At 34.8% G+C, this 143706-nt stretch overlaps 14 protein-coding genes and 2 non-coding genes across 27 annotated transcripts in view; 6 read left to right on the top strand and 10 right to left on the bottom strand.

The window, feature by feature from the left end:
• Positions 1–3968: 3968 nt before the first annotated feature.
• On the bottom strand, positions 3969–5758 carry LOC108985412 (homeobox-leucine zipper protein HOX11-like). The gene is made up of 4 exons (XM_018957700.2): positions 5365–5758; positions 4891–5201; positions 4681–4760; positions 3969–4508 (listed from the first exon to the last, which is right to left on the bottom strand). The coding sequence occupies exons 1-4, from the start codon at positions 5663–5665 to the stop codon at positions 4166–4168; spliced, it is 1035 nt and encodes a 344-aa protein (XP_018813245.1). The 5' UTR covers positions 5666–5758; the 3' UTR covers positions 3969–4165.
• Positions 5759–18397: 12639 nt separating this feature from the next.
• On the bottom strand, positions 18398–26228 carry LOC108985414. 4 transcript variants are annotated; one of them, XM_018957704.2, is made up of 3 exons: positions 25965–26225; positions 24757–25522; positions 18398–19101 (listed from the first exon to the last, which is right to left on the bottom strand). In XM_018957704.2, the coding sequence occupies exons 2-3, from the start codon at positions 25508–25510 to the stop codon at positions 18611–18613; spliced, it is 1245 nt and encodes a 414-aa protein (XP_018813249.2). In that variant the 5' UTR covers positions 25511–25522; positions 25965–26225; the 3' UTR covers positions 18398–18610. The 4 variants fall into 4 exon arrangements, with proteins under 4 accessions (XP_018813249.2, XP_035545274.1, XP_035545275.1 ...); XM_035689381.1 differs by having other exon boundaries at positions 24757–26228; XM_035689382.1 differs by lacking the exons at positions 24757–25522; positions 25965–26225 and adding an exon at positions 20302–20578 and having other exon boundaries at positions 18398–19867.
• Positions 26229–30885: 4657 nt separating this feature from the next.
• LOC109020453 lies at positions 30886–33217 on the top strand. The gene is made up of 4 exons (XM_019002915.2): positions 30886–31614; positions 31812–31870; positions 32286–32353; positions 32467–33217. Exons 1-4 carry the CDS (start codon positions 31312–31314, stop codon positions 33120–33122), a joined length of 1086 nt encoding a protein of 361 aa, XP_018858460.2. The 5' UTR covers positions 30886–31311; the 3' UTR covers positions 33123–33217.
• Positions 33218–42646: 9429 nt separating this feature from the next.
• Positions 42647–45309, top strand: LOC108999737 (probable L-type lectin-domain containing receptor kinase S.5). Its single transcript, XM_035689413.1, has one exon. The coding sequence runs from the start codon at positions 42728–42730 to the stop codon at positions 44708–44710; it is 1983 nt and encodes a 660-aa protein (XP_035545306.1). The 5' UTR covers positions 42647–42727; the 3' UTR covers positions 44711–45309.
• Positions 45310–46324: 1015 nt separating this feature from the next.
• Positions 46325–49857, bottom strand: LOC109020456. 3 transcript variants are annotated; one of them, XR_004801277.1, is made up of 6 exons: positions 49598–49857; positions 48884–48976; positions 47848–47980; positions 47141–47589; positions 46981–47035; positions 46325–46797 (listed from the first exon to the last, which is right to left on the bottom strand). XR_004801277.1 is itself a non-coding variant. In XM_019002918.2 (6 exons), exons 1-6 carry the CDS (start codon positions 49715–49717, stop codon positions 46723–46725), a joined length of 768 nt encoding a protein of 255 aa, XP_018858463.2. In that variant the 5' UTR covers positions 49718–49741; the 3' UTR covers positions 46325–46722. The 3 variants fall into 3 exon arrangements, 2 of the variants coding, with proteins under 2 accessions (XP_018858463.2, XP_018858464.2); XM_019002918.2 differs by having other exon boundaries at positions 47141–47432; positions 49598–49741; XM_019002919.2 differs by having other exon boundaries at positions 46738–46840; positions 47141–47432; positions 49598–49741.
• A 4019-nt stretch (positions 49858–53876) lies between these two features.
• Positions 53877–57415, top strand: LOC109015564 (actin-1). The gene is made up of 5 exons (XM_035689899.1): positions 53877–54194; positions 55045–55114; positions 55205–55598; positions 56199–56812; positions 57060–57415. The coding sequence occupies exons 2-5, from the start codon at positions 55055–55057 to the stop codon at positions 57123–57125; spliced, it is 1134 nt and encodes a 377-aa protein (XP_035545792.1). The 5' UTR covers positions 53877–54194; positions 55045–55054; the 3' UTR covers positions 57126–57415.
• A 1595-nt stretch (positions 57416–59010) lies between these two features.
• On the bottom strand, positions 59011–59082 carry TRNAC-GCA. The gene has a single exon. It is a non-coding gene; the product is annotated as a tRNA-Cys (tRNA).
• A 2560-nt stretch (positions 59083–61642) lies between these two features.
• LOC109020747 (DNA polymerase delta small subunit-like) lies at positions 61643–67947 on the bottom strand. Its single transcript, XM_019003274.2, has 15 exons — positions 67849–67947; positions 67455–67584; positions 66551–66657; positions 66324–66450; positions 65704–65811; positions 64705–64820; positions 64507–64590; positions 63724–63792; positions 63578–63649; positions 63405–63496; positions 63176–63303; positions 62870–62971; positions 62646–62713; positions 62050–62116; positions 61643–61908 (listed from the first exon to the last, which is right to left on the bottom strand). Exons 1-14 carry the CDS (start codon positions 67912–67914, stop codon positions 62057–62059), a joined length of 1329 nt encoding a protein of 442 aa, XP_018858819.2. The 5' UTR covers positions 67915–67947; the 3' UTR covers positions 61643–61908; positions 62050–62056.
• An 86-nt stretch (positions 67948–68033) lies between these two features.
• TRNAA-UGC lies at positions 68034–68106 on the top strand. Its single transcript has one exon. It is a non-coding gene; the product is annotated as a tRNA-Ala (tRNA).
• A 22-nt stretch (positions 68107–68128) lies between these two features.
• Positions 68129–71847, top strand: LOC109020749 (probable plastid-lipid-associated protein 13, chloroplastic). The gene is made up of 7 exons (XM_019003275.2): positions 68129–68542; positions 69068–69189; positions 69267–69350; positions 69477–69573; positions 70170–70386; positions 71105–71157; positions 71666–71847. The coding sequence occupies exons 1-7, from the start codon at positions 68273–68275 to the stop codon at positions 71759–71761; spliced, it is 939 nt and encodes a 312-aa protein (XP_018858820.1). The 5' UTR covers positions 68129–68272; the 3' UTR covers positions 71762–71847.
• Positions 71848–74015: 2168 nt separating this feature from the next.
• LOC109020746 (VQ motif-containing protein 25-like) lies at positions 74016–74705 on the bottom strand. The gene has a single exon (XM_019003273.2). The coding sequence runs from the start codon at positions 74645–74647 to the stop codon at positions 74156–74158; it is 492 nt and encodes a 163-aa protein (XP_018858818.2). The 5' UTR covers positions 74648–74705; the 3' UTR covers positions 74016–74155.
• Positions 74706–81915: 7210 nt separating this feature from the next.
• On the bottom strand, positions 81916–85269 carry LOC109021930 (delta(12)-fatty-acid desaturase FAD2-like). Of its 3 annotated transcripts, XM_035689898.1 has the most exons (3): positions 85072–85230; positions 84814–84891; positions 81916–83301 (listed from the first exon to the last, which is right to left on the bottom strand). In XM_035689898.1, exon 3 carries the CDS (start codon positions 83288–83290, stop codon positions 82124–82126), a length of 1167 nt encoding a protein of 388 aa, XP_035545791.1. In that variant the 5' UTR covers positions 83291–83301; positions 84814–84891; positions 85072–85230; the 3' UTR covers positions 81916–82123. The 3 variants fall into 3 exon arrangements, with proteins under 3 accessions (XP_035545791.1, XP_018860212.1, XP_018860213.1); XM_019004667.2 differs by lacking the exon at positions 84814–84891 and having other exon boundaries at positions 85072–85269; XM_019004668.2 differs by lacking the exon at positions 85072–85230 and having other exon boundaries at positions 84814–84997.
• Positions 85270–90994: 5725 nt separating this feature from the next.
• On the bottom strand, positions 90995–95686 carry LOC109021933 (zinc finger CCCH domain-containing protein 14-like). Its single transcript, XM_019004674.2, has 3 exons — positions 95395–95686; positions 94658–94712; positions 90995–91964 (listed from the first exon to the last, which is right to left on the bottom strand). The coding sequence occupies exons 1-3, from the start codon at positions 95465–95467 to the stop codon at positions 91217–91219; spliced, it is 876 nt and encodes a 291-aa protein (XP_018860219.2). The 5' UTR covers positions 95468–95686; the 3' UTR covers positions 90995–91216.
• A 606-nt stretch (positions 95687–96292) lies between these two features.
• LOC109021932 (protein PHOTOPERIOD-INDEPENDENT EARLY FLOWERING 1-like) lies at positions 96293–111207 on the bottom strand. The gene is made up of 21 exons (XM_019004672.2): positions 110946–111207; positions 109752–109864; positions 108843–108923; positions 108591–108698; positions 108378–108458; positions 108157–108245; positions 107918–108027; positions 107737–107798; positions 106769–106904; positions 106117–106239; positions 105965–106026; positions 105746–105880; positions 105599–105637; positions 104820–104888; positions 104587–104649; positions 101416–104500; positions 100977–101041; positions 100828–100898; positions 98217–99003; positions 97481–98004; positions 96293–97082 (listed from the first exon to the last, which is right to left on the bottom strand). The coding sequence occupies exons 2-21, from the start codon at positions 109809–109811 to the stop codon at positions 96632–96634; spliced, it is 6201 nt and encodes a 2066-aa protein (XP_018860217.2). The 5' UTR covers positions 109812–109864; positions 110946–111207; the 3' UTR covers positions 96293–96631.
• Positions 111208–123368: 12161 nt separating this feature from the next.
• LOC109019910 lies at positions 123369–124343 on the bottom strand. Its single transcript, XM_019002289.2, has one exon. The coding sequence runs from the start codon at positions 124274–124276 to the stop codon at positions 123707–123709; it is 570 nt and encodes a 189-aa protein (XP_018857834.1). The 5' UTR covers positions 124277–124343; the 3' UTR covers positions 123369–123706.
• Positions 124344–142183: 17840 nt separating this feature from the next.
• LOC109008095 (myb family transcription factor PHL5-like) overlaps positions 142184–143706 on the top strand; it is a 4345-nt gene continuing 2822 nt past the window's right edge. For 2 of the 5 annotated variants that reach the window (XM_035689895.1, XM_035689894.1), the window contains exons 1-3: positions 142184–143238; positions 143357–143573; positions 143653–143706. The exon at positions 143653–143706 is cut by the window's right edge and continues 23 nt beyond it. In XM_035689895.1, coding sequence (XP_035545788.1) covers positions 142630–143238; positions 143357–143573; positions 143653–143706 — 880 coding nt within the window. In that variant the 5' untranslated portion in view covers positions 142184–142629. The remainder of the gene's footprint in view (positions 143239–143356; positions 143574–143652) is intronic. The other 3 variants (XM_018988070.2, XM_035689896.1, XM_035689897.1) reach the window with 3 other exon arrangements.

The following is a 143706-nucleotide window of genomic DNA, read 5'->3' as shown; positions in this document are numbered from 1 at the left end:
GTCGCCATCGACATATTGTTGAGATGGAACTCTCACTTCTAGCTCACTCATCCATGCCCACTAAATACTGGGTTGAAGCTTTTCAGGCAGTTACATTTCTCATCAACAGAATGCCTTCCTCTCTCTTAAACCACAATTCTCCATTTCAGGCACTATTCAAGCGGATGCCAAACTACTCTTTCTTACGAGTCTTTGGCTCTGCTTGCTGACCAAACTTAAGGCCTTATAACAAGCACAAAATTGATCTTCGTGGGTTACAATCCTGATCACAAATCTTATATTTGTCTCCATGTTTCTTCTGGTCATGTGTATTTTTCTCAGGATGTCAGGTTTAATGAATCCTGTTTTCCATTTGCGTCCTAGGCCTCTTCTTCGAATTCTGGGCCTTCTCCTCAACCTACTCAGCCCAATCTCTCACACGCTGTCTCCTTACCATTTATATCTCTGGTTCCTTCACATCCTTAGCCCATATTACCCATAAATATCCAGCCCATTCATTCCATAACCCAAGTTCATAACTCGAGAGATACAACAAACCCACTCCTTTCCTCTCCAACTCAGTCCACGTCATCACCCACTAGAAGCTTCTCATCTTCTCCCGTGAGATGTTCCTCTTCTTCTTCTTCGACTTTCTCATCTTCTCCCGTGAGCTGTTCCTCTTCTCCTTCTTCAACTTTCTCTTCAAACCCTAACTCTAATCTTCCTCCGCTGATCACTACCTCTCCATCAGTACTCCCACCTTCTACAATCTCCTCTCCCTATCCAATTATCACACGTTCTAAAACCAACACTCATTGTCCTCTTGTGCGTATCGATGGCACCATTCCCTGGCCAAAACATAAGTCGGCCTCCCTCACCATCTCTGAATCATCCTCCATTCTTGAAGAACCATCATGCTATACAGAAGGGGCCAAATACCCTGACTGGCGTGATGCAATGGCCACCGAATTTCATGCCCTTCTCCAAACCCGAACGTGGGATCTTGTACCTTCCTCTTCTCACTTCAATATCCTTGGTTCTAAATGGGTTTTCAAGACTAGAAGGAAAGCTAATGGCACTCTTGAGAGATGCAAAACTCGTCTCGTTGCTAAAGGGTTTCATCAATAACCTTGTCTTGATACTCAGAAACCTTCACTCTCGTTCTTAAACCAATTACTATTCGACTTCTTCTCTCCATTGCTGTAAGCCGGAACTGGTCCCTTCATCAACTTGATATACAAAATGCTTTCTTGCACGGCGACTTGGAGGAGGATGTATATATGCATCAACTTGTCAGGTTCGTGAATCCTGACTTCCCTCACCACATCTGTAAGTTACGGAAATCTATTTATGGTTTGAAGTAAGCCCCTAGGGCTTGGTTCTCCAAACTGAGCTCCAAATTATTTTCCTTAGGTTTTCATACTTCTGTTTCCGATTCTTCCTTGTTTATCCTCTCTGCTGGTTCTAATTCTATTTACATTCTCATTTATGTCGATGACATTATAGTAACTGTTTCTAATATCTCATTGATTCATGATTTTATTACTTCTCTTCATGGTGATTTTCCTGTGAAGGATCTTGGCATGTTACATTTTTTTTTTGGGTGTTGAGATTTCTCGTACAACCTCTGGCTTGTTTATGTCACAAACCCGTTACATTTATGATCTCCTACGAAAAACCAACATGCACAGGTCTAAACCTGTGTCTACACCTATGTGTGCCACGGTTAAACTTTCGGGTCTTGATGGGCCTTCATTTGAAGACCCTCAGCTTTATCGAAGTGTCGTAGGAAGTCTCCAATATCTTTCCTTTACAAGGCCTAACTTTTCCTTTGTTGTCAATAAAGTGTGTCAATTCATGCACTCACCTCGTGTCTCTCATTGGCAGGCTGTCAAGTGTATTTTACTCTCTATCTTCGTCTCACTTCTACTTTTGGTCTTTATTTATCATCATCCTCTTCCTTTAATCTCACTGCCTTCTCGGATGCCGATTGGGCAGAGTGTTCAGATGACTGAAAATCAACTGGTAGTTTTTGCATATATTTTGACTCTCACTTGATCTCTTGGGGATCTAAGAAACAACCCACTATAGCTCGATCATCCACTGAGGCTGAATACAAAGCTATGGCTAATACCACATGTGAACTGCTTTGGATTCAGTCCCTCTTAAAAGAACTAGCTATTTCTTTAATTGATCCACCAACTTTGTGGTGCGACAATTTAGGGGCCACTTATTTGTCTGTTAATCCTGTGTTACATTCAAGAACTAAACATGTTGAACTTGATTTTCATTTCGTAAGGGAAAGGGTTGTAGCTAAAACTCTCAAAGTTGCATTTGTTTCAAGTAAGGATCAAGTGGCTGACATTCTCACAAAGCCTTTATCTTCAGTTCGATTCAATTTACTTCGGTCAGTTCTCACTATATGCCATGTGCCGTTTGAATCGAGGGGGACTATTAAGGCTGCAGATTCATCAGAATTACAAAAAGACCTTGCTAGCGCAACACCTGCATGCAGATTTGCCTCTGTACAGAAATAACAAAACTCTCCATCATGGAATGCTCTGGAATACTCAGGCATAACAGAATGTGATGAGGTGTACGATGGAATCCAATCTTGTATTATGTTTGTTATGATTCTGCATTGTAATACTGTCTAATAAAAGCTCTGCTTCAGAGCACTGTTGTATGCAAGGAAATTCAAAATACAAAAAATACTCTACAACAAAAAATACTCTACAGAGATTTTCTTTCCTCTTAGGTATTTTGTCAAGCACGTTCTGTGCATTGTTCTTTCGGTTTCTTATTATTCTTTATAATATTATGTCATCATGACTACCTACATTGACAAGGAAGTAAATCAGCAGATCCGTTCCAATGGAAGTGTTTTTTTAACACAAACGGATGGCAAAATTGAGGTATTCGAAGTTATATAAAATGAGTCCTAAGACTAGTAGGGTGGTTTAAACTGATATGTAATCTCCTGCTAAATAGCTTGAACATGAAGAGCTGAGTTCCAAGTGGCTAGATCAAGCTCGAGTTGGTCTCCAAGATGAATGTCCAAGAAAACTCATTAAAAATGCCGTTCCTCCCACATCTTCTAGGTTCATTTCACTCTGTTTGGATACCGCGTGCACCATTATTAATATTTAGATCCCATCTCATCAGCCACGAGCCCTTAGCTGTCCCATACAAATATCAATTTCAGACAGGCATGCCCGCAAAGCAAATTGAACTTTTACTACCTAACCCTTCGGTGGCAGCTCCTCTTTGTTGTCTGCTGATAAGATTTGAAAGTGAAAGAAGTTCTGCGCCTCTCCATGTATATTCCTCGCTTTTCATGCATTACTGCACATTTTTCTTAGTCGTTTTGAACTATTTCAAGCCATGTATTTGTTTTTAGAGCTCTCTCTCTCAAATGATTGGCCGGGCCATTCTAACAATATTCGTACGGTAGTTCTCAACACATTTTATCTTTACTGTAAATGTGTAAATGAATCGGGACCCAGTTAATTGTCAAGAGTACATTTTGCACTGCATTTGTTACAACCTAGAACTCAAAAAAATAATGATTAATTCCTACAGCAGAAATTGGTTTAGTTGTAGAATTAAGCATATAGTTCTGTCAGATTACAGATAGCACCACCAATGAAACCAAATACTGAATATTAAAAAAACGCGCTTTAAACAAGCTTGAGATGTACCCATCGGCGTCTACCACTGGCACATGCAATTAATGTTTCATTTGATCAGAGATTCAAAGAGAAGCCATCATTATTTTCTCAACAAGAAGCTTGAGATCGTAGAATTTTTGGACATAGTATCCCCCCCCTCCCCTCTTGCTAGCCTCCAAAAACATTCGAACAACAAACATGGCTACCTAAATTCGTATCTAGTTTCATTCAGTGTCCCAATATCTAGGGCCCCGCGTTGGAACACTGTCCTATTCCTTCCTTGTGCAGTGCCATAAATTAAAAAGCTACAGATAAAGATTTCTTTGGTAACAAAATCTTCTGTATTTTCACGTCAATCAACAAATATATCACCCCCTCTATCCCGTTCAAAAACTCCATTAACAAGGAAACCCCACTAGAGACAAATTGGTCGAGACGGGAAACAGGAAAATGCTAAAAGCCAAAAGTATATACAACTGGAAAACGGTGCAGAACACAAGACAATTAGTGACATCTCATGAAGCAGCTTGGTGAGGTTGGGCCTGGTGCATGTGAGCTTGTTGTACCTGGTATAACCTGCCCTTTGCAAGTGATAAGGCTGCTTTGTTTGTGGTGCTGTTGTTGTTGTTGCCAGCAGTAGCACCGGAAGAGCCTGTAGTAGTAGTGGTGGTGGCCACGCGCTCACAAGATGGACACATGGTGAGAGTGGTGGCAGGAAGCTGCATGTAGAAAGGTTGAGAGGTTTTCAGAGCTCTTAATTCCTGCAGTTCCTTTTGTAACTTCCTATTCTCCTGTGTCAGTGTCTCGCAGCATCTCTTTAAATACTCACAATCTACCTCTGTCTGCTTTAGCTTCGTCCTGTAATTTTCATCATCATTTAGCCCCAGAAAACGTAAGTTGAGAGTACAAATCCGGATAACTACGAATAAAAAACTCCAAAAACACTAAATTATCGACAAAGATAAGTTAACAATACCAAACCCCAAGAACCGAACTTATTAACAAAAAACAGTAAGCAACGTTAATATACCTTGCTCTTCTGTTCTGAAACCACACTTCTACCTGCCGAGGACGAAGATTTAACTGTTTTGCCAGAGCAAGCTTTTGCTTCTACACGTCGCACAAGAAATAAATAAAGGAACCAGCAATCAAATCTACACTGACACGTTCAATCCAAAATGAAATGTCCAAATGATACGCATGATAAAAAGAACTGGCTTCAGATGTAGCTCGGACTTACTGGGTTGAGAGTACTGTGTTCTTTGAAACTCTCCTCAAGAAAAGCAGATTGCTCTTTTGTGAGTCTGAGTTTCTTCCGAGTCGACCCGTTTTCGTCATCATCGCTGGCTCTTTCAGTCTCAAGCTCCAAGTCTCTCTTCGTTCTTCCACCATTCCTAACACAGAAATCCATCTGAAACGATGAAACTGTACTGTTTGGAGACGAAAGGGCCGTCCCATCGTCAGCCTCTTCCGCCGCAATAGCAACCGCCGGGAAGCGGTTTACATCCAACCCTTTTCCCGTTCCATCCGACGGACCCGGTTCGGGCACCACTGCAACAAGCAAGAACCCGCTCAACAAACCAAAGGAAATAAGCCGGAATCGGAAAAAAGTTTGCATAAAAAACAGTAATCAATAAAATATTAACCGGTTTCTTAGCAACCAAACATAGTGATAAAATAGCAAAATAAGCACACAATGGAAATTGGACATTACAGTTATCAGCAAGCCAAGGAAAACGAAGCTGTGTTGGCGGCTGGCTGCGTGGAACAGGCGAGAAAGGTAAAAGATCAAGCTGCACAGGTGGATCTGAAGAAAGTAATCTCCTTTCCCCCTCATCTCTAATCACTTCTCTCCGATCTTCACCCTCACGGATCTCTCTTTTCTCGTCAGATCTTCCACTGAAAGCACTTCCTAAGCCCATGCAGAACCCGACATCCTTGCTAGACATCTTCGGGGTTTTGTCAAGAAATGTAAACGGCTTCGGTGTATCACCCAGGCTCAAAGCTAACTCCATGGTGTGTATCACTAACGCCGAGCCACACAGGAAGGCTTCTTTTTTCAAACACACTGTTATGGTTTTGTGTTCTGGGGGAGGGAGCTGGGTCTTAAAAAGAGACGCTATCTGAAACTTTTTTTTTTTTTTTAATTTTTTTTTTTTAATGTAAAGACACAAAACAGAAACCCTAGACAAAGACTTTTTATATCTTTTTGCCTTGTGCGAGTAAAAGATTTGACCGACATATTCAGGTTGACAAACGCACGTGATTCCATTTAATTAGACAACGGTTTCACACCCTTGTGAGAAATAAAGATTTGGTCTAATAATCAATCTTCGTAGCCCATCGCCTCTTTTGTTAAAAATATTCAAGAGAGAAGAAAAATTGAACGTTGTTGACTTTTTTTGGGGGGTGAAATGAAAGAGAAAAAGAAGACAGAATTTGCCTGAGAAATCTTTTTAATCACGAACAAAGGAAGACTAGAATGTTTATTTCTATTTTTAATAAAAAATGTTCTTTAATCGGCACTTGGCATTACGGTCTGCATGAAGTGTACCTGATTAATTATAAACTGAACCACCCACCGGTAATATTTTCCTGCAGTTTTTTCTCCCAAAATTTTCAACGATTTGAACAGAAAATCATAGTCCAATCTACGTTGCATTGCTTGAAAATCCCCGAAGAGATTTTGCAGATGGGTGGAAAAGACTTGTTAGTAATTAATGTGATCATCATTACTCCTGAGTGTCGCTAAATTATTGTGTTCATACCAAACAAAGGCCACGTCATAACAATGAGAAAATGAGAATTAGTAATCCTTATCCGACGGCTGGCACCATTTCTAAATTCTCCCTGTTGTTTCATTGACTAAATCGATTTATATATATATATATATACATATCATGATCATGAAAATGATAACTTGGGAGAAAATTATTAATGATTTCTCACCAAACTCGCAAATTAAATTACGGAAGAGATCATGGCCACTGTTGGTTTTGTTTGTTTGTTTCCAAATTATAGAGCCCAAAGCTTTTGCAGTTTCCGAGTTGATATAATCATATATATATGTGTGACGTAATTCGATAAGAAACGACTGACTGATGGCTTGGTCCGCTGACTTACCAACCAGAGCAGAGTACCTTTACAGGTTTTGCCACGCGTCCAGCAACTAATGGGGAGGTGACAACCGATCGAAGATAGTATTAAGCGTGATGTGTGCACAGGCGGAAAAAAATACACATTAGGAAGGATTAGTCAGATTGGAGCAAGATTTTGACTATAATTATGTGTTTTAACACAGGCAGACAAAACGACCGTCTTTTCCTACTTCAACGAAAGTTCTGTTTTTTTTTTTTTTTTCTATAGAATATATAAAAACTATCCTTTATCAAGAATAAAGGTATAGAGATAGCAATGGAGCTTAAAACAAGCGTGACAGCCATCAATATTATAGGTATCCGATGAATATACACATGTATATAGATAGATATATGAGGAGGGCTAGCTAGGGTGGTGGTCCCACGCGCGTGGGTGAGCTTTTTAAACAAATCGTAATTAAAATACACATCTAGATGATGTGACGAGGTCAGATATGTCATGCTTTTAGGATCATTGCAATTATTGAAGTCATGCAGGCTTTAATGATAAGTTAGAGAGAGAGAGAGAGAGAGATCTATCATCTATAGGTCATGTATTATTGGGTGGGACCCTGGGTACCGTGGGATAAAGGTGACCCTTAGAAAAGCCATACCAACCACTCTCTCCTTACATTCCTAATCAACATTTTTTTTTTTTTTTTTTGCAATGATTAAGCATTTTGGAATTTCAACTAGTGATTTGGTCAAGGCAACTTAATGTGCAGTGCCATCGTGTCCTAAACTCTTTTCCTTTTTCTTTTTCAAATCGATATATATATTCATAAAATAATGCATGATTTTTGCATAACTCCCCCACCCATTTATCGTAGGGTAGGAAATTAATTAATAATCATATTTAATACTTATAATATATTTCAATCCATATATTATCATGGCTTATCAAGATGAGTAGATCGAGATGGGATTTGGTATTATAATTAGTCTTAGAACTGAGGTTTACATTGCCCTGATTTGACTAATTAAGAGGATTGATATGGACATTGAAAAGTCACCATGCATAATTAAATGGCATCATGACTTGTATATTGGATGCCCGGAAAAATCCAATGGACATGAGTTGATCCTGCTGATCAAAAGCCAGAAAACCACCCAATAATTTGCTAGAAGACGTAGAAGAGAGCCTTACTTGACGATGCTTTGGATGGGCATTCACATGTATTTCTGATAGAATGAATAGTCCCAATTTTGGAATCTCGAAAGGCCAATCATTTCGAGCATCGATTATGAAGTGTTGCAGCTCAGATACCCTAATTTCCTTTCCTCGTTAAGCAACTGTAAATTAGGCTCCCTGCCCTAAAATGGGGCATAATCTAAGGGGATCGATCGACTCTTATTTTATTTCGCTAGATGTACGTACGTTGTTTAGTCGCATGAGGCAATAAATAATTAAGGAAACGACGTACGTGGGACTCCCTTGACTAAATTGGTATCACACTTTTCTCTGATAAATAATACTTTTTTTTATTATTATTATATATATATATATAGTCCAAACCCACTAATTATATTAGACGTGTCAATGTTGATTTGGTCTACTCATACGAAATTTTTAAAAACCCGATTCAAACCGGCATCGTTTGTTTTTAAAAAATATCTAATCATTATAATTTTATCAATTTTTAATATAAAATAAAATAAATAATTTAATTTTTTTAAATTTTAAAATAAAAATAATATTAAAAAATATATTATAATAATACTTTATTCAACTTTTTAATTTTAATCTCAAATTATTTTATCTACAAAAACAAACTAGCCATTTCAAGATTCAAAACTTGTTGAAGTAAATTCTAATTTAAATTTCTTGAAACTTTACATATATATATATATAATATATATATCTAACTCATCTGACTGGGATTATCAATATGAGCATTTCAGTGGCCGTACGTTCTATGTTTTTTATTGGTTAGGGCGCTTTAAGATGAGGTTTTGTTCTACTGTATGGGTGAGGTTGGATATTGAAGTGAGTCGAATTGAGTTGAGATGATAAAATATTGTTAGAATATTATTTTTTAATATTATTATTATTTTAGAATTTGAAAAAATTAAATTGTTTATTCTATTTTATGCTAAAATTTGATAAAATTATAATGATAAGTTGAGAGTAGTTGATGATCTAAACGGAGCTTCTGCTTTGGCTAAGCCTGATTAAGTTTGTCATGGGAACACGTTCTTTGACCTGCATGCATCTTCTATATTAACTGTGTGTGTATATAAATATATATATCACATATAATTAACCTTAATTAGCAGATCACGTGTTTCTACGAGCGGGGTAACCTCCTGATCAGGTTCTTTACTGTACCATACTAAGTTCTAAACGACTAATTAAATATGACAAGAAATGGTAGCACTTGCAGGGGTAAGCTCAGGAAGGAAAAAAAAAAAAAAAAAACTAAACTAAAGCAAAACCAGAAAGAATTAAATGTCGAGTACTTCATATATCTATATGAACTGATAAGTCATTAATATGTATTGGTTGTGTCCTGTGAGTTTGGTCTTGACATTTTGAGAACAGGCCACATTAAAACCTTTTTAATGTTTGATTTATATATTTTTTATATATGCATGTCAGTTGCATGTTGTATCATGTGGACGTGCACGCTCGCAGCTAGCGGCATATTTAATATTATCTCTCTTATTATACAAAACTGGAGATTTGGGAGGGAAAAGAAATCCAAATAAACAAGTTTGTTGTGTTTTTTTTTTTTTTTTTTTAAATTTGGATTTGGGTTCGGTCCTATATATAAATTAATATTATATATAGATATATAATGTTATTTATTATTATTAAATACGAATTACATGATTAATCATTCTCAAAAAGCCCCACACATTATATATAATATAATATATATCCCATGATCCTATACATATAGCTAGTGATCATCTGTTGTTCACGTACTTGGCAATGGCATGCCAGATCATCAGGATGTAATGTATTCAGACAACACATAATTATAAATTAGAAATAATGAGTCGTCTTGTTCGGATTGGATCGGACAAATCATGTTGTTGGTTTCTATCTGTCAAAATTATAATGCGATAATTCTCAACATTATAAAGTCTGGTCGGGTATGCGCTTGCTAGCCGTTGGTCGTACGTATATTTTGGTCAGATTGGAGACTTTTTTATTCTATTCTTTAGACTACATGATCATCATTAAATAATACTACGTACGTACGTACGTACTATTAATATACGAGGATTCCACAATACAATATTTTTTTTATTATACTTTAAAATGTACTCAAACAGGCCATGCACAATATAGCTAGCTAGCTACGTACGGCCATACATATTATCTATACGTGGAATATTAATGGATATATAGCTATACATACATATTCAATGAAAAGATATATATAATAGTACGTACGTAATTAATTATGGATAGTACTGGTAGATGCATGGCTACGTATGTATACGTACAATTAGTACATGCCCGGCCAGGCAGCCAGCTATAAATTTAGTGGCTGTATTAATAAATAGTACGTATATATAAGTGTATTAATTCTGTACCATGCATCCAAGTAGGATGGAATAGGACGTAACGGCGTGAGAAAGATCAAGGAGACAGCTAGAGATCGATATACAACATGTTAATTCATAGTCTGAGAATATATATATATATAGGTACCAAGGTCCAACGATATATATATACATGCGACTGCTAGCTAGGGAGATAGGTTGAAGACTGACGTGTATGAATATTGTCCATGAAATAACATATAGAAACGTACAGATTATAGATCCGTTTAAATTTAGAGTTCATCTCAACTTATTTTATCTAATTATTGTAATTTTTTTAAATTTTTATTTAAAATATAATAAATAATTTAATTTTTTTAATTAAAAAATAATATCTCATTTAACTTTTAACTATTCAAATATTTTCATATAATAAATTCCTTGGGATGAATAATGATCATAGACCCCGCCGCGGGGGGGGGGGGACCCAAAATGCATGGGATAGGGCGGGAGGGACAGTGGACACGCTGCAGCGTCCCAAGGAGACAAATTATAGAACAGCAATCATTTGTACGTCGGTCGGATGTTATCTCATCTATATATGTATATAAATGTATATTGTAATGTATGAGTATATAAATTATTGGATTTTTGGGGCTGCTTCTAATTTCTTCAATCGATCTCCAATTTTGAATTATCATCCGATGGTCCCCCCATCACCACGAATTCAATTAGATTTATTGGCTGATTGACAATTGTTGTTTTCGTCGTCTTGTCCACCTATATGAATTATCTAATTATATAGTCACTGATCACATATGTAATTAATTTTTTAAGAATCTTTTGAAGTTTAATTTGGGGGTCCCAGCTTGTTGCCGTAAATCAATTTGATATCTTCCACGTTAAGAATATGAGATTTGATTAGGCTAATTATGATTCCCATTAACATCACAGCTAGAGTGGAATTAGCATGAGCTATATACATTGTTAATCATGATTATGTTAAACTATACATAAAAAAAAAAAGGTTATATTTTGTTGAATTTTTTAATCAATCAATGATGATTAATTAAAAGTTTTATCATATGATATCTTTTGAGATAGTCCTTATAAAGATATATTGGTTGTGACAAACATTCGAAATTCACATTTTTTTAAGGATAAGTATTTTATACAAATTAGACATCAAATTAAAGATCATGGCACACCACTTAGATTTATCAAAACATCCAACCAATGCATCAAGAGGAATGCGTGACAATTCATTAACTTGATATATAGCCTCTCTCTCTCTCTCTTTGACAGCTTGTACACAAATTCTAGAAGATATTGTATGTTCTTATTTTGGAAATGATTTGTATAATGATAACAAACAAATCTAGGTTTTATATATAAAAAAAAAAAAAAAAACAAATTTTAATGACTGATCATATTTTTTAAAAGTAATAACATATAGTATTCATACACTCTAAAATTATATTTAGTATGATTTGATGTTGCTGAATTTATAAAGGTAGTTAGGTAGGTATTTTCAAAAAGTAGCATGACACCACACACTTTTATCTAATTAACACGTAATTTGTCATTTGAAAAATATTTTAACTATAAAAAGATGACACAAAAGTAATCTCACAAATTGACGTGACTTGATGTGTTTCGTTAGATTGTAAAATTACTTTTATTAATTATTATAAAGTAGATTTAACAGATCTAGTGTGTGTGATTATTTTTATGTGATTATTTTTGTAGCACTCCTCTTGTCATAATTGTCATGCTATCTTGATGCTTAAATATATATGTAGAAAAATAATAAATAATAAATTACATATTGATTAGATAGAAGTGTATGATATAAGACTTACCCTAACATTTTTCAAACATTAAACATGTAAAAGGTTTTTCCCCTTTTTAGTGGGCCTGTGAGGAGCAACTAAGAGAATAAGAAAAGAATGTCTAGGCTAGAAAAAATAGGCCCCTGGGCCTGGCCCGCAAGTAGACTCCCCTGGACCCAACCCCATATGAGAGTAGACTGCAGGGGAGATGTGACTCGTTGTCCTAGAGATCTCTCGAACAATGTCTAACTCTTAAGTACAGCCTTTAATGACATCACTATCCAAGCAACACACTATATTAATAACGTCATTGCAGGGACACGCCGTATTAAAAGACTATAATAAAAGGAATGGTAAAAATGACATTAGCTTCACAATGATAGACATGATCTGTTCCTCATATTTTCCGTATAAATAGTAATTTTTATGTATAAAAATTATTTCTAGACTCTCTCATTATTTATAAACTTTTAAAATATTCTAATGATTTTAGCATCTGAGACTCTCTAATTTCAAAGCCACTATTTTTCATTTTCTTTCTTCTTCATTTTTGTAAACCCAATTTTAAAAACTTAAAATTGTTAGAACTTTGCCAAAGACGTCCGAAACAAGATGTTAACCAAACATATCTAATATTCCCAATTATTTAATCATGAATTACCAATAATATCTCCAAAAGCCTGTTGTGTATCTAATTCACCAATCCATTAGGCTGATCGGGACAGAAAGTGTGGTAAAACCTAAGAAAAAGAATGATGTGAAATAGCAGAGCTATGCATAATGCACATATGGCTGCTTTTATTTTTTCCCTGACTGAGAACGATCTGATGGAAGATACTGGTAGTGATCAGGAACAGAATCTTGGTGATTTGGCATACACATTAGGGCTACAAAGACCTATTAACGGTAAAACTAGACGTGGCTTAAAAAATAAAAATAAAGACAAAAATAATCAACTCTGTACTCTGCTCTCTGCTCAAAGCAGGACTGTCATTTTTTTCTTTCTAATTTTTTTTTTAAAATATTTAGAATGATGCTTTCGTTTCTGGGACCTTTTGTCAGCCCTCTGCATATGAATGAATGAATGTATGTGACTAAAGATTTCGACCCTTTTGATGCAGTCTTGTCCCCACCATCTCACCTTCCATGCTACCTCCCATCTCTGATCTCTCTCTCTCGATGTGGTAACTGTTTCTCGAAAATTAGTTGAAAATGAACGGGACACTTTAGTGTTTGTTCTTTTTGGAGTCAACGACCATAGTTACTCATAATCTGAAGGTTGCAGAAGTCTCTGCTACTGGAATTAAAAACTTTCCAAGTTTTTGTAATAAAAAACTGTGTTTGCACTTCTCGCTGTGCAGTTATTGAAGAAATTAATGGACTTAATTATCTTTTAAATCTGTTTCACGTTCATTCATTCTTTCTAAACATATTTAAAATAATATGAAATTATTTTTCAATATCTTTTCTTACTTACAGGCCTATTTATATTTTTTTTTTATCATTATCACGAAATAAATAGTATAAACTTCCTTTCATTTTGTGACTGATCCACATTATTTGTGAATAAGATCTTAAATATATTTATAAGAAATGCACAATCATCTTTTATAGAACTAATTTTATAAGATGAATTCAGTTTATAAATTTATTTATAGTATTAGAGCAAAGGTCTTGAGTTACACTTTGTCTCATTTAATTAAATATTCCACATATTGAATTATTCATTAAAAAAGAGTCTGATCTACATGTGAGAAGAGTGTTAAGATAAAAAAATAAATAATAAAATCAACTTAAAATTTTAAAATAAATAGTGATTTTGCAGTTATTACCCATTAAAATTCTCTAGATGATCATTCATTTTAGTATTTAGTTTTGGTAAGACACTATTATTTTAATTATTGGATGCAACGAATTGACTCCATCATGCATTTATTAGCCTTTTTGATTTGATATGCTTGTAATGATCGTATCATTAAACGTTTGAAGGCTTCGATCCTTAATACGGTGCCTTTTTCTGGTGTTATGATTCAATTAAAACTCTCTTGTTTTGTTGGAGTAAAAATAAATATATAAAAATTTATATTTTCATATAATATCGTTAAATCTATTTGATAATAAAAATAATTTTACTATATTTTTAAAGTTAATTTGTATAGAATTTGTATATTTCTGAACATAAATACACAAAAAAATTATTCTCGAGTAAAATTACAGATGTTAGTAATGATTTTTGTTCATTGTAAGAGCATGAGATGTATAATTTAAAGAGCATGATATAAATTAATCATGTAAATGATTGCAGAGTGCAGCACTCATAATGGTAGATTAAAAAATGACTTTATTAAACTAATAATTGTTCTTTTGTGATTACCAAGATGAGTGCAAAAGATTAAAAAAAAAAAAAGACAAAGCAACATGGCATCATTGGCATGGCATGCAACCCTGGAAATGGAAGGATCTTTGCTCCCTCCGTAGACATCATCATTAGGCCTTTGTAAAGCTTTTGTTTCATTATCATAATCATAATCATCATGACCACCATCATCATAATAATTCTAAGACTTATGTCCTTTTTCTATGCTGGAATGTTGTTGGATGCTGGGACATTATGGGACAGTAGACCCTCATAATCTTCATCCTGAATACTCGCCATCGGCTTTTGTAATGGTACTGATCATTCACTTCCAATAATTACAAGTCTAAGTGTCTTTTTTTTTTTGCCCCGTCTAATAATATTCTTTTCATAAACCTTTCTTTCTGCCGCATTAGAGGCATGCAGAAAACTACATTTTTATTTGTTTTTTAATGTTGAAATTAGACCTCCTTAATCACGATTATGTTCCTCCCTAAAACCAGCTGGATTAGTGTTTTTAATATGGCATAGGTCTTTGACTAATTAAATTTTTAATTGTAGTAACATAATACAATAATCTTGTTGATTTTTCTTGTATTTTTTTTTAATCAAAACAAAAATAAGGGGTACAACACAAGGACTTTTTAGGAGGTCACCCATTCTAGCACTACTCTCGTCCAAGCACGCTTTAGACTCGTTGCAGGTTGTGACCTAAAAAATTACTTTCAACTTTATGGTGGAAAAAACATTGAAACGAAAATTGTGGAATTCTCCTAAATTTGTTATCCCCTGAACTATTTGGGGTACGGGGTACCACTGAGGAGACGAGAGAAAATCCATATACAGGGTTGAGATGGAGTTGGCTAGACAAAGAAGGAAGGTGGAATAAGGTTGTATTCTTCTGGCCTTCTGTTAAGTAAACCCTAAGTTGGAGATGCTTGAAAAACCACAGAGGAAGCTTCGGGGTTTAAGGTTGATTCTGTTTGTGTAACGAGAAATGATATCACACACTCTTTTTTTTTTAAATAAATAATTCCAAGATTAATGAAAAAAATTATTTTTTAATGATGAATCTACTTTTTTAAAAGAGTAATACTACTTATCATCTCAACTTCCATCATCTTTCCACCATCGTACGATGTGTTATTAGGTGATTAGAAATTATTTATTACATTTTACTTGTAAATCTATTATTTAATATTATATTATGAGATGATAGGATGATGATAAAATTTAAAATAATAAATAAAATTTTTCTTTTTAAAATAGAATGCACAAAACTTAGATATATCAAAACTGTATATTACTCGTGTATAATACGTACGTCGCTTTCAGCAAGAAGTATACACCTCAATGATCTCATCCCTCGTAGAAGGTGGCCCATTCAGTCAGATGGGTTATCAGAAACGGGACCTGGGTCCTGGATTGTTTTCTTGTTAATAGTTTGGATATTATCGGCCTAACTAGGAGTCTTGTATCTTGCCCTTCGGCCCGCAAGATGAAATTAGGCCTCCTTTATTTTCATAACATATTTTATCTTATCTAATTATTATAAATTTTTTAAAATAAATTATTTATTTTTTTAAATTTTAAAATAAAAATAATATTAAAAAATATATTTTAATAATATTTTATTTAATTTTTAACTTTTATTTTAACTCATCATTTCATCTCTAAAAATAAATAAAGACTTAACTTTGAGGTGTGATTTTTTATAGTTATAAAAAGATTAAAAATATCAAATACTTTTATGTCAGTACCCATCATTGATGTTGAAGATGTGTCAATAAGTAACTTGCAAGTTGATTTTTTTCTTACAATGTGCGGAATTAGATGTTTGCGCATGGCGCTCCATCAAGACAAAAACTGATATAGGCCATCTCTTCAATTCTGTGAGTAATGTATTAGGAGTTGTTAGTTCAATCATCACAATTCCGATAGCTTGATCTTAAGCCCTCTAATGGAAGACTGCAGGCGTCTGATAGCAAAACTGTAAATAACCGTCAACAGCGTTTACAGGGCGGGAAGACATGTTGATCAAGAAATGATGCTAGTCGAAGCTCTGGTTTTATATTTATACAACAGAAATGCTAAACGTTCCGAATTGGTATTCTGAAATCTTTTTTTTTTTTACTTAGTAATTAAGAAAGTATTTTTTAATGAAATTATGAATTTTTTATTTTTTTTAAAAATGTTTATAATGATTAAAAAAATACATAAAAAAAAAATTTTTAAAAAATTTAAAAAAAAAAAAAAGAAGAAGAAGAAGAAGATGAAACGTACTTTTCGGAATACTAGGACAAATTTTCGGTGGATGTAGTCTTAGGAGATGTTTGGATTCGAAGATGACTTGAGATGAGCTGAGATGAGTTGAGATGAATTGTGAATAGTAATAAGATGAATTGTGAATAGTAATGAGATGAATTGTGAATAGTAGTGAGATTTGTGAGTTAAAGTTGCTGAATAGTAATGAGATGAGTTGAGATGAGCTGAGATGACTTACGAATCCAAACGAATCCTTACTCTTTATACAAAACCTCCGGTGGATGGCTTTTGGGTAAAATGATGATGTCTGTAGACCAGAGGACAACAGGAATATGGGATGGCTTCGAACATACTCTCCCGTGTGCTCAATCATAGTCCCTGCTTCTGCCAATCATTTCATCCCATCTTTCTCAGATTTGCGAGAAGAGCAACAGGGATAAAATTCAAAAATTGGGGGAAAAAAAAATCCTTGCTTGATGATTATCATCATCGTCATCATGATGTTGGAGCAGCCACAACCTTTCCTTGCAGGCACTATTTCTTTGGAAAAGAATAAATGGTTGGGGCAATAGGATGAACCCACGAACCTTGAACCCCAATAAAACTCCTAGCTGGATTGAACTTTTGGGTGTTTTAGCTTTTGAATTATCAGTTTGATGGCTAAAAGCAGGATTTTCAAAGACGTGCAACGGAAAAAAAGGTTGTTCAAAAACCATAGTTCTTCACTGCGGACAAAGGCAATCAAGCTAACAGATATTTCTCTAAACAGGACCCCAAGAAAGAACTATAAATGCAAGTGTCCTCCGTGCTTCCAGACTAGCTTTAATCACAACTGGGGTTTGGTTTGTGGCGTAGAGATTCTGCGAGGAGGGCGATAAATAAGTTTTGGAAGGCAATGTTCCTTTAGGATTTCAGAATTCTAAACTCAGGAGGATACACACGTTTCCAATCTTGCACGTTTCTAAAGGCATAAAAGAAAAAATTGGCATTGGCAAACGAATTTTGCAGGATATTGAAGGATAATACAGTAAATACATCCTTGACATATTTGTCTCGCTTTGGTATCAACAGGCAGAGAGCAGAGGTTTTTTTCTCAAAACTTTCAACCATCTACAACAACTTTAACGAATTACTCTGACATAAAAGGACTCCATCGTTTGAAATGGTCTTCTATTTTCAGATCACTTGTGCCGAGTATTAAATGCATCGATGGTAAACAATTGGGCATAAACCCAGACAAATTCACAAAAGAACCCAGTTCGTCTTTTGAGATTAGTTCTGAACTTCTGATTCCAATTGATCAAGCCCTTGATCGGTCAAAAATAAATCACCAATAAGAAAGAAATGTAGTCTAGAAAAAGCTAGCGCTGGTATAGAATTATTTGGAGAAAAGAAAAGGAGACGTTTAAACACAACTACATACCAATAAATTGATTGGTCATTACACCCTCGTTTAATTTTGGCCATTCAGATACGAAATGGTCGAATCTTAAAAGGTGCAGAATGCTAATTTTTTGTAGGTTTAGATGCAAGATACGGATTCTTTGTAGTTAGAGGCTACGTAGTACGTTTATTCCATTTTTTTTTATAAATAATGTCAATACAAGTTTCTTGACTTAAATGTCAAAAAGGGGAAATAAAGGGTGTGAAAGCACAGGCCAGTTGAAAGGAGAAAGATAAAAACTTCAAGCCAGATATTCCATACAAATTGAAAGCAGCAAACGCTGCAAAAGTTTTATAAAACTTCCATGACAGTTCAACAAGGTACTAGAGGTGAATATATCGATGAGTTAAAGCAATATTAAGGCAAGGAGCACTTGCATATACCAGGTGTTTATGACAGCATGATATTTGAACGAAAGATAGAACCCGTTTTCAATTCAGCCGTCTTCTTCTATGTGCACGAGAATCTCCACTGTCCACATCTGAACCCCTTGAAGCATCGTTTCTTCTCCGAGAAGATGAAGTTGAAAGGGACACCATAGAATCAATTTCCATGGCATTGTCCATTTGACTTTCTGAATTTATATCGGCGGCAATGCTTGAGAAAGAATCTCTATCATCAACTGGTTGGGGCTGCTCTTGATTTCTACCAACATGTTGGTTACGGAAAAATGCATCAACTAACCTTTCCGCAGAACTCAAGGCCGACGAAAGAGAATGAAGTGATGTTCTATGAGAATGTGATCGGCGAAGTAAAAGGGACTGCACACGGGACTGCACCCGGCGATTATCTCCAATCTCAGGGCTGCTCATGTCACTTTGTGTTAAATCCACAACATCATCGGGAGGCACCAGATTTTGCTCTCTGCGAGCACGAGAGGTCAAAATTCGATTCAACAGAGAAGTTCTGTCTACTGTTTCATGTGCACCATCAGGCTCCTGTGGCTGTACAAAGTCCCGGCTCAAATCAAACCTACCTCCAAGGCGACGGATCATCTCCTCCACCGGTAAAAATGCAGTTCTCTGAAGAGTTTGCCTAAAACTTTCAACCCGCCGTGCATGAGGCCTAGGAGGGATCTTTAGACTTGAGTCCTCCTCCGGCTCACGGATATTGTTCCCGCGACCATAAACTGGGGTCACACTTTTAATTGTCACCTCTCCCTTACACACCGGACATTCCTTCGCTTCTGAATGAACATGCAACCATCGGTAGAGACATGGCCAACAAAACAAATGGCCACAACAAGTCACAACAGGGTCCCTAGCCAAGTCCAAACAAATATTACAGTCGAAAAAACTCCCATCATTGCCACTACCCTTTTCGATATCATCATTTTTCTCCGCTGTCTCATCCTCAATAATCCCATTGTTATTTTCGCATGTCTTGGGAACCTCGTTCATTCTTTCATCAGCGGGGGCACTACCCTCACCCGTCTGCAATGTACTCTGATCTCCAGAATTTACCATCAATTGGTTCAATTCCAAAGAGATGTTCTGAGCTTCTGGTGGAATTTGAAACTGCCGCCATCTCCTCCACCGCTGCCGAGCTCTAAGCCTAATAGCTTCCCTAAGTCTATCAGAAGGATCTTCAATCCAATCATCCAAATTCACAGGGTCAGTCGGTACCGAGCCTGGCTGAGGCTCGGGAATGGGACCCAGGTTCAAGTCAAGATTCATTGTATCAGATGTCTCCTCGCCCATCACAAATTGAACAGACCCAGATTAGAAACACTAGCTTTATCACAAATTCAACTAGCCCAGATTTTTTTTTTTTAAAAAAAAGCTTTATTTTCCAATTGAAGAATACTATAAATTCGACACACAAATTCTAACTAGGTTTTTTTTAAGAAAAAAAAATAGTAAACTTAAAAACCTTAACTTTGCCACAAAACTGAAGAAACCCAAATCAAAACACCTAAATTGAACACGAATTCCATGTACCCAGACTAACAACTCAAGCAGAAACGCAGGAATTAGGACCTTAAACTAGGTTTAGGTCATCAAAATGGTGAATGAAATCTTGGGTCTTGAGCGAACACTTTTGTGGATAAAAATATAGGGGTTTACGAGTGGAAAGAGAGATATAGTGTCAAAACGGAAAGGTGGAGAAGAAAGTTTAACACCTGGGTCCGCGCGGATCGAACTGGATGATCAACTGAGACTCATTCTGAGTTTGAGGTCGAGATGGCTACCTCCCGAACCGGGTTGGCTCCGAATCGACTCGCCATGGACGTTTCTCCCTTCAGGTCAGCGATCTAGGCCAAGAGGCAGAGACAGAAAGAGAGAGAACGAGAGATGAGGCTCATCACAGAAGGTTCAGATGAGTGTGTGAAATGGATGCAAAGTCACAACGAAGAGAGAGAGAGAGAGAGAGAGAGGGGAGGGGGGTAATATTACTGTGCAATAGTAATTGTATTTTTTGGAGTATGCTGAATGCAACGAACGGTTGCGATGAAGGTTTTGTCCTACTAATTGACTTAGAGACCAATTTGCAGTAATCGGGCGGCTCAAATTCACTTCCACTACACATTCCAAAAGACCTCATTTTCAATTAATTTCCAAATCACAGTTCCCTTTTCCTTTTCTTTTTTTTTTTTTTTATAATCCTTTTCCTTTTAATTTTTGGTGGCAAAATTTCTAAAACCGTTCCTCGTGTCGTGTCGTGTCCAATTCAAGATTAAAATTGGATCGAATTTGTTTGTCCTACTAATTAATTTCATGTGCCCTATTCTTAGACCAGAAAATAATATCAAATCTCATATTTTTCGTGCTTAGGCCACTCAATTGAAAATTTAAACACTTTCCGAGTAGTAACATAGATGAAATAGATATTAAACATCAATATAATCGTATTGATCTCTTTTCAAATTATAAATAATATCAAATATTTGAGTTTTACCATAGAAAATTAATATTATATAAAGTTATATGGTATACAAGTTCTGTGCATTCTTTTTATGTGACAAATTTACTCTCTTTTTTCTCAATATGCATAGTTTGCATCCCGTGAGATTGTATAAATCATTTCCTCTTATAAAATATATTGTTAAACTTATAGTTGTGGAAATGGACTAAGCCAGAATTATAAGTTTGGATGGACAAACTATTTATAGTCTACAATAAATAGATCAATTAAAATTTTGTAGGAACGCTATCAACAAAGTAATACAATATATAAATAAAGCGAGTAAAAACATAAGAAAGAAAAAAAAAAATCAAAATTTCATTATTTCAATAAAATTTTATGTGTAGCCTTGTCATATGTTACAATTAAAAGAAAGACGCTAAACTTTGGAAACAAGTTATATATGAATTATAAAACTATAGATAATTATACAAAATTATATTAAAAGGTTCTAAATAGTACATAATTTATATACTGTGTAGCTAGCTACCTAGCCAAACGTAAATTTGTCATTAAATATATTTCGTTCAAATTATTATAAATTTTAAAAGAGAAATAATATAATATCAAATTATAATATTATTCAGATTAAATACAATAGGAAAAAAAACTACTTAAGACCAAAAGCTAATTTAATAATGACAAAAAGGGTCCACTTAAACAATTATGGACAACATACACTTCTTGACTTTTTTTATGGGAGATTGGTTATCTAATAAACTTATATGAGTAAAATTGTCAAAAGTTAAAAAGGAAGAGATGCAATGGTTGCACCAAGGTAGAATTTTTTTCATCAAGCCTTGGGGGAGTTATTTTTATCAGAAATAGACTTTATTTCATTATCAAAAATAAATTTTAATTCAATGAAATCAAAATTACAGTTATGATTGATAAATACAGGAAAAAACATAGATTACAAGTCAAATTGCTCATTTATTTGAAGTTTTTCCGAACACAAATTTCTTTGTGATGAACATTATCTTGACTTTTATAAATCCTCTAATGACAAACTTTCTAAGATTTCAATCAAAGTTTATCTGAAAATAAAACATTCAGTAAAAAACAGAGATAACTATCACCCAATCTCCAAATGAGCCATCCTCCAAATGAGGAGAGGAAAAAACCACCCACCATCCTCTAAAGAAGGAGCGGGATAACATCCTCCATCCTCCAAAGGAGGAAAGGGATTATCTTGTTATGGACAACAAGTCCAATAACATATTTCTTTATATTTTTACCTAACACAAACAACAGAACAGAAAATACTGAAAATAAAACTACAACAAAATAGAAACTATAAATATATTAAAGACCGAAAAAAAACATTGAGCAAGGAGGCTATATTGGAGCATGAAGGACACACGCCACGTTGGGAGTGTGCAAGACCGTCGATTTTGAAACTACTTAGATTGCTAACTCCATAAATCCCGAGTATGGCGACATCAGAGCCTTCTGTGTGGTGGTGCGTGGAGGTCACGCGCACATTTTGACTCGCATGTGTCGGTCACGCAGTGCTCCTTTTGACGAAATATTCTGTAGTCTGAAATATTGACGGCTTAGGAACCCCACGGTGGGGCTTGTGGTGGTCACTGGTCACTGGTCACTGGTCACTGAAAACCTCAAAATGGCGCTTTTTCATGCTTTGATCCAAAAAACAAAAAAGGAAAATAGACTAAACAAGAAAACAAACTCGAAAGACAAAGATTCTAGGCTGGAAGGGAGGAGGGGGGAGGAGCTGAAGCTCTCCCCGCCTTAAGGGAGTTATTTTATAAAAAGATGCGCGAAATTTGTACATCTTAAATTTAATGGAATGATCATAAAGGAAAAAAAAAAATGTAGAATTTAATGGAAAACGCATGATATATTTAAATGGAAATGCTTAAATGGTAATGCTACTATGCCACCCATGTTTGGCTAGTTGGCGTGTCTCTAGTGTAAATTGTATTTTTTTTTTAATTTTTATTACAAACATTTTTTAAATATGTTTAACATTTTAAAAAAACCAATATGGGCTGGTTTGAGGGGTTGGATAAGACATAAAATTCTCATATCATCTCATATTATCATTACACATTTTTCAAATCCTCATATAAAATATAATAAATAATTCAAAATTTTCAAATCTCAATTCAACTTTTCAAATCCTAAAAATAAAAAAATTAAAACACAAAACACATAATATTTTAAACTTTCTTAATTATTAAATAAAAAAATATTAAAAAATAAAATAAAATACGAAAGCGACTAAATTGAAGGAACAAACTCAAAAGATATAGTATCATTTTTCATATTTAAATGTGGGTTACGTGGCGATCGGTCGAGCATGTACGCTATGCAAAGGATCTCGGATGGAACTTGGGGTAGCCTGACAGTTGGTCGAGTCGTATAAGGCTGTAAAAGTTAGGCTGCTAAGAGTATAACTATTGAATTATATAAATGCAAATGAAAAATTTGCACACTATGATATGATTTTATATTTAATTATTTCACTTAAAATTTATTTTTCAATTTTTTTCTATAATTTTTTTTTTTTTCTAAATTAAGAGCTATATAAAAATATATTAGTACAAGGGCAGAACAATATTTATAGAGTGCAACAAATACATTATGAATATTTAATACAATACCATTAAAAAAAACACATCTCTCTATTACATTTTTACCTAAAAAAAATACCATTAAAAATCACACAAATCATCACTAATATTCAGCACATTTGGGTTTTACTCTGCAGTACATAAGATGCTTCCGCAGATTTCTACATGCTGAATAAAATTCAACGACAATACAGAAACAAAAAGCCGAACCTTGGGGTAAAGCCAGCTATTAATTTTTTTTTTTTTTCTTTTCTAACTCAATTGAGGTTAAATTACTGCCTCAAGGTGAATCCCAGGCAACTTATAATCAATTGATCCCTGGATATAAAATAAAAAATAAAAATTAATAATCGTCCGTTGTCTTTGTGAGATGTCACATTTTTGTCACTTCGACGGCGACATGGTCAAATTTAACATCTTTGTATCTCTCAAATTTGACCCAACCATAGTAGATTATCAGAATCTTGGCATGTGGATCCCATGTATTGGTACAACTGTGAATGAGTGCTCTTAGTCACTGTTCAATCGAACATTCCTACCAAAAATTACGAAGAAGAGGAAGTGCATGGCTATCTCCACAGGTTAATCTAGAACAATGGAAGGTAGCTGACAAACTTACCATACTCTCCAACAATACCACAGTTTGCCAATCAGATTGTTATAAAATATCGCAGTTCAATTTTGAAAAGAAAAATATTACAGTTACAAAAATAATTTATAAGTTAGATTTGATTTCATATGATATGTTAGACTCAATAAAAATAATTTTATAATCTAATATATCACATTTAATTACGTTAATTTATAAATTTATTTTTGTTTGTGACTAGTTGTAATTAGATGTTAATTGAGAGTCCCTGTTAGCATACGTTGCTCTGATTTCTAATTAATGAAACGCTTCATGGGGAAGAAAAAGAAAATGAAAAAGAAAAAGAAAAAGAAAAAGAGAGAGAACATAGGCATGTCTCAGGGCTGCTCATGTCACTTTGTGTTAAATCCACATCATCAGGAGGCACCAGATTTTGCTCTCTGCGAGCACGAGAGGTCAAAATTCGATTCAACGTCTACTGTTTCATGTGCACCATCAGGCTCCTGTGGCTGTACAAAGTCCCGGCTCAAATCAAACCTACCTCCAAGGCGACGGATCATCTCCTCCACCGGTAAAAATGCAGTTCTCTGAAGAGTTTGCCTAAAACTTTCAACCCGCCGTGCATGAGGCCTAAGAGGGATCTTTAGACTTGAGTCCTCCTCGGGCTCACGGATATTGTTCCCGCGACCATAAACTGGGGTCACACTTTTAATTGTCACCTCTCCCTTACACACTGGACATTCCTTCGCTTCTGAATGAACATGCAACCATCGGTAGAGACATGGCCAACAAAACAAATGGCCACAACAAGTCACAACAGGGTCCCTAGCCAAGTCCAAACAAATATTACAGTCGAAAAAACTCCCATCATTGCCACTACCCTTTTCGATATCATCATTTTTCTCCGCTGTCTCATCCTCAATAATCCCATTGTTATTTTCGCATGTCTTGGGAACCTCGTTCATTCTTTCATCAGCAGGGGCTCTACCCTCACCCGTCTGCAATGTACTCTGATCTCCAGAATTTACCATCAATTGGTTCAATTCCAAAGAGATGTTCTGAGCTTCTGGTGGAATTTGAAACTGCCGCCATCTCCTCCACCGCTGCCGAGCTCTAAGCCTAATAGCTTCCCTAAGTCTATCAGAAGGATCTTCAATCCAATCATCCAAATTCACAGGGTCAGTCGGTACCGAGCCTGGCTGAGGCTCGGGAATGGGACCCAGGTTCAAGTCAAGATTCATTGTATCAGATGTCTCCTCGCCCATCACAAATTGAACAGACCCAGATTAGAAACACTAGCTTTATCACAAATTCAACTAGCCCAGTTTTTTTTTTTTTTTTTTTCAAAAAAAAGCTTTATTTTCCAATTGAAGAATACTATCAATTCGACACACGAATTCTAACTAGGTTTTTTTTAAGAAAAAAAAAATAGTAAACTTAAAAACCTTAACTTTGCCACAAAACTGAAGAAACCCAAATCAAAACACCTAAATTGAACACGAATTCCATGTACCCAGACTAACAACTCAAGCAGAAACGCAGGAATTAGGACCTTAAACTAGGTTTAGGTCATCAAAATGGTGAATGAAATCTTGGGTCTTGAGCGAACACTTTTGTGGATGAAAATATAGGGGTTTACGAGTGGAAAGAGAGATATAGTGTCAAAACGGAAAGGTGGAGAAGAAAGTTTAACACCTGGGTCCGAGCGGATCGAACTGGATGATCAACTGAGGCTCATTCTGAGTTTGAGGTCGAGATGGCTACCTCCCGAACCGGGTTGGCTCCGAATCGACTCGCCATGGACGTTTATCCCTTCAGGTCAGCGATCTAGGCCAAGAGGCAGAGACAGAAAGAGAGAGAACGAGAGATGAGGCTCATCACAGATGGTTCAGATGAGTGTGTGAAATGGATGCAAAGTCACAGCGAAGAGAGAGCGAGAGAGAGAGAGAGGGGAGGGGGGTGATATTACTGTGCAATAGTAATTGTGTTTTTTGGAGCATGCTGAATGCAACGGACGGTTGCGATGAAGTTTTTGTCCTACTAATTGACTTAGAGACCAATTTTCAGTAATCGGGCGGCTCAAATTCACTTCCACTACACATTCCAAAAGACCTCATTTTCAATTAATTTCCAAATCACAGTTCCCCTTTTTTCTTTTTTTTCTTTTTTTTTTTTATAATCCTTTTCCTTTTAATTTTTGGTGGCAAAATTTATAAAGAGAAAATATAAATAGCATTCTACTGTGCATAACAGCCGCTGCACACTAAATATATTGGGTGAAAAAAAAAAAAAAATCACAACACGAGTGCGGCTATGGGCTGGTGCCCAGAATAACTCATTTCTAAAATCGTTCCTCACGTCGTGTCGTGTCGTGTCCAATTCAAGATTAAAATTGGATCGAATTTGTTTGTCCTACTAATTAATTTCATGTGCCCTATTCTTAGACCAGAAAATAATATCAAATCTCATATTTTTCGTGCTTAGGCCACTCAATTGAAAATTTAAACACTTTCCGAGTAGTAACATAGATGAAATGGATATTAAACATCAATATAATCGTATTGATCTCTTTTCAAATTATAAATAATATCAAATATTTGAGTTTTACCATAGAAGATTAATACAATATAAAATTATATGGTGCACAAGTTTCATGCATTCTCTTTAAAAAATAATAGAATCTGATATTAAACAGTATATTTTTTATATAAATCTCACATTTACCTTTTTTTTTTTCAAAATGAAATATGCATAGTTTGCATCTCGTGAGACTGTATAAATCATTTCTTCTTATAAAATATATTGTTAAACTTATAGTCGTGGAAATGGACAAAGCCATAATTATAAGTTTGGATGGACAAAATATTTTTAAGTTGTGTTTGGATGTTGAAGTGAGTTGAGTTGAGTTGAGTTGTGATGATAAAATATTGTTAGAATATTATTTTTTAATATTATTATTATTTTGGGATTTGAAAAAATTGAAATGTTTATTATATTTTGTGTTAAGATTTGAAAAAGTTGTAATGATGAGTTGAGATGAGTTGAGAGGAGTTAAGGAACCAAACGAAGTATAGATCAATTAAAATTTTGTAGGAACACTACCAACAAAGTAATACAATATATAAATAAAGCGAGTAAAAATATAAGAAAGAAAAAAAAAATCAAAAATTCATTATTTCAATAAAATTTTATGTGTCGCCTTGTCATATGTTACAATTAAAAGAAAGATGCTAAACTTTGGAAACAAGTTATATATGAATTATAAAAATATAGATAATTATACGTTAAAAATAGACTAAACTTTGGGTTTTCTAAGTAATGTATAACAATAAATTATATTAAAAGGTTTTAAATAGTACATAATTTATGTACTGTGTAGCTAGCTACCTAACCAAACGTAAATTTTTCATTAAATATATTTCGTTCAAATTATTATAAATTTTAAAAGAGAAATAATATAATATCAAATTATAATATTATTCAGATTAAATACAATAGGAAAAAAACTACATAAGACCAAAAGCTAATTTAATGATGACAAAAAGGGTCCACTTAAACAATTATGGACAATATACACTTCTTGACTTTTTTATGTGAGATTGGTTATCTAATAAACTTATTTGTGTAAAATTGTCAAAACTTAAAAGGGAAGAGATGCAATGGTTGCACCAAGGTAGAATTTTTTTCATCAAGCCTTGGGGGAGTTATTTTTATCAGAAATAGACTTTATTTCATTATCAAAAATAAATTTTATTTCATTCAATGAAATTGAAATTACAGTTATGATTAATAAATACAAGAAAAAAGACAGATTACAAGTCAAACTGCTCATCTATTTGAAGTTTTTCTGAACACAAATTTCTTTGTGATGAACATTATCTTAACTTCTATAAATTTTCTAATGACAAACTTTCTAAAATTTCAATCCAAGTTTATCTGAAAATAAAACACTCTGTAAAAAACAGAGATAGCCATCACCTAATCTCCAAATGAGCCATCCTCCAAATGAGGAGAGGGAAAAACCACCCACTATCCTCTAAAGATGGAGCGGGATAACATCCCTCATCCTCCAAAAGAGGAAATGGATTATCTTGTTATGGACAACAAGTCCAATAACTTATTTTTTTATATTTTTACCTAACACAAACAACAGAACAGAAAATACTAGAAAACAAAACTACAACAAAATAGAAACTAGAAATACACTAAAGACCGAAAAAAACATTGAGCAAAGAGGCTGTATTGGCACGTGAAGGACACATGCCACGCTGGGAGTGTGCAAGACCGTCGATTTTGAAGCTATCTAGATTGCTGACTCCAGAAATCCCGCGTATGGCGACATCAGAGCCCTCTATGTGGTGGTGCGTGGAGGTCACGCGCACACTTTGACTCGTGTGTGTCAGTCACGCAGTGCTCCTTTTAGAGAAATATTATGTAGTCTGAAATATTGACGGCTTAGAAACCCCACGGTGGGACTTGTGGTGGTCGCTGGCCACTGAAAAACCTCAAAATGGCGCTTCTTCATGCTTTGATAGAAAAAAAAAACAAAAAGGAAAATAGACTAAATAAAAAAAATAAATTGGAAAGACAAAGGTTATAGGCTGAGATGGAGGAGGGGAGAGGAGCTGAAACTCTCCCCGCCTTAAGGGAGTTATTTTATAAAAAGATGTGTGAGATTTGTATATCTTAAATTTAATGGAATGGTCCTAAAGGAAAAAAAAAAAATGTAGAATTTAATGGAAAACACATGATATATTTAAAGGATAATGCTACTATGCCACCCATGTTTGGCTAGTTGGCATGTCTTTAGTGTAAATTGTATTTTTTAAAAAAAAAATTTATTTCAAACATTTTTTAAATATGTTTAACATTTTAAAAAAATTAATATAGACAGGTTTGAGGGGTTGAATGAGACATAAAATTCTCATATCATTTCATATTATCATTACAGATTTTTTAAATCCTCGCATAAAATATTATAAACAATTCAACTTTTCAAATCCTAAAAAAAAAAAAAAATTAAAACACAAAACACATAATATTTTAAACTTCCTTAACTATTAAATAAAAAAATATTAAAAAATAAAATAAAATACGAAAGTGACTAAATTGAAGGAACAAATTCAAAAGATATAGTATCATTTTTCATATTTAAATGTGGGTTACGTGGCGATCGGCCGAGCATGTACGCTATGCAAAGGATCTCGGATGGAACTTGGGGTAGCCTGACAGTTGGTCGAGTCGTAAAAGTTAGGCTGCTAAGAGTATAACTATTGAATTATATAAATGCAAATGAAAAATTTGCACACTATGATATGATTTTATATTTAATTATTTCACTTAAAATTTATTTTTCAATTTTTTTTTATAAATTCTTTTTTTCTAAATTAAGAGCTATATGAAAATACATTAGTACAAGTGCAGAATAATATTTATGGAGTGCAGCAAATACATTATGAATATTTAATACAATACCATTAAAAAAAACACATCTCTCTATTACATTTTTACCTAAAAAAAATACCATTAAAAATCACACAAATCATCACTAATATTCAGCACATTTGGGTTTTACTCTGCAGTACATAAGATGCTTCCGCAGATTTCTACATGCTGAATAAAATTCAATGACAATACAGAAACAAAAAGCCGAACCTTGTGGTAAAGCCAGCTATTAATTTTTTTTTTTCTTTTCTAACTCAATTGAGGTTAAATTTAATAAAAAATAAAAAATCATCGTCCGTTGTCTTTGTGAGATGTCACATTTTTGTCACTTCAACGGCGACATGGTCAAATTTAACATCTTTGGACCTCTCAAATTTGACCCAACCATAGTAGATTATCAGAATCTTGGCATGTGGATCCCATGTATTGGTACCACTGTGAATGAGTGCTCTTAGTCACTGTTCAATCGAACATTCCTACCAAAAATTACGAAGAAGAGGAAGTGCATGGCTATCTCCACAGGTTAATCTAGAACAATGGAAGGTAGCTGACAAACTTACCATACTCTCCAACAATACCACAGTTTGCCAATCAGATTGTTATAAAATATCGCAGTTTAATTTTGAAAAGAAAAGTATTACAATTACAAAAATAATTTATAAGTTAGATTTGATTTTATATGATATGTTAGACTCAATAAAAATAATTTTATAATTAAACATATCACATTTAATTACGTTAATTTATAAATTTATTTTTATTCGTGACCAGTTGTAATTAGATGTTTATTGAGAGTCCCTGTTAGCATACGTTGCTCTGATTTCTAATTAATGAAACGCTTCATGGGAAAGAAAAAGAAAATGAAAAAGAGAGAGAACATAGGCATGTCATGGAACAGAGCCGGTTACTCCAACTAATAGTGGTGGTAATGCTGGTGGCTGCGGAAGCAGATGAATGCAGCCAGGGGAGGAGCGTCTCGGTCGTTAAAGACTTTGAAGAGGAGCCAGCTAAGGAGTGGGTAATGGGACCCATCGTCCTCTTCTTTTCTTTTAATAAATTTAAAAACGATAAAACTACCCAACTTCCCATCATTTTGTATTCCTCTTCCACCCTGGCATCGCATCTGCATCTCCTCGTCCGTACCCCGCCCCCTTCTTCGTCCCCATTCCCCCGCCCCTCTCTCTCACCGGCTACCTCATCTACCGGTAACCACAACCTCCTGGTCACCATCACACGTGCTATCCTCCCTCCACACGTGCGTACTACTCCCCCTCTAACCTCTCATATACAAGAACTAGAAACGCATGCTTCCCTAATTCCTTTCTTTTCTGTGGTGCAATTGGTGCAGCAAATAAAAGTTAGAGAGAGAAAGGGAACCCAAGAAATATTTAAAAAGCATAACAATTTTTTCTTGGTCTTGGTGTTGTAGTAGGAGTAGACGGTCTTCCTCGGTCTCTCTCTCTCTCTCTCTGCGAAATCTGACCTGAAAGATCACTGCTGGGTCTGAGTGCGTGAGTGGTCTTTCTTTCTTTCTAAGCCAGCCAAAAATCTCTTGATTAGAGAGGGAGACAGAGATCAATATCTTATCTTTACACTGATGAGGATCCGGAAAAGGCAGGTTCCCTTCTCTCTCTCGTCTCTCGCTTCCGTTACTGTCTCAGATCCCCTCCTCAGTCGGTCTCCGGTGGTGCAACTCCAACTCCAAGATGCCACACACCCGAAGGCTTCAGACCCACTTGGAAATCTTACCCCTCATCGCGAAAGAGGTGCCCACTTTGATTATCAGCCGTCCGATCAACCCAATCAACGCCTCCTACCGATCGAAGGAGGAAGCAGTGGCCTGGATTGCTCTGATAATGCTAGTGGGACTCACAAGGAGAAGAAAAAGAAAGATTTTTCGGTCAGTGAAACAATCTCTCTTATCATCAATTTTTACCGTTGCTAGTTTTATGTGCGGTTGTGGGGTGCACTTTGGTTCAATGTACCCTAAAGAGGCAGGTGTATGAATTTTCCAGATGCTGAATTTGTGAACCTAGAGTGGGGCACGTTAGGGTCAAGCATGTGTGAGTGGATCATATATTTTTTGTGATTTTGCAGGAGTTGTTGCAAGGGGAATATGAGAGAGGGGGAGAGGTAGAGAAGGGCAATGATATCAGGTAAGAAAGGAGGCAGAAAGAACTAACCCATGTCCTTCTCATTTTTCACGAAATCTCTCGTAGTAAAAAAGTTGAAAATACGGACATCTATAACTTGATTTTACCCATATAATTAGATGGTTTTTTTTTTTGAAAAAGAAAAGGAAAAATAAAATTGTGTAAGTGGAAATACTGTGTGATGGCCACCATTTATATATATATATACCTTCCCATCTAATCTAATCTAGCCCGTCTTTTTTTATCTTGGCAAACTAATACACCCATGCGGTACACGTTAGCATGGCGTTGCTGGTCCCAGCTACACTGCATCTTTCTCCATATTGCATTTGTTTTTTGGGGTTTTGCTTGGTTCTTCCTTAATGTTGTAAATTTTATGTACGTGGTTGTGGGTTTTCTGGGTCTGGTTTGCTTCTAGGAAGGGTGGCATCCTGGGTGCAGAAACTGTTACTGGGGTTCTTCCAGAATCAAGGGCTATTTATCAAGGTAAAGTTTATTTATTTACTAGAGCAAATTAGTGATCATAGAATCTCTACCGTTAAAAGGTATTCAATGTGGTGGTGTGTTGGTTGTTTGGCTGTAATGTACGTACGTCATAGCATCTGGGAGTACTTGGTGTGACGGAGAGAAATCGTTTCCACCAAAGAAGAGGAGGAGTTCCTTCGAGAGATCAAGATCCAGGGAAGACGCGATGATGGAGAGAGATAAGATCAAGATGAAGACTAAGATGAAGACGGAGATGATCAGTAGCAACAAATGTGCGCAACAAATAAATAACGAGGAATTGGGAGAAGAAAAAGAAACAAAGGCGCGGGGTCTTGAGAGTACCGGTGCAAAAAAGCTGAGGGCTAGAGGTGGTGCACTTATGGAGGGGTCGAGGTGCAGCCGTGTTAATGGGAGAGGATGGAGGTGTTGCCAACAGACTCTTGTGGGCTACTCTCTATGCGAGCATCACTTGGGCAAGGGAAGGCTAAGGAGCATGACAAGCCTTCGAAGCCGATCCTTGGCTGGTAGTAATACTCTTACTGCTCTGAAGAGGGATGAGTCTGAGCCACTATCGACAACTTCATCGTCGCTACTAGAGAACGAACTGAAGGATTCCGTGTTAGATAATGGCGGTGAAGATGAAGATGAGAATAAGCCATTGATGTTCACGAAGAAAAGGATGAAGCTTGGAATGGTTAAAGCGCGCTCCATAAGCAGCTTGCTCGGCCAAACAAACAACGGGACTGTGGTGGCCGATCATCAATATTAGTAGGGCATGCAAGCTCTGAAAGGCAAAAATGGGTGAGGATTATTTCATGTCCCGAGCGATAAATTAAAAGCAATGAAGGTTCGGGTTTGACTTTATCAGGTGCACTTGGTGCAACTACTTTCAACTTCTGTTAATTTGCGTATGACATTTTTAATGAATTACAAATGGTAATTATAAGATGCTTTTAGCTATCAGTTTCTTCTTCCTCTAATCTTTTTGTTTATGTGTGATGGCACTACAAGATAAATAAATATTTGTGACGGATTATTTGTGATGAAAATAATTATTTACGATGAAAATAAACTCATTTTGACAAAAAATAGTTATATTTGCAAGAAATAATTGACCACAATTAAAAAATATTCTTGTAGCGTAGTTTTAATATTAGAGAAAGTATATATAGAGGAAGAATATATATATATATATATATATATATATAGTTAGGCATCAATATTTACAGTACGTACGTTCTAGTTAATTGGCATCCGTACGTAGAAACGTTGAGAAAATAGAATAAAAACTAATACGTTGATATTTAATTAATCAATTTCTTCCGTTTGAAAAGGAAAAAAGAAACCCGGAGCCATTTTTATAAGTTGAAACCCACCATTAATTTATAAAATATGAAGTCATATTACTTTATAAATTTATTTTTGTGATATTTTTTCGTGGCGGCAATATGTTTACAACTTAGTATGATGCTAAAATTTTCATTTGGAATTACCACATGAGTGGCTGTCCTAAAAGAGTAGATGCACTAATGACATGCAGTTTGACAAAGGAAAACAAAATCGGCTTCCTAACTCTGTCCATATAATATAGGTTGGGTTGGGCATGACTTGCGAGTATAATATATATGATCATTGGGTAATTATTATAAGGTCTAGTACTTTCTAACTAGATCGATCCGTCTACTCTGATGCGTGGTTAGATTAATTTGCATGCCAGAATTTCATTAATCCAATCAAATTGCTTTACCAATTTTCAGTACTTTAGGTCGTTCAATGTTTTTAAGCCTCACAAGAAATCTGAGCTTGTACAAGAACTTTACAACCCCAACGACACATACCTGGATAACAATACATATAAACGTACAGAAAAGACGGCCAAATGCTCCAGTACTGTTTTATAGCGTAGTGTATATGGGAAGAAGTAAATGGAAATTAATTAAGTACTGGATGTTAGTGCTATAATTAGAGGGAAAGGAACATCAAGGATGCATATATATATATATATATATATGTATATATATAACCTTGCTAGGTAGAAGCAGTTTGGTATGCCAAAATCGCGTCGCGTACCGATGTTGACATGATTTTTTTATTGAAAAAAAAAAGTTGAGAGAAAAAAATGTCTTATGTCTCATGAAAATAATTTTCGTCTTCAATTTACACTGTTTCATTAAATATATACCTTACATATCAGTATTGATGCATAGTTTGGTGAAAAAACTCGCTTACAAGAAGACTTTTATATATATATATATATTTAATTGGGCCGTTTAATTCTTCATAAAAGAGGGTTAAATTAATCCAATGATCATAAGTGACATAATCAATCGAGTTCTCCTCCAATTATAAGCAGACTTAAGGACTGCAAAATTAATTAATTAGCAAGTGTATATAATATATAGAGACCCCATGCAGGAATATTGTCACTGGCCAGTATGATGAACAATTAACGCGTGTGCACCTCCCTGACCCCCCACGGACATTAAGATATGCATGTCTTTCATTTTCTACAGTACTATATACTGCAGCTAGCACTGCTTTTCAATTATATTAGCTTTATTATTATTATTATTATTTGAATATTTGTGGTTGTCTTCTTCGCTAGCTCGCCTAGTTTAGAAAATCGAACTCATTTTGCATCATGAAGCCAATATGCTAATAAAGTTACAGTTTTTTCGCTGAATGCTCTCTCTTCTCTTTTTTGTGGTTTGAATAAGATTGTAGAGATGCCATTCATGTGCCTGAACGTACCATTATTAAATATGACAAAGAGATTCTTTTGGGATGTTGACCGGAATTAGCTGGATGGAGACAATAGCTAAAACCTTTTCCACATATATATATATTGGCTTGGCCGAAGACCAATATCCTCTGATCTCAACCCAGATCATGCTAGCTAGCTTTTGTGAAATTACCATGGCAAAAGGCCGATGTATATATAATTAAGAGACATATATACTACTACTAGAAATCGCGTCAATTCATCATAGGATCTACAACAGTAGTACTGAATGGTTATCCATGCATTTCGTATGATACGATTAAATTTATTTAATAATTTTATATCATATCAAATTACATCAATTAATAAATTTATTTTCGTAAACTTTTTTTTAATATATAATTAAAACATTTCTGACGACGAAATAGTATTCACGATCGATGTCTTTGTACGCCACGCATGAAAAGATCTGCAAGCAACATAATTGGAGCTGTTTCTTTTGTAAAAATTACAATGAAGCCGTACATGCATCCATGCATCCTTTTGAATGGGATTTCCTAGTTCTCGATCTCAACTATCTGGCCTGGTCTTTTAATATACATCATGTACAGCTAGCTAGCCAGACGTGGTCTTGAACATGTGTACGTATAGAAAAATATTTTTGCAACTCTGCTTATTAACGTACACATTAAACATGCAAGTCGTTGATATGGAAATTGCAAAAAAAAAAAAAAAATGTCAGCATTTAATTTATTTATTTATAATTGTGAAACAAAACTGATGTATAAAGCATGCATATTTCTAATATCTTGTTCTTGATTTGATACAGCAAGCAATAATGATGGGGATTCAAGGACGGTGTGGTAGTGTACGCGGTACGTATGTGTGATCCAAAGGTCCCAACAGATCGTTATCATGCCTTGGCCAACCTTAGTTCATGCCCCCACTCAGATAATAATTGGATGTCACGGGGCTAGATGTATGGCCTGCCAATCAGATCTTGAACCGATAAAAACTTGTTTGATCATAGCCAAAAAGCTGATCAACTGGCTAGGTTTGAGTTTTCCAGACTCTCTTTTATATAAACACCACTCACTTTCACAGAATCACTAGTACTTTTTTGCCTTGGATTTGATAGAGAGCTAAAGCTATCCGCAGCCAGCTACAGAAAGATCAATATTGCACAATCGATTAGAAAATGCACGGCTGCCATGGAAAGATCACAATTAATCATGTTACAGGCCGCCAGCAGCCTGCTGGTGCAGTACTGCACCAGCAGGCTGCTGGCGGCCTGTAAGATTTTATGAAACCTGTTATGATGATGATGATGATAAAATTCATAATCATTTGATAATTGATTCAACTTTGGCGGCCCACCTGGCAGGCTGGATTAATGATCTGAAGGTTGAACTAGCTGTACGCGTCTTATAATATATTTCTCGTATGGGTTCCAGTGAGGTGCATGATCGAGCTTTTATAAGCATTAAGCTGCATGCAGTGGGTGAAGTACTCAGAGGTGTATATATAATTGCCTTGAGGTGCATGATAATATATTTCTTATGCAACTCAATGGGATGCTTAAATCAGAGGTACGTATAAAGGAAAGACGAAAAAGGAAAAAGATCAGGACAAAAATATGAAGCAATCGAAATTAATATCTAAGACATCGTATCATGCATGAGCTAGCTAGCGCTAGAAGTTAATTTCTACAGTACTGGATCAATATAATTACAGTGCCAAAGATCATCATCTAGAATATTACTTTGCACCGCAGCCTCTAATGACCTTGAATCCTATTGTCTATCAATCTCGATCGTTTGGGCTTGGACGCTGGCCATATTAATGAAGTCCAGGATAAACATTCAGCTGGGTAGCTAGCTAGCTAGCTTGATCAATATATACATAATTAGGCTGATCAGATCCCATTTTGGGTGTTGCATCATGCATGTGTGATCCTCATATGCATGTAATTTTGGCGGCAGTACTGCAAGCGTTGGCACGCGGTGTTGAGAAATGGGAATTTAATTTTCTGAGTCAGACGGCCCCTACCTGGAAAATCATTAATTTTAGGATGGTACGTTCTGTCGTTGCCTTTGTGGAATATATCCCAGATCAAGGTTTAATTGATGGGAATGATTCAAATCAGAACAAGTGAAATTCTTCAAATCATGATAATGATCAAGGAACGAAGGAAATGCTGTTTATTGCTTAATTTAGGGAGACTACTTTTTTGTTCAGATCTACATGATTGCAACTGCCAAAAGCTGGAAACGTCATTAATGAAGCATGCATGAATGGATTAGTAGTACTATAAGTGCTGGATCAGCATTAATCGTTGTCGATTGGGCTGTTTAAATTTTTAGTTAAAAAAGCAATTAAGTACCTTTAACAAGTACTGCTTAGACATTGCAACTGCCTCTGCATGCAGCAATTAGTTTTTATACGTTCAAAAAGTCTGCTCGACCTAATTACTCCAAAATTACGATTCTATGGTCCAAATATATATCATCATGGGATCAAATTTTGGCCCACCAGCATGACTGTGACTCTACGGCCTAACAAGTTGGATTTTTGCTTGGCCGGGCAGATTATAGACGACGTTATGTATTTGGGTCGACGGACTCGACTCGCTATTAATTAATTATATTATTTAATTAATCCTTAGATTTTGTAATTAATTTATGATTTCAATCATTGGATTTGAAATCTTTTTCAATTAGGAGCTTCCATCATATAATTTCCTTTCAGATGGCAACATATATAGGCTGCCTGGGTTGGGCAACCCAAGCGGCATATCCAGGCAATGCCCTTAATTGGGTATGCATGCGTCCAGTTGCTTTAAAAGAGCGGCATCACAAGCACAAAGACTTGATCCAGCATCTAAATCCTCAAAAGTAGAAAACAGAAATTACAAAGGGAACGACAGGCCGGCTCAAAACAGGGAAGAATGTCATACGACATTGCCGCCAGCATTAATACAAGAACATGAATACGAAACCTAGTACTGATTTGACAGTTGTTCCATCAAAAAAAAGATTTGACAGTTACAGGAATATTTTGGTCATCTTTATAATAACACTCTTATCCGATTAATTAAAAATAAAATACATTTTTTATGAATATAAGATGAATTTAACTTTTAACTATTCTATTTACATAAAATTTTATATTAGAATAGTAATTTTTTTATTATATGATAATAAAATAATAAAAGATAAATTTGACTTTAGCTATTCACGTTAAATCTCTACATTGGATTATTCATTTATTCATGAGTAATTAATAATTTCAAAAATATTTTAATTTTTTTAATTATTAAATTATTTTATTTTATTATATTTTACTATTCATAATATTATATATTAATAGTAATTATATTCTAATTAAATTATGGGTTAAAAAAATATTATTTTTTCAATTGTCATTTAATGCTATAACCACAAACGTCTAATTAAACTTATCTAAAATTCTATATAAATGTCTTAATTTACAAACCAATCCAATATTTCCCATCCAACTATATATTTTTTTTACCAAATTTTCTTCTATCATATAGTTTTTTTACCAAACTTTCTTCTATCTAATAATCATATGTACTAAATTTTTCATCCAACCATCTTCTTTTACCAAACTTTTCTCTATCAAACAACCATATCTACTCTATTTTTCATTTAATAATATTTTTTTTGCCAAACTTTCTTCTATCCAAACTTTCTTTCTGGTTTTTTTTTTTCTTTTCAGGTTTGTACGGCTTCTTCATTTCGAGCAAAGTATAGAAGATCTCTCTATCTGTACAACTTCAAATATTAAATACAGCTTCATCCACAAAATACACAAAATATAACTTTATATTTCCACAAAATACATTTAGGTTTTACATCCATAAAATACATTGGTAGGACTTTGTATTTTCACAAAATACATTCAAGTCTTATCCACATTCTCACAAAATACATTCAGGTCTTATCCACAAACTAGTAGCTGCATGTGTAACTTACAATTGCAAATTTACAATATATGGTCGAGTGGCTTATCTTCATGGCATGCTCAGTTCCAGCTCAATTGGAGAAATGTTTGGTGACATTAGTGATGGAATGGACAAGTTCTTATTTTCATATATGAATGGATGGAAGAATCTTTTTTTATTTTTATTTTTTATTTTTTCTATTTTTTTCTAACCTAGAGGTAGCATGCTATGCAATGCAATAGCAACCAAACAAGCAAGTTTACCGTAGAGAAATACCACAAACTTCAAATTTCAAAGTAGAGAAACTATCGTAGTTGTAGTTTATTCAAATGTAAACTTGAAATTTAAATTCTTGCTATTCTATTACAACAGGTCTTGTATAAATTATGTGTAATCCTCACGGAAATAGAGTAGAGAAATATATACAAACAGATTTGTATAAATTTTTGCTTTTTCTTTATATACACAAACAGAAATAGAGTAGAGAATTTTTACACAAACAGATTTGTATAAATTCTTGATTTTTCTCGTAATACACAAACAGATAATTCTCATGGAAAAAGATTTACAAGCAACGTCCCCTCATTCCTCAATCATAAACAGAGACAGAATTCAAGATACACAAATAGCTAAACCCACCCACAATCAAATATTAGGGTTTAGAGAAGAGGAATGCGAGGGATGGCGAGGTGCGGAATAAAGTTAGGAATCATCAAGAGAATCAAATCTTATACGTGAAAAGATATTACTTGAGCTTCGGAGAAGCAGATTGGCAAGAGAAAGAGGGGTTTTGGTCATTTCCGTCCAGAGTAAAGAGTGTGGTGGTGCGGTGGTGCTGTGCCGTTGTTGCCGATGAGACGTGGGGTGGTGGTGGGGTGGTGGCTCTTTATGGTCGAAGATGAAATACTCGGGGTCTTGGTGCGAAGGGCGTCTGGGTTTTGAGAGGGAAGGGAGAAAGCCATGGGAAGGGAAAAATGGCAACTACCGTAGTTGATGTAGATTTTGAGAGAAAAAAACAAATGATATAAAATAGATTTAATGAATAAATAATGTGTTTTAAATTTGAAAATTATTTTAGATGTTATTGTAATTATATTTTAAATATTAAAAATATAACTATTACAATGTGATATATTTTATTATTTAATAATTAAATTTTTATTAAATTTAATTTTTAACTAATCCAACGAAGTGCTCTCGTTAATTAAACCAGATGTAGGCAGCTTGTAGCCTATTTCAGTATGTCCAAAAGAGACCTAGCTGGAAGCTTGGAAAAATCATCATCCTTGTAAGTAATGGACAGAGAAAAAAGAAAACGACACTGACTTTAGGGGCCAATGACCAGTACTTGTACAGTACATGATACTATTACGCTGAGATTTCTTTGAAGTCATAATTATTTCGTGGAACGATCCCTGTTATTTCCAATTGTTATTTTTTCTTCTTTCGTCTGCTCAACATTTTCTTCTCTTCTCTCTATCTCTCTATCTCTCTCTCTCTCTCTCTCATTACAAATTGGAATTTCGTAGCAGACATCGCCATCCAAGGAAAGACTTAAAAAAATTATAAAAGAATATGCATGCATGCAAAGAGCTGATCTTTCCAAAAATATCAACCTCATGAGAGTTTGAATTTTGAATGATTTAATTCTAATCGGTCTGCATGATTTATTCTCAGTTCTCATGCATGTAGATCGACAATATTATTATTCCTTACTGACAATCATGAGTCACGCAGCATGGGTCTCATTACGAACCGAGTGAATGTGGAAATATGTTACGTGCCCAATCAATCGAGCCTATGACGGGGTGCAACTATGCAGTGCGAGTCAATATATTTCATTAAAAAATAATGGAAAAGTGTTATGGGTATAAATCTATCGTATAAAAATAAATTCATAAAATGATATGATTTGATCGATTATGTGATATATTATATTATTTTATTTAATAAAAATAATTTTATAATATAATATATCATATCAAATTACGTCAATTTATAAATTTACTTTTATAAAAATTTTTTATTGCCAGAACTTTCTCAAGATAATATATTTATTATTTTTAAAGTAATGTCCTTTTTATTTTTTTTTTCATTTTTTATATCATCCGATCGATAATGAAGTTAATTATCATATTTTTATACTTTCTGATCACAAGTTTATTTCTCTTTAAAAGAAAAAAAATACTTTCAATATTGTATCCTTTTTTAATAAGAGAGATGGGAACCTCGAGTCTTATTATCAACTATCTCTTGTGGTGGAGGAATATCTTATACAAATGGGGAAGTAGTTTTGAGGGTCACATAAATCCAAACCCAAAGCCAATTAAAATCCTTGCAAAAAACATATATTATAAGAGAATAATTCATATATATAATAATGATTTCATACTATCTATCATAACGGATTAATCGAGCTTTTAAATTTACTAAAGCATCAACCAAGCTATATATTCACTTCTCTGTAGGTATATATGGACTAATTCAAAAGGAAATAATTAAAGAATAGATACTAATTATTCCACATTTCAAAATACTTCTTAGCTAGCTGGAGGCTCTTGTATTTTACTAAACCAATTCACAGCAAGTAAAGAATCTGTCTCCACTATTAATTCTAAAATTTGCAGCTGATAGTATAATAATAAACCATATTGTACAGTATGCAGATGTCAGTCTCTCTGCAAAAGAGTATAGGTCATGTGATTTTAGAAATGAGTAATGCTAGATACAAGTTTCAAATAGATAAGTCTCATACAAACCTTTTGTAAAACAATAGGTTCCACTAATAAATACTAGTTTTTTTTACATTTTTTTAAAGTGGGATCTACTTTTTTATAAGAGATTGTATGGAACTTATCTATTTGGAACTTGTATAAATCATTTATCATAATAAAAATATAAAATTCATGATGGGATAAATGATGAGGTGGCTTAACAGAAACAAAAGATGTCATAATTCTAAAAATTATATAGTAACAGATCGATCATATATAATATCACCTCCTAAAAAATTAATAATTCAAATTTAATATTGAAACTAATAATTATTAATTATCTGTAAGTAAACTGTTCAAACTGCCAAACATAAAAGATGTCATTGCTGACATTTTCTTTTTAACAATTGTTCAATGTTCCACCCAACATTGAGCAGTTTTTGCACGCTAATAATTATTTAGAAATAAATATCTTTCAAAGAATTTCTTGAGGTGCACCTGGATCGGAGGTTCCAGATCTTGCCAACAAGATTAGAGAGAGTCGGACTTTGACGATAGATGAAAATTATATTTTATAGAACTTTGACTATCGTATTTTTTAATATATAGTTTGTTAATTATTAGAGATCAGACAAAGGAGATCAAGAGGAGAAAGTTGACTTGGTGGAAACTTCGACGTGCAAGAATTAAATAAGAGAAATCAAAACCACCACCTAGATAACCATGGCAGTTGACTACGTATAATATTGTACCCTTGAACAACATTAGAATAGAACAGCAGAAAGTGCAGGGAAATTTCTCTTTATTCTAAAAGTTGATTTGTCTCCGGTCTTTGATCTGTTGAGAATATGTCATTTATAAGATCTGTAGCTTTGCTTTAATTTGTTCATGTTCTTCTCATGTATCGGTGTTAAACCTTGGCATAATTAATTGCAATACTTCAACCTGTTAAAGACCAAACTCTGTTTTCCATGGGTACAGTGTGGTTTTCTCAGCTAGCTGTGTCCCTTTTTCTAGCAGGCCTCTTGGGTGGAGCTCTTTCTCCAGTTGGGTGCCTTTCCTTTAACTTTCCAACATTCCCGCATGAATATCCCCCTGAACTTCAAATGAGCAAGAAGTCACGCATCTTCTTGGATGCTATCCAAGTTACACCTGATTCTAAAGGATTAAAAGATCTCAAAGACAATTCCGGACGGGTCTTTTACGAGACGCAGTTCAGATTGAAAAGCAAGAGCAAAGGCGTGACAGCAGCTTTCAATACCACCTTTATATTGAATATCACCCCCCAGACATCTCCAGGTGGCGAAGGCATGGCCTTCATATTAGCGGCAGATACCGCTCTTCCGGAGGCCAGCTCTGGGCAATGGCTTGGGATCGTAAACGCGACAACGAATGGATCCTCTCAGGCTAATGTCGTGGCCGTTGAATTTGACACGAGAAAGAGCTATCCAGAAGATCTCGATGATAACCATGTTGGCTTGAATGTAAATAGCATCTACTCAATCAAACGAGTGTCTTTAGCAGACTACAGTGTTAATCTTTCTTCAGCAGCTGACGTAGAGGCAAGAGTTCAGTATGATGGCAAAAATATTTCTGTCTTCGTTTCCATGACTAAATATGGAACAAGGCAGGGCATGCCAGTATTGTCTCTGCCTCTTAATCTCTCTCAGCATCTTCCGGAGAAGGTTTTTGTGGGATTCTCTGCTTCAACAAGTAATTACACCGAACTAAACTGCGTAAGGTCATGGGAATTCAACGGTGAAGATGTTGGTGATGAAAATCCAGAGCTGTTATGGGTCTGGATCACAGTTCCAACCGTACTGGTGTTATGTGGGATTGCGTTCTACTTGTATTTGCAGAGAAACCACAGAGAGCAACCAGAAGATGCATATCCAAGGATTGAAGACCAGATTAAAGGGTCCTCTGTAGCTCCACGGAGATTTCGACTGAAAGAGCTGAGAAAAGCGACAGGCAACTTCAACCCGAAAAACAAGCTCGGAAGAGGAGGCTTTGGAACAGTCTACAAGGGGTTCTTGGAAAATAAGGAGGTAGCTGTCAAGAGAGTCTCAAAGGACTCAACTCAAGGCAAGCAAGAATTTATAGCAGAAGTCACAACAATCGGCAACCTCCATCACAAAAATCTAGTGAAATTGATTGGATGGTGCTATGAAAAGCGTGATTTCCTTCTTGTGTACGAGTTCATGCCAAATGGTAGCCTAGATAAGTTCATATTTGACTATGAGCAACTAGGCAATGAGGAATCGCCGACACTCGGCTGGGAAAAAAGACGCATCATAGTCTACGGGGTAGCAGAGGCACTGGATTATCTTCATAACGGGTGTGAAAAGAGGGTGCTTCATCGTGACATAAAAGCCAGCAACATCATGTTAGACTCAGACTTCAATGCAAAGCTGGGAGATTTCGGGCTCGCTCGTATCGTTCAACAACGAGGAAAAGATCACCACACAACAAAAGAAATTGCAGGAACACCGGGTTATATGGCTCCGGAAACTTTTCTTATCGGTAGGGCTACTGTTGAAACAGATATCTATGCATTTGGTGTTCTTGTACTAGAAGTTATCTGTGGAAGAAAACCTGGAAACCAGAATGAAGATAACGATTACAACAACGGCATTGTGTATTGGCTGTGGGAACTTTATAGGAGAGAGAGGATTCTTGATGCAGTTGATTCCAGATTGGCCGGCGAATTTGACGAGCAAGGAATGGTGCGTATGCTTGTACTGGGAATTGCCTGTTGCCATCCAAACCCACACCACAGGCCCTCTATGAAAACAGTATTGCAGGTACTTACAGGTGAAGCGCCTCTGCCACCCGTGCCCATTGAAAGGCCTTCATTTGTGTGGCCAGCCATGCCCCCATCATTCAAACAGGACCCAGATATCTCTCTTATTGGAGGCCAACTTAGTCCATTCACACAACTCACCGGGAGATGAATCACGCTGAACTCGAGAATCGGTCCTTAATTCCTCAGTATGATATTGTTTTTATTAGCGGATGGTCAACTTGTTTATTCAGCATTTCTTTCCTTGAAGAACTTAATGGTAGCAGAGTAATCCCAGGTATAAGTCTACATGTACAAGTTTTTTTATAAAAAAGTGGGACCTAATAAGAAAAAATGAGTTTTTCATCATTTCTATGGTGAGATCGAATTTTTTATAAAGGACTTACATGATGAAGCTTGTATATATTATTTTTCATTGTAACAAGATAGTACGACCCTAGGATGCAAGAATATTTCTCCAACTTATAAGTAAATAAGATCCCAGGCTTTTTCTTGTTAAAAAAAAAGTTTGTAATTGCAGGTGTTCTAATGTTCTGAGTGGAAATTTTTTTATGTTTTCCCATAGTAAGTAAGACCCTAAATAATTGCCCACGATGGTTTTATGCGTGTGGGGTATTTGTACTGCTTTTTGTACGTGGTTGTATGGGTGGAGATCCTGTCGATGGGATGCGAGTAGAGTACAGCCTTAACGCTGCCGAATTTGGGTGTCCCACGAACGACCTTTATTAAGGGCAGGAAAAAACTATTCGTTCATCATTTCTTACCACTTTACTTTATAGTTAGGATTTTTTATTTTTTATATTTTTTACTTAATGATTAAAAAAGTAATTTTAAGTATATTGATATATTTTTTAAAAATATTTAAATATATTAAAAAAATATGAATAGAAAAATTAAAAAAAAATTACAAAAACAACTAGCGGTCAAAATGAACGGGCTACTCTGGACGGCAGAATAGCCCGACTCTTAAGGGTATGTTTGAAAATAGTTTTGGTCTCGTCCCATCTATTCTCATTTTATTTTTTTTCTAAACATCACTTAAATATAAACACTTTTAAAACTAATTATTACAATTTTTTCAAATTAATCATTACAATTTTTTCAAACTTTCAAATAAAAAAAATTCAAACTTTTTCAAATCTCAAAATAAAAATTATATTAAAAAATCATATTCTAACAATAATTTACTTTATATTATTTTTTTATTTAACTTTTTTTCTCTCATTTTTCAAAACCTCTCAAAAAAATAAAAAACAATTCAACTTTTTTTAATCATCCAACAAAAATAATATTATAAACTATCTTCTAACAATATTTGAACTTTATAATATTTTTTATTCAATTTTTTCTCTTTCCTTTCCCAAAATTCAAAAAATATTCAATTCAAACTATTTCACTATTATTCACAAATTATCTTATTACTATTTACAAAATTCTCATCTCATCTCATCTCATCTCATCTCATCTCATCTCATCTCACTTTCTAAAAAATAAATATTCATTTTTCACACTTTATATATTGGGAGAACTCTATTCATTAGGAGGGAAGAATAGTTTGAAGGTGATGTGGAATATTCCAATAACCCATTGGTATTCCTGAAGACTTGAGCTGAAAATATTTTGGATCTTCCACACAATCTCGTGGTTATTTCCATTTCTTGTCATCAAGCATCACCTAGTACTCATATGTAATATATGGCCTTCACACGGAAACGATGAAATGCAACCTAACAGGCAAGAATGGGGAGGAGGAGAATCCACAATATATACGCAACGCTGTGCTTTCAACATAACCATGAAATTATGATCTCTTGTTCTAAATGAATTGTATATGCCTTCAAGTTTAACAGACATGCAAGTTACAGCGCATGAAGAAGGAGAGATCTTGCCTCCTTACTGACTATGCAAAGGAGAATCTACAAGCTGTCAAGCTCATACCATAATTGCATAGATATTTCAGGGTATGCCCCCGGTAGAACAGGCCAGTTGCCCCCCAAAAAACAAGGAATTCTGAGAATTTATGCTGCCCCTTGGGAGAAACCATAGTGGCAATTGCCACACTCTTTCCTTCAGGGGAAAAAAGAAAACTTCTAACTCCAGAATTCGATGAAAATACGATCTGTAAGTTGCATCTGCTAGGATGCAGCACGCTCTAAAGCATCCTTAACTCACGGCTAGCTTATCACATAAAGATTGATATGCAGCGCTGCAAAGCTTGAACTTTTCCTCTGCAACAGCCTGTTCAAGCCCAGAAATCAGTCAGTCTGTCAGCACCAGTCAGCTGTTAATCAGCACAAGCAATGATGAGATTTAACCCATTGATGTACACAAGAAAAATTCATGAGCCTGGCAAGATACACATGCCTTCTTCATGCCACACTCCACATAAAAGATTCAACATATGGAGAATCATGCTAATACCTTGGAAGAGCCTTGATGACGATCTGGATGCCATTTTAGTGCACAGACTCTATATCTGAAATTGTAAAATCAGAATCAGATGGATGAATGGACGAAACCAGAAAACAAAAAAGAAAGAGGTGATTTGCAAACTCAGATGGAGAACCGAGTGAGAACTCACGCATTTTTAACATCTTCAAGTTGTAGAGGGCCAGAAGCACTCAATCCAAGGGCCAGCCTGTCTGAAGCCATATCTGTCTCGGAACTCTCAGACTCAGATGAAGAATCATATGTTTCTTCATTCCGATATCTCCAATTCCAGGACCTCCCAAAGTTATTATAGTTTGATGAGCTCCTCCATTGAGAATTCTCTTCATTAACGAAAGACCAATAGAAGAATCGGTTCCCACCAAATGCAGATCGGAAAATGGTCTCAACATCAACATCATCTTCTTCACAGAACTGGTGACCTCCTGAACCATAATTGAAAATGGGATGATATAATGCAACCTCAAAAGGTGATGAAACATGAATCCAAGACTCAACACACGAGTGAAGCAGTTATGCCGTGAAGGATGCCTAGTGTGCCCCACATGATGCCATTAAGAAGAGCATCACCCTACATAAAGGCTGAAAGATAATTGCCTTCAGAACTAGAGCAACTGATCTAAACAAATCGAAAGGCACAATAGGCCCATCTATAGGGCTATTTTGGCCGACAGATAATAAAAACTTCAAAGCCTAGAAGATTTCCTAGATGGAGACCATTTAAAAGATGGTCCTACAACCCTGTAATTTGTTTAAAGTTGAGCTATTCATATATATAGTCCTGCAACTAGACATGTTGTGTTTTCTTTATAGCACCAATGATACTTAAAATGTCCTTACTTCTGCCCGATCGCTTGGGTCCCTGGGTGTTGGTCCAGTCCCTTTTGGAACCCTTAGCAGAGTATTGCCTTCTAAACCATGAGGGGCCCCTACTTGAAGATGGGTCATCCTCTTCATCCTCGTCCCGCCAACTCTGAAATTCCAAAAACAGTTCATGCAGGAAAATTAGAAAATAAATCTCTCTAAAATAAAATATGATAACAATAAAAAATCAGAAAAGTTTCAGTCTTCACGTATTAACAATGGTATGAGCACACACACCACAAGCCCATAAAAAAAAATTGTAAAAAAAATTTGCCCATTGAGCTGAAATGGAACTGATCAAGACCAGAGCACTTCAGTTCATTTTCTATATCATTCCTTCATTGCAAACTAAAATAAGTAAATCTCATGTTTCTAGCTTTTGCACTCCCTAGCAAGGAATTAGTAGTGATACCGTCATATAAAAAATAATCAGGAAGAAGCCATAGTACAAAATCACAAACTAAAGGGAGAATTACAATATTCATTGTGCCCTTGAGCATATAATCCTATACAAACAAAACATTTTTCCATTAGAAACAAAAAATCTCAAACCTCTTCACCTTTTTTCCATTTGCATTTTTTGGGCTCCAATTTATCCATCACCTACATCCATGTGCTCTGTTTGATTTATTTATTTATTTTTTGCCATGATTAATGATGTAAGTAGCCTAATTTTGTAGTTACAAACCACCCACGGTTTGACTTCCTAAATTCTTGCACCTAACAATTTGCTACTAACACGACCTCCATCTTGTCTTCTACAACCAATACAACTAGCCTCTGACACCCTGTCTCTGCAACCATCCATCTTACGGTGCAATAGCTGTTCTCCATGAACTTTACATGGCTACTCATTCAAACCAAAGGTTATCATAGTCTTGTATCATTCTTTACTCTTTTCAGACACAACTGAAAAAAAAAAATCAAGCATCAACCATACTGAGAGGAAACAAACTATTTAGAAGTAAACAACCTGAAACATCATCAATAAGCTAACATCATAAATAGAGACCTGAAACATGAAGTCCGCGTAAGCACCAACATTCCGCAATAATGTTTGTTTTGCATGCAGCTGTCTGAACCTTTTTGGGTAATTGTTGGATCTCTGCAAATGAAGGGTTACGAGCAGAAGAGAATTTTCATTCAGCATCAGAAAAAAGAAAGAGTGTGTGTGAGTTCAGATTTACATTAAAACTAACGCATAAACTATATGTCACAAAACCCGATCATATAGCCATAACGAGGTCTGAATGGCATCTCAAAATGTTTTTCTTTGCACTCGGATCATCAGGCGTTTATATATAAACCATATATTGAGCAAATTGGGAGGGAGAAAATACTGGGACGATTTAATTTATAATGAAAGCCTACATTTTTAGCAAATGTTCCGGCCTGGCTGGCAATAATACAAAAGAAAAAAATGAACTTGAAAAGCAGAGACCGGATCTTTCCACCAGCTCAGCCTAATAAAAGTAGTTGATACAATTTCCCAGTTTCCAAGTCAACCAACCAGAGAAATAGAAACAACTAATAAGATCTTAAAATAAATTCTAGGTATTAATATAGACATCGTTTTTCATCCTGAAGGATCTGAATAAGGCAATCCCTAAATCTCCTAATTTGTTTTTTTCTTCCCAAAAAAACTCCAATCATTCACATAAAACCATAGAGGATAAAACCGTAGAGATAAATACAAAAATATGGAGGGAGAGAGAGAGAGACTAACGGGTTCCCAGTAATTGCGCCTCTTACGTTCTAGGACGGGAGTAGAATGAAAGAGGGCTGCCCTCAAATGAAAGCAGCTGGCTTTCGAGCTTATCAACGCTGCTTTCGTGGCGCTGTTCATTTTGAGATATCAATGCTCACAGACACGGGGTTTGGGGAAGAAGGGGAGCAGCGAAGCGAAGCCGCTATGATACTCGATGTAATTTTCTTGTCGGAGGGTCGTTTCGGGACTACATTGCAGCCATTTTCTTGTCATGGTCTTATGGCCACAACCATTGATCCCATAACTTAGTTTGAAAAAACGAGCTCCTTAATTTGTAAAAGTAATTAAGGCCCGATTGTCAGTATTGCGTGGATCGAGGGGACGAAGTCTAGCGGCAACCATCTGAAAACCCAATTGTCAATTAACTTTATGGGTTTTGGGTTGGCTTAATGTGGGCTTTGCCCAAGCAACTCAAATGCCCTTCGCACCAACCCAAATTGTAAATTGTACCTGATTTTGGTCCAAAAACGCTGGTGCTTCCTTTTCTCCCGAGTCCTCACTTTTTAAAATTTTTCTGTCCGAGTTTGGTTTCTTTATGTCTGAGTTTGGGTCTCAACTCTCGAAAGAAGAGAACGGGAGGATTTGTCGGACCCACATTTTTTTTATTATATAAAAACTCATAAAACCTCATTTCAAACTTTTGCTCACTTCCTAACATTCAAACATCCACTTCAAATAATCAACACATTAGTAATACATACTCTTCGAAATCAGAAGACTCGAACCATATATTAACCTATTTTTCAATGGAACGTATTTTACTCGGATTCATCAAAATCCATTTCCGGTAGTATACAAATCTTAAAAATGAGACCTTTATTTTTTATATAACTTTTACCAAGTAATTCCTAATGAAATGCATACCCTCATCAGTACGAGGCATATATAACATGAGCTAGCTGAGAAAGAAAGTCCGCATTACAAGTAATTAAAACTGTTAACGTGTTTCACACGCTTTTGGGTCGGATTTCAGCCATTTAGATTTTCAAGTTTTGACCTGCATACTTAAGCAAATACAAAAAATGGGAGGCCTTGGTGGTGGCCGAAGAGTCTCCAATACCAAAGTCAGTATATATCCTTAGTAGTTTATGCGTAAATTTAGAGAGATCATTGAGAATTTTTCGTATCTAAATATCAACTTTTATACTAAGTTTTGGGTGGAGATAGTCCATCCCTGACTTTGAGGAACTTATATCATTTCCACTGTTCATATGTCAGAATTCTTTAATGTGGCGTGACTTCTGGGGTGACATCATTAATGTGGCACAGAATCCGAGTAGTGGTGCTATTAATGCGGCGTGGCTTCCTGACTCACTTTATCCTACGAATGTTTCCTATTAAGCCTCTCCATGTCTGCTGTCAGGAGATCAATGATTCTCCATATTTCTTGTCTACTTGTCTGTGCAGGTTCCAGAGGGTAGTTCTTCATTGGGGTGGTATCAGGGCGACGAGTCTCATTTGTCCCTACCGTCCACTTTCCCTACATGGGGTTGCTTCGTGGGTGCGTTTTGCTCATAGGCTGAGCACTATGCAAAGGCCCACCGTCTCCTTTTAAGAAGAGGATTGTTGGGTTTGATTGGACTTGGCCAGACTTTATAACTAACTTTCTCAGTAGTCTCTCGTAGGCTTGCTTTAAGGTTTGATAGGGGGAAAAAACCCCTTACAAAACCCTAAGGACTTGCAACTTCTAGCTAGCTAGCTAGATGGGTACTGATGGCTGAAAGAGAAGTTTCGTGACACTTTTTTTGAAGGCACAACGTAGATTAATGATCGCCTCGCGCTGATCCCTAAGTAGTGGCTGACCATCATGTGTAAAAAGCACGATACTTTTATAGTATAAATGTTTAATGTCTTCTTCATCTCTACATGATTCAATCGCGGGCGTCATCAATGGATCATGGATCCTAATTAAAGAAATTGTAGCTAGAAATGTAACAACTCCGGCGACATATATAGCTGGATCAGTAGGCGACCATTCTGTATAAAGGTTTTAAAGTTTTTTTTTTTTGGTTCGTTATGGACCAAAACATATCTTGATATGATAACCAACCACGAGCCTAGCTTAAAGTAGGGTTTTTTTCACGACCAAAGTTGTCCCAACCAACCGGATCATAGATCGTCCCATTGCTCACTTAATGATGGTTTAGCACTTTCAATGATACTTGAAGGCATATGTTTATTCATTTTATATTAATATCGGCTTTTTAGAAATTAAAATCCTTTTTTATTTCAAGTACATGAATAGTTACAATATGATGTATTTTTATTATTTTACATTACATTGTTAAAATAATTGAAGAGAAATGCTAAATGTATACATGAAAAATGTACACTCATGAAAGTGTAGTTTGGATTCGAAGATGAGTTGAAATGGATTGTGAATAGTAGTGAGATAAATTATGAATAGTTGTGAGATTTATGAGTTAAAGTTACAGCATAATAATAAATTGTAGTAAGATGAGTTGAAATAGACTGTGAATACAAACGAGAAAAATCCTCCCTCTTCTGTCAAAATCTAAAACCTATCACTCTTGTTTAAAATGTCACGTGGAGGTATAAGTTTTTTATTAATTTTTTATATTAACATTTCTCATCATAATTGAAATATATTTTAAACTAAATGATTGAAGAGAATGTTATCGACTTTTCAAAGTGGGTTTTATTAAAGGGTAGTGCTACAGCCCCGCTGGGGGCTCCCGCTGGGGCTGTAGTATTATTTAATATATATTTTATTTAAATAATTTTTATATAGATTTTTTAATATTTTAAAAAAATAAAATAAAATAAAAATATTATTAAGAAAATATTTTTTTAATCTAAAAGTAAAAAATATATATTAAAAAATATTTTCTTAATCATGTAGTAAAATAAAAAATTGTAAAAAAATATTCTTTTATAATTTTTTATTTTACTTCATGATTAAGAAAATATTTTTTAATAATATTATATTTTTTTAAAAAAAATTTAAAATAGTCATATTACAGCCCCCGTTGGGGGCTCCCGTTGAGCTTAACATGTACTTTTTTATGTGTAATTTTTTAATTTATTTTTTATATAGATTTTTTTTACACTTATAAATATTTTTAAAAAATAAAATAAATTTAAAATATCATTAAAAAACACTTCCTTAATCAGAAAGTTAAAAAAATAAATCATTAAAAAACACTTCCTTAATCAGAAAGTAAAAAAAAAAAATCATTAAAAAACACTTCCTTAATCAGAAAGTAAAAAAAAAAATATTTACTTAATCAAAAAGTAAAATACAAATCATTAAATATTAATTTTTATTCTACTTCATAATTAAGAAAATATTTTTAAATAATATTATAATTTTTATTTTATTTTTTAAAATATTTAAAATTATTAAAAATATCTATATAAAAATAAATTTAAAAAATATATATAAAAAAATGCTACATGCCCAGCGGGAGCCCCCAGCGGGGCATGTAGCATTTTCCTTTATTAAATAAGAGCGCGGTCAACCTGTTATTTTAAAAGGAAAACAAAAAAAACCCTCCAAGGTAAGGTCATCATGATCGCGTTGTGTGCTTGTTCTTGGTGATTATGCATGGCACGTTACGACTCCCACGCGCATGCAACGTTTGATCTTTGACCGGTTCTCTCGGTCAAGAGCGAAACTATCGAAGCGTCGAAAACATAGCGAGAACGGACAGCTGCAAGTGACTCCTGAATAAACACGCCCGACATGATCTCTCGACGGTTAGAAAACGGAATTGCTGAGTTGGCATTAGCTCTCTTCGTTGCACCCCAACTCAGCCATCCCTCCTTTATTACCTTTTCAGCATGGGTCTCCCTCCGAGACGGATTTACCCCCAGCCTTTTTCATATTTGACAACCATATCCCAAATGTATAATTGTACGACTGCGAGGGGTATTTATGGAATTCAGGAAGAGAACTAAGCGCAATTTGTAAATCACAATTATTAAATGCAAAACATCAACTATCTTGGAAAATAGTTGATTTTGCTAATGAATAACGTTAACAAAAATGAATATTTTATTTTTATATTTTGAAATTATTTGTTGTGAAATTTTCTCAGGTATTATTCATACAAATTAATAACAGATTTCTGGAAATTTTATATTAATTTCATTGTGATAATAATGGGATAAATCACTCAAAATAAATTGGGATGTTAAACGTTGCTCAGTTTAAAAACAAAAAAGAGGGTTTTAAATGGGATTCTCCTAATATGCCCTTTGGTCAGAAGCAGGCACCGGGGGGCCATTTCCAGAAATGCGTGGTGGGTATATCCGTCCTCGCGAAGGAACCAAAAGTGAGCCAGCTGTTTCCAATACGAGCGTGAGGAGTAATGGGGTCCGTCGATCAGATATTCCCGAAACGACGGCCAGGATTTCGGGAGAGAGCATTTGAGGTCCATTAAAGCTGAATTTCACTTGCAGGAGGTTACCCTATTTTTAAAACATATACCTGAACCCACTCGACAACAGTCCCATAAACAGAGCGACGACGGAGAGAGCCACGCAGAACAACCGAAAAATAAAAAAGCACAGAGAGAGTTTCGTCTCAAAGGTGTCCTCTTCCTTCTATCTGATCAACATTTTTTTTTGTCTGTTCGCAGAGAACACTGATGAGATGAACTGTTATCGTTCAATGTTTCAGAAACTTTGCTTTAGTGATCTTTTTTGTGCATGGTTCTTAAATAACGTTGCTGCGCGTCGATTGATCATCCTAGATTTGCAGATGTTTTGTTGTTCTTTTGACTAATGCGTGATGGGTAGATTCGGATCACGTATGAATTTGAAATGCCATTGATAGATTAATGTGGGTTGGATGTTCCTATCAATATTTAGATTTTTATCGAAGAAAGTTTATTGCTTTGATCGTATCGGAAATTTTGTCCAAGTATACAGCAGTAGAATTTAGAGTATAGGTTCGGTCTATTGCAAATCTGTATGGGGTAAATATTGTAAATTTCTCTACTTTAACATTCCTTGTCTACTTTGACATATACGTGCGGTTAAGTTCCACTGGATTGGCTTCTAGTTCGAGTCCCCTTAGGGTGAGGTTTACCTGATTGTTAACTTCAGAATCCTATGAGATTAGTCAAGCTGTGCGCAAGTTGGCCCGAACATCCACAGTTATAAAAAAAAAAAAAAAGTTCCAATGGATTGACTTATGTGGTTTGAATGGCATATTTTGATTTTGACTGCCAGAAGATCTGGGAGTCGAGGATTATAGAAACTTTCTATTACCATTAATTGGCATTAAACATCTGCATGCATTGTGCTTGGGTTGACTGAATTATGTCATACGATGGTGAATCCTCGTGATATCCCATGTAATACGTAGCTATGATTTGTGGGATGAGAAACTACTGTTCTTTGGTTATGTTTGTAATGGTGGTATCTTTGTGGAACAGGCAATAGGAAATGGCAGAAGCCGAGGATATTCAGCCACTTGTTTGTGACAATGGAACTGGGATGGTTAAGGTACAAATCCAAAATCATATATAATGTTGACCATTTATTTTTTGGGTTCTGATTAGTATCTAATTGCACCGACGGATCTGCAATTTTCAGGCTGGATTTGCTGGGGACGATGCTCCAAGGGCTGTGTTCCCTAGTATTGTAGGTCGCCCTCGACACACTGGTGTGATGGTGGGTATGGGCCAAAAAGATGCCTATGTTGGGGATGAGGCTCAGTCAAAGAGAGGTATCTTGACCTTGAAATACCCAATTGAGCATGGAATTGTTAGCAATTGGGATGACATGGAGAAGATCTGGCATCACACCTTCTACAATGAGCTTCGTGTGGCTCCAGAAGAGCATCCAGTTCTTCTCACAGAAGCGCCTCTCAATCCCAAGGCCAATCGTGAGAAAATGACGCAGATTATGTTTGAGACCTTCAACACTCCTGCTATGTATGTTGCTATTCAGGCCGTTCTTTCCCTTTATGCTAGCGGTCGTACAACCGGTGAGTCAATTATCTTTTTTTTCTTTTTTTTTGGTTTAATGTTATACCATTACATTTACACTAACTACTAAGTTTAGAAAACAGTTTTAAAAAACATATGTAAGAGGCAACGTGTGGGATTCATTCATTTCTAATACTGGGTAAATTAGAGACATAAGTATTTGCCCCTCATGACAAGAAAAATTTTGCTGAAATTGATTTGAGAAACAAGGCAAATTCATGGAATGCGTTTTAGTACAATGTGATGGTGCATATGCTTCGATCATCAGCATTTCTATGTCATAAGTTGCGCTTCTGGCTTCTTTTTTCTCTTTTGCAGTTACTGTCTGTGCAGTTGTAGTACTTCTACAAGAATTAATTAAGCGTGTGTTTTCAAATCGTGTAAACGTTCTTTTTGGTTATTTTCTTGGGAACTGCATGTTTGCGTATTTTGCTCATTATTGAACTGTGGGGGAACAAAGTAATTACCGTAAGAGTGGCTTCTCAGGAATGCTTCATGCAATCTTAGGTTTGTAGAGATAATCAAAACGCAATCAATTGTAATGAAAGTGGCGGGTGCCCTGTGTTCATCTGTTTTATGCTGTGCTTCTTGTCTTTCAGGTATTGTTCTTGACTCTGGGGATGGTGTGAGTCACACAGTTCCCATCTATGAAGGCTATGCCCTTCCACATGCTATCCTGCGTTTGGACCTAGCAGGTCGTGATCTCACAGATGCCCTCATGAAAATCTTGACCGAGCGTGGTTACTCTTTCACCACTACTGCTGAGCGTGAAATTGTGAGGGACATGAAGGAGAAACTAGCCTATATAGCTCTTGACTACGAGCAAGAGCTAGAGACAGCGAAGACAAGCTCAGCGGTGGAGAAGAGCTATGAGCTACCTGATGGGCAGGTGATCACCATCGGTGCTGAACGATTCCGCTGTCCTGAAGTGCTCTTCCAGCCATCCATGATCGGGATGGAAGCAGCTGGCATACATGAAACAACATACAATTCTATCATGAAGTGTGACGTCGACATCAGGAAGGATCTCTATGGCAATATTGTCCTCAGTGGTGGTTCCACTATGTTCCCAGGCATTGCTGATAGGATGAGCAAGGAGATTACAGCATTAGCTCCAAGCAGCATGAAAATTAAAGTGGTGGCACCACCAGAGCGGAAGTACAGTGTCTGGATTGGAGGCTCCATTTTGGCATCTCTCAGCACCTTCCAACAGGTATTGTGAATTTGTTCTCACCTGTGTACAATCTTGAACATCTATGCATGAAAAGAAGATGCAAAAAGAAAATATGAACCGATGGTATTACGACAAATAGCATTGCAAAGTTTGTTTATTGAACAAAGGCAGAGTTGCCTCACCTAACAAGACAGAGTAGTGTTATTTTGGCACATTTCTAGCATGATAGTTGTTAATATGGTAATTCAAACATTCCTAACTGAAAACAAAATCCTTCTGTGTGCAGATGTGGATTGCAAAGGCAGAGTATGACGAATCTGGGCCCTCGATTGTTCACAGGAAATGTTTTTAATCATGCAAAGAAAGTGGTGGGCAAAGAATTTACAAGATACATTTTGTGTTTCTGAGAGGCTTCGAATCTGGTGGTTGCGGACTTCCCTTTTTCTAATTTATTTCCCATTCTTCATTCATGTTGTTTCTCTATGTTTTTTCTTTTGTTATTCTGGGACGGTGAACATGGAGGCAATCAAATGACTCAATTTTTTCATAACTATTTGTTGTAGAAGGGTTATGTATGGTTACTGCTCTGGTTTGGGTTGAAACAGAAATTCTTTTTGCTATAATTTATTTAAGAGTTCTTATGATTGATTATAATCTACTGTATACCTTTTGTGTGCACTGTTTTCTGCAACTGGTGACGATCTTTTCTAGGCACATGGAGAGTATTATGGTTAAAAATATTGGATTTTTAGCATTCAAGGTAAAACATGTTTGAAACAGACCAAGAAATAAGACTCCAGAATCCCAGATACAAAGCCCCTGGGTGGAAAAGGTACCAATTTACAGCTTTGAAACTTTATTATCCCCAATCAGAACCCGGTTCTAAATAGGTTAAGAGCTATTCCCTGCATATTTATCATTAGTCCTCAAAAGAATTCACAATCAACACAACAAGCGGCAGCTGAGAAGTTTTCCCTCAACCCCTCGCAGAACTAATTTCCATATCAACTACGTGAATATTAATCCTCGCCGCACCTTCTAGCCATGTACGTGTGAATACGAAACTCTTCGTCGGCAAGCCAATCTGCGAAACACCAATGACTTCGATGGCCACCAACACGAGTCACACACCAAGCAGGAAGAAAAACCAACACAAGAAATTCACCACAAACTCCCTATATAGGCTTCACTATATATTCTTACCAAAACTGTAACCCAACGCAAAACTCATTGATCTACCAACAAAAATTGAATATATAAATTAGTATAGGACAAAGTAAAGAGATATTACTGTCACTGACAAGCTGAAGAGAAGGATGGTCACAGATAATGGAGACGCCTCAGGGCCGCCATGGCCTTCGAAAGCAGCGAAAAAGGTGGCGTTATGTCCGGTCTCGACCAGGCTATGATTGTCGAGGACCTCATTGGCCTGAACCACGGGGAAGGACCATAAGTCGCCTAAGAAGTGCTTCTCGAGGTCCCGGAACCAGAGGAGCGAAGTCTCCGAGCATAGAATTTGTTATGACTAGGTACAATCTTGAAAACTAGCTGAAGTGTGCTTAAAGGTTTATAAATTATTAACTAATCATATACTTAATCGATATGAGATCGTAACAACCACCATACTCCACAGCCGACGTTTACGATGGTCTCCAAGCTTACATGGTTGGCTGTGCATTAGATCTTTTTCTAATTCCGAGCAAACATTGTCATGCCGGCATCATCCCATGTCACACGATTGCAACCATCGCAATATAATCTTAAATGTTGGGTGGTTCTAATACCATTTGTTATAAATAGAACTCACCCTTAAAAATTAATTTATAAGGAAAGGTACCTAAGGGCTTATTAACATTAATCAATCTCATACTTAATCGATGTGACATCCTACTATCATCCATGTTCATACGGGCATACCGTCTTACTGGCTTCGAACACGCCGACGCGATCCTTCCTTGCCAGTTGCCAGCGACAAGAGCATGGAAGAGAGTGTTGAAGAGGGAGTGATGGATCAAACTCATCAAAGTGTAGGGAGAGAGGCAGTTAAATCAAAGATTGCAAATTTAATGAGAGGGACCGAAGAAAATGCGATTGTAGGTAGTGCGGGAGAGAAAAAAGATGTGGAGGTGAGAGTGAACAGAGAGTGTCGTGAGAAAAGGGCAAGGCAAGTGGGGGGAACGATGTGAGACCGCGCTTCCTTCTAAAAAAAGAACAAAAAGAAAAGCAGCTTATTAAAAAGGGCCCAACCGGGTTCGAACCGGTGACCTCTTGATCTGCAGTCAAATGCTCTACCACTGAGCTATGGACCCCTTCATGTTTCTATAATTATGGCAAAATAATTTTATAAATTCTTTCAAAAAGAAAGGACAATGCCTTTAAAATCTCATCCATCCCAATATGTAACAACACAAAATGGTTCAAATAGAATTATTCTTTTGTATATGGCAAGTTCATTAGTGTATTTACAATCCAGCATGCCAATATCATCTAATCTAAGCTGGAAGAGGGTACCAGATCATGTCATTCCTCCTGTTTTTCAATGGAGCTAAGTATACATAATACATCTATGTTTGAAGTCTTATTTATGGGGGTACCATTTTCCTTAAACAATGCTATATACACCTATAATTCAATTTTCAACCAAGCTTTAACGCCTTTATATATACTTCAGTTTCCTCTCAAGATTCTTGTTGCTAAATTATTTGCCCATTCTGCAAATCTTTCAACTATGCTGTAGAGTTGATCGTATGTCATCTCAATATTCCAATGCGTAGCTTCGAATCAATGAGAGAAAGAGAGCCAATCATTTATATCTTGTTTGTTTTAGCAGATGAGATGAGATGAGTTGAGATTAAAATTAAAAGTTAAATAAAATATTGTTAGAATATATTTTTTTAATATTTATTTTGTTTTGAGATTCGAAAAAGTTTAATTGTTTATTTTATTTTATGTGAGAATTTATAAAAATTATAATGATTAACTGAGTTGAAATGAGTTATAAAAACAAACGAGGAGTTGAATTTAAAGGCATGAAATGATGAAATTCACCTTGATTTATTTCTTACTGATGAAACGAATATTTGGTATACTTATGAACAAATAATGTAAATTTATTGTCGATGTACCAAGGCTGCCTTTCCCAGTCTCATATAAAGCCAGTAATGGCACATTGCAAAGCTTTGAAACTAGTATATAGAGAGTTCAAGCCTCAACCCTTAGACAATGTCATTTATCAAACGCTTATGCCGGTGGTAATGCTTCACCATAAAAAATTTTGATGCCCCTTCTACAGTTTTATTCCATGTCTGCACAAAGTTCCCCACAGGTAAACACATCATAGATAGACGTATATAAGATAGAAGAAATAGGAAGAAAATGTTAAAAACAGTGGCATCAACAGAAATACAACAAATGACAAATGTACTTTAGTTGTATATGCACGATTTGAAACATAGCATGCTGAGAAGAAAAAAAGAGCAATTAAATGAAAATATATGTCATAAATCCTCGCCTTCTCAATGGTTCCCAATATTGACATGTTCTTCACATCCCTTGTCTTGAACTGCGACCTCCCAATCCCAAGTTGCCGAAGCAATGCCAACCGCCTTATCGACACCAGAGGAAGAAGCGACCTCTTCTCCAAATAAGCCGGTCCTGCCATTTTATGGACTCTCAAAGCGATCAACTTCTCTCATTATCCTGCATCTTTTCCAGAGCTTCAACACTCTTAACTATTTTCTCGCTGGTGCCTTGTCTAGGGAATCTGAACCCAGTTCAGCAAACTTTCTAAGCAATTCATTAGAGGACTTATGTTTACATGTTGAACTTTGGCAGAGATAGCAGGGTCCATTATGGAAAAAGAGAGAAATGGGGTAGTGTGTAGGAGTTCAGAAGGGGAGGTGAACAAGGCTATAGTGCAAATGCAAATATATGGTGGGGTGAAGATTAATAGGTGGGTTTGTGTCTTATTATGTGGAAAATGGAACGTTGGGAAGAAGGCAAATAATAATTTGAATAATGAGACGGGTGCAAAATGAAATATTATAAATAGAAGTCACTGTTTATAGCAGTCAGTTTTGCACACATTATTTGTCAAAATCTACACCACACGTTTGTTAAATTTAAAATTAGAGATAGATGGGAGAGATGATGAGAGAGAGCGGAAACGAGAGAGAGAGAGTAGAGATGAGATAGAGAGGAGAGAGAGAGTAGATGAGAGAGAGAGAGAGAGAGAGAGAGAGAGAGAGAGAGAGAGCAGAGACGAGAGAGAGAGCGAAAGCAGAGATGAGAGAGAGAGATGATAGAAAGAGCGGAGATGATGAGAGAGAGAGACGGGAGATGAGAGAAGCCGCTGCGTTTAAAGGAAGAAAAAAAAAATAAGTGGATGAGATGCATCAACGTAGTGTGTGCATTGTGTGCACCACTACAATAGATGCTCTCTAACACTTCTCGTGGAAAATATAGCCATTGGGAAGAGCAAAGGGCTCAAGGTTTCAATAATGTTAGGGTACGCTAGGTACGAACAGATATTCCAATTTCCCAAGATGGCCAAATTAATTGTATTGCCCTTTGACAATCTTACAAGAGAGGTAAATTGTGAAGAGAAATGTTTTAAAGATATTACAAAAATAAATGTACAAATTGATGTGATTTGATGTGATGTTTTAGATTATAAAATTATTTTTATTGGAAAGTAAATATAAATCTCTTTGACAAAATTAAAAACTTAACCAAATGTGACCCGATCCAATCGGTTATATTTGAACCGAGAGTGCAAACTATCAGATTAATAATTCAGGATGATAATTGCCAACTTTAATAGTTTATGGTGCAAATTAAAAAATTATAATTCAGGGGTGCACAAGACAATTTATGAAAGAAAAGAAATTAGACAATTCATGAAAATAATTTATAGCATCTTTGTCGAAAAATCCTGTGTTATAACAACGGTACATTAAAAGAAACAGAAACAAAACACATAGTAAAGAAATTCTACGAACGATAATAGTTTACAGAGGATAACTGATAAAATTAGGTGGTGGAAGAAATCGCTTCAAACTTAAGACGTCCACTCATTGGCTCTGTGTGAGGATTCTACAAAGACGGTTGCATTCAAAAGTTCAATTTGTAGAAACCTGTGAGGCATAGAACAGAAAATCTTAACAAGTTATGAAATATGTTATCATGAGATCTAAAGCTTATGATATGTTACAAAATTTGTAGAAACTGAAGCTAAACTAGTGATCTAAAGCTCTAACACAAACAGAACTTCATACCATGTCATCAAGAGATGAATTCAGTCCCAAAACTAAGAGTATGACATTCAAGATTTCTCAAATTTAGCTGCAAAAACGGAAAAATTAATTTATGTAAGCATGCATGCAAAATATATATTACCCCATAAACCTTTCAATTAAGATACTGAGACACCGCATAAAGTCTTCTAATCACATATTAGGATCATCTAACTCAAGAAAAAATGTAAGAGAAGAAAATCCTGTTTCCTACATGCTATATCTTCAGGGGAAGATGAAAACTATACTGTAATGCACAATATAAGATCACATCAACTGTATTACATGCATAAGAGGGTCAGTCAAAAGACCATACATGTATGATGGACAGCAGTAACACCTCCTAGGTTCACTTAAAAGGCTTATCTTGCAAAATGGATTTATTTCAAGCACAATTTTTTATTTGTCTTCAAACCGTTTTTATCTTTTTTTACTATATAAGGGACTAAAAGCCATTGGATGAATAGAATAGACAACATAAATGCACAGTATGTGTGGGGTCTAACAAGTTTAAACCTTCAAGTTTGGTGCTAATTCCTAGAAAATTTTCAGCATCCTGATATTATATAAAAGCTTACCACAACAGCAACTCCTGTAGTGCAGAATTGAGGAATGCATATGAGTCTTACAAACTGCCCTTCTGATCCTGCATTGAGAAGTTACCATCAAAGTTATCATTTATGGTTGTTTTTCCCTTTCCTTTTTCTTTTGTTGGCCATTGGAGGGGGCAGGGCGCTTGAAAACTAAAACAGTATAAAATAGTAATGGTTTAGCTCAAAACTACAAGTTGAAGAGAAAATACCCTTTATTAAGTCAGTTTTGTATTCATTCTGATTCCCCACAAAATAAACATGAGGGCAGGTCTCAATGAAGAAAGGATCCCTGTCCGTGAAAGGATAACACCCTGAAAAATATTATCAATGTGAATTCTGGTTTAGCTACTCAATTACAACCACATAAAAGTTCAAATCTCATCAACCAGTCCTCTAATTTCTTTAGTGAAATACTTTTTTCTTATCTCAAGTTAGTCAACTGCTCAGCACTAAGAAATCTTCAAGCAACCAAGGTGATAATAGAAAACATGTAGCATATAGTGTTATAGATATACCAAGAGTATTAGGTGCTGTCGGGGCTAAATGCCTCCACCTTAATGTTCTTTCCATGAATTCAATTTTATCCTTCGCCTCTGAGTACTTCTCAAGATCATTTACATTCTGACCTGATGTTCCAAGAAATCTTAAAAACACAACACACCATGTCAAAAGTGTTTTTTTTTTTGGGAGAAACAGGGGGAGGGGTGGCAGGGTGGTAAATTACAAATTATGACCATCGGATACCTGATATTTTCAAGCTCAAAGCAATGAGGGTTAGTACAAGACCTAAAAGTGTTATAAGCCGAAGACCCAGGAAAAAGACATCTATGCAACGGCTGAAAGGAAGAAAAATTAGCATTGAACCAATAGATGCAGATTATAGCAATGAAAATATGCTTTCAAGACATAGAACTAACCTGCTGAGGCAACGAAAAGTTAGCAGGATCATTGGGGCCGGGCATGATATCTAGAGGCAAACTAGCAGCAATCTAGAAATATGTAGATAGTCACAATTAGGAGACAGAATCAAAGCTAACTTCTCAACCAAACTAATGATAATAACCTGTGTCAACAATATATCTAGCTCTTTAATAGGCTCAGACAGCCTTGATTGATCCTTTGAAGCCAAATTCTGCATGTATTAAATAAAGTGACAATTAAAGAAATGAATTAATGGGTTACTGCCATGTGTTTTAATCTTAGCATGATCACAAATAAAATCTTGTAGAAACAAAACTGTGACATCTTGAACTTTCTGTGCTCCAGTCTTATCAAAATAAGTTAAAAGTTCTCATTATTTGTTGGTTAATAGGAAGGAAGCAAAACTAATTCCTGAATCCATATGCAAGACATCATTTTTGCAAGTATACAAACAACTAAATCTTTAGAAAACAGACACTACTGGTTGCAACAAGCGAATGACATGCACAGAGACCATTCTAACTTTCAACATTTTTACTGATAAAAAAAAAACTTTATTTTTGAATGAAGCAACAAACAGACTACCAGAGAGAGGGGAAAAGTAACAAGGAAGAAAGAACAACAAAAGAAAAGGAAAAATCACAATAATATCCCCTAAGGTTACTAAACTATAACTTTTAGGTCCTCAGAATAACTTCCATCCTTGGAATTATGAGGTGATACACTGATATAGCCATCTTTTTGCCTTTTTTTCTCTAACAGATAAAAATCTGTTTAGTAGGTGTACCAATCAATTTTCACTAAAAGAGAATTACTTGAAAATTATACAAGGGAAGATATGATTTTGAAGCTGTTTTTTTTTTCGAAAAAAAAAAAATTGAAGCTGCTCATTCACCTAAGAACACACAGATCATAAATGCATTACCTGTCCATTAAGAAGACCACGTGGGATTTCGATAGAATCCCCGGCAACTACAAAGTGAACTATTTTTGCCGCAATGCCTTGTTCCTGTTCAATTATAGTCCTTTAAAATTAGCCATCTGGGATTGCTTAAAAAACAGGTATCCCCTTCTCACCCAGTCTAAAGAAGAAGAAGAGCTTTAAGGCAAACACAAATTGAACCTTCTCATCTCCTAAATGTCCTGTTATATGATCAACAAGAAGCTGAAATTGGAGAGGATTAGAAGTGCTGCTCCCAACACTTAACCCCGATACAAAGACAACATACTTGTCTTCACCTGCACATTCAAAATTAATGAAATCATGGCAAAGCATAGATAAAAATATGTGCTAACTCTGCAAACACAATTCAAATAATTTCCTCAGCAATGCTACTTTTTAACTTTAATTTTGTCATCCCTAGTCATACGAACTGATGTAACACATTTTCAAGTGGCTTCATAAATTAACCAGTTGAATTAAAAAAAGGCACTTAAAATGTGAAATATCAACTTATGTGACTGGGGATGATGAAATTCTAGATGAAAAACAGAACTTCTCTAATTTCCTTCAATCCTATTCACAATTCCACCCAGCAACATATTTAGACTCATGATAAGAGAGACTAGTTTTGCATAATATAACATAAGGAGAAAAAGGACTGAAACACACATGCAAGTGTATATATTCAACATTTTTTTTTGTATATATTCAACACTTAATTTGTGAATATGAGTGTGAACTTCTTTCCCGTTAAGATAATTTTCCTTTCTTCCTAGCTTACAAATATGTATCCATATACTCAATGCTTCATTCATGAATGTGAGTGTGAACTTCTTTCATAATTTGCTTGTATCCATTTTTTCCTCCCAAATTTGATTTTATATTTGATGTGGTATCTTTTGTTTTTTTAATAAGTAAAATTTCAGAATTTAAGTAAGTGAGTATCTTTTGTGAAGCGAATTAAACAAATGGTAACGCCTGTTCAACTTTTCTTTCTTATCAGTAAAATAAAAGTCCCTGGATGCGTACAATAGCTTTATGATATTATTAGCGATTATTATTCCAGAAGCTATATAGAGAAGAATATGTCTAACCAACACATAAGTTGCTGATGCACATAATATACTGAGAGGTAGAAACATCAGAGAGAAAAAGGAAAGAAGGTAAACTAGATCATACTTGATTTTAGAGGAAGCTCTATCTGGGGTGGTAAGCCAGCTTCTAGGACATCTTGAACCAAGAAGTCGCCAGCATCAGTTTCCTTCCCATGCAAAGCAACAACAATGCCTATTGCGTGTACCATGTCAGTGCAAATAAACATGCTTTATACAGATGACAGTTTAAGATTTTTGGTATACCAAGTTGTAAGCCACATCTCAGATTTTAGCCATAGCTAAGAAAATAAGATACTTGAGCATTCACAGCTATTTCCACACATAAATAAGTAGATAGGTGAAAAGTGCATTAAGAACTTGATTATATATTACAAAAAGTTTTATCACAACCATCCAATCAATTTTACTTCTAGACCTATTAGAACTACATGAATATTTAAAGAACAGCTCAATAAAAACTGCATTCATTAGGCTAGCAATAAGGAATATTTAAAAGGAGTAATGCAATAAAGATGACTTCAGCTGCACTGGGTCGGGGAAAAGGGAAAACATGAGCAACTCATTTCCAAAAAAAAAAAGTGGTTTCCTTTTTTTTATAATAGCGTAAAAAAAACTAGTGAAGTACGATCAGATCCTGATAAGAGTTTTCTGACTTCGGTATCATACGCTTTTCATTAAACAAACCTGTTACATATGCAGATGGTAAGAGCACACTCCCAGCAAGCTTAACTCTTCCACTATCGTCTTCTAAAACCAAATTATCATCTGTGTGCATAAAATTATGAGGCCTGACAAGGGGAGTCGCAGATCTCTGTAGGTTGCAATGAAAGTAATTTACTTCTAAAACTCTGATTTCAATCATGAAAACCAATTATGTTTTTTTTTTTTTAAAAACGAAGAGATAACAATACCTCCTTGGAGTACTCATCGAGAACGCAAGGTTTGAGTTTCATGTGCTTGTAAAGGGTTCCAACAATGATGCATTCCTTGCCTTCTTCCAATTGCAAAATTGTGCAAACTGAAACCCAATAAAATCCCAGCAAATTTTCTAAATTACTTCATGGAATCCTACTTATCTAATTATCAGTACCTTGCTGAGACCTAAAAAAAATCAATTCTTAGATTACAATATTATCATCGTATCAAAACTTAAAGAAATCATTTGAGATGTCCCAGAAAATGAAGATATATTCTTGGCCTCAGTTCTCAACCAATAAAAAATAGCTACTGTGAAAAAAAATGGAACTGAAAAAGGAAAAAGTAGGTGCCAAGATCCTATTCTCGTGATACCCAAAAACCCCAGTGCTTAAATAACTTTCAGCTACGAATTCCCCCTCTCATGAGCATGCAATTATCTATAACTACAAAATCCCAAATTATTTTTGAAAGCCATTGAACCAAAAAAAAAAAAACTACAAAATCCCAAATTATTCTCCCACAAACAAAAATTCCTAATTCCATATACTAAACTAACGATACAACACATTTGTAACTAACAAAATCACAAAGGCTATGTGTTAAGATATAAAATAAAATCTACCTCTTCCCATTAGCTTAAGCTTTGGGACAAATGGTGATTTCATATGGTATCTCAGCAGAAGTCAACACAAAACCCTGAACAAACTGTCACAACGTGCCCAAACCTAAACCCTAAAACTGAGTCGTATCGAAAGCCGAAGACCCAAGGTAACTTAATAATGCGCATGCTTGAAAACAAGCGAAAGCCCAGGATACCAATGTGAACAAAACAGCCAGAAACCAATTTTGAGTGCACAAAAATTATAAATTTCCTGAAGATTTAGAAGCAGAAGTTACCAGGTAAATGGGGTTTCCGATTTGGAACGAGCGAATAGAGGAGGGTTCGCATCAAGTGGAGACGAGCAAAGTAAATCTGGCTGTACTGCTGGCCCCTGTACGTCTCTTTCTGAATCTCAAAGATATCGTCCTGCGACCAACAATGCCAAACTCAAATTTACAGGAAAAAGAAAAAAGCAAGCAAACAAAATTTTCAAAACGTTGGCTTCCGGGACATCAAGAAAAGCTAAGTGCAGCTTCAGACTGAAGAATCTATTAAGAGTTGGCCACGGGAAGAGTCCATTTTTTTCATTTTCCTATGGTTTCTCAGCAACCAAACGGAATGAGATGGGGGTAAGTATTGAGCTAGAAGATTAAACTTGGAGCAATATAGAAAAGAACGAAGGTAGTTTACCAGGGAGGTATAAGTAGCCTGTTTTCTCTGGAGAGTCTTCTCGGAGTCGATTTCCATGGGTTCCATGGCGGGAAGATGAGAAGTCCCACCAAATTTCACCAAGCTGGTCATTAGCCCCTTCGCAAGAGTTAAAATAGAATCATTAATTAGGAATATATATAACTTTTCAAATGCCTGAAGAAAGTGGGGATGTAGCTCAAACGGTAGAGCGCTCGCTTTGCATGCGAGAGGTACGGGGTTCGATACCCCGCATCTCCATTTTTCATGTTTTTCCCAAGAAACAAACGTTTCTTTTATCCGACGAAAATACCCTCATAGCGACGTCGTCCGTCTCTGTCTCTCTTCCCTCCCTCCCCCCACCAGGCCTGCTACCTACCACTTCATTGTTCCACAAACCTAGGGTTCCCCTATAACTCGTCTTTCAATGGCTTCCATACAAGGCTCACTCCCTGCAATCTCCGCAATCCGGTCGCGTCGAAATTCGTCGTCTCCGTTTTTGTTTTCCCCAGCCACTGCTACTCCGCTGGTCTCCCCCGCTAGGTCGACGGAGACCCACCGCAAACGGTACGTCTGCCAGAGTATTGGCCGGAGATCCTTTTTCCGAGCAATGGTTCAGCAGGCAGTACAGGGAGCTCCGGCAGCTTACGCTAAGGAAATGGAGAGGCTTTCCGCGAAAGAATCCCTTCTTCTCGCTGTGGGTATCACTTTTTTTATATATAAAAAAACTTTATTTTTTGTGTTAAACATTTTTTGCATGATTTTACTGTTCAATTGATTTCCTTATTGATCATGATTTCCTTTTGTTCGTAAATCCGATATTCATGTAGTTTATTGTTTCGTGACTTATATTTTTAATTCACTCAGAATGGAGGCAAATTTTTAGCTTTACGATCTGCGGTTGCTGAGAAATATTGAAAATGCAAATTACTTGAAAATTGTTGACAAGTTACGCGTTAACTTTCCGTTTCTTTGGTTGCCTTGGTGCTTAGTTTCATTCATTTAACCTAATATCGTAGAATTTAATACATCCATTAGTTGTTTTTTCTTGCTTTAAGTCAAAGACGTGTGGGAGAGCAAGAAGTCGCAGCTTCAGCGTGTATTCTCTCTCAATTTGTATAATTATTTATTTTTGCGTTTGAGTCATATGGCACAAGAATGTACTTTGGTAAATTCTCAAGCTCAAGCTCATTAGTGTTTGTTTGTGGAGCCATAATTTCAGTTTAAAGATTCTGGGGGTTTTGAGGCTTTAGTGACAGGTAAGACTACAGATATACAGCGCATTGATGTGAATGAGAGGATAACTGGTTTGGAGAGGCTCAATCCAACACCTAGACCAACTACGTAGGTGCCCATTCAAGATTTTTCATATTTATATAATTGGTATGAGATGCTGCTAACTCATTTCCTCAGCTGTCCAGGTCGCCCTTTCTGGAAGGTAGATGGAATTTTGAGTGGTTCGGGTCTGGAAGCCCAGGATTATTTGCTGCTAAATTTATATTTGAGTAAGTACTTCATTTATTTTTAATCTATTTTCCCTTGTTGGAAGTGATTGTTAAATCTTGGCGTTTTCATATACAATTTGATCGAGTGGTGGCTAATAGCCTTGGTTCCTATCTGTATTATTGCAGGAGATTTCCTTCAACTTTGGCTAATTTGTCAAAAATGGATGTGGTAATCAAGGATGGAAATGCAAAGATTACAGCGAACTTGAAATTACTTAACTCGGTAATAACTTAAGAGTTCATTTAAATGTCCTCGCTGATACTTATAAAAAAATGTCTTCTCTGAATATGCTTGCACAGATGTGTTGCTCATGCAAGGAAGTTTCTTTGTCATTCAGTGTCTTAAAATTGTCAAAAGATAATTTGTGTTCTTTGGATTGAAAGGCCGGTCTGGAAAGCATAGGTGTTTTCTCATTTGGAATGTTCCCCCATTTGCTTAATGTGGACAATTTGGAGGGGAAAGAAATAATGATATGTTTAGTGGTGCAGAGCCATCTGCTGTTGAGTTGAAATCTGCGTTCTTCAGATTGTTGTTCAAGTGATCTTGTGCACTTGTAGATTTTATTGACTCCCTTACTGATCAAAAAGAAAAAGGATTTTATTGACTCCCTTTATTAGGAATTGTAATTCTTGGGAGTTTTGTGCACACATCCTGGGCACACAGGGTTTCCCCCTTTCTAATGAAATAAATTAGTGTTGCAAGAATAATGTCAGAATGAAATATTAGTTAATGCGAGTATCTCATTGCTGGCAACTGTACATTTTTACACTACGTTTGTGTTTACACATTTTTTGAGCTTGATTTTCGTTGAAATGCAGATAGAAAGCAAACTGAATCTTTCCACCAAGTTATATGTGGAGGGACCGCTTCGAATGAAAGAGGAATACATTGAAGGGATTCTGGAGTCTCCAACAGTTATTGAAGAAACATTACCAGAACAGCTAAGAGGTGCTTTTGGTCAGGCAGTTAATACAATGCAACAACTGCCTGCTCCTTTTAGGGATGCCGTTGCCAATGGGCTGACAATTCCTCTCAGTAAGCTATTTTAAGCAGTTTCTTTTCTTCTGGAATCAAACAAGTGAGCCTTTAAAACCTAAACTTCTACAAATCTGTTGGGTATCTGTCCAGGGCGACTTAGTTTGCTTTTATTAATTACTACTTTTATCATTTAGTTGGTAACTGAAGCAGCTGAAGAGCTGAGGTGGAAAAATGTGTTCTTGATTGTTTAAATCTTCCAAATCTCCTTGTTTTCATTCTATGAGCCTACTTGTAACCTTGGGTGCGGTTGTAAACAAAGAGTTCAACTGACTACTCAAACCTTCCTGTGGTGTCAGAACCTGCAGAGTTCCACCATGTTTTTCATTTGGAATGTAATACATCCTTGGTGTGTGTATGTGTTTGTATATTTGCACACACGTGCTCTCTATTTCATACCTCCATATGCACACCACTAGTAAAGCAAACATGTTGACAATGTTACTTCGGGATTTTTACTGTAAGAAGCTTTTCAAATTTTAGCGAGGCTGTTTTTGCATTTAGAGATGCCGTTTCAGTTTCTTCACCATCCATTTATAGACGTGGGCAATAGTCCATTCAAATGCCTTCCTAAGCATGATAAATTTCTGAATATTTTTACGGAAAAGAGTAGGTTTATATTTTATAAACGACTTGTCGGAATCCAGTGATGAGTTATCATAATTTTTTACATGTATGTTTTTCAGTTGGATACTGAGGTTTCTTTTTCGGTGTACAGGTGGAACTTTCCAGAGATTATTCATGATTTCTTATCTTGATGATGAAATACTTGTAAGTACGTTATTGAGCGTAATCTCCTTGGATGAGTTTAAATGATTTCTAGACCATTACCTTTGGGCAAGGTGATGTTATAATAGCTCAAGGTCTTGACATAACAACACTAAGTTTTCTTTTGCTGCTCCAAAAACATGTTGAAAGGCACTTATCAAGAGAAAAACTTGTTGAAAGGCACCATTTGATTTGTAGGTTATGAAGAGGATACAACAGAAATAAAATAAAAGGTGAAGAAAGAAGGTGGGGGAGGGGTGTTTACAATAAATGATGGGCATGTACTATATCTAAGCTGAAAGATAGAGAGTTTTAGCCTCAAGGTTAACATTTTTATATGTGGTTGGAGTGGTGACTGATGAATGTGCAATGCCAATAAACATTCTCTTATTGTCACATCAAAGGATCCTCATGAAGACTCACAAGTTTGGTCAAGAGCCGATGTATAGGAATAGCTACCAAAAGATTGGTATTTCTCACAATCTAACTTCTTTTGATGATTTTGACACAGATAATAAGGGATGCAGCTGGAGTGCCTGAAGTTCTAACAAGGTTGGTAGCGCCTCCGTCTTCCTTGCCAGAACCCATTACAGAATATGAGAGTTAGGAATTAATTGTACATATATGAGAAACTGAAAATTTTCTCTACTTCAATTACCTTTTTGAGTTAAGCATTACATTTCATATCCCTCAGTCCTCCTCTCTCTGGTCGAGCTGCTTCTATTATTTTATTTCCTTTTTCCATTCAAAATACAATCACTCCGTATGCTAATGGCCATCTGACCGAATGGCACCAACCATAGGCTCTTAATGCTCAAGCAGGGAGCCCATCTGGAATGGGATCGCATGACCAGAAGCTTGATTGAAAGCAATACAATAACGGTTTTAAAAATTCGTGTAGTCATTTTTATGTATTCATTATATATTCTGTTAATGTGATTAATTGTATATTATTTTTAATATAAAATAATTACTTTAGCCAATCATATTAATAAAATATATAAAAAAATATACACAAATCACTGTACGTAGCAAAACTCGCCTTTCTTTCTCACTTGGAGAAATCAACCCATCATGCCCATCGTACTTGAAAAATATTATGTCATCTTAAGCTAGTTTCAATCACGTCATAGCTAGCCAACTCAATCCCATTCAAGGGCCGCCCAAGGAATCAATATTGCAAGTTGTGTATTAAATTTATAGAGAAAATGTTGACTTCATACCCCTGTTTCCTCGTCAACAAATAGCATCAACCTTTTTCGACCAAATTACTTGTTACCTGAGAAATTATCCCTGAGAGTAAGAGCAATCATCAAATTCATTTTTAAATTTTAATAAAAAGTAGATATTTTCTATATATCTAAAATCTCCTTATCCATCACTTTATATTGAATTAATCATTTAATTTATTAAAATAATAATATAATATTATTTATTTCATATTTTATAATTATACTAACTATATATTAATTAATAATTTAATTTAATTCTTACATTATTATTACAATATAGTTAGAGATTATATATGAATAAAAAAGATTATTAGAAATTAAAAGTGAATAAAAATAAATAAAAAAAGATTTGATGGGTGAATATCAGCCCTTCAAATTTGAAGAAACATGTCCATTTATTGTAGGTCAAAACTTCCCACTTTTTTCTTTAGCCAATTCAATACAGCTCTCTTTTGATGAAATTCAACATATTTAATATTTGGCTAAACTTTTAATAAAGCCAATGTCAATGCTCTAAACCCAAAAATAATCTCTAGGCCCCAAACCATTTACCTTTATTAGTACATAAAATCATTATCAAATTACAGGCTCTAAGACTCTTCTAGCCCCGGATATGGTAAGTGTTTTATCTCATCTTATCATTATAATTTATTTAAATTTTTACACAAAATATAATAAAAAATATAATTTTTTTAAATTTTAAAATAATAATAATATTAAAAAATAATATTTTATTCAACTTTCATCTCAATTTATCTATTTTAATTCACTATTAAAACGGTACCTAAGTGAATACATGCGCGTGTGAACTCATGAACTGGTTCTCGAGAATGGAAATACTAAAATTGTTCTCGTGATAAATTCGTGATTATGTGTTATTACTCACTACTATTTATTTATTATTTATTTATATTTTTTATTTTTGTATTTTTTATTTTTATTTGATAATTAAAAAAGTGAGTATTAATAAAATTATATTTTTTTAATTTTTTTAAATAATTAAAAATATTAAAAAAATACTTTAAAAAATTAAAAAAATTAAAATATATAGATGGATAGTAGCAAGGTGGAAGCCTATCACTGCCCGTTAAGTTCTCATGAACAGAACTTTTTAAACTTGGAAGACGTGCCTCAAGCTCATCATATGAAATATGTTTTCAGTCTGATCTCTGTATCGACGTGATAAAGTGAGAGACGACTTTTCGTAATAGATTGGCTTAAACGAGATAATATATAAATATAGCAAGTCTTGCAAGAAAAGTAATACATTTATCTAGAATTAAATTCTGCACGTTCTTGTTTGGTTCGCCAGAAAATATTCTGAAGATCGAGAGAGTGAAAGAGAGGCCCACAAAGACGAGCCAGTGCCACATCCAAACGAAAGAGACAAAACCCTTATACAGTACTGAACTGAAATTTCATATGAAAACTAATAAAAAAATAGTTTAAGAAAATATCTCCAGTTGCTTGCTTCTATTACATCCAAATGTTGTCGTGTAGAATTAAGGCAATTTCTCTGCTGGAGATCAAGAAGCCTGAGAGTATAGCCCGGCTATTTACAGAAGAGATAGATCTTAAGAGTATCAGAAAATTAAGTAAATAAAGATGATCATCAGATACCATATGATAATACATAAACCATTTAACATATCCAAAACAAAATTCCTAAATATCAACCTAAAAAAATTCCTAAAGCTCAAACGTTGATCATAAAATGACAGAAGAAATGGCCATGAAAGAAAAACCATTCGATCGGTTTCTTTCAATAGCTAGGCAAGTTGAGCTTCTCCAAAACCATGCATGTGGGAATTAGCATCCAACGGAAGAAGTGGGAACTCACCAAGCTCTTGGATAAAACCCTCCAAGTCTGCAAAACCGCCCAAGAACCCACCTGATTTCTCGCCATTCCACATCCCTTCCTCGTCCTTAACTCTCTCCCTTGACTCCAGACCACGAATCATAGGTCGGAGCTCTATTTTCTTCGCCACTGGCTCGCCGGATGTAGCAGTTCTCGGCTTTTCTCTTCCGGTAATTCTTGGTTTCTCATTGCCGCCCTTTTCTGTACTGGGTTTTCCGGTGAGTCGTTGCACTAACTCGCGGAAGTTTGCTGCGTCGATTTTGATGATTTCGGGTGCAAATATGTGAATTATGCGTATCTTTGGTTTGGGTTTGGATATTTTCTTTGAATCTTGGTGCACGGCTAGATCAGGAGTTGAAGTCGAACATGGCTTACAACTTTGCTTCTTTGTTATCACCTCCATTGGAAAATGCTCAGAGAGAGAGAGAGGTGCGGAGAAGTTGGTGTGTTTGTTTAGAAGAAAGGAAGGGATGCTTATATATATAGATAGAGAGCGAGAGAGAGAGAGAGAGAATATATATAGGTGGAGAAGAAGTGTTAATGGAGATTGTTTGATGGAGAGGGCAATAGAAAAAGAATTAAAAAAAACAAAAAAACAAACAAGCTGGCTCTGTGTTGGGAGCAAGTAGTAGTGGATGAAGCCATGTCTGGTAGATTGCAAGGAAGTCAATAAAGTAGAGAGAACTCTTGAGGGTCCCCCAATTCCCAATTTGTTGATTAGATAATTATACATATTGTGTACAGTTGTTGGTCTTCTGGCGAGATGCATGCAGCCGAGAGAACCGGGAAGATCAAAAGGATTGGTATATATGCATATATATATATATATATATCATCATCCTGGAATAAAAAAAAAATGACATATAGGATAATTTTCTTTGTGATCTCTATGAAATCATTGCAGATTTTGATGTTAATTGTTATGATATATATAGGATGAGGCTTCAGGATTCTTACCAAACTGGCGGCCAAAAAGATATTATGGCCATGCATGCTTCGTTTTATAAGTTTGCACAATCTGCCAGGTAGAACCCCATTTATTCTTGATCATGGAAAACATGAATATTCCTTAATATATATATATATATATATTTATATATATATATATATGCTTACCATATTACCATATATACATGCACTGGTTTGGAGTTGGGATCGCTCATAAACGAGCACGTACGGCCATGGGTACTATTTTGGCTCCCATGATCATGTCATATCTCAACCTATGAGAATCCGCTTGGTCGTTTGAATAAAACCCGAAATCATGGCTTGCCCAATCTTTACAAACGACAGCTAGCTAGCTAGCCGTTCGTAATCAGCGTTGCAGATTATCGACACGAGATCGGGAGTTCATAATTATTTATCTTCGCTCCCTCGGCCGGCCTCAGTCCCTCTAATCTTTTTAATTCCCTTTTCATATATATTTTAGTAATTAATTAAGTTACTAAATATTCTCTGATTTTGCACCTTCATGCATGAACTCCAACATTTAAACATCATTCGGATTGTTTTATAGTTCAGCAAGTACTCATTGAAATACTTGAAGTATTGTTTTCTGGTTGATCAGCATTAACAAATCATTGATTATTTGAAGTTTTGAACTGATCAATATTGTAGTGTTTTTTTCAAATAAAAACTATTTGGCCATAAATGTTAAACAAAAGGAAACCCACAAAATAGTGTGGTTTAAAGTATAGTACGTTAAATTGTAAAGTAAATATAACTGATCATATAAAGTCACTTCACTTTATAAATTTACTTTTAAATAATCTCTTTATATTTGTAATACATCTCAAAACAATAAATATGCTGCTTTGAGGTTGAACGTACAGTTTTTCATTCATGTTTGGTACAATCTTTTGTGCCATGTTTTTAAACTATTTTGCAAATTTGTGACTATTTATTTCATAACAGTTAAAGATGTGTTTCACAGCTTTCCACACACGATCACTTGCAACCAAAGAGTAAAGGGGCTTGAGGGTTCGATGGGACGCCTCTGATGCCTAAGTCAGTGAAGAGTAATATGATTTCTCCAGCTAAAAATCCATATGAGATCATAATCGTACATGAACCCCTACAAACAGAGTTTTGTGACTTTTTCGGATAATATTAATTGATAACCGTCCCTCTTGTTATTTGAAATTAAGTCTAAAGGATATTAGGGCTTATTTTATCTCCAAATGAGCCAATAACATTTTCATCCTAAGTGTTTAGGCAGTTAGTGATCTGACTCCATCCAGATCACGCTCATACGAGGTTAGGCCTTGGATTCATTAGTTTAATATTGGACCATACCTTGACCCAAGCTCATGATAATACCCAGCGGGCGTTTAGAAGATGATTAAGCCCCTTCCAATAACTTTCTGACTAAACCTTGTTGATGATCATCTGCATTTTGTACACATGCATATTTGGATATAATTTTATGCCTATAATTATTTCATTCTTGGTGTCTCTTTTCTATTCTACCTCTACTATGTAAACACCATAAAACAAAAAATATATATACAATCTTGTATTATTCTTTTTTACAAGTTTCTTAATTATGTGATTGAATCCTGACAGGTAAGCCTGTCGCTTCTTCTATGGGGTTGAGTTTTGGGACGTATATATTTTGGATTTAATGGCTAGGGATGAAAAAAAAAATTGGTAAACCGGACCGGTGGGTTTCAAAATCGGTCAAAATCGATCCGGTTCCAATTTTCATTTTTCTAACACCAGGCAGGATTGGTTCATATATATTTTTAATTTTTTATATTGTATAAAATATTTTTTATATTATATCTAATTTTTATATATAAAATATTTTTATATTATATGATAAATTACTAATTAATATAAGATCAAATTTTAAAATCCTATATGAATAACTATGTATATCATTATAGTCTATTGTATTAATAGTTATATTAATATTATATCACTATATATTATAATATACTATAATATATCACTATATGTAGTCTATAATACAATTATAATATATATTATAATATATCATAATATAATATCACTATATTATTATGTACTATAATATATTATATTATATATACTATATAATATAACGGAAAAATCGAATAGAACCAGAACCGGAACTGATAAAATCGAAAATACCTGTTTAGGGATATAGCTAGTGCGGTATCAGTTCTTCAAATCTCAAAACTGATATATACTGATTAAGTTTTAAAATGTGTCTAAAATCGGATCAAACCGAACCGGTTATATCCCTACTAATGGCATGAAAGTAACCTGAAGGGCGATACTTAATTGAGACATGGCAGCTGTATTTGTTATTCTTATACTAATTAACACGCCATACATGATTATAACTTGACAAATTAAATATGTTTCATAAGTTTTTATGAAAAATATTTATATTTGCAAATGGGATCGAAAAAGATCATCATGGGGCTGTGCAGGACAATGACTTTTTGAAATGAGTAAAAGATGGAGAAAGATTAGTTGGGACGTACAGATAAAAAAATAGCCAAGGATATGTTAATAAAGAAGAATGCTATAGAAATTTAGAAATTTGTTTTTACATAAAACGTTATATTCAATCTTATAATATAAATAATTTTATAAGTTAATATATCATATTGATACATCAATTTATAAATTTATTTTATACAATTTTTTAGATATTTTTTTTAGAATAAAACACCTAAAATAAAAAATAAAATAAACAAAGAGATGTGCATATATCGTACGTGGCTGATGGTATCATAACCGTCGGATTGCAAACAGATCTGACGTCTTTGACACACGCAGATATTATTTCCGCGTTTGCGTCAGCAAAGCGAAACAACACCCGAGATGCTCATGCCGACTGGGCCTGCCCAAACGGGAAGAGTACGTACGTACGTGGAAGGATTTTAACCGCCACGTGGCGATGTATGCGTGCCAACGCCAACGCCGTCTTCAGACTTCAATTCAGAATGAGTTTTGTTATTTGTGTTTTCTACCTATCACATCATATTTTTTTTTTTTAAATTTTTTTTTGTTTTTAAATTATTGAATTCTTCTAATCATAATTTATATACTATAGATTTAATAAGAACAAAAAAAAATATATATAATATATAATATATAAAGATGATTAATAAAATTTTTCATTCAAAATTTCAGCCAACCAATTATAATTAAATAAATAAACATTACACTAAAGTTATTATTTGTCAACAAAAACCCACATTGTATATAATAGGACCTGCTCGGTTGTAGTCTGGTAGACATTTTAAACCCAACTCAATTCTTAAAGAATTGAAATTTATGTCGTTTGGAGTGTATTTGTGCTGCGTTTTAAACTGGCGTACTACTATATTCACTTTATTTTGGGTCAACTAAAAACTCCCAATAATTGTATACCAAGTGGCACTCATTGCAACCAAGTGGGAATTTTTATGGATTTCATTAACATGTGTTATAGTTCTTTGTTTTTCACTAAACACTATACAAAATAAAAAATGGATGAGAAAAACCATCTATATATATATATATATATATATATATATATAATTGTTCTAAAGAAATCCCTGCATAAGGAAGCAGCAACTATACATGAGTACTCTAAAATATAGTAGAGGATAGTTAAGAGGTTCATTATCCACGTAATAGTCTATATATATGTCAATGATATCTTTAATTAGTCAAATTGAGTTTCTTAAATACTTATTTAAACCTTGTGGTATTAGGTGAAAGCAAATAAGTAGGCACTAATTATTTAAAATCACACAAGTTGGATCAAGAATTGTATAACATGTTTTTAAAATGATCTGATTTTGACAAGTTTGGATGCTTGCAACCACCAATTGTCATTTGGTCTATCAACTAAACCTTGACACTCCATCATTTTTTGTCACTAATAGACCTGTTCATCCAGCCTGGATTTTTTCCCGGCCCGATTTGGAACCCGGACAATCAGGTTTCAGTTGTGGGTTCCAGCCTGGAATAAATCTGAGTACACCCAATCTAAGTACAGTTATAAACCTATAATCTTGTTTTTTTTTTTGTTTGAATGGTTTGATTTTCTTTTTTTGTTTATTTCTAGCAACTAAATGGACAGAAATTCAAATGAAAAATGCATATTATGTCCAATGAATCATCAATTTTATGTTTTTATTTACTCTATTCTCTATGTGGTTTTTTATTGGTGGTCAATGAACATTTAGGTTTTGATTTAAAAAATTAAATAAATAGAGTTTGAATGTTATATCAACATTTTTTTTCATGAAAAAATATATATAAAATGTAGGCTTTGATTAAAAAAAAAAAAACCGAAAACCAGGTGCAACCCGAATCTCAAGTTCTGGGTTTTTAAAAATCGGTTTCAATCCGATTCCGCCTTGGGTTTGACATGGGCTCACCTAATCTGGATTTCAGACAAGTTTTGAAACCTGGGTTCTTGGGTTGGAACCTAGATGAACAATACTAATCACTAATTGATGTTTGATATTAAATCAGGAGAACACCTAGCTATTATTAGTCTTTTTAAAAAAAAACCGAGTATGAAAATCTACCTCCTTCAAAATCCCTAATGTCTTCAATAGGACCAGTGATGTGCTTTTCATATAAGGACGATGCTACAGCTCTCGCTAGGGGCTCCCATTGGAGCTATAGTATGTATTTTTATGTGTTTTTTTAAGTAATTTTTTATATAGATTTTTTTAATACTTTTATAAATATTTTTAAAAAATAAAATAAATTTAGAACATCATTAAAAACACTTCTTTAATTAAAAAGTAAAAAAAAATTATTAAAAAATACTTCCTTAATCACGAAGTAAAATAAAAAATCATAAAATATAATTTTTTATTTTATTTCATGATTAAAAAGATATTTTTTAATAATATTCTGAACTTTTTTTATTTTTTAAAAATATTTAAATTTGTTAAAAAAATCTATATAAAAAATAATTTAAAAAAAATATATATAAAAAACATATATTAAAGCTCCAACAGGAGCCCCAACGAGAACTCTTAACATTATTCTTCATATAATCCCCCTCATGAGGACATGAGGAACGGTATTGTTGTGCTGATACCATTTATTATTGCGTGGACAACTTAAAAAGAATAACAAGGCAGTCTTGATAAATGATAACAGAATAGCAGCTTCGAACGATTGGATTTTAATGTATTATAAGGGCCACTTGACTGGACTAGGCCAGGTTTCTATACAAAGAAAGCCTACAACACACAAAGAATATGCAGGCCAGCTTGTCATGACCCTCTGACCTCGGTTCAGTAGGCCTAAAACGTCCGTTACCTGGAGTGGTCAGCTAGCAGGGCAGGCCATTTAATTAGTCGGCTATCACCAGAAGAACATTTCGATGGCGTTTTTTTTTTTTTTTAATACATATTTTCCTCCCTATATCTTAATGGGCTTGAGAAGCGCTCACAAGAATATTGGTAATGGTTTATGCATCTACATATATTTAAGAATAATTTTACATATAAAAAAAACTTTCATATTGATTTATGCATATTTGAATCAAATAATAATAAATTATTATTATTTTTTATTTATTTCTTAAAATTATTTTTTTATATATATTTTACATTTAACATCCACTTTGTATTATCAACTTAATACAAATTTTATGTATCAAAATTATCTTAATATAAATTCTACAAAGTTGATTTTAATAAGTAGGAGAGAGAACAAAATAGTAAAATAATATTTGAAGAGTGAACAGTGATTATTCAAATTTGAAGAAGCGCTATTTATAGCTATGCAAAAATTTAGAGATGTATAAGCCAATATAGATGAATTTAAAGACGTATTCTTTAAATTTAAAGATGAAGATGAAGATAGAGAAGCCACTACCAATATTCTAAGGGAATGAGAAACGAAGGCTCAATCCAAAACGAATAGACTCTTCAGCCCAACCCACGGGTAGCCCCTTGGACGCAACCTCCATAAGAGAGCGTACTGCAGGGAGATGAGACTCGACGTCCTGGAGACCCCTCGAATAGCATCCAGCCCTTAAGTACTTGTCGGCGTAACAAATGGGAAGTAAATGGGATCCTCGATCTTCCGACAAGGAGACATCGACAGACTTGTTAGATCTCCACGTCGAGTTGCCTCTAGAGATCTAACAAGACCACCAAGGACGCCAGCATGGTAAGTCAAATCAAAAAACCACGCTGCATTAATAGCACCACTATTCAAGCTACATGTCACATCAATGACATTGTCGTAGAGGTACGTCACATTAAATGATTTTGACAAGAGGAACAATGTCGCCTACTCTTTTTAAAAAAGAGTATGATTCATTATTAAAAAAACTAATTTTTTAAAATGAGTTTCATATTTATTTATTTTTTCAAAAGGAATACATAGTATTTACACACTCCGTAATCGTAAATATCATTTTTGTAGATAAAAAATCTATGCATACTGGAGGAAAAGGAAATAGAAGGGGAAGAAGGAGGGGGCGGGGAAAAAAGAGAATATCAGAACCCTTCTCAAAGTGGAGGCCGTCTAATTGTTGGTTCTAGTGATGGAGATAGGAGATCATGGGAGAGCGCCCACGAGCATATACGCTTCAAAAGGTAAATGTTCTGAATTAATTCTCAAGCCATGACGATTCACATATCATATCAAGTCTCAAGATGTTCCAAATAGCTAGGTTACAAATAGATGTGCTTAAATATTGCTTTCTTCTCATTATTCAAGAAACAATATTATTTATGAGATCAGGATCAGAACGTAAACAGGCATATCTTGTCTTTGTTTCGACCATGATGAGGTACGTACGTACGCAGGCCGACAACAGATCTAATTCGCAGTAAGCATATTACAACTTGGATTATACCTATAAAGGAAATTAAGCTAATATATAGTAGGCATGAGTTCCAATGATCGAGCAGTACTACTACAGCTTATTGGCGTACCAGAAGACACCTTTGCTCTGGGCGCCACCTTCATCCGGTTCAACATAAATGCACTCCTTTGCCTCCCTCCACGTTGCCTTATAAATTGGTGTCCCGTCAAACTGATAATAATCTCCCAAAATAGGTTTTATTGCCTTCGTGGCCTCCATTGCATGATAATGCGGCATCGTCGAGAACAAGTGGTGCGCCACATGCGTATCTGTGATGTTGTGGAAAATCTTGTTCAAGATTCCATAATCCCTGTCAACTGTTGACAAAGCTCCTCTCAACCAGTCCCATTCGGTGGAATCGTAATGGGGCAACGAAGGGTGAGTGTGCTGCAAAAACGTGATCAGCACCAAGAACCCATTCACGACCAGCAAAGGTCCTCCGTAAATACATAGAACCCAAGCAAGTCCCTTCGCCATGGCAAGGCGGTAAAGCCCGTAAAAGACGGCAAGAACACCGGCATCAGAAATGTATATCTGGAGTCGCTGGCGATCCGAGTAGATGGGGCCATAAGGGTCGTAGTGGCTTGCAAACTGATCATAGGGCCTGCCGGAAACGTTAAATGTGAGGTACAGAGGCCAGCCGAGAATGAGTGTGATGGCAAGTGTGAGGACTCGGCCTGGTGGATTGTTAAGGTATTTGGAGTACCATCCGATGCTGGATTTTTTCTTCGGAACAAAGACTTCATCTCGCTCAAGGGAACCTGTATTAGAATGGTGGCGGCCATGGCTGTACTTCCAGGAGAAGTAAGGGACAAGAAGACCGGAGTGGAGGATGAAGCCAACCAAGTCATCGAGCCATTGGTAGTCACTGAAGGCATGGTGGCCACACTCGTGAGCTATGACCCAGAGGCCAGTGAGGACACAACCTTGGGAAATCCAGTAGATTGGCCAAGCCAGGTATGAGAGAAGTTGATGAGGAAGGTGGTGGATCAAGTAATTGGTGGCAATGTAGAGGAAGAGAGAGGCTAGTGCGAGGTCGTAAACAACGTAGGAGAAAGAGCGGTATACAGAACGCTGGAAACAATGAGGTGGGATGGCTTTCTTTATCTGGCTCAGTGTAAATGGGGGCTTTGTGTGGGGAACTCGCTTCAGCGGCCTGTCGGATTGATCAGACTTGTTGGCAGTCGGGAGAGCTGTCATTCGACCACCGGCACCCATCGTTCTTCAACCTGCAAACAAAGAGAAGTGGCATGTGATATATCTAACACAAGAAATGCTAATTGGTCTAAGATTTTACAAAAGCAATTGATAAATAGACAACTCAAGGAGAGACAATATAAAAGTTATTGCCCCCAAACTAGGACAAAAGTATTTTCTTTGATTAGTGCTCATGAAATTAAAATATAAATTAAAAAAAAGTACATGTCTAAGTGCAGAATGATAGTAAATACTAAATACAATCTTTAAGAACGTCGCAATTTCGTGTATTACCTTTTTTTTAAAAAAATAAATAAATAAATAAATAAGTGGACCGAAAAAATAAAAAAACAGTTTTCCCTATGTACGTACCAAAAGCGAGTCAAGCGACTATTCGTTATTTGCGGGTGCTTGGAACGCCAGAAGGTGGATAACACTCCACGTGGCACGTACCGCATTCAAGGTGCAAGCAAGAGCCACGCTTTTATTACGGGATTCATACGAAGGCGGCTATCTTTTTTACACCTCACCGGTCTATCCCTTATTTTTACAGGCCAACTTTAGACATGACTACCATAGATTTCTTAAAAATCAAAACATTAAATCCTACGTGTAAATAATATAGACCATAATATTATATTTCTTTTAATTATATAAAAAAATTGATTCGATAAATTATAAAAAAAATCTTAATCCGGTCGTCCGCCCTTTCCATTTACTATCATTCAATTCATTGCATTAATACTGCCTCAATTTTTTATCTTATATTTAAAAAACGCACGTAAGCAATTGTATTCACAAAAACATGTGTACTTATTTTTGTGAATACATGAAAAGGGAGCGAGTGACAACAAACATCTCATTACAACAATCAAAATTAAAAATAAATAAAAGCCAGTTTTAGAACCAAAAATCCTTGTCCACACCCATTAAAGTTGACCGGACATCCGAGGTTTTTTTTTCCTTCGCTTAATTTATTTCGTTTGGTAAAAGTGAAAGGACATCTGCAACTCCGGTAACTTCGGGACGACTGAAGAATCGGTGTTTGATAAAAATGAACGACGTCCATCCTTAATACCCGAATAAATAAAAGGACGAGCTGAAAGAAAGATGTTTAGAAAATAATAGGTCGAGAGAAATTTCGCAGGGAAGAAAGAGACGAAGAAGAAGTAAGAACGACGATGACGCGTTTCATGCAAATAATTAAAAAAAAAAAAAAAAGGCCCCCACAGATGATTTTATAATACAGCAAGCTCCATTGAAGAAAAGCAATTAATCGACAGATTAATTTCTCGGATCCAAAGCATTAAAGAAAAGAAAAAATTAACCGCTAAAAATATAAATCTGAGGTTTAAAATTAGATAAAAATGAAAACGTACGACTCAAATTTGAATACGATAATGCACGCAATTAGTTTCTTTGCTTGAGCTCAAGCTAAGAGCATTTCTTGAACCAGGATGTACGTACAAATTTAAGGAAGATAAAAAATGAAAAAGCTAGTTCAGGTGTTGACAAAGGAAACAAATTAAGAACAATAAACTGACCTTTTACAACGTACGTCTAGATCTTTAAGAATAAAATATTCAAAAGCATATATACGGCGAGAGGAAAACTTCCAAAAGCTCCGATTGGCACACGATTTTCGACATTCAATCACAAAGCACGTACGGATCGAATCATATGTATAACAACAACAAGAAAAAACAAAAAAGGAAACAGAGAGAGGGAACATTCATGCACGAAACAAACCAGAGAGAAACTAATATATAAACATTAGGAAAGGCACAAATTAAAATACTTACCGGAAAATAGAGAAGCTAGCTAGCTCCCGAAACTAATCAATCTCTCTCTCTCTCTCTCTCTCTCTGTGAACGGAAACGCTGGCCGATGGATAGGAATAGCCGGAATGTCTTTAGGCCTTCAACGATGCCTCTGTATTTAAAGCTTTCTAATTTCCCTCTGCCGAGCCTCTCTCTCTCTCGCTCTCTCTGTAATTTGATATTCCGCACACGTCGCAATCATTAATTTCATTAATTTTGTTTTTCTTTTCTTTGTTATCTGCCATTTCGATAATCAAGTTATTTTATAATTAATTTACAGCATATATAAAATGGAACGTAATTTTATAATATTAAAATTTATTTTTAATAAGATGACATAATTTTATTAATTATTTAAAATAAATTGTAAAAAAAATTAAAAAATTATATATAAATGTATTCTCAGATTCCTTACTCTATTAAGATGAATGTAAATAAAAATAATTATTGATGACGACAAAAACCATCCAAAACATCAGCTATTTCACAATCTGAAATAAGAAAATCTCATATATAATTTTAGCATTTTGCTATACGTCGACCATTATTCAATTCTACACTTCATACAATTTGATACATATATATATATATAATTTTTAAGGTGTTGAGTATTTTTCATAAAGTATATTGGAGTGTGAAATAATGAATAATAACTAAAGATAAGAATTATTCATAATTTTAACTACAACGAGAGGCTATTAAATATTATTAGGTTTCATTATTGCGTACTCTTTGGCCTAACTACCCACACCCCCACCAAGAAAATTTAATCAAATTTGTAAAATTTTAAAATTGAATGTTACATGTATCATGTGATTAATGTGATTAATACTAGTCAATTGTTTTTTTTTTTTTTACTTTTTTTTTATGAATGATTGGGACAAGTATATCGATATTATTGAGATTTTATGCAGTTATTTGAATTTTTTCAATTAGTCAGAAAGGCCGACTTGGTATTATATATTTTATGAGTCAAAAACTTGAACGAGAAGAGATGTCAAGATTTTAATGAGTTAAGCTTAATTTCTTTATCACAAATAATGATATGATAATATTATTATTTTTATTATTTTGTTTTGAAAATTCAAACCCAAGGAGCCCTCTTTTCTACGTATGTACTAACAGGTTGGAACACGCGCGTGCTTGTTAAAATAACGTCCGTTATATCTATAATAGATTTTGGTTCATTATTTTATGTGTTCTAGATGTTTAATTAACTATTATATATGTTGAATTACTTTAGGCTGCGTTTGTATATTGAACTAAACTCAATTTTTTATAAATAATAATTAGAGTTATGTGAAGTTCATTTAAATTTAATTTAAAATATGTTTAGATGTTAATACGAGTTTATTACTTTTTATAAAAAATTAAAAAAAGATAGTGAATCTCACCTATAAATATATATTAAGTTGAAAAAGATTGTAAATCTCATTTTTCTTGTAGTGACGTTATTATAATTTCGTTCAATTAATTAGCTTGGACAACATGAGCCACAACTTTTTGTTGTAGCTATGCTATCCAAGCATTCCAATTTTCCTTTTATTTCTCTATTTTTACTTCTGATATTTTTCTATAAACATCCTTTCGGTTATTTTTAAATTTCTTTAAAAAAATAAATTTATGAAATTGGAATCTATAATCTGATTTAGAAAATTTATGACCAACATAAATTTGATATAAAGGTATTGTAGTGGAAGGTTGGCGATAATAATATTAATCATTGGTTACAGCAACTCAAACTTGAACACACATGATATTTCGGTATGAAGTGTTGAAAGATTTATGGAAAAAATAACGAGTCATTCTTTTATGGCAAAAATAATGGGTCAATTTTTTTTATTAGCTCGTGTAAAACATGACTTTACACCACGTCCGGTTCAAAAGCCGGCTCAAGTATTAAACATATGATTCAAAATGTGTCAGATCAACAAATGTAAATAGAGAGCTAAGAGTAACATTGCTTCGAAAACAAACAAAACAAGGTGAGTGGGGGATACGGGAGTTGTAATAAGGCTCCACCAACGGAATATAGTTCAAAGTGTCCAGCACATGCAATTAAGCAGTGGAAACCATGACACCATTGAAAGCTTGACTTCAATAAATCTTTCCCACTGGAGGGGTTCAACTAATTTTGTATTTTGTATTTTGTACTTCGTCCTGCAATGAATATAGTCCTGCAATGAATATAGATAGTGACTGCAGGATAGATCAGTTTGAATTTTGTAATCAAACGTAACTTAAATATTGTGTAAGGAGATTTTTCCCACTTCACAATCACCAGGATAATGTTTGAAATTAGGTGTCAAGTAGGAAAAAAAAATCAAGTGATTGATAGGACAAATCAGTCTGACATCGCTCAGTCATATTTTGAACCTGAGAACTCGTATAGAACGTAGCGGGAAATGCAGAGAACTCTTGATCTGCCAATATAGGAACATCTACAGCTTATAAAGGATAAAGTAAGGCCTGAAAATTACGTCGCATTAATGACATTACTACCGAGCTACACACCACATTGATGGTACCGTCGCAGAATTACGCCACATTAAAAGACTATGACAACAGGAATAGTAGGAAGGGCATGAACTTCGTGAAAACAAACACGATCTACACCTTTCCAGACCCATGGTATAAATAGCAAGTCTCAGATATGAGAAAACTCTCTGATCTCTAAATTATTTCATTTATTTACAAACTTCTAAGAGAATTTATTAATTTTGGTACTAGAGACTCTCCGGTCTCAAGGCTGCCCCTAGTTGCATTCTTCTATATCTTTTGCAGACCTAATTTTAAAGATCTAAGTTATCGAAATCTGACCTAAAAACGTGCAAAACACGACATTAACATATTGCATACAGTGATTTGTTGAAAATATTCAACGTATAAAATAAGCGATAGATCAGTTTGAATTTTGTAATCAAACGTAACTTAAATATTGTGTAAGGAGATTTTTCCCACTTCACAATCACCAGGACAATGCTTGAAATTTGGTGTCAAGCAGGGAAAAAAAATCAAGTGATTGATAAGACAAATCAGTCTGACATTGCTCAGTCATATTCTGAATCTGAGAACTCGTATAAAATGTAACGAGAAATACAGAGAACCCTTGATTTGCCAATGTGGGAACATCTACGGCTCATAAAGGATAAAGTAAGGCTTGGAAACTACGCCGTATTAATAACACCACTATCAAACTACACACTACATTGATGGTATCGTCATAGAACCATGCCGCATTTAAAGACTACGACAACATGAATAGTAGGAAGGACACGAACTTCGTGAAAACAAACACGATCTGTACCTTCCCAGACCCATGGTATAAATAGCAAGCTTCAAATATGAGAAAACTCTCTGATCTCTAAATTCTTTTATTTATTTACAAACTTTTAAGAGAATTTACTAATTTTGACACCAAAGACTCTCCGGTCTCAAGGCCGCCCCTTGTTGCATTCTTCCATATTATTTGCAAACTCAATTTTAAAGATCTAAGTTGTCGGAGTCTAACCCAAAAATATGTAAAACACGACATTAACATATTGCATACAGTGATTTGTTGAAAATATTCAACGTATAAAATAAGCGATACCTCTAAGAAAAAGATTTAATCTATAAAGAAATCTTATCAAAGTAATAAAAAATTAATCTGATACATTACATCATATTCTAAAATTGTTTTTTATTTACTTTTAATTTTATCGCAATCATATCCTAACGTTGTGGTTCATGTAACTCACGTGACGTAAGGATAAATTAAATAGTCTAAGGAAAATAGTAAATACAGTTTATATTTTAAATATGTAAATTGTGCACAATCTTTTTAAAATAAATAAAGCCCACCGTATTTTTAATTTCTTTGGTCGAAATAAATGAGAGGGATATTACATCTTAGCCCTGGGCAGACAAGGCAAGGAGATAGCTCTCTTTCACGAACGTTGATCGATAACCGACTGACTGACTGACTGACTGGCTGGCTAATTTCCATGATCATTTATTGATAATTAAATAATTATCATATGTGCCTAATTATGATAGGGCAATGCTACAGTTGCTGCTGGGGGCTCCCACTGGGGTGTAATGTTATTTTATGTGTTTTATTTAAGTAATTTTTTATATAGATATTTTATTATTTTAAAATATTTTTAAAAAATAAAATAAATTTAAAACATCATTAAGAAAATACTTTATTAATCAGAAAGTAAAAAAATATATATTAAAAAATATTTTTTTAATCATGAAGTAAAATAAAAAATTATAAAAAATATTTTTAAAAAAATAAAATAAATTTAGAACATCATTCAAAATACTTCCTTAATTAGAAAGTAAAAAAAAAAAAATCATTAAAAAATACTTTCTTAATCATAAAGTAAAATAAAAAATTATTTTTTTATGATTTTTTATTTTATTTCGTAATTAAGAAAATATTTTTTAATAATATTCTGAATATTTTTTATTTTCTAAAAAAATTAAAAAAATCTATATAAAAAATAATTTTAAAAAAAATACATAAAAAATATACTACTAATCTCCAGCGGGAGCTCCCAGCGGGAAATATAGCATTTCCCATTATCATATAGGATCTTAGTAGTTGTGTCCAATAAATAATTGACAATGTTTTGTCAATTATTTTGCTGTCTCAATACCTAATAATATAGGCGAAGAATATTAGAAAAAGAAAGGGAAAAAAATACAGAAATCCCTCTCCCTATCGTCTGATTTATAATCATCTATAAAATCTAAGTTTTGACAAAATGATCCCTCCATACATTACAAAATTAACATGTCCAAAAGACTTGGTTGGTTCTCTTCTCGATTATAAGCTGGAAATTATTCATGAATAAGTCTAAAGTCCAAATTATAGTTATTGCGAGTGGAGAGGCGCCATCATGACCTAAAGAAAGTCTTTTTGGGCATTTGTTCTGCTTCTGATGTTAGTGTAATTTTGGTATGCAAATTCATTAATCAATTCCAATATCTGTGCTCTCACTTTGAGCACTTGTATTGGTTTCTTGTTCAAAATCATATCTTTTAAAAATTGATTTTGTATATAAAAAAAAACTCTTATATTAGATTATATATTTTTAAATAAAATAATAATAAATTTTTTTATTTTTTTAAATTATTATTTTTAATATATTTTACAATTAACAACATGTGCTCGAAAATACGAATTTCATATATCTAAATATTACCAATTTCATATATCAAAATTATCAATTTTATCAATAAATATTAATATGTACTAAAAAACATTTTGTATCATCAACTTAATACAAATTTCATATATCAAAATCATCTGAATACAAATTACACAAAGTGTATTTTAATAGGTATGAGAGAAAAAAATTGTAAAATAATGTTTGGAGTGAATAGTATTTCTATTATTTATAACTATGCAAAATTTTGAAGATGCATAATTTAATGTAGACCAATTTAGAGAGATATTATGTAAATATGAGATAAATATGAAGATGCATAAGCGATTGTCAATGCTTAGGATTGGCAAAAGATGAAGTAAATTTACCAAAAAGTATTCAACTTGAAGAACCAAATGGTACTACCTCCGGCGATATATACTTCAAGAACATGATAATTTCATTTGCTTATTCTGAATTACGAAAATGGCAAACCAAAAGATTCAACTGCTTACGTGGTTCATTCAGTAGATGGTTTTATACGATGATTAACCAGGATATAAAAGCATATACTCGATGATAATGGCTATTTGTTTGGCATTTATACTTATTTACCTCTCAGTATTTTAAAGAGAAACAAGCCGAGGGAAATTTTTTAATGACTCAGCGTTCATCCTCCCCGGATTGCCCCAAGTTTTACCAAATTCAAGGTACCGTCTTGGCAAGCCAGATAAAAAACCAAAACGCCAAGTCGCACATTAGCAAAATGCAATAAGAAAAAAAAAAACATCTACTTTTATAAGATAAATTATGGTTAAGAAAGCTAAGAATAGCTCTTGAAACAAACAAGAATCCCAAAAACTCGGATGTCATAATCTCATCAATCCACTGCGTTGTATTGCATTGGCGACAATCCAAAACATACCTCCCCACTAAAACAAGACTGCACGACAACTTGTGCAATGAACTAATCAAGGGGAAACCAGTCTTCACACCCCTGATTTCCGCAGTTCAGCAGCACCATGGGCAAAGTGACATCTTTCTCCAAAGGTGCACGATCCTTTACTAAAATTCTCACACAGCTTAGTCTTAAAGTTGCTTCCCGCTGGAGCTGCAGCTCCAGTCATTCCATGGGTTTTTGGAGGGCCAGACACAGAAACAGTCACGATTAGCTGTCTCACCATGGCACTTGCCTCCTTTATCTGTTCAAACGTCCCCTCAAGTTCAATGTTCCTGAGATTGGGATCAGACTCGTGTTCTCTAATTGAAAGCTTGGCTCCTGTCTGGCGACATATCTGCTTGGAATTCACACCACCCTTCCCAATTATTGCTCCAGCAAGGGAAGCATCAACACTGATTTTCGCTGTAGCTGAAGCACCAAAGCTAGCAGCAGGGCCAGGTGGGGGTGGCTCCATACGACCACCCATACGACCGGGAATAGGTCCCATGGAGCGTGGATCTTCATGGGATGGAGCAATAGGCTTACCAAGTTCCCACTCATTATGAGCAAAATGGCATTTGTCACCAAACTTACAGCCTTCAGCAGTATTATACTTGTTGCACATTCGGGTTTTAACTGAAGGGGCAGAGCCATTTTGGATAGTTGGTGGCCCTGCCATGTTTCTAGATGCCGCAGGAACAGCAGGGGCCAAATTCATCATCTGGGCCACAGCATTATAACCGCCAGTAACATAGTGCAGGAAGTGGCAACTCTCACCAAAGGGACAGCCAGCGGTACTGCAATCCAAAACATAATGTCAGATCACACTAAATACTTGATAACAATATGCTGCACCTCAAGCAATATAAAGAACAAAAACCATCACTACAATGCACAAGTTGTCGCATATGAATGAATTTATGGATAATGAAACAAATACAAACAAAAATTACCACTCGCCTATAAGCTCACAGAACAAAAAGTTTAGCTGCAATTACATGCTTTTTTTTTTTTTTTTTTTTAATGTCGGTGAACCTCTCCAAGGTAGGGCCCTTCGGACCCACCCCTACAGAGTAAACCCCGGTCCCGTGCACTGCACCCTCAGAAGTTTCCCTACACAAAATTGGTTAAATCGTTGGCTTTTTACCAAGGGGTGTGGGCCCAAATGATTGTTTGCACCCATGAAGTGTTGAACCTTGGACCTTGAAGGGAGTGATACCTCAAGACCAAGACCTTCACCACTTGGGGTTGCAATTACATGCTACATGAGACGTCAAACTAAATTGTTGGATTCCTTGCCTTGGAAGGACCTATGAAAAGTAAGGCTTCAGAACTTAATTCCCTAAAATATTCTATTGCCACCAAGGTTGTATGCTTCAAATGTAAATAAACCCCACTCTATAACCATCCTCTCCTCGGCAGATTCTCAGAAACAAATCCGCATCTAGCTTGGTTTCATTAGGCAGGGAGCCAAATGGACTGGACCTTAAGACCAATTGATAAATCCAGAGAGTAGAAACTAAAGGATTACTTCCGCATCCCCCACCCCAAAAAAAATGACGAATGTATCTACGTCTTCAAAATAGGACACAATGACAGGGGTGAGCAAAATAATGGCCACCCCTGCCTGACACCGAAGGAAACCAACTGACATTGGTTAGTTATCAAATTGTGGAACTGATGTGAGTCGATGGTGGAAATTAGAAATCCAAACCATACCATCCTTGAGAGGCCCCCTCACCCAAATTCCAGTCAGTACAGACTCTAATAGCTCTAACCCTCTCCCTCTACAACCATGCAACCTCCTCCCCCACTCTGCAACCGTGCCCCTAACCAACACAGCCACTCCCTCACTAAGCACCTCATACTCATGCCCTCGCATCAATTCCAAGTCATGTGAATTCCTGGATCTGATGCTCGTGGCCCTTGACATGGTAAGTAGGATGTCATGATCTATGAGCATAACTGTCTAAAGAACATAGATCTGGCAATTTGATGAGAATGAGGTTAGGTTGAAGATCCTGATCTATTATGAGATCCATTGTGTGAGGAAATCTAGTGAGTCAACTAACCAGTCGAACTAAAAATGACCGATTGTCCCTGGCTCGATTACTTAGGTTACTCAGCTCAAAATTGATGGCTGGATGCATCTAACAACCTCATCAATTAGACCATCAATATCCACTAAATACCAACTCAAGTGATTCGTGCTTACCCTTAGTTATGTAAAGCCATATTTTCTGTCTTATCAGGCCTTTAAGGACAGGTAAAAATAGAGGAGGTTGAGAATAAAAGATGCTATATAACATAAAGAAAAGCTCGACCACTCTTAGAGAGCCATCAAAAAACTTTCTTGGAAGCCAAAAGGGTTGGAAATCTCATAAACCACAAGCTAAAATCTATCCCCCTTCCTTAACTCCAAGTTGTATTTAGTTCTCCTACATATTAAAAGAAAGTCGGTTCCCCCATCAATGATTTTATCTCTACTCTTCCTAAATTGTATTTCTCTGTCTTCTTCCAAAGAACTCACCTCTCTCTTCTTCTTCTTCTTCTATTTTTTTTTTTTTTTTTTTAAATTAAAAGAATCCACTTCTTATCACTGTCTAGTACCCTTGTGGATCTTTTTGATAATCAACGCACAAAAAGAAAATAAAAAAATGAAAGACATTGGTTCTACTGATAGTTCAAATCTAACCACAATAAACCTTTGTGAAAATGCATTAAAAAGGCATACAAAATGCAAGAGATAATCTACAGAACGTACCTAGCAACTAATACAAGAGAAAACCTTCAAATTTAAAGCATATCCATCATTAGACAAGGGGTTGTCTACAACTTGCAAACCACTCCCCCTCCCTTTTTTCTTTCTTTCCCTGGATTTCTAATTTCTCATAGAAACAAAGAAAAATAAATAAATTCTCAAAAGTGGTATGATGCGCACACACACATATATATATCTTTTTATAGCCTGTCTAATTACAACAATGTGTCTTGATGTTTAAGCATGGAATGATATAATATTTTGACATACCTGAATGCGATTTACCAGACTCAACATATTAACATGTATCATACTGAGAGAATGTTGGGTTCAATTTCTGTACCAATTCACTAAAATATGGAGCAATACCATTAGATTAAATCTTACTCGATTGATAGGGACGCTTGGACTTCAATTTAGGTATAAGGTACAGAATAAATCAATTACACAAAAGAAAAACGAATCTCAATGTGACATCCTTAATACCAACTTTATTCTGGCAAAAGGTTATCTTTTGTACTTCATTAATAGCCACCAATATTCCGTTACATAGAGTTTTCTTTAGACTGCACAGTATGTACCTGTATAAGTTCTGAATGCCCAGTTCATTAGTGCAGGTTAATAATTATTATCTTGTACAATCATAATCAATTCTTACAAGAATTTATAAACATTAGAAAATGATAGGACCAAGCTCAAAATTTTATTTAGACGAGAAAAGATTTGAACCTGAAAAACTTGGTGCATGGCTTCGATTTGCTTCCTACACCAGTTGAGTCCATTTCTGTTGCAAAAAATTAGTTACTTTTTCTCAGTTAATAATCCACTGGATTCTTAGTCCAATTACTTCGACTATTTCAAACCTATTAAAATCTTGATACTGTAGATTTCATTCACAAAAAATAAAATAAAAAATCTTCCAACAAGAAATGGCCAAGAAAGCTAGAGAGAAATGTCCAATCTTTCCAATTATTGATTAAGTGGCTCCTTATGAACGCTCATTATTTTGCTATTTCGGTTTTCCGGCCATTATCTTTAAAAGTAAAAAAAAAACCATAATCTTTTTTACCACTTTTCTTTCTTTACCACAAAATACAAAAAAACACTTACCACGTGTTAGAAAACCCGTTAGGCTAAATAAACAATTAAAATCCTGCAAATTCTAGTTGACAACTTCCTAAATACCACTACATTCCATGTTTCTGTTTAACATGAATTATGAAAAAAATGAATTGTAAAAGCTAACAGGACCAGAAGAAATCGCAGTGCCTAACGCACGAAGGCAAGGAAAACCTTAAACCTAAAAAAATTACCCAAAACTCCCGAATTTTCCAATACGCCAACATACCAAGTTTCCGCTACTTACTAAGCAACCAAAGAGCATGTCATGCATAACAAGTTAAAAGCAGATCCAACGGATAAATATGTCAAAATCCGGAGAGGAAGAGAGAGAGAACTCTACAAACCTTGCTTGAACTTCTTGAAGCCACCATTAGCGTTCAACCCGGCTTCAGGCCTCCCTCTCTTGCGAGTATCCATTGGTACAGCTCACAGATCTAGATCCAAATACAAATTCCGCGTATTGCACGGCAAATACTTAAAAAGAACACCTCGGGAATAGGAGTCGAAGTAAAACCCTCTGGAAAAATGACGAACTATCGGAGGAAAAACCCAAACCCTAGACGAGGGTTTTTGTGGCGGAGGTGCAGCTCAGGTGTTGTTTGCAGGGTGGGCTTTCCAAAAGGGGGTGAGAGATGTCGATAAGTGGATATTAATTGTGGGTGAAAATAAGGTAAGCCGCCCAAGTCACGTGCGATGACGTCAGCTCAAATCCACGTTCAAACAAGATAGTTCAAGTTCGTATTTAGGGCTTTTTTCCTCGGCCCTATTGTGTAAGCCTATCTGTAAATGGGCCGAAAGACTTCTTAAATTCTAAAAAAATAAATAAAAAAACACACAACTCGCGAACACTTCTAAGAGTGTGTAGGATAAGTTTAAGAAAGGAGCAATGTCATATGAGTTTGTTACTCATCGTTTTTACCCAGCACATACCACATTTATTTTATTTTTTATTTTATTATTCTTAAAATAATTGAATTATGTTAATCATCATCTATACACTACACATTTGATAAGAAAAAAATAAATTAAAAATTAAAAAATTATATAATATAAAGATGATGAGTAAAATTTTTCATATTATGTATAGTCTTAAAGTGTTTAAATTTCAGGCATTCACTTTAAAAAAAATAAAATTAAAAAAAAGCATGGATCTCACACATTTTAATACTGTAAATATCGTTTCTTAAAAAATTAAGACCAAGGGTCTTGCATAAACATGAGAGAGAGAGAGAGAGAGAGGGGTGTATTGACTTTCCATTCTCATTAACGACAATCTCTGGGGGGAAAATGTGCACGAAATAAAACATTTCAATTGCAGCCACAACACAATTTGCACAGCTTCCCCCATACAAGAATTAATTAAGGACTAGATTACAAAACTTTTTTCTGTCACATTTCGTTTTCCCTATCCAATACTTTTCTCTTACGGGAATGCCGCTTAGAAATCACCTTTCAGAAACATACCTTACCAGCCAGCAGACAAGCAGAGTTCCCAGTGTACCCCATGTCCCCAAGAGCACTGCCCGGATTTGATTAGACGCTGATCACTGGTCTCCATAAATAATGAGATTCAACCCGTGATCAGCCAATGTCAGTATACTCAGGCAAAAATGGACAATCCTCGAGACCAGAGATTAATCCTGGAACATATAGATGCGGTACCACCTCAAAATTCTCCATTTCCATTGAAAGCTCCGTATCCATGTCTGTCGGTAAATTACTTTCCACATTGTCCTTCCCAACGTCCAGGATGATAGGTTGAAACGGGTCAAACCTTACACTAGCATCACTTGGTACAGCTCCTGGCAACGGTTCCAGCAGTGGCTCGGCAATAAGGTGGGGTATCTCACCATGCTGCTCCATTGAGGTTCTTTTAAACTTTGATTTCGAAGGTTTCATCGAGTCAGATATGGAGAGCTTGTGCTTGCCCAATGATGGTAACTTGGATACGGATCTAGCCCTGACGTCATTTATTGGGAATACAGAAGATGCCCATCCCAGGTTATCTTCAGCACAAGCTTTTGCAGAAGCCCTGAGTAGATGGCGTTACACTATTAGCAATCTGCAATACAATGCCTAATGATCTTGACATAATCTATCTTTCCTCATACATATATATGACAGTAAATCAATAATCTTTCGCCTAGATGACTTAAAACCACCTCTCGAAGGTCATGCAACCAATCCCACCATCAACGACCAAATCAGAAAATGCTGAATTTCAATAATTAACTCTCCACAAGAACCAAACAACTTTTCCACCTACCCAACAACAAAATTAAATAAATAAAATGCAAATCTTTCAGTTTAAAGACCCGATAAGAAAAAATTCAGGTTAATCATGTGAAATAAAGAGGACTTGACCATAACCAGTGGTTGACAAATCCAATTCGTGAAACAAGTAAATTACATGTTTGCATCAGGCCATACCTGCAACGGTTCTCAGCCATATTTCTGAAAGCTTTTAGATGATCATCTCCAGTACCCTCGATTACAGATGGAGGATCTTCCCCACATATTGATAAACTGATAACAGATGGCAAAGGAACCATGGAGTCCACCATTTCTTTCTGGAATTCCAGTGTAATCTCCAATTGTTCGGTAATGGCTGACATGTCACTCCCCTGGTTGGGAAGGGAGACTCTCCCATCCGGTTGTCTATGATAGACATCATGGAGTGCAGCTGCTAACATCTTTCTACTCTGACCTAAATTTGTGAATTTCATCCTTTCTACAGGTTCCCGTGTGGAATTCTGAGAAATCTGGCTAACAGAATAAGTAAAAAACCTTCCACCAAAATAGAGACCATTACTGGATGACGAGAGACTCGGTCTGCAGTCAATACGTGATGTCACCTTCCAGACAGAAGAAAGCAGGGCAGTTAAGTGCTTCTGAAGGAGTAACTCTGTATCTGGCTGCTCAGCAGCAACGTCTAAAAGCAATCGAATGTTATCCTGCCGCAAAAGAAAATTGATGAACAAGGTTTTCATTTTCAATCTTTATCATGGTAAATTTCCAATTATAATATTAACAAATTTATTTTAGTTGTTTCATTTGCACATATGACCCACTTGAAAATAATACAAGTGAGGTTAACACTGCAGCAATGCATGCAGAAGTGCAAAGCATTTTAGTTACCAAGTATGTTTGAATTTACAATGCTTACCTCCGTTACTTTGAGAAGAGCCTTTCCAGAGCCTGTACTGCTGACCTTTTCGGTATTAGGATTGTCGGGTGCAGACAAAACATATCTCTGGATGAGTTCTCTAAACCTCTCACAACAATGGACAGGATGGCGATATCTTCCCCTGTAAGACCCACCAGCAGTCATCCCATACAAAGTTTCACTAACCAAGCTCCAATGAGGGCCATATTCATGTACCACAGCACATAATATTGCATCCTCCTGTGGCAACCAAAAATCAGGAGATGGAACACACTCTCTTGACCAAATATTTGCCTTCTTTAGTTTCTCTGGTTTTATCGTTATGACCCGCTTTACTGGCATGGTTGTAATGGATACTTTTCCTCCCATCCTACTCCTGCTTGCTGGTTTTTGCTCAATATCAGCCAAACTATCACATGGTCTTGAATATAAACGTTCATCATGCCGCATACCCAACAATTTGGAATCTAAATCTGAAGGACATTGTTCAGTGGGAGGCTTCTTGAGTTTCTTAGACTTCTTTTTCAACGTCTTTCCTTCTTCAACATTCAAAGCAGATTCGGCGTTCTTACGTTTTTTCTGCACACGTGATATTGGTGAAACAATTTCTGAAGAGGTGACCACCTCATGACAAATAATCTCATCATCCATTGATATAGATTCTGATGACGTCTCTTCTTTCGCAGGCTTCAGTTCAGACGCTAAAGATCCCTTCTTCAGAGACTTGAACTTGGCTTTCTTTGGCTTCTTTTTTGACTTGATTTTGGGATCACCTGGCATTTCATTCCTGTTAATCGAACTAGATTAGTCACTGAACATTGAATCCCCAGACATGATATGGGTCGACATACATATTCATTAAATATATCATGATACATACATGTCTGAAGATATACACTTTACTTTATAGCATAGATAAGATACTGCAACTGCAAGATTAAAAATGATCAAACATTCCTGCTCTCTATTCTAAAATGGTCATCCATGTCAGACAAATATGCATTATTTATCAAGGAGAATGCTGAGACATGCACCAGTCCCCAGTGCTGGCACTCTCTCTCTCTCTCTCTCTCTCTCTCTCTCTCTCTCTCTCTCTCTCTGTGTGTGTTTAAGTTACTAACCCTGTGGATGTTGAGTCCATGACCTCACCCTCAGTTCCATTTTATGGGGATGGAGGTGCCATTTGAGATATCACTTATTGACACAAATTCTTTTTGGTATGGATTATGTAGCATGCTGGATTCTGTGGCTCTTGCATATGTCATGTGTACTTGGGCTATGCCTATCTATATCATCAATAAAAAATCTTGTATTAGTAAAAAAAAAATAACACGCCAGATTCTGTGTAGGATGGTGGCGAATGGGATCCTATAAGCTTAGGAAAGAGAAGTTATTGCCCTTTATAATGAATTTTAAGGGCTCCAATTGTAACCTTTATTAGCCCTTTTGGAGTACAGGCCTGAATGTGGCTTGGGCTTTTCCTTGAATCTTTACAAATTAATAATCAATTGCCGAATAATCAGTTTCCATGGCAAAGGATTTGGCAGAATAAGGCACATCCCAAGGCGGCATTCTTTACTTGGACAGTGTCCCTAGGTAAGATTTTGACAACAGATAAACTGTGGAAGCGAATGGTGATTATACTAGATTGGTGCTACATGTGTAAGAAATCCGGCGAGACTATGGAATATGGATCACCTCTTAATACATTGCGAGATTGCTAGAGCACTGTGGAATGAAGTGTTTGGCCGAGTAGAGTTAGATTGGGTAATGCATGCCACAATGATTGAGTTTTTGGCCAGCTGGACACATCCAGTAGGTATTCCACAAATCAAAGCCATGTGGAATATGATACCTATCTGTATTATGTGGTGCCTGTGACATAAGCGAAACGATCGGATGTTTGAAGACAATGAGCGTTCATTAGCGGAACTTAGATATTTATTTTTCAGAACTTTATTCCTATGGGCCATAGCTGTAGACTTTAATGGCCTTGATTTTCATGACTTTCTTGTTTTCATTGCTACGACCTAGATAGGTCTTATCTCTATACCATCTTGTGTACTTAGGCTATGCCTATCATCATTAATACAATCGTTTACTTATCAATAAATAAATAAAGAAAATCACTACATTATACTCAACAATTAGAAAAAAATTGTCAAATGACTTGCCTAGTGGGGATTATTTTGTGCTCATAGAATAGTTTTTAATTTAAGTCAACAAGTCATATGACTTGTCATTGTGTCCAACACCAAGACCTTTGCCATAGTCCCTAGTATGAAGATAACTGTTAATTTCTAACAGACAATCTTTCTTTTTTAATTAGTTCTATGAGACAAACAACGAGCACAAACCATCATATACTGAAATGACATTTTTTTTTTACCTGACATCAACATTCTAATGTTAAGATGGCTTGTGAGAACCAAAATGGGTCCCAAACCTCTGGTTAAGTACAAGCAAGAGCCGGAAAGAAATTTTTAACGACAAAAGGCCAATTCATCCACCATTTAAGCTATAATATGATTCTAGAAGTTTTACGGAAGAAATAAGTAACTATGAATTTGTCTGCATATCATTCTATGGGGAGATCATAGTGTTTTCTTACTTTGTAGAATCACATTTGTCATCCTCCGCATCTTCCTTCTCTTTAGCTTCACATTCCAGCTCTGCCATTAACTATCAAAATAAGTGTATATTAGCAAAGAGATGATGCACCCACAGAAAAGAACGCAGCAAAAAGTTGATAATATGAACCTGGTGTTGAGCCAAGGCCTCAACTTGCTGCCGATAAGCCTCAGTAGCAAAATCAGAATCCCACCCTAACACAAGTAGAGAACCCTCAAGTTTAGTCTCACCATACAAACCATGCAAATTTGGATGGAACTACTGAGTTAATAGATATGACATGACATCATAGAAAAAGAGGTTCAATATGGTTATGAAATTCTTTAGACACCGTTCATATTATTTTACAACTAAACAACAGTACTGAGTTCTACATCACCTAGAATCTGTTGAGAGAGAGGAAAGAGTGAGTGAGAGAGAGAGAGAGAGGGGGGGGAAGACATGCACTCAATTTCTTACGGTTGGATAGCATATCTCATGGTGGCATTATTTGAAAATCAACTCAAAAATAATAACCCTCTAACAAGTACGGGCAGATCAAAGGTACTTTTTTTTTAAAGGTACTTACTCTCATATATGAGGGGTTCCTCATCTTCATCAATCTCAGCTTCCATTTCCTCCTTGTACCTCTCAAGGCGGTCCAATTCCCATTCTGTCTCCTCAAACCTAGCTTGAGATTCTACTGCAGCCTTGTCTATAATGGGATCCCAAAATTCTAGAAAACGAATCGCATATCGATCTATTGGACGTAGCTGATTCTCAAAGGACGAGATTGCTTGTCCAGCAGCTGCTGCTGCTGCTGCCATTTGTTTGACATCAGCCAGCATGTCAACATCATCTTCTTTACTAGTATGAGCAGGAGTTCTCTCTTCGCTAGGATTACTCCCATTTAATGTCACCCCAGTTTCTTTATTTGATGTTGTGATCCAGCCACCCAGATCTACAGGCTCATCAACCTTCAGATCATCTTCATTTACAAAATCATCATCTTCCAACCTTCCAATGGCTTCTTCTGTAAACTCCTGGTTGTCCACGGCTTCTTCTTCTTCAACTTTCTTCAATGCCATGTAATCTGCTTCATCCTCAGCACATTTCAAAGCAGCTTCCACATCCGCATTAGATACAGAAACCTCATTTCCATTGTTGTTATTCTTTTCCTTTTGCAAATTCTTGATGGTAGGTGATCGATGACCGGAGAAAAGTTCCATAGGATCAAGCTTTTTGAAGAACTCAGTGTTGTACCCTCCACTTTGTATTACAAGATCATCGAGTGCACGTTTTTTATTTGCTTTCTTTAAAATATTTTCTTCAATTGTGAGCTCACTGATTAATCGATAAATATGAACTTCACGTGTCTGTCCAATCCGGTGGCATCGATCCTGGGCCTGTTGATCCATTGCAGGATTCCAGTCACTGTCATAAAAGATAACAGTATCTGCCCCAATTAGGTTGATACCAACACCCCCACTACGAGTTGACAAGATGAAAAGAAAGATTTTTGGATTTGTATTAAAGCGTTGCAATAAGGTCTGCCTCTCCTCTGGCTGAGTGGATCCATCTAAACGCATGTAAGTGTAACCATACAAATTAATGAAAGCTTCCAAGATATCGAGCATCTTCGTCATTTGGGTGAATATTAATGCTCGATGACCTTCTGATTTTAATTTCCTGAGCAAAATTGCAAGCTCCTGCAATTTACCACAGTCAAACTGTATAAGTCGCCTGTCTGGGAAATATACTTGACTCCGGACAACTGCAGGTCTTATAGGTAATAGAAGGGGTGATAACATTTCTGAAAGTTTCTGCTTATCAGTTGGGTGCAGAAGCACAGATGTCCCCGATTTACTGCACCAAGAAACGGGTGGCGGGGCTCGTGCAGCTGGTATTGCAAACATGAAACTTTCAACAAGGTCCAACATTCTTTGGAAGCGTTCCACTGGTGAGAGGACAATGTCAGCGAGCTTTGAGGAGTAAATGTAGGACAAAGGGTTGGCCTTCAGACGATTAATATCATAAACAGGATGCTCTATTGTTACAATTTCCCTTAGTGTCCTTGAGTACATGGGTTTCTTCTCGCACCTCAAGGAATTCCACCACGCAATAGCAGCAGCCCGTTCCTTTGCTTCTCTCAGTCTCTCCTCCATGATTGCCTTATGGATCTCTTCAAAAAAATTGGTTCCATGCAACCTTTTTTTATGTTTAAATCCAGACCCACTTTCTTCTACATTGTACAAGTCGATGCGCTCCTTGATTAAACTTGAGGGGGTAGCAATGGCTTTCAATTCATCACCTTCCCAAGAAGTCATCCTAAAATCAAGATGAGTAAATAAAAATCCCAAACCCCTAAGGTCTACATTAGAAAATGGGTCGGGTGAAAGCATCGAACAAATAGAAGAACTCAATTGGATGTCAATACCACCCATATCAAAAGAACTGACAATTGGACGACCCTCAAATAAATCAGGATGATTGCAAACTTTGCGAAGTTGCATGATAACACTGATCATCCCAAAAAAGTTTGCACTGGCAAGAGTAGCTTGTGTTTCTGTGCTAGCAATAAAGTCTTCATACAAGTTACGCTGCCTCTTTGACAGTCTACAGTAAATGATATGTTCATGTTTCATAGGCAGCTGCTTCTCCACATCTCGTTTCAACCGACGAAGTATGAAAGGACGGAGGACATTATGAAGACGATCAACAACTTCTTTATTTACTTTCTCCTGTCCCTCAACCATTCCTGATATTGGATTACTGAACCAATCCTTGAATTCCTGATGAGATTGAAAGATGTGGGGCATCAGAAAATGCATTAGAGACCAGAGTTCCATGAGATCATTCTGCAGTGGTGTCCCAGTTAATAAAATACGTCGTTTTGAATTGAAGTTCAAAAGAGTTTGCCATCTTTGTGACTTCCAGTTTTTAATCAGATGGGCTTCATCTAAAATCAAATATTTCCACTTCTTTCGCTTGAAAACTTTTGAATCTTGAATAACCAGTCTGTACGTGGTTATGCATACATGAAACGAATTTGGTTTCAACCAGCCTTGCCTCTTATATTTTCTCTCTTTTGCACTTCCAAAATAAGTTAAAATCTTAAAAGCAGGACACCATTTCAGAAACTCAGTCTCCCAATTGAGCATAACACTTGTGGGGACAACAATGAGATGAGGGCCCCATATTCCCTTTTCAATTGCTAGGTGTGCAAGAAGGGAGATTGTCATAATCGTCTTTCCAAGCCCCATTTCATCAGCTAGAATCCCATTCAGTCTTTTCTCATACATTGTAACAAGCCAATCCAAGCCAATATGTTGATACTCACGAAGAGGATGCCTTAGAAGAAATGGGAACTTAGTGCGCACTTTGGTTGTGGAAAAGGTATTCCCTGTGGGTTGTGCTGATCTTGCAGCTGCAGCTGCATCGGCAATTTTATTCTCACTATCCCTTCCTTCTGTTTTTTCAAGGGATCCCGCTTCCTGCTCTTCTACAGGAGAATGCACAACTGGCCGATAATCACCAGTTTTCACATCTTCATCCATATTAATGGCCTGCTGCTTAAGTTCAATGCCTTCATGAGCTGGAGAATCCCCGAGATTGTCTGATAAAGCAGATGCATCATTGGATTCATCATCTGTAACTTCTTCGTCATCAAATCCCTATTAAACAGATGTTGAAAATAGAATTTTAAAAAAATCATAGCACAAAACAAACCACCTGAGAAATAAGCAAAAGCAAAACCTACCTTTTTATACCTTGCAAGCAATTCTTCCACAGGTATTTCACTCTCCTTTTGCAGTAATGCAATCTACAAAATAGCCACTTTGTTCAGAATGATAAATTATGAGGAGAAACCAAAACCAGTAAAATTCAACAAGCTAAACAAACATCTTAGGGATAAACAAGTAAAGAACCATGAAATTGGAACCTAGGATATAGAAAGTTTTCAGGCAAGGAATAGCTTGTCTTGCTCTTTACCTCATCCATGGGATCGCTTGAATCTGCTTTTGCCAGTTCCTCCTCCTGCGATAAGGTTGCCTCATCATCCTGGACATATAAGTCAAATTAGAAGTTGGCATGACCATAGGAAATAACAAGTATAAACTTTTTTTTTTTTTTATAAGTAACAAGTATAAACTTATGCCACACCTGATCATTCATTCAACCTAATTCTGACTAATTAAGCACAACCACATATTACAAGACCAGTACATTTACTAAAAAATATCAGGAAAAATATTCTACATGATTCAGTAATAATAAAATTCCTCCAACTTACATCCCCTTAAATTGCAATCCTTAAAGGCATTATCAAATGCTAAACAACTGGAGCTTTAAAGCATAAAAGCCTTGTCTGTTCTTTAAAGCATAAAAAACTCTCATCTCGAAGGGAAAAAAAAATATTCCCAAACCTCCTTATTCAACAACTTGCAAATGACAAAAACACATCCATTTACTTGATGTCATGTTGTTTAAGTTTGACTCTGCACCTTTGATCAAGTAACATGCTATAGCACATGCACATATAACTTTATTGAATACTGAGTAAAATAATATTCAATTGAGATAACTTAAAAATAACTATCGAGTGCAGAGAATTCTTTAAAGCATTTCTAGCATCTTGCACGCTTCACTTTATTTAATACCTTTAATAAAATCATAATGATGAAAATAACATGCCTTTTTTACACTATACGACACCAGAGGAAAAAGGGGAAATAATTAATAAAAAAAAAACAGCTTTGTTTATTTGATACCTTTTCTTCCCCAGCAGCAAGAACAAAGTCAACATCTTCCTAAATAATTTGAGATACAGATCAGTAAAATAGCTTATATAAAAACTCATTACTAATTTCTGAAATATTAATATCGAAAAAACTAAATAAAAGAACACGTAATAGTACCTGTTCATCATGAAAATCATATAGAAAATGATCTTTGGCCAATTCCCCAGAAACTTCTAATGGATCGGTAGCTTGACATGTTTCAGTTTCTAACAAATGTTTTTCTGAAACAGATAACCCATCATTACTTTCAACCTGTAATTAGAAAACACGTGCTACATTGAGATCTTATCTCGCTCAGCAATTCACCAATCAACACCACAAACACATACAACTTACACAAGGACGACCAGTGGCTATGGCATCAATCTCATTGACAGCAGAAAGATTATTTCCTTTGCCTGCAACATATTCAGACCCCCCAGCCCCACAACCACATTAGAGAAATCACATATTTCAGAAGATAGACGGAATAATTAACTGCTTCTTACCCTTTCCATGACCTTCCCACATGGGTGTTGGTTCAGACTCATCTCCATCCATTTCTGGAGTACTTTCTCTGCCAAGTGGTTCAGCTGCATCTTCACCCTTTTCTGGACTACTTTCTCTGCTCACTGAACGTGCTCATGTTGATTATATATATATTTTTTTTACAAAAACAAAATGTAATGTATCCCCTTAGCCAATGTGAGAGATATAGAGCAAGAGAGATCCTACCACAACTGATTTTTTGCCACATCATTCATTTACATGGTATATCTAAATTATTTATATTGTATGAAAGGTACATAACAGGGAGGATAGAGCAAAAACAGTAGCGCAATGCAAACGTCAAGTCCATGAGTTTGTGTGACAAACCCAAAACTAGGCACCCAACACAAAGGCTCAACCATCTGAAACTCTTGCAATCCTGGGTGCCTAAAGCATGCACAGCAGTCCATCTTTACACACAAGATCATTTCTTATTTAGCTTGGGAGGATTAGGATATGGGAGGCTGTGGGAACTGGAAGGCAAGTCAGATACTGCTCGGTTTGCTTTTGCATGGAAAAAAGTAGGTCTGCTTAAAACTGGCGGTCCCTCTCTTAGAAAACCCAATCAGACTGTTAAGAAAAACAAAAAATTCGGTCATGATGATAGTTCACCTTTCTTCATGGTATAACGTTTGAGTAGCTCCTCAAGTGGAAGATCCACTTCATTGCGCAAAGCTGCCAATTCTTCTTTTCTTTCTTCTTCAGTTATGAGGGCCTCATCTTCCTCAATTGTTTGCTCATCATCTTCCTAAAATAAAACAATGTGTAGGAAACACTTCTAAGCATGTAAAAACTAGAGCACAGAAAAAACATAGATCATAAGATATCAAGGATACAAATCCAAGGAAAACCATGTAAAGTTAAAAAATGCTACTGTATCTAATCTTCAAGATTGCAAGTGAATAGGAGGTTATAATCCAGACTTGCGTGCAAGCAAAGCTCTATATTTAAGACCTTACAATTGCAGGTAGCGTCTCAAACAACATCAAAATTTGAAATATTAACCACACAAAATGAAATCTGACGTGAAAGCCTGCAACCATAAATTCTAATTTGAAAAGGGGGCTAAATGTTTTGGGTCCTTATTTTGGTCAATATCTATTAGCTTTTTTTACACCTTTTTCACCAAGATGTCATTTAATATTATGCAAGTATATGCAACAGGAAATTTTTGTTCCTTTGGCAGCTTCATTAAACAGCCAGATAGCAGGACGATAAAAACCACAGCTGAACTTTGTTAGTCTGCAGTACATTCCGTTCCTATATTTTCACACCTTCTTCCAATAAAGGCTTGAGATTATACACAAAACAGATGGAAAATTATCTTACCATTTAACTCCTCTAAGAAGACAAAAAATGTACTTCTAAGTATATTCCTTGTAAAGAAAACATATGATATATATCTGTCCTATTATTCTTTCAGTTTTTAAATAGCAACAAGTATGCATAAGTGGCAAAGGCACAAGACTTCCCAACAATAATTTGCATATTAGGATCATATACCCCTTAATGAAAAAAATAAACTCTAAAATATTAAAATCAGATCTACAAGTGATAGTGAAGAGACAATAAAAGCCTACCGACTCGTCTTCAGATTGTGTACCATAATCTTCATCCATATCCGCAGTACTTGACTTAGATTCTGTCAGATTGTGTAAATATATTGTCAATAAAAAAAATGTCATCATTTTGAGGTTATCAGGTAAATAACAACTAAACCAGATTCCTACTCATCAAAATTAAATTCTGGAGATTCATTACCATCATTTTCATCCACTTCTTTGTATTTAATACTCAGTTGATCTTGTGGAGTACATTGTTGCACTGGTTTATGAGTATCAACGAGATTTTCTGCTAACATTGTTGAGTACCTAAATATCCAACACAATAATGTCATTTCACTTTACCTGTGGACGCATAACAAGAACTTCTCACCATCCAATACATAACAAAGAACTAAGCAGTTCATCAAACAAAAACAATGAGAGAAATAATTCTACCTCTCAGTTTGGCCCAAAAGAAACTCAAGTTGCTTATCAAGTGCCTTTTTCTTCTTCTCATCAAGCTCCATCTGATGCTTGTAAAGCACCTGGAATTACAAGATCTTTTTTAAATATGAACAAAGAGGACTCAGAATAAATTACAGAGGGGTTAAATAAGCTTTTAAGAATAGATAACTATTTTGATAAGTTATTTGAATAAATATCATAGATAAACTAACCAGTTTTTCTATTTTCATCCAGAATTTCTTCACGTCCTTTGAGATATTAAGTGCAACTTTTCTTAACCGCTGCTCCTCTTCCTGTTAAAATTTTTAGTTATTCTGATATACTCATAATCATCATATCACCGTGTAGTACAAAACGAAATAATTCTGTCTACTGCTGGTGATGCAATAAAAGATTCATTAACGCAAGGAAGCAAAAAACCTAACCTTCATTTTCTTTTCTCCCCTAGTAGCCTGATCTACGGTGCCCCTGCTCGCTCTTAAAGCAACCTTCTTTGCTTGAGCCAATTTCCATTTTCTCTCTGACTCGAAGTCCTGCTAACAACCAATTGAATGAGCAGGGAAGCAGTGAAACAAATATCTCACGAACTCCACAAAATGGGCACAGCAAAAAATGAGTATAGCCAAAAGGTTTCCTACATCATAGAAGATAAAAGCTTTGAGGAACTTGTTAATTACCTTTGACAACCAAACCATCTCTTCTAAAACATGATCCCAATGAGTTTTTCGGCGTAGAGGTTCTTTGGGAGCTTCAAGTGCCTGATATAAACAACTTGAGTCATGGTGACAATATTTGGAAGAGAAAATCACAGCAGAACTTTTTTTTTTTTTTTTTTTATAGGTAAAAGAATAAAGCAGAACATTCAAATTACTGTCAGTTCTCAGCACCCACAATGTTATCATTACAAAGGAGTAGCAGACCACTAATTCCTTAATCCAATTTTGCTTTTCAGCATGATAATTAAGCCTTTTTCAGTACTCGCTCTTCTTTTTTCTAACTTTTCTGTTGCAGAATCAACATTTTATTTTGGTCGTCTTCAACAGCTTAACTAAGTTTACCTAGGTTCTGAACTGCGCACATAAGTTGAAGTTAAACTCAACATCACCAAGTTTGACTTACAAAAGAAAAAAAATACACTAGTTCAATTAAATACAATGTGCTTACACTAGATTTTTAGCTAATATACACTACAGCTTCAGATCACAACTGTAAATTCATCATGTATGCTGATTTAAACAATATGTAGCTTCCTATCCATAACAGATAGCAGTATGCAGTTCAGTTTATCTAGAAATGTCGTTTACACATTGTGGAAAATTGATTTAAAGATAATAAAATATAAGTATGAAAGTAAGATCAAACAACGTATTCTGTAGATTTCAGGAACTCCACAAAGGCACCAGAAAAAAGTAAGACACAGCAAAAAGAAAAGAGAAAAAAAAAAAGGCTTAATTAATAAGGGCTTCAGAAGGACACTGAAAAAATTACTAAGACCCAGCCAAAACAAGACAGATATAGCAATTGATTTAGGCTCTGAAAAGACGTAGAAGTGAATTAATCTACAGATAAAATATTCACAAGCTAACCTTTTGACGCTTAGCTCTTGTCTCATGATCAAGCTTACACCTGGGACCTTTGGATGCCATAAGTTTATTGCAATATATATATCATTATCGAATGGCTGAAGATCGTGAATGACCTAGAACCAAACAACCCTTGCAAGTATCAGTTCAAGCACTTTTTGAAATGATGAGTCCCATCAAATATAAAAGTGAGAGAAAAGGAAATTAAGCATCAATATATCTATTTTTTACAAGTGTTAAGCATCAATATATAGTCAAAGCATATTACATATGATACTCAAAATTCATATAAATATAACCCCAAGCTTATATGCACACATACCATTTGACTCATAACCAATGTGGGACCATAACATAGCCCCAACCTTCAAGACTAATGCCCACGTTAGTCGAGCACTATGGGAGGCTTTCACGAGGCTGGGGCAACATGGCCCGTCCCACTAGATCCATAGGCAGCCACTCCGTGAGTCCAGCCTGTTAGGCAAGGCAGCATGGGAGCTCACAACCTGGCTCTAATACCATTTGTTATGTGTCCATATATGGCCAAGGATTCACATCCTAGAAAACTGGCTTGCTAGGTGGAGGTGCTCCCAAGCTTATATGCACACATACCATTTGTTATGTGCTCCCAAGCTTATATGCACACATATCATTTGACTCCTAACCAATGTGGGACCATAACAAAAGGGGCATATGACACAATATGCAGCTTGTGCCTGGCTCTCTCTCATCATCATGCAAAACCACAGGTTGAAAAGAGCAAGATGAAACCCGATTATTAAATGAGAAATCGATAGCTATTTTCAAATTTTGCTTAAGCTACTCCAACAATATTTCAAAAAAGAAATCTCGAGATGGTAGCATAAATGCACCTTAAAATGCTCCAAACCAAGAGTAGTTGACATGCTTGCGAAAAGTTATTTAAGGAAAAAAACAATTATCATGCTATGTTTGGTTATAATAAAACTTTATAATATAAACGAGAACGTGAGAGGTGTTTTGCTTCTTCATCCCAGAAACACAGAGAGAGGAGAGAGAGAGAACCAACTGAACCAAACAGAAACAGCTGTACTGAGCTCAGCGAGTGGAGATGATTTTCGTACGTTCCAAAAAATAAGAAAAGAAAAAAAAAACAAATTTCGAAAATGTCATCTTTATGTCTCCAGAAACCAAACACAGCAAAATCCATAACCTGACCTGGTAGAAGCTGCGGTGGTGTGCTTTTTCACTTTCCACTCCGCCCAGTTCTCACCGATCTTTCACGATAAAATTCATAGGCCATCGGTGGTTGCCGTCATCGTTGGATCCCAGTTGTCGGGGTTTTCAGGCGGGTTTAAGCGGAGGCCAGCTCCTACGAGAAAACCCAACAGCAGCACCCCCGGCCCCCAACCCGGATCCAAAAATAAAAGAGTAAAAAATGTGAAAATCTTTTGCTTTCCCAGAAATAGATTTTCTTTTCTTTTCTTTTCTTTTTGAATTGTGGATAAAATCCGATCTATCTAATAACAAGGCCCGTGTTTACGGATGTACGAATTATGATCAGTACCTTCGCTGCGAATGAATCGCAGTGAAAAGGAAATTTCAGCATGCGATTGCGTTTCGGAATTGTAGCACCACAATTGAAACGTCGCCGTCTAGTTATGTGCTGTATGATCTTAAAAAAATTTTACTTTGTCTAGTCAATTTTTCCACTCATTTTAACACCTAATGTGTTAATTTTTTTTATTTAATAGTTAAGGAAATAATTATTAATATATTAATATTTCTTTTATATTTTTTAAAAATATTTTTAAATAATAAGAAATCTAAATAAAAAATTTTAAAAAAATAAAAAAATATTTTTAACCTAGCGGTATGTTTAAACGGTATACTCTGAGCGACAGAATAGTACTGCTCATGATCTTATATCGATGATTATAAGATCTAAAAAGCAGAGTAAAAACTGGATTGGGATAGGAAGAATCATTATTTTCTTGCTCATTAGATTGCCTTGCAAATGCCGCTTGCCATTTTAACGAATCTTAATTCCCTTTTAATTCATTCTATATATATTTATTTGTTCAAAGGTACGATTACATTATTTTTTAAAAAGAAATACGTCACATTATGTTGATGAGTAATTCTAAGAATAATAAATTATGTGCAAACCTTTTATAAAAAAAAGTAGACTAAAAAAAAAATTTATACTTTTTTATTGTAGAATTCATTTTTTAATAAAAAGTTTATGTTAGATTTGTACGTTTAAAATTTGTATATATCATTGTTCTTATGGTCAAATATTAATTGTAAATCAATTCTTAAATCATTTTTTATTTTTTAAAAATATCAACTAAAAAATCAATGAATAATGTCATATGTATAGAAGTGAATGAGAGAGGGTAATAAATCTGATTTTTCAAAATAACCAAAAAAAAAAAAAAAAAGAGGAAGAGAGAGATGGGCTGTACTGTAATGGGCCTAGCTATTATTAGGGAGTAATCCAATGTGCTAGACTGAAATGCTGGGCGGGGGGGGAGTGGGGAGGCCTATTACGGGCCTCCAGATGAAAAGAAGGGCAAAAGACAGAGATGACAAAACTGGTAAAAATAAAAGGCCGGCCTGGATTCCAGCAAACTTGGACCCAGAGACACCGTACAAAAGCCCATCTGGTCCAGCAGCATACAAAAGTACAAGGAAATGTACGTCAAAAGTACCCATATTTTTTTATTAAAAAAAAAAAAAAAGGAAAAAAAGTATACATAACGACATTCTTCCGGTCATTCACACGAGAGCTTTACTATAAAATCTTCACCATAATTTATATTCTATATTTTTTAAAATTTTTTTTTGAGTTGATTTTTTTAAAATTATTTCAAATTTTCTATTTATTATCTATATAATAAATATTTGATAAAAGAAAAAAATAATAAAAATTAAAAATAATATAAAGTGTGAAGTATTAAGAAATTGTGAATATTTTTTTTTCACATGCACCACGTACCAACACATAACGACAATTGTTCATATTAATACCAAATCAAATAAGCTATGTACAATAACATAAGAGTACTCTCATTGAATTAGTTAAAAGTTAAATTCAATGAGTATTTAGTTATTAAAGAATAAAATATGCTTATATTAAATTAGTCAAATTCTAAATATTTAAAATTTAACTACAGTGACTTTCAAAAGTCTTTTCAAATTTAAAAGTTACTGTACATATATCAAATATATATTTTATTAATTATTTTTCTCTCCCTTTCTTTCTATCACATATTTTATCACAATTAATATATTAATTTGACTTAATAATATATTAATTTAATAAAAATATGATTATTAATTAAAATATAATAAATATAATAAAAATATGATAAAATTAAATAAATTAATAATTGAAAAAATTAAATATTTTTGAAATTATTAGTTATTCATTACCATATAATGAATAAATATATAATCTAATGTAAAGATTTAATGTAAATAATCAAAACCAAATTTATCTTATATTATTTTTTTATTATATAATAAAAAAAAAGCTATTCCAATATAGAGATTTATGTAAATATAATAGTTAAAAATTAAATTTCTCTTATATTCATCAAAACTGTCTTTTAATTTTGACTAATTCAATAAAAGTGTTTTAAATTATGATACAGGCAAATTCATCTTAATTTATTATTATAATTTTTTAAAATTTTTATATAAAATATAATTATAAATCTAACTTTTTAAAAATTTAAAATAAAATAAATATTTTATCAAACTCTTTTAAAATTATCTCAACTTATTTTTTTGCTTATTTTTAGTCAAAGTATACTCCGCTTTATTTAGGTTGTGTTTGGATGTTGAAGTGAGTTGAGTTGAGTTGAGTTGAGATGATAAAATATTATTAGAATATTATTTTTTAATATTATTATTATTTTAGGATTTGAAAAAGTTGAATTGTTTATTATATTTTGTATTAAAATTTAAAAAAGTTGTAATGATGAATTAAGATGAATTGAGATGAATTTGGTAATCAAACTCACCCACTCCTCATAAAAGATGGTTGACGTGGTCTTGTCACGTAGGATTACAACAAAATCCTTTTTTCGAAGTTGCTGGATTCCACGTTCATTCATACTCATTCCATTGTTAAATCCAATACGTCTTCAAAGAAACGGCATTAAAGTATTGTTTTACGTTTGGTTAATAAATTTATCTTAATTTATTATTATATTTTTTAAAATTTTAATATAAAATATAATAAATAATTTAATTTTTTCAAATTCTAAAATAATAATAATATTAAAAAATAATATTTTAACAATATTTTATCATTTCAACTCAACTCAGTTCAACATTCAAACATAGCTTAAAATAAAGCCTTGAGAGAATTCGGAAAGAAAAACTTTACTTGCAACCGATTAAAATTACTCCGTAACCGGTTGCATAAAAAATATTATTTTTTTCACTCTCATTTTGTTCCCCTCTTTATCTCAATTATTTCGTCCTGATTCTCTTATTTGGATGTTGAAGTGAGTTGAGTTGAGTTGAGTTGAGATGATAAAATATTATTAGAATATTATTTTTTAATATTATTATTATTTTAGGATTTGAAAAAGTTGAATTGTTTATTATATTTTGTATTAAAATTTAAAAAAGTTGTAATGATGAATTAAGATGAATTGAGATGAATTTGGTAATCAAACTCACCCACTCCTCATAAAAGATGGTTGACGTGGTCTTGTCACGTAGGATTACAACAAAATCCTTTTTTCGAAGTTGCTGGATTCCACGTTCATTCATACTCATTCCATTGTTAAATCCAATACGTCTTCAAAGAAACGGCATTAAAGTATTGTTTTACGTTTGGTTAATAAATTTATCTTAATTTATTATTATATTTTTTAAAATTTTAATATAAAATATAATAAATAATTTAATTTTTTCAAATTTTAAAATAATAATAATATTAAAAAATAATATTTTAACAATATTTTATCATTTCAACTCAACTCAGTTCAACATTCAAACATAGCTTAAAATAAAGCCTTGAGAGAATTCGGAAAGAAAAACTTTACTTGCAACCGATTAAAATTACTCCGTAACCGGTTGCATAAAAAATATTATTTTTTTCACTCTCATTTTGTTCCCCTCTTTATCTCAATTATTTCGTCCTGATTCTCTTATTTAGATTTTTTTTTCTTCTCCCCACTCTTTCATTTTCTCTTTCCCCCGGCCATCAACGGACAGCCATCTTCCTTCTCAATTTTCTCTAGTTTCAGACACACACTCTCTCTCTGAGACCCTTCAGATTTTTTTTTCTTCTCCTCACTCTCTCATTTTCTCTTTTCCCCTGCCACATACCCGCACAAACTTCCCTGTGCTGTTTCTTCAACGTCCTTCAAGCCTCCCTCCCAAACAGAGTCCTTCATTTTCGTAGCTTCGTCTTCGCATATTCTTCTTCTAACTCGAATCCAGAGTCATGGAGTCGAAAAATATCATCCATAAAATGGTGATGATCTGAAACGATGGCATTTCAAGGAAATCTTAGCTTGATTTATACGACAAGCAACTCTTATGCAAAAATAAATGGGATGCGTTCATCCATGAGGAGAGAGCGCGATTGTTGCATCTCCATTAGGCTTTAAGTCCCAAAGTGGACGGTGAGCGGCTGATTGCAGTTATTCCACCATTGACGAAAGTGCATGTACAAGTTGTATGTGAGGTAATTATCAAGTCTTGTGAAGAAGTCAGGCAAAGAACAAATAAGGCAATTGATACAATAAAGAAATTATATTCACATGCCCCCAAGGATGATATGAAGAAAATAGAGAAATAGGTTGATGAGTTGACCAAAAAATTTGTCAAGTCTGCAGAAGATATGTGCAAGTCAAAGGAAAAAGATATCACTGGAGGGTGAGAGGTGGTCTAGCCTTCTCTATTTCTGCAAGATTACACACTTTTTGGAACTCTCAACTTAATGAAACCCTTTGGTATAACAAATTTTGGGTGATCGAATTCCTTGATAAAATGAGCTTTTTTCAAAAGCCGCATCCGTTAGAGTTTGCATTTAGATGGCAGTTTCAATACAAAAATTCAGTATAAATCTTTTTTAATGTGAAGAATTTCGCTTATATTTTGAAAATATTCTGAAGGCAATTGGCAATGATTTGTGTGGCGTTAAAAAAAAATAATAATAATAATCAGCTGCGTTAATCTTAACAGAAGTCAGTACTTTGTCTCTCAATCTCGTTGCTTTCCAATCCGCTTCTGATGATGCCGCAATCGACGCCATTGCCTTTTGGACGCGAGTGGAGTCGAGCTGGCGATCTTCGATGCAGTTGATGAGCTTGTCGAAGGCTTTGCTCTGTTGCTGCATGTCTTTGGAGTCCAACACCATCTCTATCCCTCCGTCGTCTACGCCCTCTATGATTTGCTCTCTTTGCTCGATCGCTTTCTCTGCAGAACGTTTTTCTTGAGAATTTAATTTCTATTTGACTACAGTTTCTTTGGATGTTGTCCGATGTTGTCGATTTCAGGCGAATGAACCACTCAATCCTTTCTTTTTTTGAGATCTCAGTCAATTTTCCTTCTTTCTTCTTCTAATCTGATGTCTTCTCAATTTTTTTTTCTTTAAAAACAAAATTGTTAGAATTATGTCATCCGGTTGCCCACAGTTTCGCAAGTGCGGTTGTACATAACAGAATTGATTCAAAAATTATGCTGACAAGCCAGCTAAGTCTAGTTGGACCCAAAAACTCCACATGCTCTATCTATCTTGTGGGATCTTCTTCTAAACCGATTCTAAAGTTTCCAGTAGTACTGGCTCACACTGCAGTAAGAATTATATATATAATCTATGAAACAAATTAAAAATAATAAACTGAGAAAACACGAAGAATATGTTATTATTGAGCTTGATTCAATTTCACGTGCTCAGCAATGAGAATATATAGATTAATCCCTGTTTGCAAGTTTCAATGAAGTAAACAGTAATAGTCAATTCTGCGTCACATGTCCAGCGACTTCTGGGTTGCTGTTGAAGATAATATCAAATTAAGTGAATAAATGGAAAAAAGATATTCATCATTAAGCCATAACATGATCAGTAATAATAATATGATAAGTGCTACAGTTATATATAAGGATTTTATAAAAATAAATCAATAAATTGACGAATTCATATAATACGTACGTAAGATCTATTAATTTACAATAGAAATAGTTCTATAATCTAACATATTATATTAAGTCACGTTAAATTATAAATTTATTTTTATAAAATTTTGTTGTGATTAAAATATTTCTCCAATAATAATTAACTGCAGCTGCTAAGGAATCTAATGATCTCCAAGAAATTCGATCGACTCACACCTCAAAAGTTGATGCATCTTGTCAAGAGAATATCAACCATGAATAAATCTTTTGGGTTGAGGTGAAAAGTTTTTAGATCTTTGTTTTGATCTCCCAAGCTAGTTATTCTAAAGCACTACGTGACTCAATCAATATATATTATTATATATAACCCACTACTCCTCTCGTGTTCTCTTCCAGTACCTGATCTTAACCATTCATGTTACAGGAGCCCATTTTCATCTTATAAGCCAACCGCATGAAGAAGATCAGTTGCAGAACTTTGGTTGCTCTTTTAGCTTTGATTTTAATCGAGATCCTCGTGTGCTGTTCGTTGTGCCAATGCCATGAAAGCCATCCAAGAGATCATCAGAGATTAATCCAGTCAAGGAAACTGCTAGTACTTTCTACAGCTTCTGTGACTGTATCAACGAGTGATCATCAAAACAAACTCAATGGAACCATGAAAGATCCCAAGAAAGCTGTGGAGCCAAGTTTAAGGAAGGCTCCGCCTAGCGTCCCAAATCCTACTCAGAATAAGGAGCGCAACTGATCGTGAAGGCATACGTATCAGTACGCACGGATAGGTATATACCTGATCATCATCATGATCAACAGTCAATGCTGGATCAGCAATTTTCCTGGATCGATCGGTTCATATGATCTCTAGTTTTGATTTTATCCTTTTTAGCTAGCGGCGTTGAACTTGCGCCTAGTTCTTACTTATTTTTGTGTTTCTTATGAGTTAATATTGTGCTGTAAATTTGTAAAAGCCTCATTCTATTACAGTTCTGTAGGAAGCCTTGTCAATTGAATGTAGGCAAATTGTACATAATTAAGAGCTAAACTAGACATTTTGGGATTCAATTTTGTTGCAATATTTCAATTGATTGTTTTTCCCAATCTCCATTTATTCTGATCTGTTTTGTTGCTGACACAGCTAGTTAATTGCAAATAGCAAGCTTGGAACCTTGCAATTACGATTCCGTTTGGGATATATATATTTATATATATATATATATATATATATATGATGATCACTGGTATATATTATGGTAGTGCTTTATTATTTACCAATTTCCGCCATCTTCTTGGCAATGCCTAGACTGGAATTTAGGCCCGTTCACTTCAAAATTGCAGCTTGGGTCCTCGTAATTAAAAATCTAGAGGGCAATATTTTCCTTTATTTTTTTTTCATTTATGAAGGGTTAAAAAAAATAAAAAGTGAAATCACCACTTATCCCGAAAGTTTAAGTTGATGGCTAAAAGAGGTGATTAAATTATTTGTATTATACTTTTAACACTCCTCTCACGTGTTAATCAGGTTGGCTTCGAATTCAGAACCTCTGTTTTGATATAAAATCATTACTTGTTCTAAAAAGTTAAGATGATGAAAATATGTAGATTTAAATATTTATATATTATATGCTTGAAAAAAAAAGGGGTAAAAAGTTGTTAATGTTACTTGCTATTTAAAGTTGAATATTCATTCAAAGTTAGTACTAGTGTGGGCAGGTAATTAACAACCACATATCTGACCCATTTGCCTTTGGTTTATAATTTTAGTACTGCTATTCCTGGTTTATACTTACGTGTTGTCCCCTACTTGATAATATAGAAGTGAAATGGATTTGGTGCTCATGCATGATGCCATTACCACAAGCCATAATACAGGTTGGAAAGTGAGGGATCGATGCACGATGGTTTCAAATACTACAATAAAATTATTTATTTGTGATCAATTATTTTTTACAAAAATGACTATTTATTATTAAAATGAGTCTGTTTTTATCGTAAATAATTATTATCATCACAAATAATTCATCACAAATATTCATTTTTAAGTAAGGATGTTGTTAATTGGATTATTGTTGGTCAATGGTCATGGACCAGCTTTTAGGTACAACTTACAAGGTTATCGTTCCAGCCCAAAAGTTCACTTCTCCAACATTCCATGTGCAGTAAACACGGAAAATGTGAAATTGAGAAAAGGGCAAAATATGTTTATTGCAGTGGACTCGATTCCATATCTGCTTTTAGGGCCTAAATCAATGATGATCTCGATCGGCATGCATGTCTCGCATTACATACACACTGTAATAAATCACGGAAGTGTAAGAAACTCCGACCCCGAACAGAAAAGGTTGAGAGTGGGAGAGACGAAAAGAAAAGAAGATGGTCAATTTTGGCTAAAGAAGATTGGGCTGAAGATTAATTATTGCAGCAACAAATTAGCCCAGATTAAGATGATGATGAGTTTAGCCTGTTTCCTTCAAAGCCCAGATTATTACAGCGACAAGGGGGTGGGCCTTGTAATCCGTGCAGTTTGAAAATCTGCATGGCGAAAGTATGGCGGGTCTTCTAATGTACCCCCATCCTTGAAAAGATAGCTTATCCTTGCTGAATGTCTTGACGTCTTAAAAAGTTAAAAGGCCGAGTATATATGTCGCCGAAAGTGCACAAATTGGGTCGAACCGACAATTTTCTCAGTGATTTCGAGGTTAATTTTCTTCTTCTTTCTTTCTTTTATCTTTTGATCCTGAAGATTCAGCTCCTTGGCTCGATGCAGCCTCGATGAATAAAATGGTAAAATGGGTTTGAAACGACAAACAGCTAGCTGCTAGCAGGAGAAATACTAGAGGTATAATTAAGCCTAGCTAGCTTATCTTGATACGTGAATAAAATCCCAAGAGAAGGCAGTTCATAAGCAAGGAAACATGAAGGAGACCAAAGGAACATATCTCTCTAGATTTCTGAAATAAAAAGCAGATAAGCTATAAAGAAGTTTTGGAATAAAGAAGCTAGCGCGCGCACATGAGAGAAAAAAGAAGCATCAATGATGACTTAACGCTCCAGCTTTTTAATTACAGTACTCCTTACTAACTCTATCTGTACATGATGACGCAAATGGCCGTCCTTGATCACTTGTACGTCTTAGCTACGTACGTACGTACCTCAGCCACTTCATATAAAGTGAACCAATTATTACCAGGTCCATCTTGTAATTACAAAGCCTTCTTGATAATAGTACTGTATTAATCTACTTCTTTTCTTTGTTCTTTTTTATTTTCTCTCAAAGCGAGATCAACACACATACATATATATATATATGGGATATATATATGGGAGTACTTGTCCTCCAGATTTAGTTTATTTTATTATATTATAATGGAAAAGGAAAGGTCTTGCATGAGCAGCATCATTGGGATTGAACCCTTAGCGCAAGCTACTGATCAAGCTAGGAATCTCAGGAGGCCCAGAATATATATGTAATTTAATGGTGGGGTTCATGAAAATCAGTAGCACGTTACAACCAATGAAAGAAGGCGTAGCTAGCTAGCTAGCTAAGCACATCAAGAATTGTTAGATCCTAAGTCACCCTTGGCTGACATTGAAGCAAGCAGAATCAGTACTAAATAATCGATGAATGTCCAATTAATACGGCGGAAGCTGTCTGCCTAATTTCTGAGATTATGTGCGTTGGGAACTCCCATGCATCATATATATATATATGCACCCGTCAAATGTCGCTTTGGTAAGTACGACTTCAGTGCAGAGAATACAGATCAAGTTGTTCTGCATTGGCCGATGTAATTGATCGATCGATCATTATAAACAAGTCGATCGTGTATGTGCCACAGTTGACAAAATAAGCTTTTAAAGTCACTTTTCTTACCTCGAAAATGAAACCCCACCACAAAAAAGATCAATTGAATAGCTAGGCAATTGGTGCTGGATCAATTCTTATAATTATCTACCACATGTACAGCTTCTACGCTATCCATGACACTTATACGCAAAGTGGTCCAGGAAGTTGGTCTGAGTGGTCTCAGTTGATGGCCGGCTTAATTATAAGAGCCTCATGTGAATCAACATTCAAAAAGAAAATATCAAGATTCTCTGATACTGATCAGCTGCAGGCATAAACATAAATAGACGAAGATCCATTAATCCCACTTCAGACTAGGGTACTTCTTTCTTTTGCAAGAAAAAAAATATGCATATACGGCGTAAAAGATTGGACTTTTAGCTGTAATAACCCAAGGAAAATTAACTGCTTAATTTACGTCCTCAATCGCCTTCTAAACTTCCCTTTCAAATAAGATCGATCGTTTTGAGAGGTTTTCCTGAATTACACGAAAGCATGACAGTCGACAGATCAGGAGGACGGAGCATATACATGCAGCTAGCATATATGGCCCTGATCACCCGAACCTTAATAAAATCTGAGATTTTTTTTATTAAAAAAAAAAAAAAGGTTATTTTAATTATTTACAATATATATATATATATATGGCTCCAAAATAAAATCTCAATAGTTGGTCCTCCCTATATTAAATTCCGAGTTTGTCCCTTATGAAACGGCTTAAATAATTCAAAGATGAAAAATCAAACTGGGCTCCACCCTGCTAGACAGCAGGTAACACAAGCGAGAGAGACCTCAGACCTACTCCAAACTTGGATCACACTGATTGCCAACTATCAATTGAGAGATATATAGAAGAGATCATAACTGAGATTCCTCTCTCTCTCTCTCTCTATATATATATATATATATTTATATTGACGAAGTCCACGCTTGGTCGCATAATCGCCCAAAATTATAATGAGCTTTGGTAATATCAGAAATATACAAATTGACATGTGCTGAACATATATATATATATATATATATATACACACACACACACACACACACACACACATACCATGTATATATATGAACCAGCATGCATGCACGAGATATATATGGATCTTGAAACCAAGATTCCAAATTTTCCATCCATGATCATGATCACTACGAAATTTGAAAATATATATATATACTCTCAGAAGAAACGTACAACATATAATTAATAACAAGACCGAGGTCCGAATTACCAACCATGCAGGGAGATCATCCATATATCCAATTAACTAATTAGAACATTATTATTTAATTGACAGAAAACATCGGGACTTTGTTTTCTCTAATCATGATGTTCACATGACTTAAAATGACATTTTGATCCATGCATTAATTAATTAAGCAACTTGATATATAATTTTATGGAATTTGCTCAATTTGCATGCGTACAACCATTTTAGTACTCAAAATCCGAAATCCTTATAAATCGTTGATATATATATCCTCTTAAGCCTAGCTATAACCTTCCTTGACATTCATGATAGTGCGTAGGTATATACACTACTGCTCATCATCTAAGTTTGGAGATCCCCCGGATTCAAGTGAGACTCATGATATTTTTAGACATGATCTTGATTAATCGCTTTACAAATAGATTTATTTAATTATATATCGAATAAGGAAGTCCACATTTAGTTGTTTCCAAGATGTGACATCAATACTTGTTTAAAAAATTTTAATTGATAAATATAAAAAATAAATTTAATTATTTTTATTATATTCTCACTTAAATAGATATAACGCGGTGATTTCACAAGTCACAGATTGTAAGTAACATTCACATGTACTGAAAGATATATAATATATATGTACAATCTGCATGAGATACAGATCTAAAAAACCAAGATTCCATGAGTACTACTAGTAGCAAGGAAACTCGAAATATGTAGTACTACTAAACGATCGATCAGAGAAAATGTTACAAAAATAATTAATAACGTGCAAGAGTCCAAGACTAGACTAAACAATATTGAGCGATCCAATTAACTCAGCTAGCCCATATATTATTTTGACCAATCGAAGACACGATCCGCACTTTATTTTCTATAATCAGTGATCATCCTCATAAATACTTTAAATGACATTTTGATCCAAATTAAGTACGACTCGACATATTTATGACATGCAAGCTAGCGCCTTTTTTTTTTTTTAATTTGCATGTGTGCAATTATTTAAGACATGCAAAATTCGAAATCCTTAATCGCTAGCTAGCAAGCCTTAAGTATTTAAAGTTTTAAACTCCTCCTTGATATCAAATACTGCATGATGTGTAGTACTATACTCATATGACCATCTATGTACGTAGGTATAGATAATATACGCGCCCATCTGTACTGTAGTAAGTAGATCACGCAGTTTGTGTTCATACGGTATTTTTCAAAAAATATATAAATTTACGCACTTATTTAAAAAAAAAAAAATCCATTATTTAAAAAAAAATTAGGTAAATTTAAAATATATCTATCTTTCAAAAAATACGCGAAATTTACGCAATATAAACTACAAATATCATTTTTTTTTCCCTTCTCTTTTTTATAAGATGCTGTCTAGCATTCAAGGGATCGGAAATTGAAGGACTTCGATCGCCACCAATATATCATTGCATGTAGTCGTGCCCACCACAATCATGATCATTTATATATATATATATGAAGTCAAGAATTGCACAAATCCCCAGTACACCCGTCATGTACATGAATTCTCCAGAGACCCATCAGCAGTTCAAGAGAAACACATAAAACCAAGTAAGAAGGTTGTACGAAAAAAGCATACAATTTAAAACTAAAAACTGAATCCAACCAATCACTGTACTTTCCCATCCAGCTTACAAATTTAACATCAAAGAATGGGAAAGTAGAAAAGGTACAACAAACACCATATCTGACATGATTCTGGCAAGCGGCCGGCCTGAGTACTCTTGCTTCTATCCAGCATTTGTGTCGAGTTGGATTCATATGCTTCTAGCCATCATATCTTGGAATCTCCTGTATGATTCCTCCTTCTCCAGCCTGAACTTCTCGTGGCAGTTTGCTATGAACATCTCGGCAAGCTTATCAACATCATTGACATCCTCCTGATCACTGGTAGAATTGTCATCACGAACCTTTTCTTCAAGCCACCGGAGGTAGCCGGAAAGCTGCGACTCCCCGGCGTCCTCTCCTTTCTGATCACCCGTGTAAAGAACAGAATTCCACGTCGAATCATAGTAGAAATGGGTATCGGAAAGCCCGTTTAGAACAGGCGCAGGTACAGGAACCACATGGGAAGAACACCAGTTATAGTGTAGCCTAAATGACCCAAAGAATAGCTTTTTGTTCTTGTTCTTGTCTTGGGGGAATATGATTTGAATGTGCTGAATTTCCTTAACAATCTCAACGAGGATGGTTTTGGCTTTGGAGAGAGCTCGAATGATGCGGCACATGTGCGAATATATGAGGGTGTGGATTAGGCTTTTGATCTTCGTGAAGCTTAAGTTGGAAGATGGCGATTTCATTGAGAAAACTTGAAGAGAGCCAACCATCTTTGTTTGGGAGAGTGTGTAAGTTGTAACTGTGGGTATAGGGGATAGGTATCATGGGTCTTGTGCTGAAATAGATTTATAATGATCCTCGATTACCAATTTACCCTTGGACTCTTGGGTTTTTATAGTACAACCAACCACCTTAGTGAATTATTGGGTGTGTTTTTACTTCTTTTTTTTTTTTTTTAATCCTTTTTGGGATTTGAAATTGACGAGGACTCAAAATGTAAAAAAGCGCGCTGTCCAAAACTTCAATGGTCCTAAAAGAGACCCGCTTGCACTATTTGAATTCTGTGGCAAACATGTTATTTTGATATAAATCAAGGTAGTTTTTGGAGTACTAAGACATGATAAAAGTAGGATAGACATCCCAACAAGACGGATTTGTGGCTCGAAATATCAACTACAAGTTTTAAATTGAAAACGTTGTAAAAATAAAAAATTAATTATACCCGTCATCTTAACACCACACATTTATTTTATTTTTTTCTTTAACGATGATAAATAAAATAACTCTTTATAAAAACGTGAATCCTATTAAAAAGAAAAATATTTTTTACATTTTTTTCGTGATGAAATTCACTTTTAATTAAAGAGACTATATATGCGAAACTTGAATTATTTCTGTTTGTGGCTATGTGTGGCGCCAAGACCTGTACTGGCTTTCTAAAATAATACAGTACTAATTGACCCTAGAACGGCGATTAAGGCTTAATCTTGGACAAAATTACAAGCCCAAGGATTATTAAATTGGGCATAAGCCATTTGTAATTAGAGAATATCGCGCGATATTCTAGAAGTCCTTAATACCTGGCAGGCAGCTCATATCCTCCGAGCACTAGGCACCAAATTTCATTAATTCAACAGACATTTTTAATACATATATATATATATGCAGTATGATCTTGATGTTTTCAGACTCCATGATTAATTTCTTTTTTTAAACAATCGGCCAAGGCCCGAGAAGTTTTGTCAGACTTTGTTTTAAGTAGTACTCAAAATGGTTTTGTACGTTTGCTGCAATTTGAGCAAATTACCATATGGAATCTGAATTCAGCATTAATGCTATATATATAGCAGCATCGATCCGGCCAATTTAATTGCAAGACTATCGTTTTCTTACAGACTTGAGTAAAGGAGAATTGACAGTACGTAATTGTCTGAACATGCAATATGCAGAAATTAAGACCAAAGACGATAAGGAAGAAATTAGAAGAAGACGAAGAAAATAAATGGATAAGACAGATAGATCAGTCGTCCAGTAGTATATATGCATGCAACTCTATATATCCTCCAAATAAATATTTAAATGGAAAGAAAGAAAACAAGTGAAGCTGAAATAATAATTAATATTGGAGGGTCTGGTGTAGACTTGTGTTAAAAAAGCATTGACCACTCGAATTACAGAACAAAAATGACGATCATGTCAAGAAACATACGTACAGAAAACATAAATAACTATAGTGACTTCAGCTTTATTTGCTATGTCATTTTCTGAGAAAATTCCAAACGTTTCCCTCCCATTAGGATATATATGATTTTCGGTCATGTCCATATATATTCTAAATTCTAAATGTATATCACCTTCTAAACATTGCACTAAAATTATCATGAGAATTATATATATATATATACAAATAACTTGCGTAACTTAACTTGTGGAAAATGGGACACGTTTGATTGTTTGGATAGTGAGATATTTTTAAGTATTCTATGAATAGTAATGAAAAAGTAATGATAGAATATTGAACAGTAGTAAAAAGTAAATAAAAAGTAATATTAAAATAATAAATAATAATAAAATATTCTGAAAATACCTTATTACCCATGCTGCTTTTACTCGTGATAAAAGAGAGAATTATTCTTCTAGCTGTACGTAGTTTCTTTTGAAGTGTTGATGATGTTTGGGAATTATTGTTGTTATCTATTCCATGCAGGAATTAATCAGACGGTATATATGTAATAATCCTAACGAGCATCATGATCAGATCAATTAATTAATTGAACTAAAATGGCAGCTGATATGAAGAATCTGCAAAATAAAAAGAAAAAAAAAAGGCAAAAAACTCCTGGTGATGTTTTCTAAAAGCATTACTGATACAAGGTAAGGTTAGTCTTCAGTACTCATGTGTTTCTCCTGTCACTAGCAATTAGTGTGGAGAGAATCTGAAAGACATCGAAAAAGGAAATAAAGCGAATGAAGGCAGTAGTACTGGTAACAGTTAGTAAAACCCTTAGCTAGACAACTTTAGTTCTGTACCAAAAGATAGATAGATATACATTCATCAGTCACATTAATATTGGCCTGAAGATTGGAATACGGACCTTTAATATATTCCCAAGAATCAATGGTCACTGTCAGGGAAAGTTCCCTGAAATTCAATATATATATATATATATATATATATCGTTCTAACTTTCCATGCATGTTCTGAGAAATTCTAAATTAATTCCTCCTTGATTTGAACAGATATATCGAACTGATCTCTCGGCCGGACTCCTGATGATGATCTTGTACATACTGCCCGCAATCCAACGTCCAATTAATATAAAAACAGCTCAAAATCACCAAAACGCTCCCCTTCCCTGATCAGAAGAATCACCATTTATGTTATAATTTGCTCACAAAACAATGCCTTGTACGTAAAATATTTCCATATAATTAAGGATCGATGAACACACTTCGATAATTAAGCAACTTAATTACTATTAATTTCGATGGTCATATTTTCTTCGGCATGTAAATTTATCTCTATCAATTAAAATAACATTAATCTCATGTACTCATGATGTATTGTTGGTGTCTTCTTCCATTTTTTTATTTTTGTTTTTTTTGCATTAGACATGATATTATATATATATATATATATATATATATATATATATATGCTCCAGACAGGGTGGCCCATGTCATTGGTTTCTTTATCTTTTCTATGTTCCTTTTCTTTTTGCAAAGGTATTAAAAATTTATATTAGGAGGAAGCACACATGCACTTTCCTAGCTGCTAGCTTCCTTAATTTATTGAATAAATAGAATGGAGAAAATTACCCGTTCTAGATTGGAACTATATACCTAAATACATGTGTCACAACATATATCATCATCATGTAGATCATCACGATCGAATAAAGCTCAACGCCTCAACTACTTTATATATAAATGCTTTTTTTTAATACCCAATTAGCTAGATAGTTGCACTAATCCATCGTATATATCTTCAATCCGATCTCTTCTTTCACGCGCGCGAATATATAATTAGTTTACCCAAATTAGTTAATAACATATCGGATTAAATGGTTGTTTTTTATTTTCCTATTTTATTCTTTTAGTAAAAACACATCCAAAATGATAATGTGTGCACTCAAAGAAAACGGCTACGTACCTGCAGTAGTGTGTGTGTGTATATATATATATATATATATATATGTATGTATGTACCTGGTCAACATTAATCTTCTCTATTAATCTTTGCAAAATGCAAGATGGAGTACTAGTAGTACTGGACTTGGGCTCTCGAACATAGATAAGTTGTTCACCCATTTTCTTGGCATGCACGAAAAACATGTTACTTAAGATGGAAAAAGAATGATCATCATCGTAATCGTCATGATCAATATTATATAGATAGCTTCTGTAATTTGACCTCCAATTATCATGAATTAATTGCTCATGGGAAAAGTTTAAGCTGATATCATGCATGCATGCATGCACGACGTAATTCTAATCGGACATCGTTTTCCTATGTATCTATGGGATTTGGTGGTCTCATGCGTCAGCACATACGAGTTATATGTATAGAGAAATGATTTGTACAAATTTTAAATAGATAAATTTCATATAGACAAATTTTTATAAAAAAGTGTAAAAAAAAAATTATTCTTTAATAGTGAGACCTAGCTACTTTTTTTACAAATGACTTGTTTGAGACTTTTCTATTTAAAGTTTGTACCTAGTATTACTTCAGAAGAACACGTCTACAGTACTAGTCTTTAGATTCAGAAATTGTGGCAATATATATAATATTATTGTGTTTTCTATTAAAGATATAATATAAATAATTAAATTTATCTTTCTCATCAGCTTAAATTTTGAAAATAAATAATGATTTATAAGTTTTAGAAAAAATTAATTAAGTCAATTATCTGAAATTAAAAAATAATAATAATTTCGGCGATGACATAATTTACATCAGATTCTTATCTGAATACACCGTAATCAGTTTGAAATCGTGTTTTTCTTAAATAATTATTTTAACAGAAATTAATCCATGGTTAAAGTCCAACGTCTCAAAATTTCCAAGTAAGTTATACAGATGATGGTAGACAGGGATATAATATATATATATATATATATATATATATATATATAATGTTCAGTATTAATGGTTCGTCAGTACTCCATGAACCTTTGTCCATACGCTACACTTCCTGCCACAAAATCTACGTACGAGAAACGGAAACGGCATTCTCATCAGTTCGACCACATGCTCATGTTCTGTTTTCCTTTGCAACGTAAAAATTAAATTATCATGACGCCATGCCCAATGTGGACGACATAGTACTACGTACTACTAATATTTATATATAACCCTAGAGATTTTAAGCGAAATTAGGACATATAAATATAAATATATATATATATATATATATTTATTGTAATCCATTGACGGCCCCCAGAAAGAATCCTCCTAATTAATGGTGCTATCTGCCATTTCTTTGCTATGATCGATCTACGTTTAAAGCTGGACGGGCAGATGACATTGGTCGCACTTACGTACCAAAGAAAAAGGCAGTACTACGTATAACTGGCATGTTCGGTCAGAGATCAAAGCAATGGATCATACATAAGATATACATGAATAATGGAGAATTAAACAATATATGCGTGTACGTATAACGTGTGTGTAAGAGTAAGAAAAATTATATATATATACCAATTAGTCGAGGATAAATGATTTGTACAAATTTTAAATAGATAAATTCTATACAAACTTTTATAAAAAAATATATTTAGTCACCTTAAAAAAGTATAATTTATTATTATTATTATTATTGGAATCTAAATTTTTTTATAAAAATATAATATATTTACACGAAATTTATCTATTTAGAACTTATACCTAACATGTATTACTTTTGGTTGAGAGAGGATATATATATACCGCCTCCTTGACTCAATTGATGATCTAAACAAATAAGGAAAGGTAGGACTAACGATTATAAGCTGTCTACCCAAATTTCCAATTCATGAAATTAGATATAATCGTTAAAAAAATAACGTAGTCAATGAATACATTAAAAAGAATCATGATCATGATGATATTATTGGAGTAATTTCGATCAAATTTCTCCACCCACCTGCAGCCATGCATATATTTAAACTCGTGCTTATTCAACTAATACCTAACATAGTAGAAACTTTACGGCCAGATCATCATACAGTCACCAAACATATCCAAATCACTTTATATATATATATAAATCATCTTTCCGAGTCAATTCAATCTGATCAGTAGGCCAAATAGCATCCAATATTCATTATAAAAAGAGTGAAAATTTGTGACGAATTATTTACCATAATCGTAATTAGTAGTTTGAATCAATATTTGGAGGAAGTTGTACTGTATATATTAAGATTTAATTCAGTTGATTATTTTAACACAATCTTTACTTTGAAGTGTTGAAAATAATTAACTGAACTTGTGCTAAAGATTGAAGGAGGAGTTCTTGATTTTAATTTACTTCTAGCTGATCGTCGAAGCTCTAGATCTCCGATTTAGATAATGTAATTAATTATGAAAAATTATTTGTATAAGTCTTAAATAGATAAGTCATGCAAGTGCAAGTTTTTGTAAAAAAAATGGATTTTATCTTAAAAAAGCATAAAAAAAAAACATTCCATTCAGTGATAACCACATTTTTCAAAGAATTTACGTAAAATTTATCTATTAAAACTTGAGAAATGATATTTGCAATCGTGAGTGTGCAAGATACACTTTGAAAAAAGTGAATAAATATGAGATCCGCATGAAAAGAAATTAATTTTTTAATAATAGACTCCACTTTTTTTCAAAACGATTACACAATATTTACACATTTCTCGATTGTATATAGCATTACTCTTAAAACTTATACTTAGTATTATTCAATAATTAGAAAGACAATACACAGCCTATCTAATTTAATTTAGAGAAGTGGATGCCGTAACAATACGTACCCCATGGGCCAAGGGTTAATTGGTCCTTAGCAACCCAATTCCAATAGTACTGCAGTTAACTCTGAGTTGTCAGCCCATGGGCCTATGACCCATGACCCTTCTTGCCTGTGCACCTTATGGGCTAGGCTTGGCTCTTCTTCCGACCATTCAAGGAAAATTACTCAATGGGTGGGGCTTTTTATGAATACCAAATCCATCTAAGCTTCTATAATTCTAATAACTTTAGAGCCCATATTTTTTAATTTCAGAATCTTAATTTTAACCGAATGAGATTTAACGAAGAGATGAGAAATGTTGTTCTTTATTATGAACTTTATTACTTTTCAATTGTTGTCATATTTTGACTGGCTTCATAAAGATAAAATCTTTAAACCGGTCCGTCTGTCCTCTACTAAAAAACAGCTCACCAATAAATGAGGGCCACGTAGGTGATCTATTGAAACACCAACATGACTGCATTATAGGAGATAGCCTTGCAACCCCTTCCAGTTTGCGTCGCAAACCCTCATCTGATGACCTTCGCAAACCCCTCATCTTTGTGAGCCAACGAATGGAGGCATCCGCACCCCATCTTTGTGAGCCATGAGCTCATTACCCATAGAAAACTCATCCAATTTTCGGTCTTCAGTCCTAACGCCAAACCTGTCTCTTCTAGACCCTGAATCACGAGTTCTTGATGAAAGATTGACTCGCCCAACCGCCATGTGATTCACAACCACAAGTCTTCTCAATCAAAAACAAAACTCAAAAATACAAGAAATACAAACCCTGACCAACAAATCCAGAATACAAACCACAACTCCCAAAATTGAGAGCAGTCAATTTTCTTTTTTCTTTCTTGTATTTACTTTTAAACTACGACCCCAACCCCAAAACCGAAAATTCAAATTTTTAAAGCAGACTAAGGGTACGTTTGGACAGTGAGAAGTGTTGAGAATGTTTGTGAATAATTATGAGTAGAGATTGAAATGAGTTTGTGGATCCTATTGAGAGTATTTTGAGTTGTTTGGATGTGTGAAGTATGTTGAGTTGTTGACTTTTGAGTAGGTAGTTAAAAAATGTGTGGGTCCCATAAATATTATAGTGATTTTATTTTTAGTAATAAATATTATAATGATTTTATTATAGTGATTTTTTAATATTAATAAATATTGTAGTGATTTTATTTTACTTTTATATATAATAATGATAAATATTATAATAATTTTATTTTTAATTTACATATAATAGTGATAAATATTATAATGATTTTATTTATATATATATATAATAGTGATAAATATTATAGTAATGTTATTTTTTATTTATATTTTATAGTGATTTTATTTTTTATTTATATATTTTAGTGATTTTATTTTTTATTTATATATAATAGAGATAAATATTATAATGATTTTATTTTTTACTTATATATTATAGTGATTTTATTTTTTATTTATATATTATAATGATTTTATTTTTTATTTATATATTATAGTGATTTTATTTTTTATTTATATATTATAATGATTTTATTTTTTATTTATATCTAATAGTGATAAATATTATAGTGATTTTATTTTTTATTTATATATTATAGTTATTTTATTTTCTTTTATTTTTTATTTATATATCATAGTGATTTTATTTTTTATTTATATATTATAGTGATTTATTTTTTATTTATATATTATAGTGATTTTATTTTTTATTTATATATTATAGCGATTTTATTTTTTATTTATATATTATAATGATTTTATTTTTTATTTATATTTAATAATGATAAATATTATAGTGATTTTATTTTTTATTTATATATTATAGTGATTTTATTTTTATTTATATATTATAGCGATTTTATTTTTTATTTATATATAATAGTGATAAATATTTTTTATTTATATATTATAGTGGTTTTATTTTTTTATTTATATATTATATTGATTTTATTTTTTATTTATATATTATAGCGATTTTATTTTTTATTTATATATGATAGTGATAAATATTTTTTATTTATATATTATAGTATTTTATTTATTTATATATTATAATGATTTTTTATTTATATTTAATAGTGATAAATATTATAGTGATTTTATTTTTTATTTATATATAATAGTGATAAATATTATAGAATGTTTGTGAATAGTTATGAGTAGAGATTGAAGTGAGTTTGTGGGTCCTATTGAGAGTATTTTAAGTTGTTTGGCATGTGAAGTATTTTCAAAAGTACGAAAATACTTGGAAAGTGTTGAAGATATTTTAGTACCCAAACACACCCTAAGAGTCAATACAATACAAATTGTATATGAAAATTGTTACAAATATGATCAATAATAGGTAAAAATCAGTAGAAGATATTAAAATACGTAGACAAAACTCGGAGATAAAAGAATCAAAAGGTTGCTTTTCGCGTAATTGTAGATGCGTTTTTGTGGTGTGGTGGGATATGTATAATCGGAGATGGCGGTTGACGGAATTGTTTGCGCCGAAACTGGTGGCTAATGGAACTGGGCGACGGATCTAAAAATTTGGGCGGGGCGTTCGACTAGGTTGAGTTTCTAATGAAAATATCTACTTCGCAGAGGGCTTTCGACTGGGATAATCCTCATGTGAAATGTGTGGAATTGCTGATGTGGGGGATTATAATTGGAGGCTGGTAATCCATTGGGAACAGCTAGACTGGTGCAAAGCGGCTTTGCTTCATAAATGGTTCGTACTACATCATTTGTTGTAATTGGGATAATGAAACTCATAACAAACAATATTACCGGCCTTATGAAATTAAATGTTCTTATATAACTTGTTTTTTTTTAAAAAGAAGAGGAGAGACAGAGAGAGAGAACAAACCCTTACAATGTCAAGCCCTTTGACATACAAAGATGCGTTTCCAATTGAAAGAGAAAGAGAATAAGTATCATCAAGCTAAGGTATAAATATGACAACTTTTGGAATAATGCAGAACAGAACCGCATATGATGATCAGTATTCTCCATCTCTATCTATTCGAACTCGATCAGTACTAAATTAGCACAATCCGATAGTTTTACACTCTCATGAGCCTGATCGATCTTCCTTTGATATAAAAAAACAAAAAATCATTTTTTAGTAGAACTCAATTTTTTACAAATGATTTACACAAAATTTGTCTATTTAGAATTTATACTTAGCATTACTCTTTAATTACGATAGGCCATTGGCCGCTGATACAAAAAATGACTTGATTTTGTCTAGCCAAAGAGAAAAAACAACCAATATCGTGTTAGAAGATCTTCAACAGCTGACTCAATCAGCAAAGATGGAGGCTTGATCTCTGCCTCCAATTCAGCCTCAGATGGAGAGAATGCAAATCATGCACAGCTGTCCAAGAAGACCACGAATCTCTAAGTTTGGAAAGACAGCAACACACTAGACAGTTGACAATGCCTCTGCCTCTATTTCTTTGTTTCCATATAAAAGTTTATTCTTTCCTTTCATATACATTGTAATCTTTTACATTTATTGTAATTTCCTTTTATTCTTATAATCCCATCTATCATGGGAACATCTGTATATAAACAGCAATGCTGTTCTTGTAAAAATAATCCTTTTGAGCAATACAATTCAGTTACCCTCTAGTCTATTTTTACTAGGTCCAGAGTAGCCTATCTAAAAAGACAACTTCAGTCCTTGAGCCAGGGATCACAAACCTGTACTCAATACCTAGGACAAGCCAAAATCCTTGCTGATCAACTTACTGCAGCAGGTAAGGCAGTTGATGATGATGATCTTATCTCCTATATCTTGGGAGGACTCAATCCCAATTACACTGCCTTTATCACATCATTTCATTTTGCCACCCGAGAGTCTGTTATGTCTTTTGAAGATTTTCAAGCTGAGCTTTTGAACCATGAGATTCTCATTGGAAATCAACAACACCAACAAACAAATGAGTCAGGTAATTTTGCTCTTTACTCACAAAAGTCCAAAACTTTCAATTATAAAGGAAAGAATTCTGGACAACAAAGGCAAAATTTTCACTCTAAGAAACCAGAAGGGACTAGATTCAAAAGTGAAACAAATCAGAGGAGTGAAACAAATCAGAGGGTTCCTTGTCAAATCTGTGGGAAGATTGGACATCAAGCACTCGACTGTTACCATAGGATGAACTATTCCTATCAAGGGAGGCATCCTCCTTCTCAGCTGGCTGCAATGGCTGCAAGAATGAACTCGGCTGAACCTGAAGAACAATCTTGGTTTGCTGACAGTGGGGCAAATAATCATGTCACTGCAGATTTGGACAACCTTACACTTCAAGAACAATTCAAGGGTGATGAAGAAGTTGCTGTTGGCAATGGTTCAGGTTTATCTATCCTAAACACTGGTTCCTCAACCCTTTTTCATTCTCAAAAACCTTTCAAGTTCAAAAATATTCTTCACTGTCCTAATGCTGCAGCAAACTTACTCTCTATTCAGAAATTTTGTGTTGATAATGACTGTTGGTTTAAGCTAACTGACACTCATTTTTTTGTGAAGGACAACCTCACAGGGCAGATCCTTATGCAAGGACCAAGTAGAGATGGCCTTTACCCAATTAATCTCTCCAAGTCCACCAATAAAGTCAAGAAGTTCACCAGCTTTCTTGGAATAACAGCAACTGCCACTGTTTGGCATCGTAGACTAGGACATCCTGCTTCCCTTGTCTTAGATAAAGTCAGAAAATATGCTCACATTCCTATTAGTCAGTCCACTAAACAGTTAATCTTGTGTGAGGCATGTCAATTGGCTAAGGCCAAAACTCTTCCTTTTTCAGATTCTATGAATGTAACCAATGAACCTTTGGAAATAATACATTCTGATCTATGGACTTCTCCTATATTGTCTACAACTGGTTTTAAATACTATGTTGTTTTTATTGACAATTTCTCTAGGTTTACTTGGATTTATCCTCTCAAGACAAAATCTGAAACTTTTGAGTGTTTTGTGAAGTTTAAATGCCTGGCTGAAAACCTATTGTCTAAGAAAATTAAATCCTTTCAATCTGATGGTGGAGGTGAATTTCTTTCTACTCAATTTAAACAATTCCTCACTGCAAATGGCATCCACCATCGCATATCATGTCCCTATACTGCACAGCAAAATGGCCTTGCTGAAAGGAAACACAAGCACATAGTTGAGATGGGTCTTGCTCTTCTAGCACAGTCCAAATTGCCAAATACTTATTGGGTAGATGCTTTCAATACCTCAGTGTATCTCATAAACAGATTGCCAAGTCTTGTGTTAAACAATACTTGTCCCTACACCAAGCTACTCAACAAAGCTCCTGTTTATTCCCTGCTCAAAGTATTTGGCTGTGCTTGTTATCCCCTTCTCAAACCCTACAACACTCATAAGCTCATGTTCAGGTCCAAAAAGTGCATTTTCATAGGGTATTGTTCAAACTATCGAGGATATAGATGTCTTGATCCCATGACAGGAAAACTTTTTATCAGCAGAAATGTCATCTTTGATGAGCATTCTTTCCCTGCTCAAGATTGGAAACCATCTCTACAAAAGTCTTCTGCAAAAGATCTTCCTCAACAGGTTAGTACTTTACATTCAAATGATGTTATCTTACCTATTTACCACATTGCATCAACACAAGGTTCTGAAAATCCTCTCACTGTTTCATTACCTACTGAACCACAAATGCCTTCCACTTCCAATTCTCTTACAGAACCACCTCAATTCGAGGAACCAGTGGTATCCACAGCATGTTCCATACCTGAAACATGTGAAGCAGAAGTCACAGCAATCCCTATTGCAGCAGACACTACTGCAACCCTTATTGAACCCACTGTTGTTGCAACACATCCTATGACTACCAGGTCCATGGATGGCTCTAGGAAAGCTAAAACATTCTCTAATTACAAGGTCTATTCCTCTACCAAACATCCTCTCATGGCCTTGAACTCTGTGACATCCAACACCAATCTACCCATAACACCTCATCTTTATTCACAAGCCATCAAGTCCCCTCACTGGATTCAAGCCATGCAAGAGGAGTTTAATGCTCTTTTGTCCAATCACACGTGGACCTTGTGTCCAAGACCTACTACCAAGAATGTTATTCACAATAAGTGGGTTTTCAAAATTAAACAGAAAGCTGATGGCTCCTTAGACAGGTTCAAGGCTAGACTTGTAGCCAAAGGGTATGAACAAAAAGATGGAATTGACTACACTGAAACATTCAGTCCAGTAGTCAAGGTTTCAACCATCAGAACTATCTTAGCCATTGCTGTCCATTATAATTGGCCCTTGAGACAACTTGATGTCTCCAATGCTTTCCTCCATGGCACTCTTGAAGATGAAGTTTACATGGAACAGCCAGCTGGTTTTAAAGATCAAAGACACCCTCATTATGTTTGCAAGTTGCACAAGTCCATCTATGGTCTTAAACAGGCCCCTCGTGCTTGGTTCAACAAGCTTGCCACCACTTTGATTGCTCTTGGTTTCCAAGAATCTAAAGTGGATTATTCCCTCTTTGTTTATCATTGTTCTGACATACATATGTTTTTGTTAGTGTATGTAGATGATATAATTCTCACAGGAAATAATGTTGCAGCAATGACAAATCTGATCCACTGTCTTAAGCAGCATTTTGCAATGAAAGACCTTGGCTCTCTCAGTTTCTTTCTTGGAATACATGCTCAAAATCTGACTAATGGCATGCTGCTATCCCAATCCAAGTACACACTGGATCTTCTATCTCGATTCAAGATGACAGATGCAAAACCAGCAAAAACACCTCTTCCAGCAGGTTCTCAGCTATCTAAGCATCATGGTGATCCCTTGCAAAATGCTACTGAATACAGACAACTTGTTGGGGCCTTGCAATATCTCACTCTAACAAGACCAGACATAAGTTACACAGTCAACCAGCTATGTCAGTTTATGCACGATCCCACAACTGCCCACTGGACAGCAGCCAAGAGGGTATTAAGATACCTCAAAGGCAGGCTCAATCATGGATTGTTATTTACCAAAGGCTCACTCACTCTTAATGCCTACAGTGACTCAGATTGGGCTGGGAATCCAGATGACAGAAGGTCCACAACTGGCTATGCCATATACCTAGGCCCTTGTTTAATTAGCTGGAGTGCTAAGAAGCAATCTGTGGTTTCTAAATCCAGTACAGAAGCTGAATACCGATCCCTTGCACTCACCACAGCTGAGTTATATTGGCTCAGAATGCTTTTGAAGGAACTTCACGTACCTATAGCTACAGCCCCTACTCTTTGGTGTGACAACTTAGGGGCCCTATCCTTGGCAACCAATCCAGTGTTTCATGCAAGGACTAAACACATAGAAGTAGACTACCATTTCATTCGAGAAAAGGTTGTCAACAAAGACATTACAACCATGTATCTCTCTACACTTGATCAAGTGGCTGACATATTTACTAAGGGACTTACTTCAGCAAGGTTCCTACTACTAAGAGACAAGCTGAGAGTGACTACCTCACCCATCAGCTTGCAGGGGGATGTTAGAAGATCTTCAACAGCTGACTCAATCAACAAAGATGGAGGCTTGATCTCTGCCTCCAATTCAGCCTCAGATGGAGAGAATGCAAATCATGCACAGCTGTCCAAGAAGACCACGAATCTCTAAGTTTGGAAAGACAGCAACACACTAGACAGTTGACAATGCCTCTGCCTCTATTTCTTTGTTTCCATATAAAAGTTTATTCTTTCCTTTCATATACATTGTAATCTTTTACATTTATTGTAATTTCCTTTTATTCTTATAATCCCATCTATCATGGGAACATCTGTATATAAACAGCAATGCTGTTCTTGTAAAAATAATCCTTTTGAGCAATACAATTCAGTTACCCTCTAGTCTATTTTTGCATATCGATCAATGGGGTTTAGGATCAGCGAAATTTTCAAAGGATGGTTAATTATTAACTAACCTTGTGTCTATATCTTTGGTTCCAAATTGGCAGTCAAGCCTGTCGAGGCTGAAATGTCCCCTCTTTGTTTTGGAGGGTCAGTTTCTATGGTAATGTCCAACTAGGAACAATGTAACAAGAAACATGTTGAAATGCCCTTTAGTCTTAGCCGAGAGTCGAGTGATACGTACAATGTTGTTTTTTTTTAATATGTATGTTCTTGATCATGCCTATCTTGTTGATTTTTTTTTTTTTCTCTCATTTGTTTAATGCCCAAGATCTTGTATCTTACATGCTAAAACAAACACAAACTCTTTCGGCATCCTGATTTTGGCTCTAAGCAATGCAATAAATACCTTTTCAGCATCAAGTCTTGTTCAAATGCGGCCGTCATGTCTTCTCTCTTTGCTGCATTCGAAAACTACAATATTGAAATTACATATATATGTCCGAAATATATATATATATATATATTTATTATTGTACGTGCGTATGAGGAATAACCTTTAAGAAAAGGTTGCATCGATCTACATGACCTACGTACATTAATATGCATGTAGCTAGATTCTCTTTATATATAATCGGTTTGAAAATAATCAAATGATTTTGAACCAAATGATTCTATGCATTATTATATATTGGGTTTTTTATTCAATAATGTAGGCAGTCTTCCTGCTCTTAAGGCTGCGTTTGAATGTTAAAATGAATTGAGATGAATTGAATTTTTTATGAACAATAATAAGATTAAGACTAAGACTCCAAAAGACAAATATATAGTTGTCGTGCAAAATGAACCATCCAACAGATTACATAATAATTGGGTCGCCAATCTCCAATAATATGAAGCTCTCTCTCTCTCTCTCTCTCTCTCTGTGTCTGTGACGTTATCGCTTTTGTCGAAACGTTTTCATTTGATAATTGGAAATGGTGGTTTTTGATTAGGCCATTCCAGCTTCACCAGCTGCAACAAATTCGATTGCCAACATACAATTGATATATATGTTAGGCATTGTAGACAAAATCCAGCAACCCAATTTGGGTTTACACCAAGTGCTTAAGAGGATGTTTGGAAATATTTCTCATCTTATCTCATTTTATTTTTAAATATTATTTAAATATAAATATTTTTAAATTAATCATTACGGCCCCGTTTGGATCCAATAAGCATCTCATTTCATCTCATCTCATCATTATAATTTTTTTAAATTTTCACATAAAATATAATAAACAATTTAACTTTTTCAAATCTCAAAATAATAATAATATTAAAAAATAATATTCTAACAATATTTTATTCAATTTTAGACTTTCATCTCAACTCACTATCCTTACAACTTTCTCAAATTATCAAACAAAAAATAAAAAATAATTCAACTTTTTCAAATTCTAAAACAAAATTATATTCTAATAATATCTTAACTTTATAATATTTTTTATTCAAAATTTTCTCTCTCATTTCTCAAAATCTAAAATTTTTTTAACTCAAACTATCTCACTACTATTTATAAACTATCTTATCATTTATAAAATTATCATCTCATCTCATTTCTCAAGCATCTCCTAAAAAAAATATTTTTTTTACATTTTTTCAATATCAAATCTATTTTTTTACACAATTTTATAAAAAATTTATCTATTTGAAATTTTTACATATAATTTTCCTAAAAAGAGAAAAAGAGGCAAATAATTGTGAAAAAAGTAACAACTATCAGTGCATACGATGCTTGTATCGACAGAGAAATCCAGAAAAGTACTTCATCTTTCTAGATCCCTTTGAAGTTTCAGCTGACTAGGACATGGAACAGGGTTCTTCTTAAATCACAAATGAAATGCATGGGGTTTGGCCGAAAATGGAAACAAAAGCATGACTCTCGAATGTGGTGCTAGTTTCCTCTCTGCAGGCATTGTCCATATCAATCTCCACAAGCACCAAACTTAACATCAACCAAAGGAATGAAAATATTGCAAACTGTCATTTGTCTTCTCTTCCCAAGGTTAAACTGCCATTAGACCCCTTTCAATTTGTTTACAAATTCTTTATTCTCTTCCTGACAGCATCTTCGAATTACATTTCAATTAACTGGCACACATCCAGCCAAACTCCCACACCTTCGCTCAGAGATTTGGAGTTTTGATCCTGAATACTAGAGCAGGAGAAATTTATCGAATAGAATTAAGACAGACAAAGAAGGAAGAGACTTCACCTTCTCACAAGAATGAGTGGGATGTAATTTTAAGAGATAACGCACTCAGCCGGGTATCAAATCCCCATTAAGGGTCAGTATCAAATCTAGATCTTTCTTGATCACTCACTAGGAATCCCAAAACAATGGGAATCGTAAATTTGCAACCTTTGAACATCACATAAGAATGGTCAGGTCCGATAGACAATTATAATACATTTTGTATGGTATGTCGTCGCCATCGCTTCAGACGAACATTTTGAATTCAAAAGATCATTACAAACAGCTTTATCTGATTTGGGACTCGGAAAACACACGTAAGATATTCTTTTAGTGATCTTCAAGGGGCTGAAACTTCACCTAGGCATCAAGCTTTCGGCCTAAAACACTACACTGCATTTGATTCGAACACTGCTCAGACAATGACATGGAGGCACCGAGGCAAGTACAAGAATAATATGTGTTTTTTTTTTTTTTTCCTATTGTTACCGCTGATAGTAGCCCTATTTAGTTAGAATAGTAATACAGGCCGTTTAAATATCTTAACTTTTTATCTTCTCGAATGATTTTATAGGCTGCCTGAGATTACAGCGATATGCCAGGCAATCTTTATTAATTTTATTCATTTATTGTATTCTTGTTTTTTGTTGTTTTTGTTGTCTCTAGTGATTGATAGCTGCCTTTTGTTTTAGGTTACTTTTTGATCATTCGATTTGACTGAAAATCGATTCGATGAACTGAATACGAATTGTCTTTTCAGGTTAATTTTTTTAGTGGTGTTGTTAATAATTTTGAGGAAGTATTAGTTGTTCAACAAAATGTAGTGTCCAAAATTCTTAAAATTAGGGTTTTTGAATTCCAGAGCACCTGTACAAGGATCATTTTCACGCCTTAAATGTTTCAAAAGAGGAACTCAGATCTGAAGATTATCAGAGTCTGACTATTATTACGACAATGAAAAACTGGCTATGTGTCGGTATAAAAATAAAGGCTTAGCAGCATTAGTTTCTGATTTTAGAAACCATCAGATTCTCAAACAATGGTATTAAGTCGATCTACGATCAATCTATTTATGTATTCGTTGAAAGGCCACTAGATCGTGTGGATGGAATTGGAGATCGTTAAATCCACTCATGTTTTCTCAACTTGTGCAGAATCTTAAAATACAATACAAAGTCCTCTGCGTTTTTACTGTAATATTGTAGAGCAATGAGCATTAACTTTTCTGGCAATTTCCAGATTTGAGATACCCAGTTTGCAAGATGAAATCTCAAGGAAAGGGGAGGGGGATTCGTATCTTTTATTGTGAGGGAAAGAATCGAGTTTCTTTTATTTTATACCATCTTTTTTGGCTACTACATTGACTTCATCCGTATCCAGTGTAGGAATAATCGCAGATTTATAACGAATTTATGCCAGTATCTCAGGTTAAATTGTTCAGCTGTAGATGCTTATTACAATATTCTCCAATATTTTTAATGATAAATTACCAGTACTGCAGGACATATTTTAACTTCTTCTTAAGACCCATAAAGCCCTTTCGATATTTTGGATTTTTTTCATTTCTATTTTGTTTTCCTTTTCTCTTTGGTGATTGAGACATTTTCCCATTGGAGTTTATGAATGGACAAGTTTCTGTTAGCCCATTTGTTTGTCTTCGAGAGATTTGTATTTTTATAAGCGTTTTCTGGCTTTGGTTCTGTCAATAAATAGATTACAGTTCATTCCTATCCTTCATTATGGGAATAAATAAAGGCCTTTCATATTGCTTTTATACAAATCCTATTCATATCTTAAACCTGAAGTTTCCCGGAATATAAGTGAGAATTTTATGCTGCACATCAGAATTTAACCCTGTTGTTGTTTGTCCATTTGATTTGCATCTTCTCTTTTCTATTTTCTGTATATTTTTCCTGTGGCATTTCCTTTCTGAAAAACATATAAAGAGAACGAAAGTCGATGTAGTTTTGGATGGTAGACAGGATATTTGAGCAGAAATCAGCTCTGCTTGCTGTTGTTGTTGGGATAGCTGTGTTGCGGTTTTGGTCATTTGCAGATGAACACTCAGAAGATAGATTGCCGCGAACCAGTTAGCCAGAACTATGAACTGATCAATGATCGTGGCTCTGAATTTGCTAATTGTTCTTCCCAATTATTTGGATCCAAACAGTCTTGGCAATTCAGAACTGGTGCTCAGCCACCAACCATGGGTGGAGGATCTCAACAGCAATATATTAGGCCTGCTAGATCATCCAGCACAATTATGAGCCGCTTTGATTCACCAGCTTCTGCTTTTTATGCAACCGAACGCTGCATGGGAATTCAACAGTATGATAGTCCAGTTGATGACCCCTCTGTGTTTTCCCAAGTTTCCAGGACTTATGATTCGCAGTTCCCTTCGTATCAATCTTCTGGGGAAGACTTTTCCATCGATTCAGCTCATCAAGATGATTCCAACTTTGATTTGAGAAACACCTTGCAGGCAATGGTGAAATCTCAGTTCTCTTGTAATCAATACTATGGATCCTCTGAAAACAAATTTTCAGGCAGCAATTCACCAGGATGTGAGCTTCTTCCACATGAACAAAATAAGTTGCTTGGTGATGATACTAACTATGGTGGGAGGCACCTTTTGATTCCTTTTAAAGGAAATCAGGACGATATGGTATGTATTTCCTCATTTAGAGCTTGTGTACTGTCAATTCTTTACATGCAATAATTCAAGGTTGGCATCATTCCTAATGTGTAAAGATCGTTCTGATTATGGCTTGGTAATTTTTCAGGGCAATTGCAATTCACATACTTCCTCGCCCCCACGGCTGGGCTGCTCCTCTCAGCAAGAGAAGCAGTTTTCAAGACTTTCCTCTGAAAATATACCCATTACTCCTGGCCATTCTGCTTCAGCCGGGGCAGTAATCTCTAGCAAGGCAAGAATAAGGTGGACTCAAGATCTTCATGAGAAATTTGTTGAATGTGTTAATCGCCTTGGTGGTGCTGAGAGTAAGTCATTTGATATAAGCTTCATCAAAGTAAGAAATAAACCATTGATCTCTGATGATTTTTCCATGATGTACTATAGAGGCAACGCCAAAGGCAATACTAAAGCTGATGAACTCGGATGGATTGACCATTT

Source organism: Juglans regia, chromosome 4 (genome assembly GCF_001411555.2).
Source record: "Juglans regia cultivar Chandler chromosome 4, Walnut 2.0, whole genome shotgun sequence".
Taxonomy (NCBI): Eukaryota; Viridiplantae; Streptophyta; class Magnoliopsida; order Fagales; family Juglandaceae; genus Juglans; species Juglans regia.
Note: the sequence above shows the minus strand (reverse complement) of the source record. Positions and strands in the feature narration are given on the sequence as shown.

Excerpts from the sequence above, each read along its gene's own strand:
- LOC108985412 (XM_018957700.2), bottom strand. The coding sequence starts at position 5,665 with ATGGAGTTAGCTTTGAGCCTGGGTGATACACCGAAGCCGTTTACATTT. Across the intron at positions 5,202-5,364 it reads TCCTTGGCTTGCTGATAACT|TGGTGCCCGAACCGGGTCCG; the intron begins GTAATGTCCAAT and ends TGCTTGTTGCAG. Across the intron at positions 4,761-4,890 it reads AACACAGTACTCTCAACCCA|AAGCAAAAGCTTGCTCTGGC; the intron begins GTAAGTCCGAGC and ends TGCGACGTGTAG.
- LOC108985414 (XM_035689381.1), bottom strand. The coding sequence starts at position 25,534 with ATGGGCGAGGAGACATCTGATACAATGAATCTTGACTTGAACCTGGGT. Across the intron at positions 19,102-24,756 it reads ACAGGAGCCTGATGGTGCAC|ATGAAACAGTAGACAGAACT; the intron begins ATGAAACAGTAG and ends CTGATGGTGCAC.
- LOC109020453 (XM_019002915.2), top strand. The coding sequence starts at position 31,312 with ATGAGGATCCGGAAAAGGCAGGTTCCCTTCTCTCTCTCGTCTCTCGCT. Across the intron at positions 31,615-31,811 it reads AGAAAAAGAAAGATTTTTCG|GAGTTGTTGCAAGGGGAATA; the intron begins GTCAGTGAAACA and ends GTGATTTTGCAG. Across the intron at positions 31,871-32,285 it reads GAGAAGGGCAATGATATCAG|GAAGGGTGGCATCCTGGGTG; the intron begins GTAAGAAAGGAG and ends GTTTGCTTCTAG.
- LOC108999737 (XM_035689413.1), top strand. The coding sequence starts at position 42,728 with ATGGGTACAGTGTGGTTTTCTCAGCTAGCTGTGTCCCTTTTTCTAGCA.
- LOC109020456 (XM_019002918.2), bottom strand. The coding sequence starts at position 49,717 with ATGAACAGCGCCACGAAAGCAGCGTTGATAAGCTCGAAAGCCAGCTGC. Across the intron at positions 47,433-47,847 it reads ACCCAAGCGATCGGGCAGAA|GAGGTCACCAGTTCTGTGAA; the intron begins GTAAGGACATTT and ends ATTATGGTTCAG. Across the intron at positions 46,798-46,980 it reads GTCATCAAGGCTCTTCCAAG|GCTGTTGCAGAGGAAAAGTT; the intron begins GTATTAGCATGA and ends GGGCTTGAACAG.
- LOC109015564 (XM_035689899.1), top strand. The coding sequence starts at position 55,055 with ATGGCAGAAGCCGAGGATATTCAGCCACTTGTTTGTGACAATGGAACT. Across the intron at positions 55,115-55,204 it reads ATGGAACTGGGATGGTTAAG|GCTGGATTTGCTGGGGACGA; the intron begins GTACAAATCCAA and ends TGCAATTTTCAG. Across the intron at positions 56,813-57,059 it reads CTCTCAGCACCTTCCAACAG|ATGTGGATTGCAAAGGCAGA; the intron begins GTATTGTGAATT and ends TTCTGTGTGCAG.
- LOC109020747 (XM_019003274.2), bottom strand. The coding sequence starts at position 67,914 with ATGGAACCCATGGAAATCGACTCCGAGAAGACTCTCCAGAGAAAACAG. Across the intron at positions 66,451-66,550 it reads TCGATGAGTACTCCAAGGAG|AGATCTGCGACTCCCCTTGT; the intron begins GTATTGTTATCT and ends TGCAACCTACAG. Across the intron at positions 64,591-64,704 it reads GACATTTAGGAGATGAGAAG|GAACAAGGCATTGCGGCAAA; the intron begins GTTCAATTTGTG and ends ATAATTGAACAG.
- LOC109020749 (XM_019003275.2), top strand. The coding sequence starts at position 68,273 with ATGGCTTCCATACAAGGCTCACTCCCTGCAATCTCCGCAATCCGGTCG. Across the intron at positions 69,190-69,266 it reads CCAACACCTAGACCAACTAC|GTCGCCCTTTCTGGAAGGTA; the intron begins GTAGGTGCCCAT and ends TCAGCTGTCCAG. Across the intron at positions 69,351-69,476 it reads GCTGCTAAATTTATATTTGA|GAGATTTCCTTCAACTTTGG; the intron begins GTAAGTACTTCA and ends GTATTATTGCAG.
- LOC109020746 (XM_019003273.2), bottom strand. The coding sequence starts at position 74,647 with ATGGAGGTGATAACAAAGAAGCAAAGTTGTAAGCCATGTTCGACTTCA.
- LOC109021930 (XM_019004667.2), bottom strand. The coding sequence starts at position 83,290 with ATGGGTGCCGGTGGTCGAATGACAGCTCTCCCGACTGCCAACAAGTCT.
- LOC109021933 (XM_019004674.2), bottom strand. The coding sequence starts at position 95,467 with ATGGATACTCGCAAGAGAGGGAGGCCTGAAGCCGGGTTGAACGCTAAT. Across the intron at positions 94,713-95,394 it reads CTTCAAGAAGTTCAAGCAAG|AAATGGACTCAACTGGTGTA; the intron begins GTTTGTAGAGTT and ends TTTTTGCAACAG. Across the intron at positions 91,965-94,657 it reads CCATGCACCAAGTTTTTCAG|TACCGCTGGCTGTCCCTTTG; the intron begins GTTCAAATCTTT and ends TTTGGATTGCAG.
- LOC109021932 (XM_019004672.2), bottom strand. The coding sequence starts at position 109,811 with ATGGCATCCAAAGGTCCCAGGTGTAAGCTTGATCATGAGACAAGAGCT. Across the intron at positions 104,889-105,598 it reads TTGCTGCTGGGGAAGAAAAG|GATGATGAGGCAACCTTATC; the intron begins GTATCAAATAAA and ends TTATATGTCCAG. Across the intron at positions 98,005-98,216 it reads CTCTTCTCAAAGTAACGGAG|GATAACATTCGATTGCTTTT; the intron begins GTAAGCATTGTA and ends CTTTTGCGGCAG.
- LOC109019910 (XM_019002289.2), bottom strand. The coding sequence starts at position 124,276 with ATGGTTGGCTCTCTTCAAGTTTTCTCAATGAAATCGCCATCTTCCAAC.